At 46.8% G+C, this 143,561-nt stretch overlaps 2 protein-coding genes across 19 annotated transcripts in view; one reads left to right on the top strand and one right to left on the bottom strand.

Moving 5' to 3' along the window:
* Positions 1–11,020: 11,020 nt before the first annotated feature.
* On the top strand, positions 11,021–102,456 carry PRMT8 (protein arginine methyltransferase 8). Of its 3 annotated transcripts, XM_002914115.4 has the most exons (10): positions 11,021–11,119; positions 50,673–50,858; positions 61,292–61,447; positions 64,523–64,586; positions 77,942–78,084; positions 78,710–78,797; positions 86,229–86,344; positions 92,039–92,189; positions 100,696–100,817; positions 101,579–102,456. In XM_002914115.4, exons 1-10 carry the CDS (start codon positions 11,045–11,047, stop codon positions 101,660–101,662), a joined length of 1,185 nt encoding a protein of 394 aa, XP_002914161.1. In that variant the 5' UTR covers positions 11,021–11,044; the 3' UTR covers positions 101,663–102,456. The 3 variants fall into 3 exon arrangements, with proteins under 3 accessions (XP_002914161.1, XP_019649250.1, XP_034501457.1); XM_034645566.1 differs by lacking the exon at positions 50,673–50,858 and having other exon boundaries at positions 11,045–11,119; XM_019793691.2 differs by lacking the exons at positions 77,942–78,084; positions 78,710–78,797.
* A 19,313-nt stretch (positions 102,457–121,769) lies between these two features.
* CRACR2A (calcium release activated channel regulator 2A) overlaps positions 121,770–143,561 on the bottom strand; it is a 132,196-nt gene continuing 110,404 nt past the window's right edge. For 10 of the 16 annotated variants that reach the window (XM_034644973.1, XM_034644970.1, XM_034644972.1 and 7 more), the window contains 6 exons: positions 143,480–143,561; positions 138,145–138,226; positions 137,918–138,032; positions 130,076–130,177; positions 127,780–127,856; positions 121,770–126,342 (listed from right to left, as the gene is read on the bottom strand). The exon at positions 143,480–143,561 is cut by the window's right edge and continues 51 nt beyond it. In XM_034644973.1, the coding sequence (XP_034500864.1) occupies positions 126,258–126,342; positions 127,780–127,856; positions 130,076–130,177; positions 137,918–138,032; positions 138,145–138,226; positions 143,480–143,561 (543 nt within the window). In that variant the 3' untranslated portion in view covers positions 121,770–126,257. Of the gene's footprint in view, positions 126,343–127,603; positions 127,857–128,846; positions 128,945–130,075; positions 130,178–137,917; positions 138,033–138,144; positions 138,227–143,479 lie in introns of those variants that run through there. The other 6 variants (XR_004621189.1, XR_004621192.1, XR_004621190.1 and 3 more) reach the window with 6 other exon arrangements.

The following is a 143,561-nucleotide window of genomic DNA, read 5'->3' on the forward strand; positions in this document are numbered from 1 at the left end:
AACTTGGTTAATATTTTTTAGTCCTTTTATTATAATCATAGGTTGTATAACTTAGTAGGGGACTCTCGAAGACACATGTCCTGTCCCCTGGCTCTAGGCAGGATGGAATTGGAACTCTTTTCCTAAGATAACTCTCTTCTCTGCTTTTTAAAAAACTAACCCCCAAAGAAGCAGCTACTGTAGCTTCTCTTGGGAAGACTTTCCTGTGTTTCACTTCCTGTGGGCCAAGAAAGATTAAGACTCTCCTCTGAGCACCCACGAGGGAAATGGCCAGCCTGAGAGTTCTTCCCACCCCCAAAGAGCTTTGAGTGCACATGAGCTCATGCCATATTTGCCTAGGAATAAAAAGACCTCTTGATTCTTGACTCTACTGTGGGGAGTTATTATATGTTATATATTCGTGCCATTTTAGACCCCCAGATGTTTTTATTCATGCTTCAGGCTCTATATGCCACTTAAAAACATCTGTACAGAACTACAGGAAACAAAGACAGCAGGAGAAGAGGGTAAGAAGCGTGATGGGGAAGGCGGTGGAGGAACAGGCAGCAGCTTATGGCTACCTTGCAAAGAGATACCCAGGAGTACCAGTTCATAGATGCATTTCACCAGCCTGCCCATTGAATGTGCCTGGATAACCCTAGCTGACATGTTTCTATATAAACTTCCAGCTAGACAGACATTTTCTGCAAGTGTAGCTTGGATACAGTACTTTAAAACAGATGATTCCTACCAGGAGACCATGAATATTTGAGCTCCTCAAGGTGGCATTTAAAGCTTGTCTTTTTCTTTTTTCTAAAGAAAAATAACTATGAAGATAGGTAGGTTTGGGTGTTTTTAAGGCCTAAGTGCCTGAGCCCTTAGAGTGCAAACTTTCCTAATACTTTTTCCTGGGGACAGCAACTCTACTCGGAATGCCAGCTGCAGGATTCACAATAATAGGATGAAAGAGTTGAAAGTGACCCATGAATTCAGCTTGTCCAAACTCCTCACATTACAGAGAAAGAGATAAAAACCAGAACTACAAAGGACTGTGAGGGAAGGGACAAGCCTTAGTCACCCCCTCCTTTTGCTCAGAGGTCTCTGCCTTGACACCTCCCCACCCCAGGGTCTTCAACTCGTGACAGAAGTGGAGCTAGAATTTGAGTCTCCCTATTCAAGGTCAGTGCTTTATCCCCCACAAGGAGCTAGTTCCATGTTTTCTCTGCAGCCTCTAGGCCAGGTCAGAACTTCCTGGCAGGCAGAAGAATGAAATAAGTGTAATGATTTTAAAGAGGGCAAGGTGACCTTCCACAAATCATGTTCCCACCAGTCTATCACTGATGCTTGACCTTCCACCATTAGAGATTCATTCTTTTGTAAAATTCCATTTATGGAATGTCTATTTACCTATCCAACTAAATATATAAGAACATAGCCCAGACATATCAGTGAGAAATTCCCTTCTTAAGGCATGAACAATGTTTGGAAGCCCAAAGGGAAAGACTGTGCTGCCCACACTCATCTGCCATCAGAGGATGCCCAGCCTAGGGCTTTCGGTGTAACGGGCGTTGAGGCTTAGTTGGAGCCAGGTCCCCATCTCTCCCCCAAAGCTTCATTTGCATGAGATGACCTGCATGGACACTTTTGTTTATGGCTGAAGAACTGAGGAGTTTGTATTACTATCTTGTGGGTGGAAGACAGGGGAGGAAGAAACTGAACAACAGAGGGGATGGTGTGTCATCTGCCTACCCCAACACTGGCCTTTGTGCCCATATAGAGCAATGGAAGACTTTGGACCAGAAGCAGAGGGGCTGTTTCTCCAAAAGGCTTGATGAGACTCAAAATGCAAGGAGTGGGATTGGGGACTCAGCAAATCTGCTCCTGCTGCTCATGACATCCAGAAGTTGCTGGGTATGCTGGAAAATAACAGCCCTGGTACAGCTATCAACATCCTCATGAGGGATGTTGCCAACATGAACAATAGCAAGGTTCCTAAAAGCCACCTCAAGTAATTGGCCATGGGCTAAAGGATGCCAGAGATGCAGAAGGAGGAGGAGACTCAATGTGAGTACATATGATGTGGCCCTACAGGGTTTCCTGGAAACCCTTGGGAGGGTCTTTATAAAGGGAGAGGATGGTAAGGGATTCTCTGTACCAAGAGGGGCTAAGAAGAGGAATTTTGTGTGATTGTTATTTAGTGTGACACAGGCTGGAGTGGCCTGGTTATACTGGAGTTCCTTTTACATCATTTGAGCCCTGCCTGACATGCCAATAGACAAAAATAAACTCTGATCCCAGGGCCAGGGAAAGGAGCCTTTGGCTCTGGTTAGAGAAAAGTCCAATAGCTCACTGGGCCAATCTCCCTTTTTCTTATCCACCCAAATTTAGGTCATGATTCTATAGGACTGGAAAGTTTGTTCCAAACTCAGTCTGGGAAAGAGCAATATGAACAGTGTCAGGGACTCCATTATCTAACCGCGGAAGGAAAGGGAAGTCCAATCTGATCTTAACTAACTTGAGATAAAATGAGGGACAAGGAAGAGGACAAGATTTGTTCAGAGCCTCCCAGCAGGAAACCATAACCTGAACCTTCCAGGATCTGGTTTATGGGCCAGGAGGAAAAAATACAGATATAGACTTAAAAAAGAAAGAAAGAAAAGGCTATCTTTGCAGGCTGGAAAAGAACCAGGGCATATATGCAAAGTTGTTCTGATATCATTCTCTTCCTTCTCCCTCCGCTATTCACCTGCTAAACTGCTGGGTCTTTCCTTCCTTCCTGTGATTAATCCCACATTTACTCAGGATGCATTAACTAGGTCCTGATGTAGTTGTATGGCAGATTTGGCTACTGCATAAGCTGAGTTTTCCAGAAGTTAAAAAAAATCAACGTCTTCCATACCTGCAAATATGATATGCAACCCAGAATGACACCACTTAGGGCACTTACTAAGCAGATGTGGCAGAAAGAACTGCAGCAAGAATACAGGTTGATAGGTGCCATTTAGATGGAGTTACCCTGTCTAGAGCCATTGTCAGGTTGACAGATACTCTGGCCTCTTGGAGTGGGGTGTACCTTTTATACTTGTGCTTGTGCCAGAAAGTAACATAACAGCAGATGCAGTTTTGCTGAGTTAAGTCCGTCACATCCAGCCACATGCTGTATACCATCATACCCAATTATTGAGGTCTACGGTGAACCTGATTCTGGGTCAGTCACTTTATAACAACTCTGAAGTAGGTTTTACCAGGCCCACCTTTTATTTTTATTTATTTATTTATTTATTTTGCAGATGGGAAATTTTGGACTCCAAGAAGCAAAGTCCTGTGCCCAAAGTCACAGAATTAAATGTAAAAATCTGGACTGAAAACCAGGTCTGTGCAGCTCTGAGGTCTGTGCTCTTCCACTGGTGGAGTCAGAAAGATAAGGGCTCTGAGCAATCTTCAGTCCCTTACCAGGTGTGTGACTTGAGCAGGCTCTTTAATTTTTCTGAGTTGTCCCTTCTTGATCTATACAACAGGGGCAACGATGCAGCTAACTTCTGGGGATGGTGTGAGGACTCAGAGGGGTAGTGTGCGGAATGCATTTAGCACAGTACCTAGTTTAGAGTAGGTCCTTGGCCCGGAGTCCCTATTCTGAGGTCACCAGACTCCTCTCTTCTGTGAGGCCCAGGAGAAGAAGCACATCTACAGAAGACAGCCCTTAGCTTTGCAAGCAGTGTTTCCATCTCAGGAGAGGGAAGCTTTTCCCTCTGGGAAGCCACAGTTGCATTTGAATTAAATGCATACCTGGGTGGTCCAAGAAACTGAAGCCACTCTTCTCTTCTTAACCTGTGATTTTAAACCATCACCTAAACTTTATGCAGTTTTTCCTGTGGAATAACTTGGATAATCCATGACTCAGACAAGTGTGTTAGGATGATAACTGATTTTTGTTCTCCCACAGGTGAATTAACCATAAAGTGGACTCTTCCTCATAAGACGAGGACTGTGATTGGCTTCTCCAGCAGCTCAGCTCACTGCTTTTTGGACCATCATCTGTGACCATTGCTGTGTACTGTGGGACAGAACGTTAATTTGAATATGTTTTGGAGCCAAGAATCATTAGACAGGTAGAAATTCCATTTGAGTGTATTTGGATACATAAAATGAGTCAAAGAGAAGTGATTTTTGGATAATCTGCTGATTTGCCATATTCAGCCATTGATATAGGTCATTGAGACTTGATGGGGTTATGCTGACTACAACCTGGTAGCCTGTGTTGCCAAGAAATTCACTGGTAGGGGCACTTAGTTGGCTCAGTCAGTTAAGCATCTGCCTTCAGCTCAGCTCATGACCTCAGGGTCCTGGGTTCAGCTGGAGTCTGTTCCCAACTCAGGGAGTCTGCTTCTCCCTCTCCCTCTGCCTCTTCCCCTGCTTATGTGCTCTCTTGTGCATGTGCTTCCTCTCAAATAAATAAAAATCTAAAAAAAAAATTCACTGGTTCTCCCACTGAGCTCTATCCCCTGACAAGTGTTGGAGAAATCAAGTGATGACCATTTAAAATGATTGTTTGGTTACAGTCTTTGAGGCTGCTAGAATCAGGCAGTACTGTTAAAAAAAGGGGGGGGGGCTCCTTTTGACCTCTGGAAAGCCCCAATGATAGCCCAGTGCTGGAGTGAGCATTGTAATGAGCATTACCTATAAGTCTCCTTTGTAAATCTCTGAACTGACAGGAATATAACTTTCCACTCACTCACTCTTATAAGTGGAAAGGAGAAGCTGTTCTACTCATCAGCCTTTGTTTTGGCCATCGGAGTTGAAGTTTGGTTTGAGATGCATATGACCAGTCTTTGTCGTGATTTGGGTGTGGTTAGAATCATAGTTTATACCACGCATAAAATGACAAAACTGAAAGGGGATGTAGGGATTATGTCCTGCAAACCTCCTCTTTTAAAGAAATGGGCTCGAGAGGTAAAGTGACTTTCTCAAAGCCACCCACCTATTTAATGCTGGAGCTGGGACTAGGGCACAGGTCCGCTGACCTCTGCAGTGACACTCTTTCTCCACATGGTGCTGTGTCTCTTATCTCTTGTAGGTAGACACATGGTCTTGCATGATGAGATACTGGGGAAGAAACTAACTTTTATTAGAACACTATTTCCTAGGAACTGTGCTAGGTGTTTCATCTTCATTAGCTTACTTTATTGTAACACCCTTCTGCCAGAGCAAGATCACCATTAAGCCATTTTGACACAGATAGAGAGGTTAACCTACTGGGCTGTAAGACCATAAGGCCCATGCTCTTTCCTCTGGGAAGAGAAGAAAGACATAAGGGTGGTTAAATGGTGTAGAAAGGAAACAGATGGAATCAAGCACAGCTTTGCTTAGCTACCTCCACTCACTGTGTATTTTCAGGTGGGGCTATCCCTGAGACACCAGGGATCAGCCCTGCGCTAGGGCAGGTCCTAATGTGTCATGCCTCAAGTGACATTAGTATATAATGTATCTGGGGCAGGGGCAAGGCTGAAAACTTCTTACCCATGAAAGTTTCAGAGGCACATAGGAACCTTAGATCTCTCTGTCTGTATCAATAGACACTTTTTTGCAGGGCCTACGTGACTGTAAACCAATGATTATGGCTATATCTAACCTATTAGAACCAATCCATATGACCCGTGATAAGACCTGAATCCATTACCAATTCTACCTGGGAGAAGATGTCATCAGGGTAGGGATATGTTCTTTCATCTTTTAGTTCAGAATGCCTAGCACAGTGCTTTGATCCTAGTACTTAATATAAGGGTTAATGGCAGTAAATGTGTATTGAGTTATTGCACTGGATAAACTGAATTGATTTCTAGTTAGCCTTGGAGGATTCAGGAAGGATTTTCAAAAAAAAAAAAAAAGTGAGCTTTTATGAAAGATTTGAAAAGGAGGAGAGGAGTGGAGTATACAACTTTCACCAAGAGGAAAAAGTTAATTTCTATTGTAATAGTACTTTAGAAAGACTATATGAGTACCTTTCTGTTTCTACTACTATATTCCCCTTCCAGGGCCCTCCTCTGAAGATGTTTCAGTTGTCTAGATGTCTTTTTGAGTCCTTCTCACCCAGAGAGAGAAGTAAGTAACGATTGTGTTCAAATTTTTAGGGGCGTAGAACACCAAGGATTAATTATTATTAATATTAATAATAATATTTTTAATATTATAACTAATGTTAATGTAGAACTACTAAGAAAATGCCTCTCAAATTCTGTTAGAATAAATAATCAAACCAAAGGTTCTCATATCTGGCACAAAACAACAATGAATTGACTTACTCAGACATTATCAGAGCAAGAAAGAAATAACGCTCTGGTTTTAATGGCAAAAGGAAAAAAAAATGAAAGAAACACAAACTTTGCAGGTGCTGGTGACACTCTTGCAAGTTGTTCTTTACGATGTAGTTTAAGAAATAATTGGCCCCTGGGTTAGGGTGAAGTAGAACGGCAGAGGCTTTTGTGCAGGAGAACTGGCCAGGTGTGGGGCTGCAGGGAGACTCAGCCAGGTAACTAACCGGCTGCTGCAGCCTTGGCATGGCTCCCGTCTGGCCCAGAAGACACGAAGAACACCGCTGGGTGAGCTGCCATGAGGTGGTGATGGATCACGTCTGTGGCCTGATTCTTGAGAAGCCATGGATTCACTGCAGTGTGCCGTGGCCATATGTGAGCCCAGGCCACATGTGAGGTTCTCTAGGAGGAGGAGGGAGAAGCCACATGACATATCTTATATATCTTTTATTGCAGAAATTATGTTTGAATGAGCCAGAATCCAGGCTTTCCCAGACAGCGCGGTCTGCAAGTTAGAGACATTGCATCCTGATGGCAGGGGTGCTGGATTTTGGGGAAGCAACGAAGTGTTGACTGGCTCCTGAAGTTGAGCAACTACACAATCTTCACCTCCTGGAGGGCTCAGAAATGAGAGGAGACAATTCCGGAGTCACTGCATGGGGTGGATGGAACCTTAGAGGCCTTATTCAACCTTCTAGAGTTTGCAGTTCCACAGCAACAGCTATGCCAAATAATTAGTCTGACCAAACCCTTCCAGTGGCAGGAAATTCACTTCTCTGTGGCATCTCACAAAGCTAGATAACTTTTCCAATTAATAGTCCTTCCCAAGAGTCTCATTCCAATCTTTGCATGTTGGTTTGACCACCAGCACATTTTCACTCTCAAGAACTTTGTGGCTTTCAAGAACCTCTTTTAGAGATGGACCTTTCTATACTGTGGGGGCTCCTACAGTTGTGGGGGGGCCCTTTCTATACTTAGGGACCTTCTTTTTCTGTGGGTCCTTTCATCTTTTCCATATATACTTATCCAATTGCCCTCAACCATGACTGCACATTAGAATCAACTAGAGAATTAAAAAAAATCCCGATGCCAGGCCTCATTAAATCATCCTCTCTGGGGGTTGAACCAAAGCACTGGTATTTTTAAAGCTCCCCAGATGATTCCATTGTGCCAAGTTTGAGAACCACTTGTTCTCTTGTTCACAGAATCTGGTTAACCTCTTAAAGGTCATGCTGTAGAATAGAGCATCCTAGATTTGAATCCTGACTCTATGACTTGGGCAACTCCCTGTGTTTTTGTGTTCTCATCTGTTTTTTAGAGATAATAACAGTACTCTCCAAAAAGAGTTGTCAAAAGAACTGCATGAGGACACATTAAGTCTAGATGGGTCTCTGGCATGTAATAAGTGTTCTATAAAGTTTGACTCAGAGCCTAGGACAGGGCCTAGCAAATGTTAACACAACGTTTGTGGTCTTACCATGAGGCAAGCATTATCCTACGCATTTTACATGTACTAGTCAATGCATTTTGTTGCACTGAAGACATAAGCAAAATATGTCTTCAGGACACCTCTACCTGGTAGGGCACATTGTCCCAGACTATCTTTAACTAACATCTTAGTAAAGAACCTATGTCTCTTGCCATCCTATGTATCTTCTTGCCTTCCACCAAAATCTCTCCCAAAGCTCTTCTATGAAAATTCTATACACTTTCAAAACATTCAAGGTGACTAAATTCAGAGTTCCTCCATGGTCAGTCCAATACCTTTTGTTGTCTATTCTCAATACCAGTGTTTATTAATGAGCTAGGCATATAACATACCCAGTAAATTCTTTGTGGAATGATGAAATTTGTAACAACTATGCTAATATACTTATGCAAAAGAGAGGGAGAAAGGCTGAATTCCTGTGAATGGTGAGGTAGTGGGGATGCCTACTTATGTGTTAGGCACTTTTCATGCATCATTAATTTTCACAACTGTAGGAGATGAATGTTCAGGTAATCTTTTGCTGTGTAACGGAGCACACCAGAACTTAGTCTCTTGAGGTAACAATTCTTTTGCTTGTGAATTTGTAATTAGGTGAGAGCATAGCAGGGATAACAACTCTGCTCCAAGGTGGCTCAACAGGAGACTGGAGTATACACTTTCAAGACCGCTCACTCCAGCCATTATGGAACCACCTTGGTAGCCTAGGCTCCTCACTTGCAGCCCCAGGTTGGCTCTGGGTTCGATGGGCTGGGATAGAAAACTCTTGCCAAGAGAATGCAGCTCTCTATCTCAGCCTCTCTACTCCCCATTCTAAGAGGAGCTGTGTCTGTGCTTGGGGAGAAGCCAAGCCAAGCAAAAGATTTCAACAGAGAACGGAGGAAACACACCCACTGAGGTTCTCATAGCAACATAATCACGCACAGGCAGCAGCCTATTTCGGTGGGAGCTTGTCTCAGCTCCCCTCCTCCCTGGTTAGTCACAGAATGGATGCACTGCACAGGCAGAAGCAGTTGGGGTGGGGTGGGGGGAAAGTGTTGAACTGAAAGTCAGGAAGCTGGGGAGCTGCTCTCAGATGTTCCCCCAGCTGTCTGAAGGATCATGGACAAATGTCCTCCTTTCTCTGATCTCAGGGTCCTTATTTGTAAAGTGAGAGGACCAAAATGCTGTGAGGATCCTTTCTGATTTTCATTGATTGTATGAGTACTGAGACTCTCTTGGTAGGGGATGAGATGTCTCAATCTTTTGTTTCTGAGAAAGATGCTAAGACAAAATGGGGTTCAAGAGGGTAAAAGTATTCTTCAGGTTTATCTCATTTATCCCCCTACAACTTTCTGCATGATGGCAGGATGTGAAAGGGAAGGAGGATGACCAGGTGTTGTGAAAGATTCCGCTCACTCACCCCCAACACTAGTCAAGGTCTGTGGTCTGAGAAAGGAAAAGATTAAGGAGTTAGGCTCAATCTTTCATTTACATTCACTCCTTCCACAACACACACACACACACACACACACACACACACACGGGAGTCCACTAACTCAAGCCTGCTGCCCACTGTCTTTTCACTCTTTTTACTCTCCACTCCCACTTCTCTCCCTCCTCCACTTATTGCAATGCATCCATCCTCCCTTTCCCCTAGGATCAGGTGATGGAAGCATCTTTAGATTCTGGCCCATTTCTTCAATGGACACTGAGGTTAGTTGAGGACAATCAGGCTCACATTTCCTGGTTGTCAAAGGTGATGATAAAAACAAATAGGGCATGCATGTGGGACTGATCTCCCTGTGTAAGTGCAGGGTTGAAGTGAAGAGAGCCAGGGTGCTCAAGAGCCTCTTTCAGGTCCCTGTCCTTGACTTGTGGGGTGAAAGCTTGAAAGTGCGGCTGTCTTTGAAGAAGTCCAGCCTGACTGGCCTGTTGCAAATGGAGAGACAGAGTGCCCCCCCTTGTTCTATTTCCCACCCGCCTGACAGATGGCCAGTAAGACAGGGAAAAAGAAGCTCTCAAAGTGAAGACAGGAATGCATTGTATAAAATTTCACACCCCCTGCTGCCGCCCAAACTCCCTTAAAAAAGGATCAAGAGAATCCTAATGGGTACGTGACATCCTCCCTCTCTCCCATAAAAGGGACTTCAAAATCTGGTGACAATGGGGGAGGGGTGAGGAGGGAGAAGAGAAATGTGTGGGCAGGGGGCTGCTAGGGAAGACTGAGGTAGGGGGAACAGGACTGCAGGCTCATCCATTTGACCGTCTCCTATCTTCTTTCTCAAACCAACTCTGGCTGAACCTCTGGCCCTACCCCTCAGCCTGACAGAGGCTTGGAGCCCCAACTGCCTGGACAGGGTCAGTGGGAGAAAAGGAGAGATGAGAGCACACTTAGTACTAGAGTTGAAGGAGTTAAGGACCCTCCCTCACCCAGACACCCACCCCTTCGCTCCCGAAACCGTAATTCGCCAAGGAAGGAACCAAGAATTGACGGAGGAGCTGGGAAGTTGGGGGTGGGGTGAGGTGGGGGCGAGATAACTATGGCCCAATCTTGCCCAGAGCTTGTCCTCGGTGGGAGGACGAACACCCGGGTCTAAGAACCTGCAAGAGCCCAGCTCCGGCGCCTGCTTTCTCCGAGCCTCCCGCGTGGCCCTGCAGCGTCCGCGCGGCCCTTGCCCTCGCTCAAGTTGTCCACAGCGCCGGGAGTGGAGGCGGCCAAGAGACCCCTGGAGCCTGGGGGAGGCGGCGGGCCCGGGGGCGCTGGGGGCCCTCCGTCTGCGCCCAGCCGCCGCCCGCTCTACCGAACCTCCTACCCCGCCCCCACTCACCCGGCTCAGCCCCTAGGAGAGACGCGCAGGAAGCGTGTTGCTTCGCCCAGCCGATCTGCAGAAGTTGAGAGGAGTTGGTGGCTGCCTCCGGCCGGCCGGACTTTGCGAGCAGCCAGGAGAGGAGACGCCGCCGCCGCCGCGGAGCCTTCGGGGCTGCCTCCCTCCAGCTTAGCCCGCAGCGCGGGTGGAGAGGGGCGGGGAGGGGGTCGGGTGCGCGAGAAGAACTTGAAACTGTGTGAAGGAATCCGAAGCAGATGAGAAGGGAGGAAAATAAAACAAAGTGGAGACTGCAGAAAAGACTCAACCGTAGTTGATTGTATCGGCTGACGCTCCAGCAGAGGGGCTGGGTTGGGTGTTTTTTTTTTTTTTCCTCCCATTCTCTCTCTCTCTCTCTCTTTTAAAGCTACACCAGCTCTCTCTTTCTCTACTATCTCTGTATCACCAAACCCTTGCTGGCTCTTATGGGCATGAAACACTCCTCCCGCTGCCTGCTCCTAAGGAGGAAAATGGCGGAGAACGCTGCCGAGAACACCGAGGTAAGGAGGCGAGAGGGCCGGGGCTCTCGGCGACCCCGGCAGCCCACCCCGGACCACCGCGCCGCCGCCGCTGTCGCTGCCGCCGCCGCCGCCGCCGCTGCTCTGCACCTAGTGCCAAACTTTCCCCGGCTCCATCCCGCTTGCTTCTGCCGGCCGTGTGTGTGTGTGTGTGTGTGTGTGTGTGTGTGTGTGTGTGTGGTGGGAGAAAGATAGTGCATGTCTCAGGTCCCCTCCCTCTTGAAAATGCAAAAGAGTAGCTCTCACCCCATCTCCCCCTCCTGCCACCCGCTGCTCGCTTCTCTTTCCCCAAGTCCCAAACCCTGGGCAGCAGCGCTCCTCTGCCCTCTCCTCTGTGCTGCATTAGGGGTCCAGAGTCCCGGCTTTGTGCAAAGCTGGGATGGGGATCCTGGGGCCACGTTTGCTCCCTGCAGTGCCTTGACCATCTCCAGCGGCTGCCTCAGCTTTACCCTTCAAGCTCGAATCAGTCCCCAGCTCTCGGTCCCCGCAGCACCGCGGAGAGCTCCGGGCCGTTGGGTGGGGGGTGGGGGTGGGGGCAAACCGAGCCGGTGGTGGGACTTGGGCACCACCAACAGACCCACCAGCCCAGATCCGGGCCGGGGAGAGGTCTGGAGTCCTCGAACGTTTGAGCCGCCTCGGGGGGCGCTAAACCCGGGTAGGAAGCGCTAGCCGAGGCCACCTTCAGAACCAGGGACAGCGCCCGCTCCTGCCGCAGCCGAGCCCGCGCCGGGTGGGGGCTGCGCGCCGTGGGCTGCAGAGAGAAATCGGTCTGCAGCCACTCGTCCCGCAGCAGCTTTGGAGGAGGTCGCTCTAGCTCCGCAAATTGCGCTGTTGCCCCCCCGCCTTTGGCAGCCCTATAGCTGCCCTTTCTCTGCTCTCAATTGGCCCTGAGCCTCAAAGAGCCCTGCTGGGTTTTGGGTCCCACTGGAGGCTGTGTTCCCTGGCCTCTCACTGACCCTGCTGTCGATACAACTGGACTAGTCCGTTGGCTCTAGGCACCTGTAGTCACGAAGGGGATCAGCGTGGGCAGCCCCCTTACCTTCCTGGAGAAACGGTGCGCCGAGGTGGGGGCGGAGTGGGGTATGTGTGTGAAGATCATCCCTTACTCGGTGGCAGGAAAAAGACAGAGAGCAAACTCCCGGGCTCTATTAATAGCCGGGTGTCTGGTGGGGCTGCCGTACATTTCACATATGGTTACCCATATGCAGCGTGGGGCGGGGATGGAGGTGTGGCGCGGGAATTGTCCCTCTGTCTTGCTGGAATGCAAAAAGGTGCAGAGACCCTTCCGATCTTCTTCAGTAAGGTCTTAACTGCAGCTAACCCTTACACCACAGCATAGGCAGCAAAGCTTTTAAAATCCCCATTCTCTGAGACCCTAGAAGCAGAATGCATCTGGCAATTGTCGATTTCGAAAACCAAACAGGCTCTGGGGCTCGAAAACAGTAGGGCATTCAGTAGCTAACGCTGTCTCCTTGAGTTAGGGCAAAGCCAGCGTGGCCCCTCAACACTTCTTCTCCCCCAGCCAGCAAAGGCGCCTAGCCTCACAAAAGAGAAGTAGCCTTACCAATCCCCTCGCACTCCTCCCTCTGATCGCCCACCCCTGGAAGACGTTGCTAAAAATAGCTCAGAGTCAAGGCTGCACTTCTGTAAAGTGTTGGACCAGTGGGCACGTTAACAGTCCCTGTAGCCAGGTGGCTGGAGCGCTGGAAGCAAGAAACAGCTTTTTCCTGCTCTTCCCTCCCCCCCTCTCGGTTTCTAAAAAAAAGTTTTCACGGATCTCTAAGCCCCCCGCACCCCCGGGTGTTGTGCGGGGTCCGGGTGCAGACCCCTGCCAGATTCCACAGTGTGCGGTAGCGGCTGCTGAGCTCCCCACCTTGGCCAGGGTTAAAGGCGTCCAGAGCAGGCAGAGCGACGCGCGCCAGGCTATTTTTACTTGCTTCCCCCGCGGCTCCAAGCTCCCCTTTCTCAGCAGTTGCACATGCCAGCTCTGCTCAAGGCATCAATGAAAACAGCAGTAGAGGCCGCCGAGCTCCTGCGAGGAAAAAAAAATAAAACACATCGCATGCCTGGCACAAAAGTGGGGGTGGGGAGGGACAGACCCAGCTGGGGCTCTTTGGAGAGGAGTGAGTCTGGGGGTTCAGTTCTTAGCAACTTCCCTTGAGAAGGACAGGATTCAGACTTGGTCAAACGTGCCCAGGGGAGGCATCCAGGCGCGTGACAATCACTTGGTTTTCCTCCAGGAACTGGCTGTTTTTGGAATACACCAGGACTAGAGCAGTACTTCCAAAAGTGGAGGTATTATGGGTTTGCCCGCATTATGGTGAAGGGAGAGAGAGAGAGAGAAAGGCAAAGACACCTGTGTGTGTGTTTGTGTGTGTGTGTGTGGTGATGGTGGTAGTGGTCCTTGTTGCTAATTCAATGTCTTTATCAGACACTGGCTCTGTACCAGGAATAATTAGGTACTCTGGGTTGAAAGATGGAGGCAACCAGACCCCCGCCCATAAGGAGCTCACAGTCCGGTGGACCACAGTGTCCAATAATTCAGATAATTCTGTAGCACCTTTTCCCACCTTTTGTTAGTGTCGTTTGCAAGCACTTTATCTCGTTTCCTCTTATTATAATCCTGTGAGGTAAGCAAAGGTTAATATTGATTTCATATCCCTATTTTATAAGTGAGGACACTGGGGCTGCAAGGTCAGTTTCTGAAAGTCACCTGATGGGCTGGGACAGCCCTGGGACACAGACTGCCACCACTTCTGATTCATTACCCTTTGCCCTACACTTGCTACTTTCAAAAAGATGTCATGTGTGAATAGAAGTGGGTGAGGATTGGGGAGGACAGAGATACTTTGGAAGGAAGAGATGCAGTTTTGGGGGTAGGCAAGGATGATGGGAGAAGGTGTTTTTTCCCACAGGTGAAGATAGGGAAAGACATTCTAATTGTCAGGCAGGAGGGAGAAACTGAAGAATAAGGCTACTTATACTGTGAGCAAAGCCTTCCTCGTTAAGTGAAGTTCAGAGCTGGGGCAGTGGGAACATCAAGGGCATGGGCTTGGTGGGCACAGTATGTTCTGGGTGGCCCTGAGTGCACTCTTTAACTACTTTGACTTCAGTCCCCTTATGTGTTCACTTGAACTGTTTCCCCTTATGGTACAGGGTAGGCATAGGATATAAGGAAATACTCCAAAAGCCTCTGGCACAGGGTACACATGAAGCAATGTTAGCTCCATTTACACTTTATTGGGTTCCTTGATATGCTTTTCCTCCTCAGCTAAAGGCATTATCATCTCTGCACCCACACATCATCAGAAACTTTCTGATACGGCCTTCTGAAGGGTCTGCAAAGCCTCTAGTCTGACTGCTCTGTCCTGACAGCTCACTATCAGTGCCCAAGGCAGGTCATCTTCACTTTGCCCTCACCACGGCAGTAGCCTCTCAACCGCAGATCCTTTTCTCTAATCCTGCCTCATTATCACTGCTCAATGGGTTTTCCGAAGCACAAATCTGCTCATGATCACACATCTCTTTAAAAACTTACCACGTTGCCCTACTGCGTACAGGATACAAGATAAAGCCCAGTTTTCCTAGAATAGTGTATAAAGTCCTTTAATACCTGCCCAGTGCAATTCTCTGTATAGGCCACCTCCTGCCTGAATGCTTTTGTGCATACTTGTCACTCTGCCTGGGTTGCTCTTTCCCCTTCTTCTCTGAGGAAAATAAAAATCTTCCTGAACCTGCAACACTCAACTCAAAGGTCATTTCCCCTGGGCACCCTTCCCAGATCTCCCCTTTTGGGGAGTGAATACTCATTCTCCTTCTTCTGTGTTAACACATGTCTCATTTTTCCTATTATAAGCTGATTGGCTTTTTATATGTCTATTTCTTCAGTTAGATAATGAACTTTTTTTGGGGGGGTATACCCTGTTCCTAACACTGTGCCTGACACACAGAAAATAATAAATGTTGATAAATGTTGACTGAACTGATTCTATGATTATACACAAGCAAGCTCATGAGCCTTCTGGATTTTAGTCACTCATGACTTCCTGAAAATTGGGCTTTCTATTTCCCACCCCTCTGCTGCACTTTTGCTATTGTGGACCTTTAAAACTCAAAGTGAGTAAAGATTCTGGGAATCAAGTTGCTGCAGAAACTCAAATCATGGGTACATTTTGGTTATTCATGTACCTATTCAATATTCTGTAATTACTGAGTCTTACTATGGGGTGTTCATCTGAATAGCAGATAAATGGATTAATCACAATGCCCAATTACGAACCATGGGGGGATAATGGACTTTTCTGAGGTGCTGCTTGCTTTACTGATTCTTGGTGAAAGCCTGATGCATTATTTAAGGTGATGACTCCCTGATTGGGGTTTTAGCACCTCAGAGGAGAGCGCCCAGGGGTGAGAAAAGAGTTTTAGCAAAGGAGCCATTCTGGAGACTGTTTTTTAAAAATGTTCTATCGACTTACTGACCAAGGGAGAGAGGATAACTACGGGTAAGGAAAAATCCTGCAATGGGACAATGGGGTTAGGAAATACTCATAGAGTATTTCCAATACTCTATTGGCTGTTGGAGTATTTCCAATACTCATAAAGTGCTGCTCTATGAGTTATGGGGAGCGCTGAGCTGACTTCTGACATGGTGTATGTTGGTGGCTGTGGCTAATGGATTCCTCTCCTCAGGAAGTCCTTTTCAACTGGAGTGTGTGGTTCTATAGTACAAAGGTCAGGGAATTAAGGAGGAGGAGGACAAAAGAAGGAAGTATTTCTTTGAGGATGGTCTGCATCCCTGTCTCTTTCCAAAGAGTATGGGAGCTAATGAACTATCTCAGCTCTAAAGTCAGACTGCTTGGCTTAAAACCCAGCTCAGAACTCGGTAGATGTGTTGTTAGGTTGAATATAACTTAACCTCTCTGGGCCTCATGAAATTGTTGTGATGATTAAATCAATTAATTCGTGCAAAGGGTTTAGAATATGGTGAGTGCTCCATGAGTGTTTATGATTATTATTCCGCTAGCTTTTAGGAGTCTTGCTGAAAAAGTGCAAACCGGATAAGCTCTCCCACATCCTTGTTTCTCCAGCTGAAATGATCCATAAATGATAATCCACATCGATTTTTCCTCCCTCAGCAAAAACTGATTTCAATCCTTAAGTGAGCTCAGAAGAATTAAGAAGATACCCACATTTTATCCCCCCTGGGAAATTCGGCTCTTCAGAGTCCTGAATTGGCTTTTGGCTGTCAAGGAGGGTGAAACACAACACTCTCGTCTCCAATTCAGGAGTGGGTTTCATTTCCTCTTCTTTGCTAACTGCAATGCGAAGTGATTATCACCTACCAGTGTGGAACGTGCAAAAATCTATAAAAACAGTCCTTACACCTTGGAGTCGACTGTGCCAGCAGGGGAAAAGTAGGCAGCATGACAACGTGTGAACTGCCAAGGTAACTGGAAACCGGATTGTGTTGTGTGACGTGCAGGTGTTATTGTACCATTGTGAACTGACTTAGTGAAAACACAGAGAGAACACAGGCAGATAGGGACCTCCAAAAGGTCACTCTGCCCATCCTCCCGCTGCTGAACACACTTACTTCACCCAGGACGCCAAGCTGGTTGCTTGGTCTCTCACTGAAAAGCTCGGGAGAAGGTGATTTCCCCAAACTTCTTATGGCTCTCGTATCCCAGTAGGAAGTTCTTCTGGAAGTAGAGCTCAATCTCTTCTATTATAAAGCCAGTCACCTTTGTTTATATTATTCCAAAAGGAGATAAAATTGTCTGGTTGCCTTTGCATTTGGGGCTGCATTAGGACTGTTTCACCCTCATTGCTGGCTTATGTTCCAACGTATTCCAACCCCTGTGTCTCTGATATTCTGACATTAGCCTTCTCCTGTGAATAACTAGGAGAGGATTGTTTTAGAAGACTCTCCTTTCCTGTGTTATCCAGCCCATTGGATATTTCACACATCAAATGGCTTTTCTACTTCAGTTATTATTAGAATTCCCTCAAGCATCACAGCTTTCCCCAGATTTGTAATGGGTGACCAGTAAGTAAAGAGCTCTTTTAAAAATGTAATTTAATGAGAGCAAACAGCTGAAGTGCACATTTTCGTAAAGTCATAGAATCTTAGAGCTGGTTGGAAACTCAAATCATTTAAACTAAGAGATGGAAAATCTTGCCCAATATCCCAGAGATCTTCAGTGCTGGTGTTGAGAACATGTTTACTGCTAGGTCAATGCCATTTATACACTGGCATTTATACAGTGGCTTTGGTCCTTTAAATGTAGCATCTGATTTACTGTTCTTATTTTTTTGTGCTAATTTTGTAGTATGTCCTGACACATAATATCAAAAACCAGAGTTTCTGTACATATAATCCGGGAACTGTGTATAATGAGATCACAGTCCTTTTCACATGACATTTACAATGTGTGCCATCATACATTATATACATACACACATGCATTATATAATGTATGGCAGACGTACATACATAACACTATGATTACATATTATGCTCATTAAACAGATGAGGAAGCCAAAGCATAGAAGGATAGTGTTACTTGCCCAAGAGCCAACAAGTAGTAAGTGATAGAACCTGGGATTCAAACTCTTCTAGCCACCAAGACCCGTACTTTTTCCAGTCTACCAAGCTATGAAGGCATCTGAGAGACCAGAGTAGAAACTTAAAATATGAAGAGAAAGAATGGAGAAATTAAGAGGAGAAATGAGGAATGGTGGATTTGGAAGACATGGAAAACAAGATATCAGTCCCTTCCTTTTTCTGGGCTTTCTTTACCTGCCTCCCCCACCACCCTGCCACCCTCCTCTTCACAGTCATCAATGCTATGCCCTGTGGGTGGCAGGGACCTGATATGACTTGTGGCTGGGACGATCCTCGTTCCACACCGCCTACTCATGTAAGATATCCTTATGCCTGGAGTCCTCGATGTTGGGCTAGGGGAGAAACTCTCGTCTAACACAGTATGCCTCTTTTGGGGGGTGAAATGAATAGCAAAGACTTCAGCACAGGAACTTTGGGTTTTAAATGTATCTTTGGTTTTATCACCTATGTTTGTATTCTAGGGCTCCTGTAAGGAAGGAATGCAAACTGGCTGGCTTAAAACAACAGTAATTTATTCTCTCACAGTTCTGAAGGCCAGAAGTCTGAAGTCCAGGTGCCAGCAGGATTGGCTTCTTATGGAGGTCCTCAGGGGGAATATGTTTCTCCCTTCTTTCCTAGCTTCTAGTTGCTGCCAGCTGTGCACGCTATTCCTTGGCTTGTCAATACATTGCTGCAACCTCTGCCTTCATCCTCACATGGCCTTTTCCCCCATGTGTGTGTCTGTATTTCTTCTTCATAAGCACACCAGTTATACTGGATTAGAGCCCAACCTAATCTAGTATGACCTCGTCTTAACTTAATTACAACTGCAAAGAACTTTCTTCCACATAGGTTCATATTCATAGGTAACAGGGTTTAGGACTTCAGCACATTTTGGGGGAGGGGGACATGATTCAACTTGATTCAACCCACAACATCATCCGACATAGTGTCCACATATATTAGGTCTGAGTTGAAAATGGCAAATGAATGACTGAATGAATACATAAATAGGCTTCAGAATAGTTGCAAAGTTGATGAAGGTAGTCTCTCTCCTTCAAGTCTCTTTCCTTCTGCTCGCTCAGCTGTCCACCTTGCCCACTGGCTTCTCAGTGTCTTGATCGGGCCTTCCTTCCTAGTGCAGTAGAAATAATTATAACAAGAGCTGCCATTTTATGGGGGCACCTGGGTGACTCAGTCGTTAAGCATCCGCCTTCTGCTCAGGTCATGATCCCAGAGTCCTGGGATGGAGCCCTGCATCGGGCTTCCTGCTTAGCGGGAAGCCTGCGTCTCCTTCTCCCACTCCCCCTGCTTGTGTTCCCTCTCTTGCTGTCTCTCTCTGTCAAATAAATAAATAAAATCTTAAAAAAAAAAGAGCTGCCATTTTAATGTCCATATTGTGCGTCGGGCACAGTGTTAAGCGCTTTGTAAGCATCGCCTTATTTAATTTACACAAGATTACAATGCAGCTCTTTCTATTTCTATCTTGCAGTTGAAGAAGTGGGAACGCGCAGTGGTTGATTATAGAGCTAGAAAGTAGCCAAGGTGGCGTATTCTCAGAACTGGAATGTGCTTTACTGTTGACTTGGGCCTCTCTCCTGTTTTTATCTACATCCCCAACTTTGAGCTTATTCTCATCTTTGCCCCACAGCAGCTCCCACTTGCTGAAAGCTTCAGGGGATTTGGGAAGGAACTGATGTGCTGCTATGCATATTCCAGAAAGGACCTATGGAGAATTGGAGCCCATCACTCTGTAGCAAGCTCCATGTATCAGATCCCCTCATCCTCCTAGGAAGTTTGCTTTGTCATTGCCAAAGGAATTATTTCGGTGGTATGATTGTGAGCCCATTACTAGCTTATTTGAGGGGCAATTCCGGAGGGCAGAAGGGATAGGGATTTTCTTGGCACCTTCCAAAGAGTTAAACCATGTGGACTGCTGACTTCTTGCCCGAGGCGGTGTTGTGTGAGGTTAAGTGTGCAGCCCCTGGGACTGGCACGCCTGGGGTCGGATCTCAGCTTACCAGCCTGCGCAAGTTACTATCCTCATCTGTGCCTTGGCTTCATCACCTATGATATGGTGATAGCACTTTATCCCATTGAGTTATTATGGGGATTAAATGAGTTATTTCATATAAAGCACACTCCTGGCATATGGTAAATGCTCAAAACAGATTAGCTGTTATTTGTAATCTGGGCTTATCCAGTGCTGCCCCAAAAGGGGGAGCGGATGAATAAAGGGCCTTTACCACTGATGTTATTAGGCCAGTTTTGACAGAGCTGGAGCACAGCAGTCAAGGGAGGGCAACTTTGATTCAGGTCATTCAACAACTGAATCACCGATTCAGCCAGAGCCATGAAGACAGCTGAAGACAAAGCTCTTTAGCACCCTAGGGGCCTGGGGACCCCCATGTGAAGTGCTTCAGTCACAGGAGGGACGAGGTTCTCTGTGACCCACAGGCTGGCCTACCCCACTCCCAGTTCTCGGAAGCAGGTGTTCAGCAACACTTAAAGAATGATATGGGAACCTCACCAAGTACCTACATATGTGAAGGAAATAGGAGATCGGGAGAGTTTCAATCATGCCCAGGTGCAGAGCTTTTGAGGGAAGGCCCAATACCCCAGACTTGTCTGTGCCCTTCGTAAGCCTTGCTGCTAGAAAAGAGCAATTCCTTCTTGATTACTGGATTGATAGATAACTTTCCCCCATGTTCCTACTGAGAGAAACTGAGGCACAGGAGAAGGGAAGAGAGAGGACAGAGATATTGCCCAGGTTCATGTAGCAAATCGGATGTTTGATGACTGAGTTAAACTCCCTGTCTTTTCTGCCATAAATCTAGCAGAATATATTCATTGTGTGTGAGGTCTGACCTGAGGGAGGTTCAGCTAAGACAGGACCGGGCTAATGCCACTATAAAGGAAAGGGCCATTAGCAAATTCATCAATTAGGGCCCTATTTGTAGCTCTATTGTGAGAGGTAATCTCTTTGGCCAAAGTAAAGTACAGTGGTGGCCTTTGAAGGCTGGGCCTGCTGGAAAATGAAAGGCTGCAATTCCCACAGACACCTTAAATTCAAGGGCTTCATCTGTCCCTGACAAGCAGTTATGACAGCTGCTCTCTAAGGAGGCTCCATCAGACAGTCCCACAGAAATGACTACAGTCCATCAGAAGTATAGACAGGATCCTAATTAAGGAATGCTCTCTACTTATGTGCATTTGGTCAACTCTTGCCTCCAGGTACATAGTAGGATAATGATGAATATTTATTGAATGAATAAAGGTAATAAACCTGTAAATCACACATATGCCACACCAGCTTCTTTTTGTTAAAATCTCTCTCTATTCCCCCTTCTCCAGAATTAAAGTTGTTCCAGAGTGGGACAGGGGAGCGTTTTGGAGTCAGGTTTGAGTCCCATCTTCATCCCTTCAGGATTATAAAACCCATCTTACAGGGTAGCCATGAGGATTAAATTTGCATGGAATAAGACATAAAGAAGAATCTTGATAAATGTTTTCTTTTTTTTTTTCCTCCTGTTTTAACTGTTTATGGGCCCAGCTTTTGTTTTGTTTTTAGGGGAAAATCTGTAGTTCAAAGTGGGAACAGTCACTTCTAATGCTCAATTTGAGTGGATATAAATGACCTAATCCAGACTGGAGGGTGTGTAGGTGTTTTTATGTGCAGGGATGTTTGCGTATGCCTGAGTCTGTAGGTCCATCATTCAGAAGCACATGCGCGTACACTTACATACTTACCCTATGTGGTTCGCAATTTGTAGTAGGAGATACACATTTAATTACTAGCTTGGAGCTTCTGAGCTCGACCCGGGGTTTGATGAGCCGACACGGGGGAGTATGTCATATGTGGGACCCATGCTGGGGTGAGGTCAAGTGTGGGAATCTGAGGGAGAGTCTTATAGAGATCGATCTGAATTGCAGAGGGTCAGGAAGTTTATGCAGCCCTGACTTTGCTGATGGGTAAAATTTATTATGCAACTCAGGTGCTGTGGTTTTCTTCTGGGCTGGGTTCTGCATCACCTTCTTTTCTAACTACCCACCCAAGCCATCTTATCCCCTCTTTTGGCTTCATTACTAGTTTATATGCTGATGATTTCCAGACTCCAAGCTGCAGCCCAGATCTCTCCTCTGAGCTTGGACCCGCATAGCTGACTGTGTACAGGACATCCCTACTCAGATGTCTCTTCCTACCAACTTGCCTCTCCTCCTGCTGATCTTCATCCTGCTTGGTATTAATTCACCAGTCATAAGCCCTGACTCTCGTATCTCCCTTGTCCATAGTGAGTAATGATTCTATATTCCACAGGTTTGTCTCTTTGTCCTGAACTTATCCTCCTGTTTCTGGTCCCACTTTTGTAATCCTGGTTCATGGCCCCCCATCTCTTGCCTGGATCTCCGCAGTGACCTCCTGGACACTGTTCCCACATCCTCCCTTTCCTTGCCTAAATTTATTTCCTAGCAGCATGAATGTGTGTTCTAACATGGAAATATGATTATACTTCTCACCTCCTTAATCCCCTTCGGCGACTTTTCCCTTAACATTAGGAGAAAGGTCTCCTCCTTAGCACAGCTTATAGAGCTCTACATGGTCATGCCCCTGAGCACCTTTCCACCTTCTTTTCCTTCATTTCTTATAAGTCCTTTCTGCGCACTCCAGCTATCCTCAACTTCTTCCTTCTATTTTCTGGGTACCTACTACTCTTCCTTCAGGTCTCTGCTTACATAGCACCACTTCCTGGAAGCCCTCTCTGATACTATCTCCTATTCCAAGTCTGGCTTAGTTCTCCCTCCCATGTGATCCCATAGTACCTGAGCATTCTTTGTCATAGCACATATCACGCTGAACTTGCTGGTGTCCTTGTCTATAAGCCCACCATAAATTTTGTGAGAGTGAGGACTCTGTGCTGTTCACCAGCACCCACTACAGTGTCTAGTACCTATTAGATGTTTAAAACTGTTTGTTCAATGAATGGTCATTGCTACATGCAACTTTCTTGTATGGAAAATGCTCTATGGATGCCACTGTTTAAATGGATATCTATCTATTGGTCCCTTCCTAATACACTGGTCTCAACTATGTCACACAGGATCTCACTCTAACAAGAAATCCTCCTGACTCAAAACCATGCTGTATTTAAGCTGTCCCCGTTAGAGGTTTCAACAGCGTAGAAAGAGTTGCCGATGGACAAAGCTAGAATTGCAGGAAGAAGCTTTATAGTCAAGGGAAACTGGGTAAGAGGATATTTTTGAATAAACAAGGGTATAAGTTTAATATCCCCCTGAACAGGCAAGGTGTAAGTTCCAGAAAGGGTGGGGGTCAGGGTTTTGCCTGGGCGATTGGGAATTCCCCGCACTTCAGCGATGTGGCAAGATGCAGCAGAGAGATCACGGAAGCTCCCCTGAAAAACCTTGCTTGAGGCAAAGGAGTTTGGGGGTTTGGATCAGACAGTATATTTATTCCCAGCATCACTGGCTGATGTGAGCAGGAGACCTAGAGGGCGATGTCCCTGCATAAGGGAATCTGAACTGCCCTGAGGCTCTGGCTCCTTACTCCAGGCTCCTGTTCTGGGGCTCAGCTACTCTGGAGAGTGGACACAACTCCTGTCCCCAGCTTTGCCCAGGCTCCTTTATTCAGGGTTGTATTAGTCCAACACTGCTATTCATTCCTCTGTTTATAAGGTTAAAAATAAGATGCTCTGTATTCCAGGATGTGAAGAGAACCAAATCAATGGCTTGGGCTGCCAGTACTGCAGGGTCCTGGGACTTTGTCCACAAGGTCAGATCTGGCGGCTTTTCTTGGAGGCTTCACAGAAGCTCTGCCAAGCCTGCACCCACCTACTTTTCTTCTTCCAGCTCTGCTTCAGCATCAAAGATCCACAGTCTTAGAGCTCTTGAGATCCATCTCCTCACCCTCGGAGTGTACTCCACATGACCCAGTCAAGACAGCCAGGCCCTGTCCTAAGAGTAAGGAGGAACTGCCTCAACTTGCCTTGATTATTTGCCCCAGTTCCTCAGGCCCTCAGCTTATACTAGATAGTGTAGAAAGAGTTGAGAACCAACAGGCAGAACCCATGATCCTGACTGTTGTCATCTGCCTTCTATGACTCTTAGCTACCAAATGAAAAATGGATGAGTTGATCCTAACCTATCCTACTTGACAGGGGTGCCTCTGAACTAAAAGAGGCAAGGGGAATAAGGCCATTTGGGAAAGGGAGGAGGTATTGTGCAAGACTTAAACTTTGTTGTGATTCACTTGCTATCTCAAGTGCCTCCCAGTGCAGCGTTATGCCAATTTCCCCTTATTGAGTTGTCAGTGGAGTTGGAGACAAGCTCATCGCCATCCTCCACATGGCTTCCCCTTCCAGACATGCCCACGTGTGCTAAATTCGTGCTGTGCAAAATGGGAGATGTTTTCCCCCTCGGTGGCAAATGGCATAGAAAGTGGAGGTTTGGGGAAAAGCAAAAAGATGCTGTCAATCTGGGCTTTGGCTTAGTGAGGAGCAGACCTCTTTTAGGGTCCTGATTTGAACAACTGTGTAAGGGTAGGCAGCTTGCAGGCAACTATTTATCTGGGAAAGAGTGAATCTTCTGCAGAAACCTCTGCCTTCATTTTTGCTTTCCACCTGCTGGCTCAGTCTCCTCTGTTCTCTCTCATTTCCCAGGCATGTGCTTCTAGGATTCTAAAAGAAATGGCTCTTTCTTTTTCAGGCAGGAGAGACTATGAAGGGCTTACCATTCAGGTGGCAGGGGAAGACAGCCTCAGCTTCTTGGTTCTGGGCTCCGTGGGCCTGGATGTTGGAAAGAATCCAGTCTCTGGCAGCAGATCCTTTAATACCCACTCAACCAGGCAACTGATGTATAACCTTACTTGGTGTCACACGTCTAGCCTATTCTGAATGTGTGCAGAGCTAAAGGAAAAGAAGGGGAATATCTGAGCTTCAAATTTCTTAAAGGCATACTTCTTTGTCTTCCCCAGTGTACAGTGTGAGACTATCATTTTTAAAGTGCTGGGACCAGGTTTATCCCCCAGATACAGACCCAAACCAGGATGTCGTACTCCTTTGGGTACCATGGCTGGTGCCAGAAACTGAGATTCATACTGGGGGCCTGCGGAAGGGGTGATCCTATGTTACCCTCCTCTGACATGACCTCTCCACCAACCTTGGAGACCCCTCTTTGTTACCCACTGTTACGGACTCTCATTGCACGTGACCAATCTATGACATTAGACACTGTTGGTCATTGTGTTTTTCTTGATAACCTCTGCTCTTTGGTGTCCTAAGCCCTACTTTCTCCTGCCTCTCCCACATCTCTGACTTCTCTCTCAATCTTTCATGTGGGTTCTTCTTCCTTTCACCTCTTAGTGATGTTATCTCCAGCTTACTGTCCCTTACTGTCTCATCCTCTTCCACATCTTGTGACATCCAGACCCTGGCTGGCTTTCTCTTCCTCAGTATTCTGCAGGCATTTCAATCTCAACATGACCCAAACTGAGCTCCTTATCTTTCCTCTGAACTTGCTCATCTGTGTCTTCCCTTGTATGCTTGTCTTCATGAAGGGCATTGCCATTCTCTCCTTCATTCTAGTCAGAAATTGGGAATGATATAAGAGGCTTCTCTTATTCTCACCTCCCCTACCCAATCCTGGATAATATATAACAAAATCTTTTTAACTCTATGTTTAATTCTACTCTGTTAACATCTCCTTTACCTTATCCATACTGCCCTAGATTAGACCCTCATTATCTCTTGTCTGAGCCACTGTAACTGGCTTCCTTCTTCCCAGCTTCTGCTCTTGCTCTTTGCCAGTCCATTGGCTACACCAAAGCACAATGCCTATGTTACAGAAGGACTCAGTGAATGTTTGTGGAATGAATGAATGAGTGAATGAGTTATGGGTAGAGAGTGCCTACTCAGAGGAGCGATGCAAGGTGATTGTTCTGCAGCTGGTTGCCTTTGTGAGTTAAGATCAGGGATCACCATTCTCTATCTTATTTGGTCTTGATGGTGATGGTTGGGTATTAAATAATTTTAGGATGAGGTCTAAAGGATTTGGGAGACCTTGCTTGCTATGGGACAGGTCTTTTCTGAGGCTGTCCTTGACCCTGAGAGTATTGCAAAATAAAGAATCAGGGATTTTGAGGTTCTCAGTTGCTCTGCATTTACTATGTAGCATTATTCTTTGGGATGGAGAAGAACAAAGATTGTGATAGAGAGTGAATCTGAAGAAGCAGTTGAATCCACAAGGCAGTATCCTGGTAGTTCCTTACGTGAAACATTGTTCAACAACCCCCAGCATCACCCAATTCCCTCAAAAAGTTCTAATGTGAGCTTCCATGGCCTCTTGCTTCCTCTTTCCCTTGTGACAGAACGGTTTTATCCCGGAGATGCTGGAAGCCTTTTGGCAGATCTCTGACTTGTAAACCAAATCTAGTTTGTGCCTATTTAACAGATAATTCCCATTTAAGTTTCCCTTGTATTTCAGCTTGCATAGGGATTTTACATTTAGGTTGAATAGCTGGCTAGGTGACCCTAGCAAGTCCCTCAGGCTATTTGGCCTGAGTTAATAACATCTTACATGAAGCCAGGGGACAGGATTTCATGACTCGTTGAGGTCCCTTGCAGGTTTCCATCTGTTAATTTTACTTTTCCAACTGCAGGTTTTAGTGAATATAACTGTGCTCTATACTTGTATGTACTATCTTCTCTTTCCATGGTAATCTTCCTGTGATGTCTTCTATACTTTGTTGTGCCCTGATCTTTTTGAAGAGTTGGCTACTTGCTTCCAGGTCACTTCCCCTTCAGTGTCAGGAAAATGCATCACCTCAGTCCCTTTCAAGGGTTCTGGAGATGAGAACCAGGATATGAGAAAAGAAAGCACCAAAAGTTACCAGTCTTAGGAAAATATTTAGTAGCAACTATTTTAATTCAGTCCATTGCTTCAGCAGATCCTTTCCCTACAGTATATTGTTTTGCAGTAGTTTGTTCTGTCCAATTTTAGATAATGAATAATCACAATTATATCAGGTATTGCTGTAGTGGTTTCCTCCAAGGAGCCTAGGGGGACTTAGAACATCTTGGAATTCTTTTCCAGCCCTCACATCTGAAGGATAAGGCGGAGCCAGGTGGAAGATGAGGGCAGGAGCGAGAGTGACTCTCTTTCAGATGGGGAGGCTCTGAAGAGAGGTGCTTTGTTAAGGTCAGAGAGTTAGTTTCAAGGCCAGAGCCAGGCTCCAGGTACTGATGGTCTTGTGCATCAGGTTACTGTGTTTATTTTCCACACTCTGCTAAATTCATCCTGTCTTTTCTGCTTACTGCAAGGTAGTCTCTTATCCCCTACAGAAAGCCAAAGAGTTCAGTTTTCTCCATGCTTGGTGCCTAGTTAGCTCAGTGTCAAATCCCTGGCTAGGTCTCGAACCTGGATCCTCTGGCTCACCTTGCCAGGAGTGCCAGTGACCAGATTGATGTTGGGGTGTGGCTTGCATTCTAGGCTGCAGGATGTGGTCTGAATCCATTAGCTCTTTCAGTGGAGATCACCAATATGAGTTGGATTAGGGGTCAACCTGCCTCAAGGTGGGGGTGTAGACCAAAGATGTCTGGAGGCCTTTTTCTAAGTGTACTGGTATCTCACATTTGTTCCTCCAGTTTGCTCTCCATCCTCTTCACCCTGATTTGTGCCCTGTGACTAAATTATAATGGATTGTCTCAGTAAGCTCCCTTTCCCAGCTCCCCCAGGCCTCTGGCTGGTAGAGTTCCACCAAAGGGGAGCATAGCAGATCAGAGAAGGGAGGGGAGTGAAGTTAGAGTAGTTATTCTTCCAGCTCCTTCCCTATGGGGTCACTGTCTACTCTTTTCCAAAACTGAAGCTTTCATGTAGACCTCTCCATATAGGCATCACCATCTTTGGGTTCCAGTAACTTCTCTCCTCTTGCCTCCTTACAGCTAGAGGTCATCACGCAGCTCCTGTGTTACCAGTCCTGTGGTACTGCCACTGTAGCTTCCACTGAGCTGCTTTTACAAACAGAAATGCTTGATGGCATTCGTTGAGTACTTACTACACTCTAAGCACCTTTCGAAGCTCTTTACATGGACTATTGAATTTAATTCTTAAATGATCTTCTGAGTAGATACTAATAATGTCCCCAATTTACAAAGGAAGGAACTGAGACAGAAGAGTTTAGTAAATTTCATAGGGTCACATAGCTAGTACATGCTGGACCCTGGTTCCAAACATGTGTAGTCATATAGTAGAACCCAAATTCCCACTGGTTACCAATGTGGTCCCTGGACCAACCAAATCAGCATCATCAGGGAACTTGTTAGAAATGCAAATTCTCAACCCTACTTCAGACCTACTGAATCAGAGATTCTAGGGGCGGGTCCTGCAATCTATTCTTCAGGTGATTCTGATGCCCGCTCATGTTTGAGAACCACTGCTCTGCACTGAACCTGCACATGCAGCACATGTATCTAAACACTCATCACTTTCTTTGAGAGCAATTCACTCTCTCTGTACCCTGAGATTTATGTGTCGAACTAGCATGGCTGACTTCCATTCTCTAGCCTATTCTAGGCTGCCTAAAATACCATGCATTTCCCTTGGTTTTGGCAGTTTCTATCTTCTGTGTTTTGGTTATTCTGATCAGCCAGAAGCTCAGGTTCCCCTCATGGTTGGCTTCTCAGGGCTGTGTACCTTTTTGCTCTGGCTTTGTCTTTCACTGACCTCCTTTTTCCAAGCCTCAGCTCCCTAGTTGTGAAAACAACAGTGATAAATAATGGGAAGACATGAACCAAACCTGCTCATAGTTTCTTTCGTTTGGCCTCATAGAGGCCAGCATTTAAAAATCAATACATTTCTAATCAGAAGATAACGTCATGGGACACTGGCCACCTCTTAGAGATGGTGCCTATCCTCTCCCTGCCATAGTCCACTGCTTACCTGTGGTGGGTGTCATCACCTATATTCACACACCCCACTAGTTCATGTCACCACCTTGGTCCCCTTGGACATGCCTTTCTATCCTTGGGCTCCATTGTATTGAATCTAGTCCCTTCTCTTTCTATAGATGGGAATCCAAGGCCAGAGAGGGTAAAGGCTGACTCAAGGATGCACAGTGAATCAGTGGCAAGCTGGGACCAGAAATAAGAGCTGTTGGATCTAAGCATGGCCCTACGTGGGATGACTTCGAATGGAAAATGTTTTGGGCAGGGGCTCTCTTTGCTGGCCCCACAGCTCAGGATCTTGACCTTGGAGCAACACTGCCTCCCTTAAGTCTGTGTTAAAATTTGGGAGGCAGCTTCCTTTGGGCTTGATTCCATGTTCTTTAAATTTCTAACACAATGACTTTGAAATAAGAATTATATATTCTTTCTTCAGAAGATGGGTATAAAGGTCAAGTGAAAATAGTGAAAGTGCACTTAGCATAGTACCTGGTTAACGTGGTAGCTGTTGTTTTGTTTGCGGTGGTGAGTGTTGATCAGGATTGCTACATGCTCACCTGTTTTGAGTGAATTCAAAAAGAAAACTTGGTTTGTGTGTCAGAGTTAAGCCCAAAGAGATCTGAGGCCACATATGGGCCCCATTCACCTGGGAAGATGCCTAGGGAATGGAAGGGGAAACTGGACTCAGAAATCCTGCCTACAGCCAACTCTGACAGCATGGAAGTCCTGACTTCTGTCATTTACTGACATCAGGGACCGGGGGGGGGAAGACACTTAAATTCCAAGCCTTAGTCTTCTCTACAGGGACATTTGTCCACCCATCCACCCATTTATCCATTTAATTAGTCGTTCCTCCAACAAGCATTTACTGAGAATGAATTACATGCCAGCCCCATGTCATGCATTGTGATAAGCCCTGGGGATGCAACCAAGTAAGAAACAGTCCTTGCTTTTGAAGAGTTTATGCTTTAGTAGAGGAGTCAAACTAAGATACCAGCCATTACAAGGGAATTGTGGAGACTGAAGGAGGGGTGCCAAGGGAGCATCGATAGAAGGATGCTGTTGGGGATGCATGGGTGGTTCAGTCAGTTAAAACATCTTCCTTCAGCTCAGGTCATGATGCCAGGGTCCTGGGATTGAGTCCTGCATCAGGCTCCCTGCTCAGTGGGAATCTTCTTCTCCCTCTGCCTGCTGCTCCCCCTGCTTGTGCTCTCTCTCTCTGTGTGTCTCTCTAAGAAATAAATGAATAAAATCTTTAAAAGAAAAAAAAGGAAGGGTGCTGTTGGGGGAAAAAGGACAAGACTTATAATTTAAAACAAGACTTCACCATTTGCTAAGAACCGCAATGCAGGAAAAAGAGGCAAGTTATGCCCCCTGAAGGCTGTATGCTTCAATTCCTTCTGTTCCTTAACATTTCTTAACACCATAGGCTTTCTTTTATACAGAGATGAAGCCTAGGCATTCTCCTCACTTGTCTTGCAGTTGGGCAGGAGAAGAATTTCATGACATTCACCAGGGGAAGGGACTATGGCACTCTTGGAGGGGGAAATCCCATGATTGTTTTTTTTTTTTAATTTTATTTATTTATGTGATAGAGAGACAGAGAGACCATGAGTGGGGGGAGGGATAGAGGGAGAGGGAGAGGGAGAAGCACACTTCTCGCTGAGTGGGGAGCTCTCCAGGGGGCTTGATCCCAAGACCCTGAGATCATCACCTGAGTTAAAGTCAGAAGTTTAACTGACTGAACCACCCAGGTGCCCCACCCCCATGACTCTTAATACGAGATCTTGGGACCCTCTGATTAGTAACCTTAAAACGCTGTCCTTAAAAGGAACCTTGTAAAGCATTGAGGACCTGTCATTCTGTGGAGATTTATCTTTCTCTGATGGGCAGATTGCATGTTCTGTGACCAATTTCTTTGGGACGGAGTTTAATGTGGTGGGGAAGGTGATCAAAGAAGGCTTGCTATAGGGAATGATATCTGAGTCTCCTTGAAGACTTATTGCAGTTGTCCAGGTGTGGGTCGGGCAGATATGTGACAGTAGACAGGGAGGAGCTAGTGATTCTAGGCAGAAGAATAGCAGGTACCAAGGCCAGGAGGCCTGGGCACAATGCATCAGGGGACACAGAGAAGGGCAGTAGGACTGGAGCAGCATTTCAGGAGGAACCTGAGGAGTAGACAGGGCTCAAATCATGGCAGAGAGTAGAGAACTGTAATTCTTGGTAACAAATTTGGACTTTACCTGGAAGGACTCTGGTAACACCAGCTTCTGCTTAGGCCTCATGAACAGAGTGTTTGCTAACAGCTAACCCAGTTTTCCTGGGCTCTGGAGTGCTCGGCCTCCTTTGAGATAAAGCAGGGCAGAACAGGACATTCATGTGGGGGAACATCTGAGAGCCAGCACGAGTGGGGTCAGAGTCAAACATGGACAGGTGGCAAAATGTGCCCTGGGGGCTCTCTGGGATGGAGCTGCTTGGTGTGGGGTGACAGTGAGCCTCCAGGACTGACTTCCAACTGCTCCATCACAGCTATTCAGCCCTTTTCTTTGCATGGCTCCCCCAGACACCTTGTCAAGGGAATCATTCATTTATTTGCTCATTCATTTATGCTTTCAATGAATATTTATTGAACACTCACTCGGTGTCAGACACAGTTTTATAAACTGGGATTATAGTAGCACCTGATGGCGCCTGCATTTATAGAGCGTTCATTGTATGGGGAAGAGAGACATAAAACAAATATCCAAACTATTATTGGCACCAGTAAAAATGAAGCAGGTAAAGGAATAGAATGTGATGGAGGTGGGGTGTTTGCAAAAAGGGTAACCTGGAGAGTCCACTCTGCAAAAGTGAGATTCGAATAAAGACCTAAATGAAGCGAATGAGGGAACCATTCAAATATATGGACAAAGCAGCTGTGCAAAGTTCCTAGGTGGGGGCAGTTTTGGGTGAATGAGCAGTAGAATGAAGTCCAAGCTGACAGAGATGAAATAGCAGGAGGGCGTTGGAGAAGTTGCAGGTCTTTATAGGTAGAAAGGGGATGCAAAATTTGGGGATAAAAGCTTAGAACCCAGAACACTGAGGGGATGTCAGTTGGACTCTGGGCCTTCCTACTTTTCCTTCATTCAGCACATGGCCTTCCTTTGCTTCTAGACACTACCTGTCCCAGGCTCCAGGACCCATAGGTGTTCCTCGGGCAAATGGTCTCTCCATCCTGTGCTCTTTCTCTCTCCTTATTCCTTTTTCCTGCTTCAACTTTATTAGCAATGAAGGTGACATTTTGTTCTGCTTTCTCGCAATTTCTTTCTTGTTCTTCTTTTTTATCAAGTATAGTTGACATACAACATAGTGATTCAACAAGTCTATACATCATACTATGCTCACAAGTGTATTTAGCATATCTCATCATACAGCACTATTGACTATATTCCTTTTGCTGTTCCTTTCATCCCCCTAACTTATTCATTCCATAACTGGAAGCCTGTACGTCCCACTCTCCTTCACCCATTTTGTCTACTCCCCCACTCCCCTCCCCTCTGGCAACTAACCGTTTGTTCTCTGTGTTTATAAGTCTGTTTCTGCCTTTGTTTGTTTGTTCACTTATTGGTTTTTTTTATTCCACATATAAAGGAAATGACATAGTATTTCTCTTTCTCTACCTGACTTATTTTACGTAGCATAATGCCCTCTGGTCCATCCATATTGTCTCCGATGGCAAGATCTCATTCCTTTTTATGGATGAGCTATATTCCATTGTGTGTGTGTATATATATATATATACACACACCATACCATATGATATACATATTCATTAATCTGGGGATGGACACTTGGGTTTCTTCCATAGTTTGGCTATTGTAAATAATGCTGCAATAAACATAGGGGTGCATGTATCTTTTCAAATTAGTGTTTTTGTTTTCTCTGGGTAAATAACCGGTAGTGGAATTGCTGGATCATTTCATATTTCTATTTTTAAATTTTTGAGAAGCTTCTGTTTTGTTTTCCCCAATACTTCTTCCAATTTGCATTCCCACCAGCAGTGCATGAGGATTCCCTTTTCTCCACATCCTCATCCACGCTTGTTATTTCTTATCATTTTGATACTAACCATTCTGACAGGTGTAAGGTGGTACCTCATATGGTTTTGATTTACATTTCCCTGATGATTAATGATGTTGAACATCTTTTCATGTGTCTATTGGCCATCTGGATGTCTTCTTTTGAAAAATGTCTATTCAGGTCCTCTGCCCATTTTTAAATTGGATTACTTGTTTTTTTGTTTTATTTTAGTGTTAGTTGTACAAGTTCTTTATATATTTTGGATATTAACTCCTTATTATCTGTATCATTTGTAAATATATTCTCCCATGCAGTAGGTTGCCTTCCCATTTTGTTGATGGTTTTCCTTCACCATGCAAAGACTTTTTATTTTGGTATGATCTCAATAGTTTATTTTTGCTTTTGTTTCCTTTGCCTGAAAAGACATATGCAGTAAAATGTTGCTAAGGTTGATATCAAAGGTACTGTTTATGTTTTCTTGTAGGAGTTTTATAATTTCAGGTCTCACATTTAGGTCTTTAATCCATTTTGAGTTTATTTTTGTGTATGATGCAAGAAAGTGGTCCAGTTTCATTCTTTTGCATGTAGCTGACCAGTTTTCCCAACACCATTTCTTGAAGGGACTGTCTTTTCCTCATTGTATATTCTTACTTCCTCTGTTGTAGATTAATTGACCATATAAGCATGGGTTTATTTCTGGGCCCTTTGTTCTATTTCATTGATCTATGTGTCTATTTTTTGTGTCATGCCATACTGTTTTGATTATTATATTTTTGTCCTTCCCATCATTATTAAAATGTACTTTCTTCCTCCTTTCAGGAATGAAGAGACATGATGAGTTAGTTTACACTAAGATGTTAATTTAGACAAGTAAATGCTTTATGTGTCATATTAAACCCAATAGCACATAACATAAAACTTACTATCTTAACATTTTTAAATGTACAGCTCAGTAGTATTAAGTACATTCACATTGTTGTGCAAACGTCACTACCATTCATCTCTGGAACTCTGTCATCTTGCAAAACTGACTCTCTACCCACTACACAATAACTCACCATGTTCCCCTCCCCCTCCAGACCCTGGCAACTACTATTCTACTTTCCACCTCTGTGATTTTGACTACTCTAAGTATCACCCTATATGGGTGGAATGATATAGTATTTGTCTTTTTTGCGACTGTCTTCTTTCATTTAGCATAAAATCCTCAAGTTCATCCATGCTATAGTAATTGTCAGCATTTCCTTTCTTTTTAAGACTGAATAATATTCCATTTTATGTATAGATCACATTTTGCTTATCCACTCATTCATTGATGGACACTTGGGTTGCTCCTACATTTTAGCTTTATATACAAATATCTGTTCAAGACTCCACTTTCATTCTTTTGACTATGTACCTGGAAGTGGAGTTGCTGGATCATATGGTGATTCTATTTTTAATTCTTTGAGGAAATGCCATATTCTTTTCTATAGTGGCTACATCCTTTTACATTCCCACTAACAGTGCACAAGGGTTCCAAGCTCTCCACATTCTTGCCAACTCTTGTTATTTTCTTTTTCTTTCCTTCTTTTTAAAAAATATTAGCCATCCTAATGAATGTGAGGTAGTATCTCATTGTACTTTCAATTTCTATTTCATTAATAATTGGTTCTATTTGGTTTTGCTTCATATATTTTGCATATCTTTTATTAGATGAATATGCATTTGAAATTATGTTCTCTTCATGAATGGATCTTAATCATTATGAAAATATCCTCTTTTTCCTGATATTGGCTCTTATATCTATTTCGTCTTATATTAATATAGCTACTTTAGCTTTCCTTTCATTAAAGTTAACACAGTATACCATTTTTCTTTTTTTTCCTTTTTTAAATTTTTTATTATGTTTTGTTAGTCCCCATACAGTACATCATTAGTTTTTGATGTAGGGTTCCATGATTCATTGCTTGCATATAACACCCACTGCCCCATGCATTACGTGCCCTCCTTAATACCCATCACCGGCCTAACCCAATCCCCCACCCCCCTCCCCTCTGAAACCCTCAGTTTGTTTACCAGACTATGGACTGTAGTATACTATTTTTCATCCTTTTACTTTTTTATGCTAAAAGTAAGTTTCAAATAGGGTGGCATATGGCTGTGTTTCAATCTAATATGACAACCTTTGCATTTTAATTAAGGTGTTTAGATCATTAATATTTAATGTAATTATTGGTGCTATTGGGTTCAAATCTACCACCTTGCTATTTGTTTCCATATCATTTATCTGTACTTTGTTACCTTCACCCTTTTTTTCAACTTTTTTTTTTGGGGGGTAATACATGAGTATTTTTAATAATTTCATTTTATACCCTTTCCTGGTTTATTGTCTATAACATTTTGTGCTTTTATAAAGTGGCTGCTTTAGACTTTGTAGTATATATATTTAATTTATCACAGTCTATCTTCAAGTAAAATTACAGCACCTCACATATATTATAAAATCTTATAAGAGTATACTTCCATTTTCCCCTTCTGGCCTTTGTGTTACTGCTACCATACATTTTATTTCTATACATGTTATAAATACCATAAGACATTGTTTGTTTGGTTTTTTTTGAAGACATTTAAATAGTAAGAAAAACTTTTTTTTAAATATTTACCCATTTGCAGAGCACTCCATTCTTGACATAGATCCAAATTTCTATCTGATGTCATTTTCCTTCTGCCCAAAGAGTGTCCTTTAACATTTCTTATAGTGTGGGCCTGAGGATGATGAAATATTTCAGCTTTTGTAAGACTTAAAAAGTTTTTATGTTGCCTTTGTTTATTTATTTATTTGAAAGAATGAGCAAGAGAGAGAGAGACAGAGAGAGAGAGCATGAACCAGGGAAGGGAAAGGGAGAAGCAGACTCTCTTGCTGAGCGGAGAGCCCAACACAGGGCTTGATCCCAGGACCCTGAGACCATGACCTGAGCTGAAGGCAAATGCTTAACCAACTGAGCCACCCAGGCACACCATATGTTGCCTTTATTTTTAAAGATATTTCATTGGGTATAGAATTACAAGTTGAGAGTTTTTCTTTTTTCTTTTCAGTACTTTAAAGATGTTGCTGTCCTGTCTTCTGGACTGTGTTGTTACTTATAAGTTGGCTGTCATTATTTTCTTTGTTCTGTATATAGAATCTCTTTTCCTCCTTCTGGTTGTTTTTAAGATTTTCTATTTATCAGTGGTTTTAACCAGTTTGAATATGATGTAACTTTTTTAAATTTTATTTTTCAAGATTTTATTTATCTATTTGAGAGAGAGAGGGGGAGAGAGTGAGCACAAAAGAGAGCACAGCAGGTGGGTGGGGGAGGGAGAAGCAGACTCCCTGCTGAGCAGGAAGCCCAATGCAGGGTTTGATCCCAGCACCCCAGGATCATGACCTCAGCTGAAGGCAGATGCTTAACTGACTGAGCCACCCAGGTGCCCCAGTTATGATATAACTTGGTGTAATTTTTTCTGCTTTGTATTTCTTTTCTTCAGGGTTTGTTGAGTATCTTGGATCTGCAAATTTATGGTTTTTATTATTTGGAATTTTTCAGCCATCATTCCAATATTTCTTTAACTATTTTTCTGTTTCCCCTTTCTTTGGCTGCTACAATCACATGTGGACTAGGACACCTGAAGTTGTCCCACAGCTCACTGATGCTCTGTTTAACTTTAATTATTCAAATATAATTAACATGCAGTGTTGTATCAGTTTCAGGTGTACCATATAATGGTTCATCAATTTCATACATTTCCTCAGTGCTCATGAAGATAAGTGTACTCTTTGTCCCCCTCACCCATTTCACTAATCTTCCCATCCACCTCCCCTTTAATAACTATCAGTTTGTTCTCCATAGTTAAGAGTCTGTTTTTGTTGTTGTTCTTTTCCCCCTTTGTTTGTTCATTTGTTTTGTTCTTAAATTCCACATATGAGTGAAATCATATGGTATTTGTCTTTCTGTGACTGTCTTATTCCACTTAGCATTATATTCTCTAGGTCCATACATATTGTTGAAAATGGCAAGATTTCATTCTGTTTAACTACTTTTTAGTTTTTTTTCCTTTGTGTTTTATTTTAGATAGTTTTTATTGCCTTGTGTTAGGTTCACTAATACTTTCTTCTATAATGTTTAATCTGCTATTAACCTAATCCAGTATATATTTTTCATCACATATAATTTTTATGTCTAGAAGTTCAGTTTGGGTCATTTTTCTATCTTTCATGTCTCTACTTATGAGGTTTAATTTTTCATCTAGTTTCTTGTACATATGAAATAGTTCAAATAACAATTTTAATGACCTTGTCTACCAATTCTGTCATCTGTCTCCTTTCTGGGTTGATTTCATGAGACTGGCTTTTCTCCTCATTATAGGTAATATTTTTGCAATTCTTTGGTTAGTCTGATAATTTTTAACTGAATGGCAAACACTGTGTAATCCAGACCTTGGGATATTGTTGGGTCCTGGATATTTTTTGACATATTTTATTTCTAGGCTTTGTTCTGGGATGCAGTTAAATTACTTGAACAGTTTAACCCTTTCAGGTGTTGCTCTTAAGTTTAGTTTGATGGAATTAAAGCAGCCTTTAGTTTAGAGCTAATTTCCACCACTAAGGGAAAAATAACCTTTTTCTGCATATTCCTGAATTATGAAGTTTTCCACTCTGGCTTAGGGGGGAAGGAAGTATTCCTGTCCCTCTGTGAGAACAATGAATCAGTCCCTCTGTCTTCTCAGTAGGTCTTTTCCTGGCATCAGGTAGCTTCTTCACATGCATGGTTTGATCCACTTCAGCTGAAGACTTGAGGGAAATTGCCTCCAGATCTCCAAAGCCCCCCTCCCTGCAGTCTTCTACCCTCCAGTATTTTGCCTTGCGAACTCTCACTGCCCTGCTATCTCCAGAGTCCCACCTCTATCTCTTCCACTAAGACAGATTTCCACTCCCTGCACTGTAGCCTGGATACTCACACTAGACATAAGCTGGGCTATTGTAAGATTCACTTTTTTTGTTTGCCATCTCAGGGATGCAGTTTTTCATTGCCTCATTTCAATGTCTTGAAATTGTTATTTCTTATGTTTTGCCTGGCTTTTTAACTGATCATGGGCATTGTCTGGGAATGTTTTTAAAAACCCAGATTCCTGGAATCTGTCATTGGCCAGTTGGAGGCCACCTTTGGAGAAGGGGCCAAATATATACCGGATGACTGACATTGTTCTTTTTCTAACTGGAATGCCAGTATTTCCTGTACAAACTTGCATCAGAATCTCTGATTAAAGGAGTCAGTCACTTCTGCTCAGGATCTGGGTGGAAATACATTTATTTGGAGTAAATGGGTTTGTTAGAACTAGATAGAAAGTGTCTGGAGGAGTCCATAGAAACCAAGTGAGAAGCTAGTTGGTGTGGCTATGGTCTTGACAAATATTTTCTTTCCTATGTATGGACTCTGTAGCTCACTTTTCTTCAGCCATCAGGTTAATGGCCAGATTATGGGGCCTGAGGCTCTGTGAGGGTCAGACCAGGTATGCTATATGGGCTGAATCTGTCAGTCAGCTTCCCTGAGCCACAGTATCATTACCTGCAATTCTGGCCTTGCACTACTTGGTGTGAAGAGATTGTTGGGAAAATATCTAACAGATACGCTTGAATCTGTACTTGAAACCACTTGTAGTCTGTACAGATGGAATTATGGGTGCTTAGTAAATCCATTCTATATTTGAAAGATATTTTCTTCTCCTAGAAATCTCAGAAGATCAGGAGATAAGACACTTCTTGATAAAGATATTTGGAGTACCACTGAACCCTCCAAAGAGTGTTAAGTATTATTAAGATTCTGATAATTATTTTCCTCAGTTTTGTCTTTCTTCCTGCTGTCTCTCTACCCTTTCAAGGGGAATGATAGGTCTCTGATTACATGGTGGGAAAAAGTCTCCTTCACTTCACTTTCATAATATATTTATGAAGGGCAACATTGACCCAATTGAAGTGTAAGGATACTGTAACCAACACATCTTTATTGAGCCGCAGCTTTATGCCAAGTATTAAAGGAGAAACGATAATGCATAGAATCTGGTTACTAGTCTGAAGGAATTTACTCTTGATTGTAGAAGCAACACCTACAATTGTGAGACCATTTGTCAACAAAATAACACAGAATGTAACCAGTAGCTTTAGACCAGCAGACGCCATATGAACTCAGAATAGGAGTAGAAGAGACCAGGTGTCAGGGGCTGGAAAAAATGACTGACTTTCCATGATGGCCATGTTCCTGAAGAAAGCAATTGTATAATACTCAGAGAGCTCCAAGGAAGGGGGGGTGCAGAATAAAGCCTAGAGAGTGGACAATGTGGAGAGGGAGGACCAGAGTCAGGCAGGCAGAAGAACAGAATGCTAAGGGTAGCCAAAGCCACTGTGTCTAGTGCCAGAGAAGAGCCCAGAGGACATCCAAAAATAGCATAAGGGCATAGATTCAGATTGCCACAGAGGGAAGTCTCATACTCCTTTACCACACTTTAGAATTTCCTGCAAATATTTACATACTCAGCATCTTTTAGTCATCACAGTAGGCTTGTGAAAGAAGTGGGAAACATAATCGTTGTCATTTGACAGAAAAAGTGACTGAAGGTAGGAAAGGCTAAATTGCTTTTGCATAGTGACCTGAATAGGACAAGAACAAACTAAGACAAGAACCCACAGATGTTCCATCTGTGCAACCTCTGCCTGATACCCTCTGCCTCCATGGATGACCCAGTCTGGGGTGGGGAATCATGAACCCAGCTCAGGTCCTACAGGGATGATTTGACCCAAATATGAAACCAAAGCTTAATCCAACTCTGGGTGAGGTATGGGTGTGAGGACATTGGCTGTGTCTTTCTGCACATGTGCCCGTACAGGAAAGTGGAGAAGGAAGCCAAGTGCTTGGTGACCTCTTTCAAGTCAAAGGAGAGAAAAAGGCTCTTGTTGCCTTGGGGAGGGAAAGGGAGGAAGTAGGGGGGAAGTCTGCTTTTTAAGCCCATTAAGGAGGAAGAGCCAGGAGCCAAGCATCCAATTAACCTGACATCTCTTGCAGCCAAAATATCTGAGGATATAAGAAGAGAATTTAATATGTGGAGGCTTGGGAGAAAAGTGACTAATAGCTGGAAAACAGCCCCAGTTTATTTAAAAAATAGGTCAGGCCCAACAAATCCAATAGATTCCTTCCCAGCAGTTACTGATCCAGGAGACAGAGGGAGTGCCGTGTGGGTGCAATGCCATTTCGATTTGAAGCAGGCACTGCTGTTGTACCACAAAGAGACAGCCAGGGGCTGATGGGAAGCACCCAGACACAGTGCACAGCTGCCGAGGACTGCCCTTTGAGTTGAGGCACATCATGGCCCTGGTAATGGCAGCAAGTTAGGGACTGGCCCAAAGGCCTAAAGGTGGCACAGCTACACTCAATCCCAGCTCTTTCTCTGTGGGAGCGAAGGTGATTTCTGTGAACTGCTGCTGCCTCTGGTCCAGGTGTCCTTGGCCCGGCTCAGACATTGTCTAGGGTATCACAGTAGCACCAAGGCTATGCCAGGCTGGCCCTGGGGACTGCATTAGGGGTCAGAGAGTAATGGAGAAGGCAGGTAGCTGTCCTCGACTCTGTCTGGACCAGGATTTCATAGGCATCAGTAGGGGAGCTTGTTAAATGTGCAGCTTGTTGGGTCTCACCCCCACAGGCTCTGACTCCATCAGTCTGGGGTGTGGCCTAAGACCAATCCCAAGGTGGTTAATGCAGATTTTAATAGAGAAACACTGTCCTAAATCAGAGTCCCCCAGATGGTTTCCTCAGAACATTAATTTCTAGAGATGTTTATAGAGCTCTCAGAAAAAAAAAAAAAGGATGTCACAGCCATAAGTTGGTAGCAATAGACACCCTAACTCCCTCTTGGAGAGTCACAATTTGTTTTAACAAATTAGAGGTTTAAAAGTATTGCAATTAAGAAATCTCTTTACATTTTTCAGTATGTACATATATCAAATCATTATGTTTACCTTAAACTTACACGTTATATGTCAGTTATACTTCAAGAAAGCTGGGGGAAAAATGAGAAGAAATCTCTTTAGCTTATTTGTCCAAACTTACTTGACCATGGAACCGCTTTTCTAGGAATATCTATTCTGTGGAATACAATGCGGAAAAATGTAACTCTAGACCAGTGGAGCTCAAACTCTGTGATACATCAGAATCACATGGATCCTTGTTGGAACAGATTGCTAAACCCTACCACAGAGATTATGATTCAGTAGTTTCTGGTAAAGGCTAAGAATTTGCATTTCTTACAAGCTCTCAGGAGATGCTGATGCTGGTGGTCTGGGGACTAGACATTGAAAACCATTGTCTTAGACCCCTCGGTAAACCCTGGCTCAGGCAAGTGTCCTGCCAGGCCTCCTGGCAACATTCCCCAGTGCAAAGCATTCCCCAGTAGAAAAGTGGGGCCTGAGAATAGTGGGTGGCAGGACCTGAGGGAAGAGGATTCAAGGGAGGACAGCCTTGGAGGGAATTTGAATCTAAAGTAATAAAGCATCTGAAGATGGGTTCTGCTAAGGTGCCAGTCATAGTCAGGGACATTGTAAAACAGGATGATCCCAGTGGGTGACAGCAGCTGACACTCTGTGACATGCATCAGTGCTTGGCCTTGCCCCAGGGGGGTCTAGAGAGAGTCTCTGGCTTTAAAGGGCCAACTCTACTGAGGGACATGAGGGTGACTGTTGACAAATAGTACAGGCCCAGGTGCCCTGGAGGCCAGGTACAGGAAGACAACACAGTTTTGTTGGACCAGCAACATCTAGATCTTCTCCCTATCCCCCAGACTCTCAGGTTTCTGACTCCCAGGGTGAGAAACCATGAGCTGGCACTATGTAGTCTAGCACAGCACTTCATTGTAGGGAGGCCGACTTCGACATTGCTTTGCTGGGACTCATCTTCAGCTTAGATGATAGGAAACATGGTTGCGGAAGAGTAGATATGAGGGTGGAACCAGGGTTGTGTTTGGCCAAAGGCAGACATGAAAGCTATATATTTTTTTATGTGATCTTGGACAATAGGAGAGGTCCACATGCCCAACAGAGCGCTGTTGCCTGACATTCTACCATTACAATTTTCTCCTTTCAGGTGAAGCTCTGGTCCCTATCTGAAGGCAGACACATGCTAGGTGATTATCAACTTCATGGACCACAAGATCACAGTCTTATGAGTAAACATCAAGATGAAGAAAGGGTGTGATGAGAGTCTGAGCGTGACCCTGGGGCAGGGGCCAGATGTGAGCATGGGCTAGTAGAAGGTGGGAGAGAGACAAAGGCATCTGGGGAAAAAGATGTGGTGAGACCTGGTGGGAGGGTCACCCCTCCTCCCACATTCTCCTTTGCCCACCTTGCCATGACACACCCTTGCAGTCCCCTTTCTGTCCCCTCCATGGGACCTCAAGCTAGGCAGGCTGCTGCTGAGGACAGACGACTCAGGTTAGAAAAAGCTCTCTTGACATTTGGAAAACAGAGCAGGATTTGGCTCCTCCAGTGGAGCCTCTTGTTCTCAGGAAAATCGTTTTTACAGCTTGGGCTGGTGTCAGTAAGAGCCATTTATAGCCCAATGGGCTTGGGTTAACTTCAGCTGCCTGGTGCAGAAAGTGCTGGCTTCTCTCTGCCCCCTGCTGCCTAGCTTCCCCCTTCATATCTTCTTCACCTCCACTCTCCTTCCTTAAGACCTCTTTCGCCTCTCCCCCACCACTCCTTCTCTATTTTCTTAGAGGTTCCAGTTCTAGATTTGCCTGTGTGACCCTAAACACATTCCTTTTCTAATGTGGCCTTCAGTTCCTCCTTCTATAAACTGGAGCTTACTGTTTGCTCCCTTTTGAACTCAATTACCTTGGAGAGGTACCTACCTCTGCCTACCTTCACTGAGGCATTTTCTTCTTTTTAGTCATTGCCTGTTGACCCTTTTTCTCCACCCAGGACTGGGCTTCCTGTCTAGGCTAGCTTTGCCACCTGTTTCTGAGCACCAGGCTTCTAGCGGTAGCTCAGTTAAGCTTGGTGTGACTGAACTGAGCTAACCAGAGCATCAACGTCAAGAGCATGACTTTGGTGTCCAACAGGTATCAGTTTAGGTTCTGGCTCCATTACTTGTGACCTCTGACTGAATTTTTTGAGCATCAGTTTCTTTGTCTACAAATTTCAGTCCCTCATTGAGTTATTATGAGGATTTTATGAGATGGTGTTTTTATTTTTTAAAATTTTTTAATAATATTTTTTATTATATTATGCTAGTCACCATACAGTACATCCCTAGTTTTTGATGTAAAGTTCCATGATTCATTACTTGCGTATAACACCCAATGTTTTTAAAGTGCTTAGTACAGTGCCTAGTGTTAGGGATCAATCAATGTTAGGGATCAACCATCATCATTGTCATGACCTATTATTTGCCCTTATTTTCAGATGGAAGTGAGTTAGGTTAAAAAGAAAATGGTCTCCCTGAACCCCCACCCCTGCCCCTTCCCCACCCCTTAAGGACCAGCTCAAATACCACTTCTTCAGGAAGCCATCCTCCTTTTGGTCTCCAGTTTTGGTGTTTCCTCCAGCTTTGATGTTTCTACAACCCTTTATCTTATCTCAGCATTTAGTGGGACCTGAGCCCATTCACCCCAGCAGAATGGGGTGGACTAGGAAGATCATAGACGATTTACTGGAAGAAAAACTGCTAAAGATGCCTTGGGAAAGACCAGCCCTGGGCAGGTCACAGTGTCTGAAGGGTCCCAATCAGCAGTTGGCACTAAGAGTAGAAGACAAAGTCATAAATCCTGACAGTGACAGGTGAGTCTCAAAAGATCAGGAAAGCAGGCAACATGCTATTCTGAAAATAGTAGTGCCCTGAGCCTGAGGCCCTTGGGAGGAGGCGGGAGAGCAAGGCAGGGCTGTCTGTATGCATTGCAGCACCAAGCATCCCACTGCATCAAGGATGGAACTTGAGAGTAATTTGAACACAGGTCTCATTCTGCAGCACTAGAGGGGTTAAAATGTCTACTGGGAAGGAACTTGGGCACAGGGAGGAAATTGGAGCTATGATAGCCACAGCTGTGGGGAGACTGAGGAGCTGAGTTTGGGAGTCAGTCTGGCCTCCATCTCCCTCTGTGATTCCCAACCATTGTGGGCCCTCTCGGCCAAAATATACAAGATAAGTTGAAGTTTGAAGGCTGCCTTCACCCAGAGCCTCTGGTTGGCCTATGGAGGAGTCGGAGCTTCTTGACTTCCCAGATGAACCCACCATCATCCTCCAAGACACATTCCCTACATTGTTCAAGTCTTTCCAGGGCCGTGGAGGGTAAGCAGATATGCCAAAGACTGGGTTTTCACATCCCCTCCAAAGGACCTTCCATTGTGGCCTAACCAACATTGATAGCTTCCACAGAAATATCTGGATTCCTATACTGGTTCATATATGCCCATATAGGGACCTAGAGGGTTTGTATACACCTCTGTTCTTCCACAGAACCTGCACAGTGCCTTGCCACCAATAATATTCAGTAGGTATTTATGGAATGAAAAGCAACATCCCAGATAGCTGAATGCCTAGGGATCATGGGCCACTGCTATCTTCCACCCCACTCCTGGCCTCCTGGTGCAGGGCACACCTATCAGCTAATGGGCAGAGTACAAGTCCCCTCTGCAAGAGGCTGAGCCAAGCTGACAGCCTTTGGGACCATGGCCTGGGCCACAGTCACCTCTTTGTCCTCATGGTCTGACCTGTGGCTATTGATGTGAATGCCCCCCTCCAATGCATTCACCTGTTTGCCTTATGAATGCAATGTATGCTGCATGGTAGACATTTTGTAATTGGAAACTGAGGAAAAAATCTCAGGAACCCTGTGAAAAAGGGAACCTTGGACTCAGAGCTAAGGGGTGCAGGAGGCCCTTGTGATCCTGGTTAAGTATGTTGCCTGGACCAGCTGGGACTTTTTCTCTTCTTAATACCTTTAAATAGAGTCAAGATTGGGGTCAGTTCATGCGTGGAGATTTCTTCAGCTCTAGAAGTGACTGCACAGCTTCCTAGCATGGCGTCCTTCTGGATAAGTGAGGATAGATAGAGATTGTCTTTGCTTTGGTGCCATTGAGTGGTCACTGGAGTGCAGCGCTTGTATCACACATCCTCAGAGGAGGGGCAGTCACAGAACTGGAGGGATGAGGACACATCCTCCCTAAGCCTCTCCCCCAGATCCCCTGGTGCCTTCAAGTTCCTCAGAGAAGGAAGCTTCTGCCTTCTCTCCCTGGCCTAGCTTTGTTCCCCTCTACCTCCTTCCCTGGTGGGTCTTTCCCAATGGAGCTCCTTGGCCCCTCTCTGAGCAGATGGTTTCCATCCAGAGTGCCAGCCTTAGCTTCTTTTCAGAGGTCTGGGATCACATTTCTTTTTTTTTGCCAATATTATTACACTTTGCTCTTTTTGAAAGTAGTACATGTTAATGGCATGCATTTTAGAAAATATCAACAAGCATAGGAAAGGAAAGAATTAACTGTTTACCATCCAACACCTTGTCATAATCGCTGCCAATTCTGGTGACTTCCTTGAGTCTCCACTCTTAACACAGGCATGAATAGGTTTTAATTTTAAAAATGTGATCACACTGTCTATTCTTCTCCCACTTGCTCTCCTCAACCCACAGCTTATCGTGATCATATTTCTTTTATTAAACACTCTGCCACAACATTGTAAGCGGATGTATAGCATTCTGTTGTGTGGATGTACCACAGTTTATGTAATCAGTTCTATTTCGTGGAACCTCTAGGTTGACTCCTATTTTTGTGTTGTCTGCCATGATTCTTTCCTCAGGATGAATTCCAAAAGAAGTAATTACTAGGTTTAAGGATTTGTGCTTTTAAAGACTTTTAATGCATTTTTATCAAACTGCCTTCCAGAAAAATCCTCTTTAGAACTATGTAAAGGCACCTCTTTTTCTATAGCCTTTACAAATGTAGTGTTATCATAGTTGTGGGAGGAGTCAAGCTTATTTAATAATTAAAAATGATAACTTTTTGTTTTAATTTGAAGCTATCTGGTGTCTAGGGAGGCTAATATTTTTGCCTCATCTTCATTTGCCATTTGTGTTTATTTTCATGTGAATTGACCATAAAGATCCCTTGTCCAAAACTAAATAAGGGATACTGGTTTTCCTCTTACTGGTTTATAAGAGCGCTCTACATATTAAGGGTATTCACTTTCATCCATCTATGTTAGAAACGTAGTTCTCAGTTTATAATTTGTCTTTCAATTCTATTTATTATGTTTATTGACTAGGACTGCACTACTCTCTGCTAACTAGACTCTTTTCTTATATGACTCAATGGCGTTTAAACTTCACAAATCCAAGTGGAAATTCATTATTGCCCCCTCACACCCCACCTGCTCTTCCCGCTGACTTGTTTTTTCCTATTAATGTCACCACTGTCTTCCTGGTCACCCAGGCTTGAATTGTTGAGGTCATCTTGGGTTCCAATGTTTCTCTTTTCCTCTATATCCCATCACTTGCCAACCCATAGTCAATCTCTGTGGAGATTCGATTTCTGCCCTTTTCCTGGCACGCAGGCCCTCTAACACAATGGTAGTTTCAGTTCTCATTATTTTTTTCTTTTCTTTTTTTTTTTTGGTTCATTGAATTTATTTATTTTTTTTGTTTGTAATAATATTTTTTATTATATTATGTTATTCACCATACAGTACATCCCTGTTTCTTGACGTAAAGTTCGATGATTCATTAGTTGCGTATAACACCCAGTGCACCATGCAATACGTGCCCTCCTTACTACCCATCATCAGCCTATCCCATTCCCCCACCCCCCTCCCCTCTGAAGTCTTCAGTTTGTTTCTCAGAGTCCATAGTCTTTCATGCTTCATTCCCCCTTCTGATTACCCCCCCTTTCTTTATCCCTTTCTTCTCCTACCAATCTTCCTAGTTCTTATGTTCCATAGATGAGAGAAACCATATGATAATTGTCTTTCTCTACTTGACTTATTTCACTTAGCATTATCTCCTCCAGTGCCGTCCACATTGCAGCAAATGTTGAGAAATCATTCTTTTTGATAGCTGAGTAATATTCCATTGTATATATGGACCACATCTTCTTAATCCAGTCATCTGTTGAAGGGCATCTTGGCTCCTTCCATTATTTAGCTATTGTGGAAAATGCTGCTATGAACATTGGGGTGCATATGGCCCTTCTCTTCACTGTGTCTGTATCTTTGGGGTAAATACCCAGTAGTGCAATGGCTGGATCAAAGGGTAACTCAATTTTTAACTTTTTAAGGGACCACCACACTGTTTTCCAGAGTGGCTGTACCAACTTGCATTCCCACCAACAGTGTAGGAGGGATCCCCTTTCTCCACATCCTCTCCAGCAATTGTTTCTTGCCTTGTCTATTTTTGCCATTCTAACTGGCGTAAGGTGGTATCTCAATGTGGTTTTGATTTGAATTTCCCTGATGACTAATGATTTTGAACATTTTTTCATGTGTCTGTTAGCCATTTGTATGTCTTCATTGGAAAAGTGTCTGTTCATATCTTCTGCCCATTTTATGATATGTTTATTTGTTTCTCGTGTATTGAGTTTGAGAAGTCCTTTGTAGATCTTGGATACCAGTCTTTTATCTATAGTGTCATTTGCAAATATCTTCTCCCATTCCGTGGGCTGCCTCTTAGTTTTTTTGACTGTTTCCTTAGTTGTGCAGAAGCTTTTTATCTTGATGAAGTCCCACGAGTTCATTTTATCTTTTGTTTCTCTTGCCTTTGGATGTGTCATGAAAAAGGTTGCTGTGGCCGATGTCGTAGAGGTTGCTGCCTATGCTCTCCTCTAGGATTTTGATGGATTCCAGTTCTCATTATTTCTTGACTGGACTTTGAAAATGGTCTCATAAGCTCATGCCTTTCTTCTATAGCCCAGTCCCTTGACTTGTCATTTCTCCTCCTTGCCCCTCCTGCACACCGCCACCACATTAATCTTTCTAAAGTACAGCTCAACCATGGAACTCTCTGGTAACAAACCACCAACAACTCCCCATTGTCTTGTATTTAATTACAACCTCTTAGCCTGGCCTTAATTTCCTTTCAGTGGAATCTCCCACTATCTTGGCCAAGTAGCTTCTCAAACAAGCTCACAGCTTTCCCACCTCTTTATCTTTTTGCTCTGGACATTCCCTCCTCCTGGAATTCCCTCTACCATTTCCACCTACCAAAACCCATTCAGAAATCCCCCCACCTACCCAACTGCCAGCTATCCCAAGCTTTTCCAATTCTTTTCTCTCTTTGAAACTCCCAGAACAGTTTGCTCGAGCTTCTCTTATAAAATAAATCCTGTTCCATCATCTAATGGAGCCCTCTAAGGTCTTACATTCCTTCCAGAAAGCAGAGTCCTTTGAGGGCACTCTTCTTATACATCTCTGTTCTTACATAGAACCTGCACAGTGCCTTGCCACAGCTGATATTCAGTAGGTATTTATGGAATGAAAAACAACACCCCAGGTAGCTGAATGCCTGGGGATCACAGGCCACTGCTGTTTCCCACCCAACTCCTAGCCTCCAGGGACAGGACACATCTATCAGCTAATGGATAGAGTACAAGTCCCCTCTGCAAGAGGCTGAGCCAGGATGACAGCCTTTGGGACCAGGGCCTGGGCCACAGTCACCTTTTTGTCCTCTTGTTTTGACCTCTGGTTATCTAGGCAAATGGCCCCCCAAATTCACTCATCCCTTTGCCTCATGAATGCAATGTATGGTACGTGGTAGACACTTTGTAAGTTGGCAGCTGAGAAAAGGATCTCAGGGACTTCGCAGGAAAGAGGACCCTGGAATCAGGTTGAACGGCAGCTAAGGGGTGCAGGAGGCTCCTGTGACCCTGACGATGCATGCTGCCTGGACCAGCTAGGACTTTTTCTCTCTTTAATATATTTAAATAGAGTCAAGATTGGGGTCAGCTTCATGCACGGAGCCTTCTTTAGCTTTAGAGGTGACTCTGCAGCCAGCACGGGAGTATGCAATTGACACAGTCTATTTTTAGCCTCCCAGAGACCGTGACCAACATCCCAAGCTGAGGGTGGGCACACCTGCTGCATTCTAATGAGGCAGCCCCGATTGCCTCTGCCAGCCAGCCGGGATCTCGCCGACCTCAAATCTGATGTTGCTAAACTGGGAAGTCTGCTTATTTCCCAGAGGCTGTAGCCTAGATACACCAGGAAAGTGGGACCATCACACTCCCCTGAGCTCACTCCCCTCCAGCCCAGGACACAGGGCAGTCTGGGGGCTGTACACACAGCACAATGGAGAGGTGGAGTCACTTGGGTTTCTTGATCTTGCTCTGTCCTAGGGCCTCCCTATTTCCTTTGTTGGGAAGGAGATTAATAAATCCGAGCTGATTCAGCTCACAAATGAGAAAATCAAGGCATGAAACAGAGACATATTTATGTAATCTGAATAATAATGATAATGGTAATAATAATATTAGAGCTTACTATTGTCAGGCACTGTTCTAAGCACTTCACATATATGGACTCACCCAAACTTCCTGACTACTCTCTCAGATGGGTTTTATCATGATGTCTATTTCATGGTGGAAGAGACTGAGGCACATGATGACAAACGACTTCCAAAGTCATTTGTCAGCCACTAAGCAGCAGAGCTGTGTTTTAAAGCCAGGCAGTGTGGCCCCAGGATTTATGCTTTACACCGTACCACCTGCCTCTCAATATCTATTTTTAATTTTACTAGAGGCAGGATGGGATCCAGGAGTCCCAGAGGACCAACTATGGCATAATCCTGCTTCTCTATATTTTAAACTTCTGCCCTGCTTTGAGGCCTTTACTGTGCTGTGTACACCTGGATTCCTATGCTCTGGGGAGGGAAGTTTCTTCTACTAGGTTGACTTCGCGTCTGCAGTCAAGCCAAACGTTTGGGCCCCAAAACTCCCTGAATTTCCTCTCCTTTTCCCTCCTCCCCTTAGCCTGTGAAGAAGGAGGTGCTGACCAGTGACCGGCAGCAGCAGTGGGGTGTAGAGTGGGGCTGCATAGTGGGTTGAGAAACCAGAAAGAGCATGCTTGGTCATGCGCAGGCAGGAGGCCACTGTCAGCGTGGTCATTCGCAGTTCAGAGTAAACTTCTGCTGAAGTTCAGAGTAAGGTTCGCAGAAAAGAGGAGGGAATACAACAGGTGTGAGGCCCCAGAACCTGAGAGACCTACCTTTTGGGGGACAAGAGCTGCCTGCTGGAGAGAAGCCCAGGGACTTGATCTTCCTAAGGGTGCAGGTGGGATTCAATTTAACAAATACCGATCATGTGCTAAGCCCTTTTATAAGCACGTCACAAATACCAGCTACTTGGTTCTCAGGGTGACTCTAGGACGTGGGGATCATTTCATTCCCATGTGAGCGATAGGGAAACCAAGGCACTAAGAGGTTAATGATTTGCCCGAGGTTGGGCGCATAGCTCATCAGTGGCAGGACTGGGGCTCCAGTATTAGCAGACCAGCTCTGAAATCTATACTCCGGTCACCAGGCTATGAGATGCTACACAGCACCCCCTCTACTGAGTGGTCACTATTTGCCTCCGGAGGAATGTATTTTTGTCCTCATTTAGCAGGTCTGGACACTGAGGCCTAGATTGGCTCAGGTCACCTGACTAGTGATGGAATTGGGTTAATTTGAGGTCCTTTTGGCTCCTCAGTAGCATGGCTCCTCTCCACCAATCACAGCCCTCAGTCGGCCTGTCAGAGAGCCGGTCCATCTGTCCCTTAGGAGTTGCTGCTGCGGCAGCTGGAGCCTTGGAGATCAGGAAGGGGAAGCAAGGAGGGGCGGCATCTCAGAGGGCAGTACCTCATTGCTGCTGTTGACGCTGGGCCCCTTCTCTTCCCCTCAGGTGAGCAGTCCCCCCCCGCAGCCCCCTCAGCCCATCGTCCCACCCAAGCCCGTGCAATGTGTCCATCATGTGTCCACTCAACCCAGCTGCCCAGGACGGGGCAAGATGTCCAAGCTGCTGAACCCAGAGGAGATGACCTCGAGAGATTATTACTTCGACTCCTACGCCCACTTCGGGATCCATGAGGTAAACCATGCTAAGCTCGGCCCTGCTGTTCCTTCACTGCTTTCTGAGGCAGCGTAATGTGTTCAACTGTCTACTATCATTAAGGGGGTTTTCCCAGTGGCCCAAGGTCCCTGGCCCTCCCTCCCATGAGCCTCTCTGGGAGAGGGTCAGGGCCAGGCCTGCAGCAGGTGAGTAGCTGGAAACATATGTCTGTGTGTTTCTTGGCCAGAGAGCAAGGAGGGGCTTAGGGTTTCTTTGTTTTATGGTCCAGCACCTGTGTCTTCTCGACCCTAAACCCAGGTGATCCAGGTGGACCAGATGTCTTTGTTCTAGGTCCCTGCTCTAGGAGCTCAGATGCTTTGCAACTCAAGTCCTGAGGCTGAGAAGACCTTCCAGAGCCCATGATGTCTGGTCTTCAGGGAAGCCTGAACATGAACCCTTAGGTCCTAGATCAATAAGCACCTCCAGGGGAAGAAACACAGTAAGCTTCCTTGGAAACCTGGCCCAGGTCTGCCATCCTGATGGATTCTTGGGAAATTCTTGTGTCTAAATTCTTGGCTTGTACCATAGCAGGGAAGATTTATGTTCCCTGTAGAACAGAACAGAGCTTCCCTACAGCCAGAAAACCTCCACCCCCCTCACCTCCAGCATTTTCTCCAGCCACCCAGATTGGGGAGTGCTTACTCATTAATTGGGTGCTTATGCAGTGCCGGGCACTGTTCTAAGCACATTATACGTATCATTTCACTTACTCCTCCTAAGAACCCTATGAAGAAAATATTTCTATCATCCCCTTACAGTATGAAGAAATACTGAGAAAAGGAACAAAGCCTTGCTTGCTTTGCAAATGCATTTTCAAAATAAGTCTCAAAGCTCCCCTTTCGATTAGATGCCTTTGTAAACACTCCCAGTGACAAAATGGTAACACTGTTACTGCCATAAGAGTATTTAAAAATAATAGCCAGCACTTCTTTCCTTTTTTTTTTTTTCTTTTTTTGAGTGCTTGCAACATGCTGGGTGTTGTTCCAGGATTTTACATGTTTGGCTCATTTATTCCTCAGGTCAACCTTATGAAGTTGGTATTACTATTTTGTCCCCAATTATAATTATTTGTGTGTTTGTTTTTAGACAAGCCAAATTTGTATTATTTTAATATTTATTCTTGTTGTTTCTGTTTTGATTTCATATATTCCTTTTTTAAAGAGGCACATTGTCCCCTAAGCCACCCACCCACCTACTTACAAAATAATACAAATTCATTAAAATGAACTTGAGGAATACAAGATTATTTGTCCCCGGGTTATATGTGAGGATGTGAGATCTTAAGAATCCAGGTCAACTTTCATTCTTTGCTTCTTTTGTGCGCAAGGTCACAAGCTAGTAAGTGGCAGGGCTAGGAATGAAACCTTCATGTTTGCGGCCCAGGGGCTTCATCCCTAACTACCATGCCATATAGACTTTAAACCAGGTCTTTCTTTATTTCTGGAAATGTTGACTTTGTTTCTGGTTGTTCCTTTGCAATTCCACGTGGAGGCAGAGAGTGAAGGAGTTAATTCGAGGCTCAGAGGTTTGGCTCATTCACCTCAGGGAGACTCAGGGTTTGACCCTCCAGGAATTGCTGTCCACATAAAAGCGTTAGGCTTGGGACCTGCAGGGGAGAAAGTTTGGGCCCTGTGTTTGTTCTGGGGGTCCTGGCCCAGGAGGGCCTGGGCAGCTGAGCCTGCTGTTCTTGGTGGCTCACAGTCATCTTAGGGCAGACAAGTGAGCTGCTGTTCCTTCCCTGATTCTACTCCCCATGGGAGTGGGGTTGGGGTGAGGTGGTGCACTGAGCCCTGTCCTGGGCCTGTGAGAGGTTCTGGGAGGCAGAAAGGACATCCTCAAGAGCTCATCCTGTCCCTAATTAGAGGACATGTTATCCATGTGACAAATTCTAACAGCTGTGTGGCTCTGGGCACTTATTTCAATGAGGTAGATTCTTAGGAAGAGATGTTAATTCCCCAAAATGCCTCCCCTGGGGCTTGCCTGAAATTCCTCCATTAGAAACCAACCAATCATGATTTGCACCTTATGCCTATCCTTCCCCAGTCTTCAAGCTCCACTCCGCCAACGGAGCCTCCTGTGATTGACTTCTGGGACACCTCCCTCTGAATAACTAAGTTCTTGCTCAGCCATAACTTTGGCTCCTATGATGTGCTCTCCTGTGCTATGATTAACTTCTGTAATTCTCTCAGGACTTGGTTTCCCTGCCTCTCACCCAGGGCTTGACACACTGTATGATTCATAAATGTTTGTTGACATGGCTGCTAATCTGATCACTCAGGTGATGCCTGGTCGGCACATGGTTGGGCATCCTGGAGGGTGTGACCTCCAGTGGGAGAAGAAACCAAGGCTCATCAAATAAATACTGTACCAGCTTCCCTCCATTTCATGTATTGATGGAAAACCCAAACTTGTACATAAACATATAAATACAGTAGAGACCAAGCTAATAAACATGGAGCAAATGATCCTCAGGTCATTTCTTTCCTTAGTAACCTGCCCTAAATAGTTTTAGCAATATTTTGCATCTGGAAGTACTTCTGATCACCTAGCTTAAATCCCTCCTGCTGCTGTAGGCCATCCATCTCTAGATCTGGCTTCTGGGCAAATGCATAGGTCTTCAGTGTAGGGGCAGCTACCTAGACTTCCTTCACCCTTGAGGTTTTCCTCCACCCTATTTGGTCTCCAAGATCATCTGGTATAAAAAAGGCAGGGGGTGGGGCATGTGAATGGACTCTGAACATTGTTCTTTGCAGAGACAAGGCCTGCTTGTTTCTCATTATCAAGCACCAGCGATCTCCGTTCTATGCCAGATAGCTTGTGGCGATGCCTTTGCCGTCTCAGTCTGGATAAGACCTGTTCCTCACCATCCGGGGCCGAGCTGGCCGTTTGGCAGTCTTCTCCCATCATTAACAAGATGCTCACAGGGGCGGGCAGCAGCACCGTCAGCTTGCTGATTAATAGTGATCAGTGAGTGTTTAGGAAACATGGTGCGGGATGGATTGGGTTTGATTAGTCTGTAAATACAAACAAGAAGTGTGGAGTTTGGGGGAGGGCACCCCTGGGGGCTGGAGGGCACAGTAAGAGGTGATTCTGGACACTTCTGTTCTTCCATCCCATGGCCAAGCTGTTAGAGGGCGTCTCTGAGAAGAAGGAATCTTGAATAGGAGAGGAAATGACAGATGTGTCCTTACTGAGGCTTCTGCTCAGAGGGGAGAGGGCCAGATCCATGACCTCCCAAATCCCAGCTCTGAATTCCCAGGATCTTTGACAGTCGGCCCCTGGGCTAGGTTCCTCAGCTGCCAGAAGAATCCCTACCAGTGAGGCTGTGTTCCCAGCCCCCAGCCCTGGGCGCCGATCCCACTCCTGGCCAGCTCTCTTCTTTTGACAATCTTGCTGCAGGTTCTTTTGAAATAGATTCTTCAGGGCCTCATTTCCCAGCAATTAGTCAAGGTACTGTCATGTGTTTAATAGGCAGGGAAGCTGGGAGGCAAAGGCATCCACAGCTGGGGGCTGGGAATTGTTTTCAACAAAGAGTGGCATGCTCTTGTCTGAAATGTCTGGAGACTTCTTTGGGCTTTTCTCTCCTAGGAATGATTAAGGTAGGGGTGAAGGAACAGGAGAGAGCCTCTCTTTTGGTGGGTTGAGCAGGGGGAAGCCTTGCTAAGTCACAACTCTTCTCTAGGACATGTACCTTTGAACCAAACTCCTGTGGTATGGAGCTTTAGAGGAAGGAAGGGGTCAAAGAAGTGACAGAAGTCATTGAATTTAAGGCGGGCATCTGGAAAGCTCCCCTTTAGCAACAACAGAATCTGCAGAGGCACTGGGCCAATCTAATTCCATCAAGACAGGCAGTAAGGACTTCCAACTATGGCTATGGCAGACAAATCTCTGAAAACTTTGCCACTACTTTGCCTCCATTCCTCAATTATTGCTCATCTTCAACTGTTTCCTTGCATGGATGAAAATGGTGACAGTTGTCACAAAGAGCCAGAGCTAACACTTTTTTAACACTTAACTTCATTTATTTAATCATGAGAACAACCCTACGAAGTAGGTACTATTATCATTCCATTTTCCAGAAGGGGAAATTGACACACAGCGGCTAAATGATGCTCTGGGTTAAAGACCTCAAAAGCATGGGAGCTGTGATTTGAAGAAATATAGGTGGATCAATTTCTAAAATTGATAACAACAACAAACCAGCAACCCTCTGTATTGATTTTCTCAAACAATAAAATGACATGTGGAACAGCTGCTGTAATTGGAATCACCACCTGATTATGTCCATGATAATCTATAGTCATTCTCCAAGATCCATCTCTGTTTTCTCACAGGCAAACAGGCCACTTGACTGGGGACATGGATCTCCTGGAATTTGTCCCTGGACAAATGGGTCTCCTGGAATTAGTGTCAGATCAGAGCCAGTGTCCAATAATCCTCAAAAATTGATTTATTTTCCTTTCTCCAATGTAGTCACACTGTAATGTGGTAATGGCTGCAGGTCCTGTTGGTGAAGACTGGAAGAAAGATTAACAGTATCCATTTTTGGCACTGTAACAGGGTTTTTCTTCATGGAACATGTCCTTTCCTTCATTCAAGAGTTCTGGATCTGTTAACTGGCTCAAGTCTGGGAATGAGTTGAACAGTGTGACTCTAGATTTGGTGATTCAAACAAGATCTCTGTTCACTAGGCCTATAATTTTTCTGTTAAACAGATTGAGTAAGAATTCAGTATGCTTCCTAGCTATTTCATTTCTAGACACTCAATGATCTCTTTTCTAGAGACCTATGGCCAACACCATAGGTCTCTGCAAGTCAGAGTTCTGAATACTGCTTTGGCTCCCAAGTTCTTTGCAGTAATCACAGCCACCTAATATATGGTGATTAGGTGCTGTGATTTGACCTATGCCTCCCTAGAATCCCAGTTTGCTATTATTCCCAATGCAATTAGGGATCTCAGTTCGACGGTAGCAGTTCCCACTGTAATTTCAGACCTATAGAGAAGAGCAACCAGAGTTCTTCAAGGATGCTGTACACCCCTTGCAAACTTATTTTTCACAGCTGTGGTAAAAGGTCTGTTCTCTGATGTTGGTGAGTAGGTCTCATATGACAAATGCACTCTAACATTCCAATCTTCTAAGCCTTTGGATACCTTTCTCTTCAGCATACCAAGGAAGTTCTAGCATTTCAACTTCATTTAGTGGGGCTCACCTTGGGTCCATGTTTCAGCTACCCAAACAAACCAACTGTTACAGGCATTCTAAGCCACTAAACAAAAACAGTGAACCCAGTATCTCTGCTTAGTGAGCCCATATCAATAAACTTGACCCCATCCAACTTTACATTCCTTCCATGTTGATCCCCCTGGCTTAATACACATTCCTATACATATTCCCCAGGATTCAATCTATATAAATGAGAAATACAATGTAGTATTTTTGATGTATATCATACCTCTTCATGAGTCACTTTTCCCCCATATTTAAGTATTTATTTGTCCTTATTTTTAAAAAAATATTTAATATTTAAGTAATGTTCTATATTCTGTGAGGTTATGGTCCAGCCATATTTTCATAGAGATCATTAGGCACTGCAGCATCATTTATTAGATAATTTATCATTCTCTCAGCAAAATAAATTTATAATGTATTCTAGAATCTTGAAAAAATAAAAAGAGATATGAGGGCTTGCATTTTCACTCTGCTCTCCACCACGTGAGGATACAAAGAAAAGATGACCATCTGCAAACCATGAAGCAGGCCCTCACCAGATAATGGATCTGCTGGCACCTTGATCTTGGACTTTCTAGCCTCCAGAAGTGTGAGAAATAAATGTTTGTTTCCTAAGCCACCCAGTCTAGGGTATTTTGTTATTGCAGTCTGAACTAAGAAACAGACACATGGAAGTTTGTGGGATGTAATTAGAGCAAAACTTAGAGGGAAACTTCTTATTTATTTATTTATTTATTTATTTATTTATTTATTTATTTATGTATTTCTAGACAGTGGGAAGGGGCAGAGGGAGAATGAGAGAGAATATCTTAGGTAGGCTCCACGCTCAGTGTGGAGCCTGATGCAGGGCTCAATCTCATGATCCTGAGATCATGACCTGAGCTGACATCAGGAGTTGAATGCTTAACCAACTGAGTTACCCAGGTACCCCAGAAACTTATAACTTTAAATGCTTGTATTAGATGAAAAGCAAGGCACAAAATCAATGATCAAACTTCTACTTTATGAAGCAGAGAAAACAAATAAAACCCAAGTAAATTTGAAAAAGCAAATAATAAAGATGAGAGCACAAATCAATGAAGTAGACATAAAACAATGTAGAAAATCAACAAAACTAAGAGTTAGTTTTTGAAAAGACTAATTAGATTGATAACCCCTAGTTAGACTGATCAAGAAAAAGTCAGATGAAATACAGATTATAGTATCATAAATGAAGACAAGGACATCAGTACAGATCATATAAGCATTTGGGAGGTAATTTGAGGATATTATGACAGTGTTATTCCCATAAATTTGATCTCTTAGTTGAAATGAATAAATTCCTTAGAAAAACAGTTTGTCAGAATTGATGTAAGAATGCATGGAAAACTAAAACAGCCCTCTATCTATTGGAAAATTGAATCTTCCCACAAAAAGAACTCCAGGCCCAGACAGTTTTACTGGTGAATTATATGTCAAATATTTAAAGAAGAAAAATACCAATCTCACACAAACTTTTTCAGAAAGTATATGAGAGAACACTTTCTAACTTGTGTGATGAACTCAGCATAACTTATTACCAGAGAAGGTAAGAGAGAATTACAGATTAACATCTCTCATAAATATAGACAGAAACATTTGCAACAATATACTAGTAAATAAAACCCAGCACTATTTAAAAAAGATAATACACCATGACAAAGTGTTGGTTCAGCACTTGAAACCAATCTTTGGAGTTCAACATACTATCAGAATAAAGGAGAAAAGTCACATACCATTTCAATAAATGTAGAAAAAGCATGTGACAGAATTCAATGCCAATCATGATAAAAGCTCTCAGCAAATTATAAATAGAAAAGAACGTCTCCATCTGATAAAAGACATTTATAGAAAGCCCACAGCTAACATTATACTCAATGGTGACATTTATATTATTGGAACAAAGAGAGAATGCCTGTCTTCTCCTATTTTATTCAATGTTTTATTGCATGGCAGTCCTTGCCAGTGCAGTGAAACAAAAGGAAAGAACAAAAAATGTAAGGCATACAGATAGGAAAAAAGAAGTACAATTGTCTTAATTTCACAAGTGACAAGATTTTTTACATAGAAAAACAAAGGAATCTACAAAAAAATCATACTACAACTAATATGTGATGGGAGCAAGGCTGCAAAACACAAGGTCAATATGTAGACCGACATAAAACAATTGGAAAATGAAATTTTAAAATACCATATACAGTACTATAAAGTAAAATAGTTGAGAAAAAATTTAATGAAAGAAATGCAAGACTTCTAAAATCTATAAAACATTGCAGAGAGAAATTAAAGAAGACCTAAATAGATGAAAGTCTGTGTCAGTGTTCTTGGATTGTAAGACCCAATATTTGTAAGATATCAATTTTCTCCAAGTTGATTTATAGATTCAATGCAATTCCAATCAACTCCAGAGGGCTGTTCTCTGTGAATTAATAAGCAGACTCGAAAATGTATATGGAAATGCATAGCATCTAAAATAGACCTTGTAAAAGAAGAGCTAGGACTCACACTATTTCAAAATTAATATAAAGCTACAGTAATCAGGTTAGTGTTGAATTGGTATATTAATGGAACAACTGCAAATATATAGTTAATCTTTGACAAAGATGGCAAAGTAATTCAATGGAGGAAGTGATAGTCTATTTTACAAATGGTGCTTACATCATCTGTTTTGTATAAAGAAATGAACTCACATCCCTAATTTACACCATATGAAAAAAATTAATTTGCCGTGAATCATAGAAAAGTAAAAGCCATAACTATAAAACTTCTGGAAGAAAACATAGATGATTACCTTTACAAAGATAAGGCAGGACACAAAAAATTCTACTCATTAAAAAATAAACACCTAAAAACTTGTCTTTTATCAAAACTAAAAACTGCTTTTCAAAAGACAACATCAAGAAAATGAAAAGGCAAATCTCAGATTGGAAGAAGATATTCACAATACATACGTCTGACAAAGGATTTGTTTCCGGAATATATAAATTCCTACAATTCAATAAGGAAAAGACAAATAGGTCAAGAAAAAAATGGACAAAAGACTCCAACAGACACATCATAGAAGATTTATATGAATAGCCAATAAGCATATGAAAAAGTTATCTACATCAACAGGTATCAGGGAAATGCAAATAAAACTGCCATGAGATACCAGCTCATATCTACAAGAACGAATAAAATTTTAAGACGTGGTAATACTAAGTTGCTGGCATGTGAAGCAGCTTGAGAGCTCATGCATTGCTGGTGGGATCATGAACTAGAGCGTCTGTTTTGGAAAACTGGCAATTTCTTATGAAATTAAACACCTACCAGCTAACCCATTTCTAGGTATTTACCCAAGGAAAATGAAAACATATCCTCAAATATACTTATACAAGAAGGTTTGTACCTGCCTTATTTGTACCAATCCAAATACCCATCGACAAGTGAATGGGTAAACGTCCATACAATTGAATACTAGTCGACAACAAGAACAAGAAAAAAGGAACAAACCTTGGATATGTGCAGTAAGCTAGATGAATCTCAAAAACCTAATGCTGAGCAAAGGAAGCCAGACACAAAAGTGTACATACCATATGACCCAATTTATATGAAGGCAGAAGGAAGCTTTAGTGATAGACGTTGGATGATTGATCACCTGGGTGGTGGTGGGGATTGATTGCCAAGGGGCTTAAAGTCCTTAACGGACTTTCTAGGGGATGGCGATGTTCTATATCTTGATTGGTTGTTCAAGTGGTGGTTACACAGGTATACATTTTCAAAACTCTTAGGCCTAGGAGGGCACGTGATGTGATGAGCACTGGGTGTTATACACAACTGATACATTACTGAACACTACATATGAAACTAAAGATGTACTATATGTTGGCTAAGTGAACTTAAACAACAACAAAACAAACTCTTAACACCTAACCACGCATTTAAAATTTGTGCTTTTTATTGTATGCGAGTTATACTAAACATTATACTAAAATTATACTATAATCCCAATACTATTGGTGATGAATTAGTCAGAAACATTTGGGGTGCCTGGATGGCTCAGTCGGTTAAGTGTCCAACTCTTGATTTTGGCTCAGGCCATGATGTCAGGTTTGTGAGATTGAGCTCTATGTCAGATATGGAGCCTGCTTAAGATTCTCTCTCTCCCTCTCCCTCTCCCACTGCCCCCACCTCCCCCACCCTGCACTCTCCCTTTCTCTCTCTCTCTCTCAAAAAAAAAAGAGATGTGTTTGCTTATAGCTTGAATGGACAAAGATCTCTGCCTCACCACCATACACAGACTAATCATGTTCTCCTTAGGCTGGAGACAGTTGTTAAGTGGTAGCCTACTTTCTTTTTGGCCACAAAGCACTTAAATAATGGTGGGCAAAGAAATAGGTTTTCCATTCTTTAAAAAAAGCAAACAAAAAAGGTATGCACACACACACACTCACACACGAACCACAAAGCCTCCTCTAATAACCTGGGTTTTTTTTTTAAAGATTTTATTTATTTATTCGACAGAGATAGAGACAGCCAGCGAGAGAGGGAACACAAGCAGGGGGTGTGGGAGAGGAAGAAGCAGGCCCACAGCAGAAAAGCCTGATGTGGGGCTCGATCCCATAACGCCGGGATCACGCCGTGAGCCGAAAGCAGACGCTTGACCGCTGTGCCACCCAGGCGCCCCAACTAATAACCTGTTTGATGACAATTCTCTCATGGTGGCAGAAGATTCTGCTTCAGGTTTAACTTAAATCCTTCAAGTTGCATTGCACTGATCTTTCCTTTTGTTCTTTGGTAGATGGAGGTTTTCCCAGGGCTGGACATGGGTTTCTCCTTTTAGAGCACAAAATTATCTTTCTTGGGTAGAGTTTTAAGGCTGCAGTTGTTTATTAAGTGTGCAGGAAGCCCCTACTCCAGCCGCCCTACAATACTCTCCTACAGCTTGGCCTAATGACATCATTGAGTTTTTTTTTTTATTTTCAAGCAACCTCTACACCCAACATGGGGCTCAAACTCATGACCCCAAGATCAAGAGTCACATGCTCCAGTGACTGAGCCAGCCAGGCACCCCCATCATCAAGATTCTTGAAATATTTGGCAGGACAGTCCTGGGGTCCATGACTTCGCTGTACTCCCAGGTGGCTTAAATACATTGACATTGCCTTTCCGTTCCTTCCACAGGAAATGCTGAAGGATGAGGTGCGGACACTCACCTACCGGAACTCCATGTACCACAATAAGCACGTGTTCAAGGACAAAGTGGTGCTGGACGTTGGGAGTGGTACCGGGATCCTTTCCATGTTTGCTGCCAAAGCGGGAGCCAAGAAAGTGTTTGGGGTGAGCATGCCACTCCCTCCCTCCTGTTGGCTTCTGTAGAGCCAGCCCCTGCCACCTACCTTCTCCTGCCCTTCCTCCAAGTACAAATCCAGGTCCATCACTTGCTGGGGCCACACCCTCGGGGAGAAGTAGGGAAAATCAAGCGTGACTCTCAGGAGGTGGGGCAAGCTCGCATGGCTCCCTGTCACTCAGTCATTGCTTCTGGCTCTTTGCCCTGACAAATGCTACATTTACCAAGGATTTTTAACTTTCCGGAAATCATTCAGGTGTGGTCATTACCTTGGAGCACTTAGTCCTACCCTCAGCTTCAGAAACAGTGCAGTGTGGTTATATGTGTGAGTTTTGGCTTGAATCTCTGCTCTGTGCGAGTATGGGCAATTCACTTCTGCACCTCGGTGTCCCCATCTATAAAATGGCCATAATACCAATATCTTGCCCATGGGGTGACTGTGAAGAATAAATGAGTTTAATACATATGTAAAGTGCTTAGAACAGGGCCTGGCATATGACCAATGCTCCGTGTCTAATATTAATATAGTTGGGATGAGGTCCTTGGGGGATAATAAAAAGACAATCTCCTTCCTTTGTTCTTTAAAGGGCAAGTTGGTAGGTTTAAATTCTGCTGCTCTGGCTGCTGCAGCCCCTCCAGACAGAAATGCAGGCTGACCCTCTGAGAAGGCTCCCAGCCTGGCTCTGGCTCCCACTACACAGCTGTGCACTGCTTGATGACAGCGAGGCTGGGGGGTCTGGAGCTGGGAAGAAACTGTGAAAAAGAAGAGTTCTTGAGTGGCTGGCTGATGTTTGAAAACTGCAGAGGGTCCAAGCTGGGATATGGGAATTGGTCTTGATCAAAATTTAAGACACACTACAATTAAGCTCCCAGCGTGCGCACAAGACAGCTGTTTGCAGAGGCCCATGGGATCCGAGCAGATTTTGGTGTGGCTTAATTCTCTGTGCATTTAGCTGTGTGGTCCTCTAGCCTGTGCTCACAACCCCAGAGCCCTCCACATCCCCTTGGCCACCCCCACTCAGCCTCGGAGGCCTGTCCCTGAGTCTGTAGCAGGGACAGCATTCCTCCTCCATGCCTGACTTGGAAAGTGCCTAGACCTTTGATGTAGAGGGTCTTCTAGAAACTCGGGCCATCCTCAAGGCCTCTCTGCCACAGACTTGACTGGAAAAGCTGTGATGTACTCAGCTGAGGAGATGGGCCAATCCAGGTGCTCCAGGTCGAGTCCTGCCCCTCTCTACCTTCCAGCTCTCCTTCACTGGGCCCTCCTCACCCAAACGGGGGCTTTCTAGCAAGGGACAGACTCCACTTTCAATGAGGTCACAGAGCCTCTGGGTGGGACTTGATTTTTCTGGCCATCCCCCTGCCCTACCTCCCAGCACCATCTCTAAGGACTCATCTCAGCCCCTGTCTAGCTGGGGCATAGGTAGCCGAGGGCTGAGCAGTGAAAGGCCGGCTGCCCCTCACTGGCTTCCAAGTGGCCAGGGTCTCCAGCAAAGGAGCTGTCAGGAGGCACCCACTCTGAGCCTTCCAGCTGTGGTGACTATGCCAACTGTCCCAATCTGTCTGCCTCCTGGTCTTCTGCTGTCACAGCTCTTTTATAAACAGCTCCCACATTTAGCTGGGCCTCTTTCCTGATGGCTCATTTCAGTTTCTCCTGTTCTAGGCTCCCCCTTCTACCCACTGCTCTTCACCAGAGAGAGAGGGAGAGAGAGAGGGAGAGAAGAAGGGAGCAAGGGAGAGGGGAGAAAAAGGGAAAAGGAAAGCAGGGGGGCAAAGACAGGAAAAGAGGAAAGGGGGCTGTAAGGCCACCCTGGTGCTGGGGCTTGGGAGCCATCAGTGCTCTGAGTGGTTCACATGCTTTGATTATTTAATCCTCGCAATGACCCAGTAAAACAGGGACTGTTTCCTCACTTATGAGAAAACTGAGGCACAGTTGGAGAGTGGCTGAGGCTAGATGTGAATCCAGGCTGCCTGGCTCCACATCGCGCCTTCTTCACTGTGAAACTCTGCAGCCTCTTGCAGATGGACACCAACGTTGCAAGCAGGGAGAGGAATTGGAGGAGCACAGTCCCACAGAAAGTGGGATCAAAGGCCATGGGGCCTGGTAACCCAGGAAAGGGCCCATCCTATTGGGCTCTGAGCCTGGCTGAGGTCTGTCTTCCCTTACCCAACCTCAAGGTTTTGGTGGAGGCTGTGGGCAGCCCCCTTGGGTTCTCCTATGCAAATACTCTCTGTGAGGCACTGGGGTAGTCTGAGGGGGGTCGGGAGTGTGGAGGTAAGTGGCAGCCTCTGTGGGGGCAGCTAAGGAGGTGAGAGCAGCTCTTAGCAGCTGTCCCTTTGGCTCCAGTCCTCTGGTCCTTCCCTAACATGTGCCCCAGGCTGGGGCTGGATATTCCATTACTCCCACAAGGTCCTGCTCTCAGCTGATGGCCAGCTAATTTCTCACATATATTGACCCTTTGCTTAGGAGATTTTTGGGAGCTTGGAAAGACTTGTAGATTAAAAAGAATTATCTCAAAGGTGGACACCACAGAAGGGGTGAGAATTAACTTGTGTGTGACCTGTACGGTGAGATGGATCTCAAGACTGGCCCTGAGACCCTGGCATGGCATTTCTCTATCCTGGAATGTACCCCATTTAACAGGGAGAATTGGGGTCAGGGAGTGGGTAGAGTCATGTCCCTGGAGACTCACAGCAGCTCTGGCTGTGGCTTGCCTTCCCATGTCCTCCCCCAGGAGGACAGCAGCTATGCAGCCTCATCCCATTCTCCTCTGGCCAGGAGGAAGCCAGCCCCTTCCGAATCTCCTAACTTGAACACCAGGCCCTCCATTGTGAAGCAGTGGCTGGGAGTCAGCCTCATGCCAAAAGCAAACAGATTCAATGCAAGAGCCACTGGCCTTCAGATCAGGAGGGCTCACTGTAGTTTTCAATTTGCCGCAAAATAACTGTATGGCTGTGGGCAGGTCACTATACCCCTCTAGGCTCAGCTTCTCCATTAGTTAATTAGTGCTGGATGTGCTGTGATCTTTTTTATGCCACACTCCTTTGTTCTGTGACCTTTCTAGATTGAATGTTCCAGTATTTCTGACTACTCAGAGAAGATCATTAAGGCCAACCACTTGGACAACAGTAAGACATACCTCCATGTGTTTTCCCATGGATGGAGGGGGTGAGGGGGCTTGTGCTTTCTTGTTTGGGTGGTATAGACTGACATAAGAGGGAAGAGTACAGAGCACTTGGCCTTGGGATGGTGGGGTCCGGCTGAGGCCCTATTTGCAGGACTGTGCCCATGGGGTTCCGAGGTTTCCCATCCCAGCCATGTCAGCCAAGGGCACGTTATTCCCAGCTCAGCTTCCATGGCTTAGCCACCATTCCCTCTGCTTGGCCCCAGCTGTAGGCATCCTATTGAGTTTCGCAAAATGGCAGCTATTCCTCCTCTTTTTCCCTCTCCACAACCCCCAGCCCTACCTTTCCCCATCAGCCAACCAGGGGCATCCTAGCAGACCCCCAGCTCTGCCTTTGGAGAAATGCAGTCCTCTACTGCCCTGGGCCCTGTTGCTGCTGATGGTGTCTTGGCAATTAGGCTGCCCTTTGGAATGGGACCTTCTCCAAGCTGGAGTCTGATTATAAAGAAAGGCGCTCTCCTTTCCCTTCCTCCCCTCACTCCTTTCCCATGCATTGCAACATTTCCCAGGCCCTTTCTCCTGGAATCTATCTTGAACACACTCACACCCACAAGTGTCCCTGATCCAAAGAACTCCTTGCGTCTTTTATCAGTCAACCTGATGATATTGAGCCCCCAAGTCCTGTGCTGAGCTGGGCCAGATCATGTAGGATTTGTAAACTAGGAAAACCAAGTTGAATTTTTTTTTCTAAGGATGATGGAGGCATTTTGGAGAATTTTACGCAAGGGAGAAGTAGTTCCTATGGAGTATGGATTAGAATAGGTTGTAGGAATCAAGAGTGTAAGCAGAGACACATTAGGAGGCTCTTTCAGTACTCAGGAGATGGACTGTGGCATGGCTGGTAGCAAGGGTGGTGGCAGTGGAGGTTAAGAAAGGTGACCACTTTGGGCTAGAGGCAAGGGGACCTACTGATGGAATACATGTGGGAATGATAAAGAAGACAGGAGCAAGGACTATTTTGTCACCTTGAATGATGGACGGATGGTGGGAGACTGAAAGCAGAGCATTCCTAGGGATGATGGGAGGGAGAAAGGAGTCAAAAGTTCTCTTCAGCACATGTCAGGTTTGAGATGGACATCCAGTAGACATGTTGAGTAAGATGGGATATGTGAGTCTAGAGTTCCAGGGAGAGTCAGAGCATGACGTATACAGGTGGGAGTCTTCAGCATATGGATTTTATTTGAAGCTACAGCATGACATCACTTAGGGATAAAGTAGAGCTGGAAGAAAGAAATGGGCCAAAGATAGGGCTCTGGGACATTTTTAACATCTAGAGGTCAAGCAGGGAGAAAAAGCAAGCAAGAGGCAGAGAAGATAACCCCAGTGAGGCTAGTGGACTTTCAGGAGAGAGATTGAAGCCCATGAAGCTTCCCATGAAGCCAAGGGAAGGAGGAAGGGACAAGTGTAAGGAATGCTAAGAGATCAAGTAAGGTAAGAACAGAGAAGCGACTGTTGAGTCTAGCCCCATGGAAGGTATTGGTGTTCTAAACAAGAGTGGACTCAATGTGGGGGGAACTGAAGTCCAGTCAGAGTAGGGTAGGGACAGACTGCGAAGGGAGGGCTATAAGTAAGTCTTCCTGCTGTGCTGGAGAACAGAAAAGTGGAACTGTAGCTACAGGGGGATGTGGCATCAAGGCAGAGAATTGTTTTTTAAGGCTAGAGATACGGAAATGTGTGTTTGATTCAGTTGTCCAGTAGACAGGGAGATACAGGAGAAAGATACAGGAGCGAGGCCTTGAGTTCAGAGCACAGGTTCAGGGGTTGGCCTTTTCTTTGGAGTAAGGAACCAAAGGGAAAGTGGGGAGTGTGGGTCCAGATAGAGGTGGGCTGGCGTGGAAAGCCCCTAGTTTATTGCTTCCATTTCCTTTTCAAAGGATAAGACAGTCATTGACAGAGAAGAGGGGGATGAAAAGAGACATGAGAAGGGATGGAATGGTCTTTTAGAAGGAGGGAGAAAGGCAAAAATAGTAGTAAGACTAGTGGAGATTGTTGGGGAGTGGTCAGCGTCTGCTGGAGATGAGTCAACATAGATAGACAGTAATCACGCTCACTCTGAGCGTGAATTTCCCCTTACCATGTTCACCAGCTTGGGTGTAAAGAGGGCTGCCTGGATGGGGGCTTTGATGGGAGAGACAGAAGTTGATTGCAATAACGGGTCATAGAAGCTAAGCTCCTTAAGGCAGGAAATGAGGAAGGGAAGGGGGCAATGATGGGCAAACAGTAGCACAAAAGGTTAGGGGTATTAGGTGGGCCATAAGCAGAGGTCCAGAGACCTCTTTCCAGCCTGAGTAGGGGAAATGTTGCTCAGACACCCCTGACCTCTGGCTTTGGTGTCCAGCCTCTCTTGGTTTGCTCAGGGGAGCGAGCTGTTTTGTACACACCTCAGAAAATTACCTGACGTGGGCAGAAGGGAAAGAGAGGTGAGTGCTCTATTGCCTACTAAAGATGGAAAAAGAAAACTGGCCAATTCTTTCTCTGCAAGGGTGAAACAGCCCGCCATCCACATGTTTTCATCTGACATCCCTTTCTCCAGCTCTGTGCCACAGCACAGGAGGTTTTCCCCCATTTAACAGATGTGGAAGCTGAGGTTAGGAGAGCTAGGGCAGAACCTTCGGTCTTGGCTCTTGCTCCTGTCCTCTCTCTTGAAGTGTGTTTACACTGATGTGGAAGCCCCAGGAGTGGCTGCCAATCCCAGAAATGAAAATTAAAACCTCTTCGGAGAGGAGGGTGCGTGCAAATAGATGTCTGATCAGACGTCTCTCAGTCCCATCCCTGGGCCCTAAATGCCCTTCAAAGGACATTTAGACCATTCCCTGCCTCTGTAAAGGTTCACTTGTGCAGGGATGTCTGCCTTTGGAGGGGGGCTCTGCCCAGCCCCCCTTACTCTTCATCTGTCTCTTGCTGCCAGCTCTTGGGATCTAGAACCGTAGACCCGCTGGCTTGCAGAGGGCAGCTGCCTGCAGCCATTGGTAGCAGTGTGTGGGGTGGGCCTGAGTGGGAGAGGGCAGAACATTAGCTGAGGAGTGCCTGACCTCAGAAAAGGGCAGTTTGGCTCTGAAGGCTCGCCAGGAAAAAGAGAGCTCACAGCTCCTCATCGTGCCCTCTGGTCGCACCTCAGAGCCCCCCTTCCCCTCCACTGCTTCAGCTGCCTGTAAAGTTTCTTATTCCCCTTCCTTTCCTTTAACCCTCAGAACATTCCACTTTGTAGAAAAGATGCAAGTTCCTCTTTTTTTCCTGAATGCTTTGAGAGCAAGTTGTTGACATGATGCCCCATCAGCCCTGAAGACACGAATGTGCGTGTCCTACAAACAGGGATGTTTCTCTTCATAGCCACACTGCGACCATCAAAATCAGGAGACTAACGTTCTTACATGATCCTTCTCAAGCACTCAGATCCTACTTCTGCCGGCCACTTGTCGAAATAACATTCTTCACAGCAAATGGATCCCTTTTTAAACCACGTGCTGCGTCTCTGGTGCCTTCAGCTGGAGCAGCCAGACCTTTCTCGACTGTTGTCACCTTGACCCTTGAGGATCGCAGGCCAGAGTTCTGTAGTATGCCCCTGCATCTGGGGATGTGGGATGCTTCTGCCCTAATGGGTTCGGCTGAGATGCTGTGTCCTTTTCCCTGCACGCTCCTGGGGACATGCAGTTTGGATTTGTCCTGTCACTGACAGCATTGACTTTGATCCCTGGATAAGGTAATGTCTGCCAGGCTTCTTCAGGGTCAAGTTGCTCCTTCTCCTTTTGTAATTAGTGGGATTTTCTGGGGGAGGCAGTTTGAAACCATGTAAATGTTTCATTCCTTATCATTAATTTCTTATTTTATTCAATAGGTTATGTCTATTATTATCAATACTTATTTTGAAACACAAATTGTTCCTAATATGGTCGTGGGACCCTCTTCAAGCTGCCTTCTGCATCCTTTTGACATTCCTTCTTCATTTTTTTGTGAGCTTTCTTATTTTCTGGCACAAATGTTCCAGGCTCATCTTACACTTTACATGGCTTTGTTTTAGAACCAGTCATTTCTCCAAGGAGTCTTGAGTCCATTTAGTGGACAATGGCCCTTAAACACTAGGATCTGGGGCTAAGTGTGCTCATTGATTTTAGGACTTTGATGTCCCCAGGCTGCTTCAGTGGAAAGAACCAGAGGATGTGTGTGTGTGTGTGTGTGTGTGTGTGTGTGCGCGCATAGGCATTTACATAACATGTGTTTCTGAATCTGTCTATACATCCTGTCAAGTGTGAGTTCACGTGATACCCTGGCTCTAACCAGCACCCACCAGGGTGCTCTAACTTCCTCCCTGCCTGTGCTGGAGATTCCTTTCTCTGGCAGTGGAAAACCTGGCTCCCACAATTCTTAATATGTTTACTTATTGAATCAATCCCTTCGAATGTGCACCATCTCCCACTGTCACCACCTCCTGCCCAATGCAGATGTGTCTCTCACCCCATGCTGGGCTCTGACACCTGCATGGGCATTCTCCTTTCCCTGCTCAGAGTCCAGCCCGCTGCACCAGGCCCTGTCCCCGCCGTGGATTTCCCCCTCGCACCCCAGGCCACCCCTTCACAGGGATGCCCTGCTTACTGCACCAGGACTCTGATGTGCCGTGTGGGGCTGCCCTCACGCCGCTCAACTTTAATCCCCCTACTGGACCATTGTGGCAGCCACACACACACCTCTTCCTGGGCCTGCCTGGACATCTAGTTTGCTCAGTCTCACCTTATGGCTTTATGAGGGAATCATTCCGTGCTCTGTATTTTGATGGCTTTTGATTCTGTGCTAGTGAGCAAAGGCCCAAGAGGAACAAACCATTGTCCCCCAGTAAATAGCCACCCCCCCATGCCTCATACCTGCTCCTACCCCTCACATCCAGTGTACTGAGGAGGAGGGAACTCTGAGGCCAGGGGCCCTTACAAGGCAACGTTGTTCCCACTTCTTCTTTCTCGGGCATAGCAACAGGCGGGTGGAGCCGGGGAGGCCGCCCATGGCCCCCTCTGTGGCACCCGCTCACTCAGCCTTGGCGTGTGTACTGAGAGAGGACAGCTTGACTATATGAACGCTTCCATGGAAATGCTTTTGAAATGTTGCAACAGCCAATTGTGTGGGGCTCAGGAGTGTAGGTGTGGAGACATAAATAACAACACGGGACATAAAATACCTGCTACCCAAATCAGTCAAGCCCTCTCCCCCTCCACCTCCACGCTGCTCCTGGGGCGGGGTTTATCCACATGGAGACACACACCTCCACGAAGCCACCTGCAGTGGTCACGCAGCTATGTGGTTCTGCCACACACGTGGCCCACTCACGTGCTTGGAGGCTCCTCTTTGACTTAAGCACTGCTATTTTCTCTGTTTCCCTGCTGAAGAAACTAGTGCGCTGGCGAGATGCCTCAAAAGGTGGGTCTGTGAAAGTTGACACAGGTGCTCAGGGATTGATGAAATTTTTATAGTTCTAGGAACAAAAGAATTAGAACCCATTTATTTCTCAGAAAACTAAAGGGAGAAAGTGTAGCCAGCACTCCTCTCCTCTCTCTTTTTCTACCTGAGCACATCCTAATGCAGGAGTGTCACAGATGGAGGGGCCTGAGCCTAACGTAAGCCGGCAGAGTGGCAATGGACAGCCAGCTCTGCAACGTCCCAGGAGGGACGCTTTGTCCTGTCACTTCATCTGCTGCCCAGAGAGGAGCTATGTCCCTGCACAGCCTGTGGGGTTCCTGGGGGATGCGAGAGAGTGTTCATGGAGTGCCCAGTGCTGGGCTTCCGGTGCAGTAGGCGCTCTACAATCATTAAGTGGGGCTCCTTTTGGGCACTTTGCTCTTTCTTGAGCACACACTCCAAGACTTTCACAGATGATGCTTGAATTCTCTGCTGCGGCCCATTCCTCCTGTGCCCTGGGGTCATGCAGTCCTGGAGGTGTCCCTGACAGAGACCCTGCCACCAGCCACCAGCCACCTGCAAGCCATGGCTGTGGGAAGCATTTGCTCCCTGCAGCCTTGCCCATGCTCCCTTTCTTTCCTCTGGGGCCTCTGAGCCTCCTTCTCAGGTGGCAGCCCTTCTCCCACATCCCCCGACAGCTCCCCCCACCCTTTCTTTCACCCTTGGCTTTTGTTTGAGTCACCATCTCCCCTCTTACCCTTGGAGTCATGCTAAGAAATAAACCCAGCCAGAGACTGGAGGGACCCAGATGCTGTGCTGCTGACACCATGGCTCCAGCTTCCATTAGCAATGGTAGAAAACGCACGTCATCTGGGGCTGAGCTGGAGTCAGCTACAATCTGTTGTCTGTCCATACCCATGTATCTGTTGTCTGTTGGAGTTACTGCCAAGCTGTGGCTCCTAATCTGTGTCTTGAATCCAAACAGAGAGTCCCCCTTTTTATTCATAGTAGACCTCATGCTGGTAGATTTGGTCCTTCCTTACAACTGCTAGGACTCCCGAGAGCATGGCTTCCCAGGGTCACCAATCTGTGCTTGGTGTTCCTGCATATGTGATGGGCACCCTGGGGTGAGCATGGGAGCGCCTGTAGGCTGGTCTGTGTTCAGCTCTCGATCAGCGCCTTTGAATACAGCCAAGTAGCCAGTGATGAATCTCATATGCATGGAGGCAAGGCCTTGTCAGGGTCCCTGTTGTAAGTGCCCACGTGGTGCACTGCTGGCATGCGGAGGGTGGCCGGTGAAGAGCATTGACTCTGGACCCAGGCTTCCTGGTTCACACTCCGCTTGCGATCTTGGATACCTTATTTTCTGTGCCTTAGTTTCCCCATCTGTGAAATGGGAACAATAGCGAAGCATACCTCATAGGGTCATTGTGACAATTCCATGTTACTAGGCAAAACCGTGGTGTGCCAAAACAGGCTCCTATAGGCTCCCGGGGGCGGATTGTCAAATTTTCAGTACGTTTATGATATGGATGAAGTCACTTTAGTGGCTTGAAACTGGCCAGCATGAGAATATTTACACCACAGAAATCAACAAATGCTACAAATCAGGGCCACTTCCCCTGGAGTCCCAGTTGTTCAGTATCTACTACCACACTGCTGTGTAAAACACGACGGTATCCCGTGGGCACTAAGCAGCCAATAAATGTTAGCTGTTGTTATTATTATTTCATTTATTAACTTGACTAATAGCCCTGTCAAAAGAAGAACTGAGATTAATCAGATATAATTGTTTTTAATGAACCCGTACTAGTGAGTCCCGGCAATTGCTACTTCCCGTTCCTAACTGTTCGTGGAGCAGCCCATTAATAATCTTAGGGCTGGTTTTCACACACTCGTTCCTTCAGGCATTGTCGTGCCCCACTCCACACCACGTGCCAGGTGCTGGGCGCCAACCACACACCCAACAGACAGGCTCTTTGCTCTGGTGAAGCTCACCATCTCATGGAGAGGACTGACATGAACACAAGTGAACAAATTGTGACAGGTCTTAGAACAAAACACAATGGAGTTGTTGAGAAAAGTGGGGTGCCCACTTCCGACTGGGGGGTCGTAATGGCATGCTGGACCGGCTCACATGGCTCACACTGCCTTGCACTTTTCTTCCCAACTGTGCAAGGGGGACGTCCTGGGGTGAGTAGAAATCAGCGATGGTGGAGATACTTACACCATAGACACCAGCAAGCACCTTTGCCCCCCTCCCGGAGCTGGTAGTTAGACACTGACCAGCACAGTACTGGAAGTGAGGAAGCTTCTGGAGGGAGGCCACTGAGGAATAGACCTGATGGACGAAGAGGCCAACTGCTGAGTGGACAGGGGTGTGACACACAGAGGGACCACCCAGGCCAGCTCCCTGAGATGGGAGACACTTTGTGCCTGTCCCATGTAAGCGCTAGGTAGTGAGCTGCAGTGACACCTGGGATGATTTTCTGAGTCTGGAGCCTCAGGGAGGTTTTGCTGCCATCTACATTCTCACTGATTCAACCACCCTGTCCCATACGACTGCCTTCCTCATCCTGGCTCCACTTGGCCAAGCCCGTACGATTCTCTGCCTATGGCCAATGTATGAGGTATCTGCTCCGGCTGTGCCATGCCAAGGGTCCTAAGTGGTGGGTGATAACTTGGGGTGGGGGTAAGTCCTGGTAGGGTTTTGATTGCCTGATCCAGCTGTGCAGGATCTCTGGCCAGGGAAGGTCTCTAGCCAAAGCTAGCAGGACTTCAGAGCTCTAGCTAAGCAAAAAGGCCCTTGGTCCTCAAGGGAGCCAGAGTAGGCTAGGACATGAAGCCAGGCCGATGATGTACCAGGGGCAAGGCAGAAGCTCAAGCCCTATGTTCTCGGGTGAAAGGGGGGCTGAGGAAGAAAGGGGGGTACCATATTGAAGTTTCTACTACATTGAGGCTACAAAGCACCCATGGCTCATCTCTGCCACTCCAGTTATGGGGTCTGTTGGCTATAGGGTGTATTCCAAGTCCCACCAGATATTGGGGGTAAAGTTGTTGCCTTCTTTGTCCCACCACTACTGGCTCAAGAATGGGGCTGGGTCTGACTTTATAAGAGAGGTTTATCCATGTATCTGGACCCCGGGGCAGAGCTGATACTGGGAGGTGGATGGGCTCCTCTTCCACCACCCTGATGGGCTCATGATGGCTCTACCTCTCCTCACCCTACTAGCAGCCTTCAGGAGAAGACTGGGTCAGTCCTTGGCCTCCTCTGATTTCTTTTCCTCCATCATTCCCAAGCAGTTGCTTGGTGTCCACAACAATCCCATGAGGTAGGTAAGTCAGATATTATATCTGCTGATGGATGAAGGAAGGGAACCTCAGGGAGGGTGATGACTTGTACCAAGTTATACAATAGGCCTCACTTTTGGCTCTACCTTTTGATTTCTCAGATGGAACAATAAAACCATCCACACAGGTTCCTGTGAGGGTTACAGAAATAATGTAAGTGAAATCACTCTGCAAAGCTGCTATTCAAATGCTAGTATTTTTTTACTATCCTAATTAGGACTCATTTGAGGATCTTTTGTCTTTGAACCCAAATACCCTTTTTTCAAAATTGCTTATTCATCCATTCATTCATTCAGCAATGATTTCTGAATGTTTGTGAGGAGTCAAGTGCTCTGCTAGGTCCTGGAAATGGGAAGCTAGAAGAGACAATTAAGAAAAGGAGTCATAGCCTGGAGGCGAGTCAGGCCCTTGGAGGGTGTATGGCAGCTGGTGTGGGTGTCGTCAAAATACGCATGTGAACAACATGGCAAGGTAGCTGGGGGGCGGCTAGTGGCCGTATTGCAGTGGGGGTAGCATCAAAGAGGCTCTACCTGCCTCAGAATGTGCTCCCTGCCTTGCACTCGTGCCCCTTATGCCCACTCCTCTGTGATGCAGGATTGGCTCTGGGGAACAGAAGAGTCTAAACTGGGGAGGCCGCTAACTTTGGACCCGTGGGGTCAGTTGACACTGACGGACGTGCTGGAGGCCCAGATGACATCTGGCTGGCCTGATTTGTTCTTGTTGTTTTTTTAAGTCAAATGAATAACTGTGAGTCAGTTTGGCTAGCTTTCTGTAATAAACAGTCAAGATAAAAAGAACACAAATTCAAAAAAAGAAAAGAAATCTGGATGTCTAATTTGCAAACTTAAAATTACAGGGGAAGAATCTCCCAATTTAGAGTTTAGAGTGCATTGCTCCCTGTTGTGCACTTAGTTATGATTAATCATTCCAAAAGTTATGAGCCAAGGTCCTGTTGTTGGAACAAACTTCCCATCATCTCCATGGAATAAAAACTAGCTCCAAAGAGGGACCTCAGTGCAACCTTGAGCTGACACAGGGTTAGCGATGTGGGGTCCAGATTCGGAGTGGGGTTCTGTAGCCCATAGCTGCTCAGAACCTGAGTATCAGAGGCTAAGATCCCCCTTGGCAAAGCTTGACGTGGAGAAGTTTCCGATGCCCACACAGTTCGTGGAGCCAACCCACTGCACTGCACTGGCCAATAGTTCCCAGTTAGTTGCCATAAAGCCCACCACAAGAGGAAGCATTTTGCAGACTGGAAATTGAATCTGGGAGTTTAAGTGGTTGCTGGTGTACCTGTAGAAAACAGGAACAATATCCCTGAGGATTCAGCTGGGCAATTATATTTGGGTCCATAGAAACAACATGGCCTCTGTTTTAAAAAAAAAAAAGTTAGCCTCAAGGAATTGGTGCAAATTAGAGTCAAACTGGACATTGCAGGCACTGCTTCTTTACTGGTGTCAGCACCTTCTACCAGTAAACCTTGCAGAATGCCTTTTACATGCTCAATATATATCTGAAGAGTCAAGGCATTTTGTCACTGCAGATCATCTCAGAGATTTTTAGGTTCAATCCCCCTCCTTTCTTTCCCCCATGATAAGGAAATTGAGGCCCCGAAGGGGAGGAAATGTTTGATCAAGGTTTGTTGTCAGCTGGAACAAAAACAGAAGTTGTCTGACTCTAGGACACCAGCCGAAGGTTGTGAAAATCGAGCACGGTAGAGAAACACCTGAGCACAGGGATGAAGGGGGTCTGAAACCCAGTCCACAACTGGACTGAGGGAGGCCTGCCTTTTTCCTTTCACAAAGGGCCCATCTACTCACCAAGCCAAGCAGGGGCTATATCTGCTCCGAGAAATGTTTGGATGCAGAAGGGTGATGTTAAGTGAACAGAGGCACAGACTGTTGATTTTTCTTAAATAGAGTTAATTGATTCCTTCTGCCTTTCTATGACCCACTGTGCGTATCTCTCTCTCCCTTTCCCTCTCTCTCTCTCTCTCATCTATCTACCTACCTATCATTTATTGTACCCATAGTGATCCGGATATAGCAATGAATGGGTAGAGCGCTACTGCAGAGAACAGGGACAGCAGTCACTCATGCTGGGGACACCCCAGGAATGTTCTGTACATACCCATCTGTCAGAGTAGACTATAAGTTCTTGTCCATCTCTACTTCTTGCAGTCCTACTGGAGTCCTATCTATAGAATCATGCCCGGTGAACCATGCACTAGGCACACAGAGTAGAGGCTGTGGGGCACCACGGGCAAGAGAAGGCATCTTCCTGAGCCATGTGGAGGTCATGATCTAATGTAGGAGATGGAGCAGACCTAAGCCCATATACACATGCAGACATTAGGGAAGAGCCTTCAAGAAATATGCAAAGACAGAAGAAAGGGAAGCCGCCTTGAGGGCATCGCAATAAGTGAAAGAAGTCAGACAGAGAAAGATAAATACTGCATGATTTCACCAAGAAGTGGAATCTGCAAAACCAAACCAAACCAAACCCAGACTCAGAGACACAGAGAACAGATTGCTTGTTGCCAGAGGTGGGGTAGGGGTGGTGGGGAACGGGTGAGGGGGATTAAGAGGTACAAACTTCCAGCTCTAAAATAAATAAGTCATGGGGATGTAATGCGCCGCATGAGGAATATGGTCAATAATTTGTATCAACTTTGTATGGTGACGGATGGTAACTAGACTTATCGTGGTGATCAGTTTGCAATGTATGTATACAATGTCAAATCACTGTGTTGTGCACATGAAATGAATATAATATGATATGTCAGTTACTCTTCAACAACAACAAAGATTTGCAAAAGTAAGACAAACCAGACTTTGCACTCAAATAATGAGGCAGGTGGGTCAGGCATGTATTTGTCAGCTCTACTTTAGAATGAGAAATAAGGCACTCTCTTTGCATTTTCAAAAAGCCCTTACTTTGTCCCCTTGTGTATCCTCTTGGTTCATCCCGGACCCTGCTCTTGCTTGCATTTGTGGAGCCCCAACACAGAGAAGCAGAGCTTTGACACCTACTCCTCCCACCCCTTCCGAACCTTTTGGAGAAGACTAGGCCTTCCCGCTCTTACCACTTAGGGGCAGGGCTCATGAGTAGTACAGGAAGGCCACACAAGCCTGGGCCTCACTCTGGACTGGTCAGGACCAATGTGCATCTGCGAAGTGTCTGACTGCTTATGAAAGAGGACTTATCTGATTAAGACTTGATTAAACAACAGGTATTGGAGAGCAAATCATCATTAGAGGCTTCTAATGGGCACTTCATCACCTGCATTATCTAATGTGAGGACGTGAAACAAAACCAGTGACCTGTGTGCCCTTTGTCATCCAGGAGCCTCTAATCCAAATTCATTTTCATGAAGCTCAGATTCAGCACAGATGTGTTCTCTTTGTGTGTACAAGTGTTTTGTTTTGTTTTTTTTTCACTCCTGAATACAAGCTATTGTTCAATTTTCCCAGCAAAGCTCAGGCATGGTGTGATTTTTCAGAAGATGGTGCAGAAAGAGAATTTCAGAGCGTGAATATGTGTATCCTTTCAGAGGAAATGTTCAGATGGAATCAGCCAACCAATAGATCACCCTGTCAATTTCATAGCAGCATCTAAGATAGTGTTTGCTATGATCTTTAAAGCAACTAATGCAAAAAGAGACTCCAAAATTATGTGTATGACTATGTCAAACGATCAAAAACGCAACTAAGAAGTTTCTCCTGCCATGGAGGGATAGGAAGGTCTAGGAAGTGACTCACAAGCAGAGGTCACTAAGAGCAGGAGAGTGGTTCCAGCCTTTTCCCCTTCACCTCTCCATCAGCTGGTCAGTAAAAGGGGAAATGTCAGATGATGTCTACCTTCTCTTGAGCCCTGGCTATGAGCCTGACACTTAACATTTGCTATTTCATCATTCCAGTTCAACTACCCACTAAGTAGATACTACTTTCCTTGGTTGTTTTCTGGGGAATCGGGGTTCAGTTAGGTCAAGTAACCTGTGCAAAGTCATATAGTTAATAATGAGATCAGGACATAAACCCCTGACTACAGAGCCCATGATCTTGTCAAGACACCAAGTTGCCTTCCTCATGAACCCACTGGGAGTTGAGCTCTGGATGTGAACACCCTTGCCGTTTGGATCTGAACCATCATGGTGGTCTAAAATGGGATGGGGACTATGATCTGAGTGTTAGAGTCACAGCATTTTATACCTGGTTTCTACTTCCACACCCACCATTCAACCCCTTTAAGCCTCACTTCTAAATGAGAATGATAATAGTGTGCTTACTTAATGGAGTTGCTGGGAAGATCACATGATACGGTGCATATCACAGGCTTGGCCCAGGGCCAAGACATAGTCACAGCCCAGTACGTTTTAGGGAGAAAGCATGCAAGTAGTTTGCAGTTCTCTTTGTATAACTAGCTTGGTGAAGGGTGAGGTGTGTTGAATCCTAAAAGCAGAATCAGAACATGGCTAAAACCTGTAGGTCTGGCCCTGATGTGGGGTGCTCATGGTTCCAGGCTAGGGTCCCTGCAAAGTGTGGCCGTGGGGTTCCTATTTTCCAGTCATCACCATATTTAAGGGTAAAGTGGAAGAGGTGGAGCTGCCTGTGGAGAAGGTAGACATCATCATCAGCGAGTGGATGGGCTACTGTCTGTTCTATGAGTCAATGCTCAACACGGTGATCTTTGCCAGGGACAAGTGGCTGGTAAGTGTCCTGCATGCTGTCCCCTTGTTGGTCTGCTGGCTGTCCTGCTGCTGTACCCCTGGCCGACAGTCTAGGAAGAACATGAGGACTCCAGAAAGGGCTTGGGCTAAAAGGTCACCTCCTCCAGACCCCTCTCCTTAAACCAGATCTGCTTCAGGGGACAGAATGATGGTACCCAGGTCCAACATGTCTGCCACATTGTTCTGTAGGTCTAACCTTGGCTTCTTTGGTTATAATGAACACCCGTTCTCTGTTGTCAAGACAAAAGGCTATTCTGGTCAACAGGTACTTAGGACTTGTTTTGCTGCCAGAGAGCCCAGCACGCTTCTTAATCTGGCTTGTCCAGGCTAAAGGGTCATAACACCTTTCACTGCTCCTCACTGAACTTACCTTTGCCCCAGTTTGTTTGTTCTTTGATCTCCACCTAGGTCCCTCAAATTATCCCCGCTCCCAAATAAAAATTGAGCATTGCCATCCAAACCCTAACCCTGGCCAAGGTGACAGTGCTGAATGAGAAATGCTGGCAAGGGGGTGCCTGTCTGGTGACTCTATGTGCAGTTCAAAATGTGATGTCTTTGTCAGGTGAATAGATTACGAGACCCATTTCCCCACAATTCATCAACAGAAACCTGGAGGGCTTATGTTTCCAGACCGGGCAGCTTTGTACGTGGTAGCAATTGAAGACAGACAATACAAGGACTTCAAAATCCACTGTAAGTCACCTTTGAAGTTTTTGTGGGGCTTTTTTTTTCTTTCTCACATTTGGGGTGGGAGGTACTACAGTGACCCTGAGATGAGCAACCAGCCTCATGAATACAGCTGCTATGCCTATGGAGGAGTTTACCTGTGACTTATTCTGAATTCTTCTCTTTAAGTGTTTTTCCCCTGGTCCCAAGAGTGGGAGGTCTACAGAGAAAATAAGCAATGCAGTTGATTTAAGACACATATCCTGGGGTGAGAGAATGAATGCAATGTGAATGAAAAATTAGCTGAAGCAGCAAAAGCCGATTTTTGTAGAGAACAGCAGGCCGGGGGGCTAGGAGCCTGTGGAAGTTCGGTTATCCCAAAAGTCCACCACAGGGGTCAGAAATGACAGATCGCTAGCCAGCTCGACCATTCTGAATCCTGCCTTCATGCTACTTGAATTTAGCAAAAGGAAAGTGACTCCTCTTCACATTAAGTAAAATATATATTCTTCTTTGAGGTTCTTTTGGGGTACTGGACGGCAGTGGGTGCGGGGAGAGATGGAGACTTTGCATGTGCATATATGTGCAGGTGTGTACATGTGTGTGTCGGGGATTCATATCCAAACCTATATTCATACTGCTTTATCAGCTGAAAATTTGCTCTTTTAGAGAAAAAAAAAAACAACCAAACAAAAACCCTCTCCAGTGTTTTTTCTGATCCGCAAAGGATGCTTTGTTCTTTTTAATTTAGAGGATAGCATTTCTCAATGACACAAGCTAGGTCTTCAAGTTTATTTCAAATGTGTTTTCGTCACTTAGAAACAGCCATGTCTCCTCAAGCAGAAGAAAACACAACAAAGGAGCAAAGAGCCCCTCACACAGGCAAGCACACGCACAATCCAACCCCCAAAGCATGACGCAGGAACTCCACACAGTGCAATGGAGTCAGCAGACTTGGGGTTCCTGCCCCTGCAGTGGTCAAACCCTCCTCGGCAAGATTACCGTGGAAGGGTTCTGAGCACATGATCAACTGAACACATGATCAACGCCTTCTGCCCTGAGAGGCTGAGACTCGATAGTGTGACTAGTTGTTGCTCCATGGATTCACACAATAGCCATATAATTATTGCTGGTGCCATTAATGACACCCGAGCTGGACAGCACTACAGAGTGGGTACATTTGTGTGTGTGTTCACACTCTTCTGGAAATATAACATCAAAGCAAAAAGTTCAGAGTCAGGTTCAGGAGAAGACAGAGATGTTATTTGAAGACAAAAAAAGTTATTTGAAGCCCTGTGCCCTCTGCCTCTAGCCAATCTGGTGTGATTTCTAACGTTTGATGAGCAATGAGAGGGAGAGTAACCTATGTTAGATGATCACATTTGAAAATCTGCCAGCCCTGGGTTCAAATCCTACCTGGATGACTGGGAGCGAATTACCTAACCCCTTTGGCCTCACAGATAATATCGCCAATCCCATACACTAGCCATGAGGGTTAGGTGAGATGATGTATTTCAAAGGATGTGACAGTTCTTGGAGGTACATGGCACCAGACTGGACCTAGGCTCTGAACATGTCACGAAGCCCCTTTCTGTTTGTAGCTCTGGGAAGCGAGCCTGACCGCCAAGCTTGTTGGCCTCCAGTGGCTCAGAATCTAGGACAGATGTGCTCTCACGGTAGATTGCAGAAACAACACAACAGTGAACCTTGATCAAATACGTGCATAAATAGGACCTATTTTGCCCTGGAGGTGCATTATAATGCTGCTTTTGGAATTCTTGCTGTGTAACTATACCGAGTAGTGTTTTGAGGACGATCTTCAGGTGCTTTCTTCATTCTTAATGGGTAAATATTTATTGAGCCCTGACCCCAGGCACAGCTCTTTAAGGGCCTTCCTCATTTCCTAAAAGCCAACATACTCTTCCCTCCTCCTTTCCCTGGATTGTGTTTGGGAACCTGGGGCGGACGCACATTGTAGTGAGCCTGCTGGAGCTGGACAGGACTGCATGGACTTCCGGGAGGAGCAGGAAGGCGGTTGCTGCTCCTGGAGTGCTGGTTCAGGACCGGAGATCATGTGATTTAATCTTACACTGCCCACTGCAATTTTCATAGGTTCTGGGAAAAGAAAAAAAAATATTTAAATCAGCTTTAAATAATTCAAATCCTCTTTTCTTGTGAAATGTTTGCTCTGGAATATTCTATCCAAAAAACCCCCAAAAAACCCCAGACCCAAAAAATAAAAATCAAACATACATTTAAAATTTATTTAAAAAACTGTGAAGTTTTCCATTTAAAAATTTTTAATGATCTGTTTTTGTTTTAGTAAAGGAAGCAAGCTCATTTAGAAATCTGTTTCAAATAAACAGATTTTGGTTACTCTGAGTTCTAAATCAAAAGTAAAGCATAAGGGTTGCTGGTTGCTAAGGGAACAATTGTAAGCAAATTTCAGTTGGTTCAAGAACTGGCTAAAAAAGAAAAATCTTAAAGTAGGGAAGGAGAAGGAGACAAGCCCAGACCCTTTGATAAAGTAAATTGTTACAAAAAGGCTTCCTCCCTGTCCCTCTCCTCCCTTCTGCGACCCCACCCTACCCTCCCCTCTCCTCCCTTTTCTCCCTCCCTTCCCTCCCCTCCCTCCCCTCCTTCCTTCCTCTCTCCCTTCTTCTCTCCTTTCCTTTCTCAACCACATGCAACATGGAAACACAAGAATGAGTAAAACACAGAAGTCGCCCTCATTTTGCTCACCAACTACTAGAGAACACACACAAAAAAAGAGGCAAATGATTGGCATGTACTAGGCTCATAATATATACTTTGTTGAGAAGATGAACGAAGAACAAACGAAGAAGTAAAAATAAGCAGCAGAGGAATGTGCAAGGCATAGTGTTTAACGCCGAGAGAGAGAAGCAATCACTTTTTAAAATTTCTACTATGGAGGAGACTTATAGAATCTTAAAACTGTAAGGAACCGTGGTAGGTGTTCTATTTGATTTCTTATCCAATACACGAATCTGACCCAATACATGAATCTCCAACCTGCTGAGAGTCAGAGGTATGGGCACCAGCTTCCTGGCTCATGAGAAGATGAAAAGGCCTCCTGTGGAGTCAGCGGTGCCTGCAGCCCAAGGGAGGGGGTGCAAAGGCAGGACCTCTTGGAGGACTCAGTTGCTCTCCATGCAGTTCTTTCCCATCTTCATCCCCAACATCCAGAGTTCTATTCTCTGGCTCTCTCCTATTTTATTTTTTTTCTAAAGAGGTTGTATTTATTTATTTGAGAGAGAGAGTGTGTGTGTGAGCGAGAGAGAGAGCAGAAGCAGGGGAGGGGCAGAGGGAGATGGAGAAGAAGACTCCCTGATGAGCAAGGAGCCCAATGTGGGACTTGATCCCAGGACCCTGGGATCATGAGCTGAGCCAAAGGCAGACACTCCGACTTAGCCACCCAGGTGCCCCTCTCTCCTGTTTTATACAAGGAGTTTCCTCTGTGCCTGAGAGACTAAAATGTCTGAAACTATTGTAAACACCTTCCCTTCTGCCTAGAGGAGAAACTGTAAGTAACACCTGGTGGCACTTGCTCTGTTTCCCTTTAACACGTTCAGTTAGTTCCCTCTGCCCTAGTGGAGAACCTGAAACTGGGGGGCCAGGAGGATGTAGCTCTGGCTTTCTCCAGTGAAATGTAAATTTGGCTCCCCAGTCCTTCATATTTCTTTTTCTGCAACTGCTTTTGAGATTTTCTCTTTATTTTGATATTCATCAGGTTCACTCGGATGTATCCACGTGTGTTTTCCTTTGTATTTATACTGCTTGGGGTTCAACAGCATTCTTGGATCTATGGGATGATTTCATTGCTTCAGTAAAACTTCCAGCTGTTATCTCTACAAATATTTTTTCCTGCCTGATTCTCTTTCTCTTCTCCTTCAAGGACTTCAATTACACATATATTAGATACTGTTTGATATTGTCCCATGGATCTCCTGTATTTTTCCTCTCTGTATTTAAGTTTGGATAATTTTTACTGACCTATTTTGAAGTTATTCATTACTTTCGCTGATGTATGCATTCTTTTAATAAGCACATTGAAAGAATTCTTCACCCCTGATATTGTGATTTTCATTTCTAGCATTTCCATTGGCTCATTTTTATAGTTTCCATCTCACCAGTGAAATTCTCCATCTGTTCATGCATGTTTTTCCATTGGATTCTTTAACTGACTTATTATAGGTACTTTAAAGTCTCTTGAATAATTCCAACATCTGGGCTGTCTCCAAGTCTGGTTCTATTGACTGTATTTCCTTCTGATGATAGGTCATTTTTTCTTCCTTTTTCATTCATCTTGTAATTTTTTCTTAATGCTGGGCAATGTCAGTAAAAGAACAGTAGAGACAGATGCACTATAGTTATGCCCAGAAAAGAGTATGCCTTTTCCTCTGCCAGGCTGTTAAAGTGGGGATTTGAGTCAATCTACTCTGTCATAATGATAGGTTGGGGCTTGGCTGTTGCTTTAGTTACATTCATCGTGCCACAGTGCAGTCCTTTCTGACAGTTTGTTTTTTAGTCTATAAACAAAAGTTCACAGGTCCTGCTGATGTTATTATTTAAATTTAAATAAGAAAATTAATAACAATATTTCCTGGTAGCCAATGGCCCTCACCCCATATTCACTCAGTCAATAAATAAGACAGAGTTGCAACAAAAAATTAATCTCCTTGATTAGTGTTGTCTCCCATCCCTGCTCCACTTATGCTAAAGGAGCTAGTGGGAAATAAATGGTAGCAGAAAAAAGAGAAAACAAATTTAATGTCCTGGTTGACCTTTTTCCTGAATAACTGAAGGCAGGGTAGTCTGCTGGGGAGAAAAACATGAATTAACCTCTGAAAAGGTAACTAAAATACTGGGCTTTGCAAAGCAGTGTAGAATATTGAATATTTGGGAATGAATTTCAATTAAAAAAGCATTATCTGTGTGCTTGTATTGCACTAGATGCTGGGCTATAGGTGCTGAGGATATGGAAGAAGTAGTCCCTTGGTTGGGAATGGTTAGAAAATATTTCACAAAAGCATGAGACATTAAGCTCACCATTTCTTGACTATAGGGACTTTTTTTTTTTTGAGAGAGAGAGAGAGAGCAAATGCACATGGTGGGGGAGGGGCAGAGGGGGAGGGAGACAGAGAATCTCAAGCAGACTCCCTGCTGAGTGTGGAGCCCAATGCAGGGCTGATCTCACAACCCTGAGATCATAACCTGAGCCGAAATCAAGAGTCAGTTGGTTCACTGAGTCACCTAGGTGCCCTTACCTACAAATTTTACAAAGATTTGTAAAATTCCAGCTTCTTGCATCCCAAATCTGGAGATTCTGATTCAACAGGTCTGATTTGAGCCCAGGCATTTGTATTTTTAAAAGTGTCCCAGATGATTCTGGAGCACAGAACCACTGAACCAAACTCCTCACTTTCCAAGCAAGCCCAGAGAAGAGGATTGATCTGTCCATGGTCACATAGCCCAGGTGGTGACAAAGCCAGAGCTCAAATCACATAATGATAACAACCACTATGTATCAGCTGCTCTATGTGCCAGGCATCCCCTTACACACTCTACATATATTATCACATTTAACCTTCATGACAACCCAATAGAGTAGCTGTGGTTATCATCATCTCCATTTTAAAGAAGAGACCAACTCTTTGAGAGCTAAATTTTTGCTAAGATTACACAGCAAATAAATAGCAGAGCCCAGAGCTGAAATCCAAAGCCCAGGCCTTTAACTATCACGCACATAGACTCTTGGTTTTTTGCCCGACACTTGCCCTGAACCTCAACTTAAGGCAAGGTTGAGAGAGGGAAGGAGCAGGAACGTGGCAGCAGGTGTCTTAAGGAAAGATTTTTAAATGAAGGCAGTGTGTTTAGTGTATATGTTTTATCTGGGGACTTCCAGACTCTAGAAGGGGGTCTCTTCTAAAGCACATCCCATTGTCAACCGAACAGCTTCCTTCTCCAAACGTAGGTTTCAGCTGGGAATTTGGCACCAATCTCATGTGATTTAATGGATATGACTGGCCTCTTATCCTCAAGCCAGAATTTCACAAGTGCTCACCCTCTGGGAGATGATTATTTTCTCTGCCTCTTCTCCCGGAGGAAGGTCTTTGTGTGCCTTAGAAAGGAGTCAAAGAAGCACAGCTTTCACTGACTGTTCCCACCTTCATCCTCACACACCCCTGATCCTAAACATACAGAAACATAGTTCCCGAAGGTACCATTTATTTGATGCACATTTTAAAAGGAAATTTAATCCCATAAGATTTTAGAGAGAAGCATCTCTCCTTTGATGCATTTCTAGATCCGTCTGCATAAACAGACAAATGAGATTCAGCAGCTCAGTAACTAAAGCCTCTGCTTAGGCCACACCCTCTGCAGTACTGGGAGAGGAAATTGCATTCCTGGTTGCTGTCACAACTGGGTCAGTGCAGCTGAAGGATCAGGGGACAAGCTGGAGTGAGCCCTATCTTCACCATCTCCCTGATGTGTGATCTTGGCCCAGATATTGTGTGTGGGCCAGATGTCAACTTCTCCTAGCCTGTTTCCTTGACTGTCAATAGAAGTACCCCCTGGAGGATGCTGGATAGATTAAATGAAGAGTCTGGCTTGAGCTAGGTGGTCAATGAATGGTAGCAATGATTGTTACATTTAAGGATGGTCTTGGGCCATCAGTTGTGCATTCATTTGCTCACCAAACTTGCCCCCTACATCTTTCTCCCTCTCAAAGCATCTTATGAGCAGCCACAGGGGCCAATGAGCACCACTGGGGAGGTTGTACACCACCTGGGAGATATTTCTTATGGGATGGATTCTTAGTGCATCATGGCATGTGAGAAAGGCAAAGACTGTCAGGGACCCACCCTCCCCCCTCATTTTGCAGTTGAGAAAAACGGAGGTTCAAAGAAGTTAGGGAATTAGCATAAGGGCCTGGCCAGTAAGTGGTGGTGCTGGAATTCAAACTAGTCTATATCATTTTAAGAGCCCATGTTTCTCCCTGCTTTGTTAAAGATTCAGTGGGTGGGGACAGGAGAAGGGGGAGAGATGGGTCTTTTAAATGTGCAGGATGGCTTGAGCAAAGGCACCAAAATTGAGATGTGGGTGCCAGATAAAAGTTTGTAGGAGACTCTGCTGGCTTGGAGAAAGGGACAGGAAAGTAGATACAGGAAGAGTCAGGCAATCTGGATTCTAGTTTTGACCCTGTGGAATTCTAGCTGTGTGACCTTAGAGAAGTTTCTCAGCCTCTCTGAGCTTTAGTTTCCCTAACCATCAAGTGTGATCTGTACATTCTACAAAGCTCTCCACCCAGGTGAGCAATTCTTCTACTCTGATTGCGTCCCCCTCTTGGGCATGCTGTGCTCTACCACTCAGGAGGGCTAGGAAGACTTCCAGGGGTCCTGCTGCTGGTCTTCATGTCTCACTCTGTTTTCACAGGGTGGGAGAATGTCTATGGCTTTGACATGACCTGTATCCGGGATGTTGCCATGAAGGAGCCCCTGGTGGACATCGTGGATCCAAAGCAAGTGGTGACCAATGCCTGTTTAATAAAGGTCTGAAGACTCATTCTGCTTGGGCTCAAGCATGCTGGCAACCCAGCTGTGCCACCCTGGAAAGCTGTGGGCCTGGCATAAAGGCACTACTCAGCTCCTGTGTAGCCCCAGCCTGGCGAAGCAAGGCCACCTTGGCCAGAGCCTCTGGCACTCGAAGGTGATCCCCAGTCAAAAGAAGATGCTCACGTGAAGCAGAGCCACAGAGAGAGCCACTGGATTCCACGGTGGCACAGCTGAGGGGAGGCAGTCAGCTCGCATCCTTCAGTGGTGCAAGGGGAAGGATCTGGGGGTGGGGGCATCAGTGGAGAGGCAGGAGGGTATGCTCAGGTTTGGGGAAGCTCCTCATTTAGAGGTGGATGGCCCTCTTAGGGAAGCAATCCAATACCTCTATCTGCTGTGTAGTCGGCATTATACTCCCACCTCCAAGCACAAATCTGATCTGGCCAGACAGAGCTGCTCAACCCCCTTCCTGAGTGGTCTTGCTTGTACATGCTCTAACAGCTTTCCTGACAAGATTTTCTTCAGTGTAAATAAAGAACAGCTGGTCAGCAACCTCGGCACACCGATCCTTAGTGTATTCTTATTATTAAATATTCAAACGTATCAAATTTGATAGAGTGAAAACAAATCTCCCCTTGACCTCCCCTCCCTTTCAACCCCACACTTTTCCTGGGGGTGATACTGTTCACATGTTGGATTGATCTTTCCAGCCCTTTCCTAAGAATTTGCATTTATAGATGCTAATATATCATGTTGAACCATCTAAACTACTGAAATTTGTTTTTTTTTAAATCTAGAAAGACATCACTTTCATATGGTTGAAGCTAACCTTTTAATTTAAAAATCTGGGTTCATTCTGCAAGTATTCATTGGCCCACCCATCCCCGATCTTGCTAAAACATACTTGCCCACTCGGTCATGCTGGTCCTGTACATGTCACTTTTTGCAGGGAGTATTGGGCTGGAGACCGGCAGCATTTTCAGTGGATAAAGGGGAAGAGTCCAGGGTCACTGATGGATGAGGAGAGGTTTCTGAAGTTCTAAACCGCTACTTTGCCAGGCTCACAACTGTCCTTTGTTCCCGGGCACAGTATTCCTAAGAACAAACACAACTCTTGGTCGGTAGCGTCACCGTGGCATTTAGAAGGGACCTCCAAGGGCAAACAAAACTAGCTGAGCCTCATACAGATGAGTCTTCTCAGATGCTGCCTCCTTCTTGTAACATCCTGCCTAAGAGGGGTGGCTGGGAGTCTAAGTCTTGGGCTCTCCATTGATGGGGTTCTCGTTACTTCTTAACTTGGCTCGTTCCAAGTCCAGGCAGGATTCATTGCAAGCAAATGTGTCCTTTTTGCTTTTTTTGTACTGGCCCCTTTGTCCCTGAAGCCTCTCCCTCTCCCTGCCCCAAACAAGAAGCAGGAAAGTATACCCCCAAACTGGTGCAACTGAATTTGCCCAAATGACATGTGACAGCTGTATGTAACCATTAGGCTCCTGTGTGTCATGGCCTCAGCTTGGAGGTATAACTCCTTCAGTGTGCTGGGACCCCAAGTCGCTTTCCACCTTTGACGGTGGGTGTGGCCACTGTGCTTCCATTGGTCTACTGCGTGCCAATGGTCGCGTGGTGGACTGGCCTGCTTCTCCCCTCACAAGGCCACTCTGGCCTCCCACCTTTCTTCCTCCCTTTCCCAGCAAGGCCCTTGGTTACACCTGAGTGCAGCCAGGGGCAAAGCAACCGAACTCAGGGAAGGGGGTGCAGAAGGGCACGCACCATGCAGTCCTGTAAACTCCTCGGGGCTGAAGTCCTGCCCCCTCCCCGTGCCCCGCAATCCTTCTTCCTCTCTTCTCCGAGAAGGGTAAGGGCTGTCTGTGCGTGCTTCTGCAACCAGGAGAGCCCCTCCATCAGCTTGCTCGTTGATGCGCTAAGCAACGTTTTGCCAAGCCTGTTGGGAAAACACTGCCCTTCTTCACACGCTTAATTGCTACTTTCATCTCTATTAATGTTGCAGAGTGTGACACTTTATTATAATTAAGACTCTGTTTTGACCATACTTCTGCTCCGAGGCATCCATTTGTAACATTATTTAGCGGTGGGGATAACGGGGGCTCTTCTGAGTAATTGATGCCTCCAGAGCCCTCCGCGTCATGGGGGTTGTGTGAGGTCGAAGCAGGGGGACTCCCTGTGGTGTCAGAGATGCTGCTACAGCAGGAAGACAGAAACCTTCCAGCACAGGGCATTGGGCTCTAGGGAACCAAGGTAACGGGTTTGGCTCTGTAGGCTTTGGGTCTGACAGGAGGGTGGACCTGAGCCCTGAGGGCCTCTGTGTCTCCAAAGCCCAGTCACAGCTGGCCACTTTCACAGATGGCCCGGCCCCCATTCCTAAAGACCAACTGCCTCCATTGTCACCATTTTATTTTATTTTATTTCATTTGTTTTATTTTATTTTATTGAGCTCTACGCCCAATGTGGGGCTCGAATTCACAACCCTGAGATCAAGAGTCACATGTTCCGTGGACTGAGCCAGCCAGGTGCCCCTCCGTTGTCACCATTTTAATGTATGGCTTCATCACTTCTGTCCCAAAGCCTGTGGTCCTTCAGAGGCCCCAATTAAGATGTAAGTGTCAGTAGGGCCTAGTGAGAACTGTCAGCTAAGAGGCAAGTCGATAGCTGACAGTGGCTGATGCACGTCTGAGAGCAGGACCCTATGGAGGAGGGACCTCTGATCCAGGTGGACGGTGTGTGCCTGCATGCGTGCTCTGCATGTCGTGAAGAAGTGAGGGGGTGACCGGAGAAAGGAGCCAGGTCCAGATGTGTCCTCGGGCTTACTTCCTGGGGCTCACTGTCTGCGGTCAGGCCAAGAGGTCCATGATGTTTAGGTAAGCCACACAGAGTCACGGAAGGTTTCGGATTCAAAGAGCAGTACTGTCTGAATGGACTGAGGGATTAGTGGGTTGGTTTGGAGAAGAAGCCTGGGGCTGAGGGAAGGAACAGTGTCGAGCAGGGAGGCCGGGAAGGAGAAGACTGAGGACTCTCAGGTGCTAGGTTACACCGTGAGGGTACACAGAACCATACCGGGCAGCCTCTGACCTGAGCTCCAGTCCGATGGGGGCGGGGACAGGCTGCTGAAATGAGCCAGAAGTACGGTGGAAAGACCAGGTGAAGCTGGAAGCAGAGGGATGGAGAGAAAAAGATAACAAGGATCTTGGAAAGAGCCTGGAGCCTGGCTGCCTGGCCCTGGCTAAGAAGGAGATGGTAGTCAGTCAGTGTAAGCACCGTGAGCCTGGTGGACTGTGCTGATGCTGTTAACAAAAATACAGTTAACCATGTGTTGTCCTGAGTGTGGAGCTGGAAAGAACCATGGGCAGCATGTGGCTGGAGGGCTAACGAATGTCATGAAGGCTGACAGGTGCTGGCTTTAAAAAGGAGCCATGGCCCAAACTTATCAGGAAGACATATAATGGAGAACCCTACACTCATACACTCAGTTCCCAGGACAAAAGGAAAAAGGAGCATAAGCAGGATGCGGTAGGGGGAGGGGGCTTTGCCAACCGAGTGCTGTCTGAGACAGCAGTGTGTTCTTTGAGATCAGAGGCTGCTAGAAGTATGTCCCAAACAAGGAGGGTGACGGAGTCAGAAATCATGACTTATGAGAAGTGAATGAAAAAACAGACATGGTTTATGTTGGAGAAGAAAAGGTTTAGGGGGCCCATGTGAGCTAGAATAGGCATTTGGCTTATTCCATGGGTGGAAGTTACGGAGATGGGTGTGTACTCTCCTCACTTGTTTTGAAGAGGGACCTGTCCATTGGAGATGTCAGGAAATGGAATCGCTGCCCGGCAGCTCGTGAAGGCATCATCCATGAAAGTGTCCACACAAGCACCGGATGGCCACATCCATGGATGCTACCAAAGGGGCTCTTGCATTGATGGCTTTCTAATCCCACCAAATTCTGCACGCCTGACCCACAGCTTCGCATTCCACAGATTCTTATTCCCCATCCTTGGTTCTAGAAGCACAGCAAAACTTGCATTTGGGGTGACATCACCAAGGGACTCCCCATTTCCCTAAATCTGCAATCCCACCCTCTTCCCAACCTATAATCAGAGCTTCAGCTTCCCCCAGAGGATACGATGGCTACACACCACAGACCACAACAGGGCTCTGATCTGACTTGCCTCCTTGACCAAACCTCTTTCTCTGTCCACCCCCCTGGAAGCAGGACTTCTCTTTCAAATTCCTGGGGATGCTTTGCATCTGCTTTTCCTTTATTTATTCTAGAAATATGTAGAGATAAAAGCCATTTCTTTTACATCATTCTGTGTCTTCCCTGGTTTCCCCACCCTCAGACCCCTCTCCTAATTATCCCCAAAATATTCCATCATCCGGGTCTCAGGAGAGCCCCTTGGAACCAGTCCAGGCACACAGATATCTGTCTGGCTCTTACAAAGTCTTCAGGACAGAGGTCCTTGCTACACAACCCCGACAATGGGAAGCTTCCTTAAACCTCACTGAAAGCTGTCTGGATTCCTCTAGGGCTCTTGGAAGGTTTGCCCGTCTCTTCGGAGCCAACAAACAGCAGGTCAGCATCCTTCACACAGAAAAGAACAGCACATTGCAAACTGTCTTTCATTATACCTGTTCCCCACGCAACATTGATTTTCAGCCACTTCCCAACAGAAATTGTTAGAATTATTAGTTCTTTGTGTTCTCCGTTCCCCAACCAGAACTGAAAAATTCTTACCTCTTATTTCTCCCCCCTTTTCTTTCTTTCCTTCTCTTTATTTTTTCCTTCCTCTCCTTCTCTCCCCCTCTTTCCCTCCTCCCTTCTTTCCTTCCTTCCTTCCTTCCGTCCTTCCTTCCTTCCTTCCCCCCTCTCTCTCTCCCTCTCTCTCTTTCTCCCTATCTCCCTCCATCTATTCCTTTCTTCCTTCCTTCCTTTCTTCCTTCTTTCCATCCTCCCTTCCTCCCTCCTCTTTCCCTCCCTCCCTCTCTCCCTCTCCCTCTCTCTCTTTCTTTCATCCAGGTTTGGTGTAGATGGTCAGCAGAACTTCTCTTGGTTCAGTCTGTGACTGCGGGTGGGCTCAGGTCTTCACTCCCAAGATAATACTTACTGTCTCCTATTGCTGGGAACTTGAATACCAAAAAATTGGGAAATGACTAATCTGTTTCACCCAAATCACTGGGAGAGCTTGATAAAGCACAGATTGCTGTTTTGATTCCATAGGTCTGAGATGCCCTCCCCACCCCACCCACTCAGAATTTGTACCCAGGTGATGCTAATGCCTGTTATCCGGGAATGCACTTGGATAACCACTGGATGAAGGGAGCAATGCTGAGCTGGACTGCTCTGAGGCTGCTCAGTTAGGTTCAGGGAGGCTCTGTCTCATTAATCCTCCTCTCCCCTCTCATCCCTCTCCCCCGGAGGCCCCCTTCCCGAGAAGATTGACCTTCCTAATTCTGTTCTCCTCATGTTCTGATTCAAATGCGTTTGCACCGTTGCCTGAGCATACCTCACCCTAGAGAGGATGGAGGAGGTCACGGGGAGGGTGGCGGGTGGGCTGGGGACCCACCCCAAGAGTAATGACACCCCTAGAGAGTCTACTGTTGGTGGTCTTCCATGGAAGGAAGCTGCTGACCAGGCCCCAGACCCCTGGTGGAGGCGCTAAGTGTCGGCATTCTCTTTCCTCTGGGCCACAGGAAGTGGACATTTATACGGTGAAGACGGAAGAGCTGTCGTTCACATCTGCCTTCTGCCTGCAGATACAGCGAAATGACTACATCCACGCCCTGGTCACCTATTTTAATATTGAATTTACCAAGTGCCACAAGAAAATGGGGTTTTCCACAGGTGAGCCTTTGTGGGCACTCACTCCAGACCTTCCCCACCCTCCATGTTGAGGCTTTGTGGAAGTGACCGGGGCTGGCCTTGTCTTGGGGGCAGGACCTACGGCATGAGCCAGGGGCCCTTGCTCGGCATCTTAAAAGCCTTCTTCAGCACTTCCCCATGCTTTTGGCTGCCAAAGGAGAAAGTAGATGGAAGTCTGCATGGTAAGATCAGAGCTGAGAGTGTGTGTTGGGCAGGAAGAGGCAGGGGGGAGGGCCCCATTTCAAAGGCATATTTGTTCATTGAACATTTACTGAGCATATTCTGCGCAAGGGGTACGGATACAGAGTGGAGTAATATTTCCCTATCTTCACTGCCTCGCCCTACCACAGGATTCAGTGGGTCTCTCAGCAGGCTACAGACTCTGTCTCTCTGTCTCCCTCCTTTCTTTGCTGCTTCCACCTTATCCATCCTTCATTAAGTTCCCGACACTGTTCCCCCAAAGCCCCCCTGTGTTCCTCCTCTCCGCTTGGCTTCAGAGGTGCCTCATTTCCTGCAGCAGATGAGCCCAAATTTCTTAGCCTGGTAAATGGGGATTCCATGACCCAGCCCTAGACCTCTTCTGTCACCTCGTTTCTCACTGCCCCTCCTTTGCTTTGGCTTCCTCCTTTGTCCCTTCACTGCACACACAGCCCAGTCACACCGAGCACCTTGCAGTCCCTGAACTTAGCAAAGGCTTCTTAAGTGTCTAGGCCATTGTCTCTGCACACACCAAACCCTTGTTCATCCAGGTGTGCCACGGGGACAGGAGGGTCTTTTGTCTGAGGCTCCTGTCATCTCTTTCCTCCTGTATTTGTCTGCTGGGGCTATGATAACAAAGTACTACAGGCTGGTGGCTTAAACTACAGAAATTTATTTCTCACAGTTCTGGAAGATCAAGATGTTGGCAGGTGTTGTCTCTCTGAGGCTCTCTCCTTGGTTTGCAGGTGGCCTCCTTCTCTCTGTGTCCTCATATCCCCTTTCCTCTCTGTGTGTGCTCCTGGTGTCTCTGTGTGTGCCCTAATCTCTTTCTAGAAGGACACCAGCCGCACTGGACTAGAGCCCACCCAAAGGCCTTATTTTAAACGCTTCTTTAAAGGCCCTATCTCCAAATAGAGTCATATTCTGAGGGACAGGGGCTTAGGGCCTCAGCTCATGAATTGCGGGGGACACGGTCAGCCCTGAACACCTCCCCCATCCCCGCCCCTTACCTGGCCAACTCCAGCACAGGTCTTATCTCTCACCTCAGCTATTACCTGATGCCCTCCTTCACTCCTGATCAAGGTTAGGAGTCTTTTTTGAGGCTCCCTAATATGTTGTGCTTATGCCAGTCAGTCATGGTGATGTAAAAAAAAAGGGGTATAAAAAGTCAAGAAAATAGTCCTGTTTCCATTGCATCCCAGCCCTGTGCCTCAGAAGCATATGATTTCTTTTGTATCCTTCCCAAACATTTCAGTGGTACACAAGCACATGCATACCTATATATACCTTTTTTTGTTTTTGCTTTTTATTTGAAATTCTTCTCATATGATTGCAAAAATAGTACAGAGAGTGCTGTGAACCCTTTACCCAACTCCCCCATTGGTGGCATCTTACGTAACTACAGTACCACATCCAAGCTACACCTTTTTTAAAACACCTGTTGGCTCATACTAAGCACACTGCCCTCTGCCACCTTGTCTTTATTTAACAACATACCTTGGAGAGCTTTCCACAGACTCACAGATGTAGCTAGTGCATTATCTTTGAAACAACTACACAGGATTCCAGTGCCAGATGTACCACTGTTTAGTCAATATTTTCACTCTTTTTATGCAATTCTCAGTCTCCCCGTGGGCTGGGGTCACATCTCATGAATCTCTGCCCTGCTGGTGTCTAGAGAAGTGCTTGGCTCACGGTAGGTTTGAAACAAATCTCTGTCCAATGAGTATATCAAGATCCAAGTCCTGCCCTTGGGAACATGTTCATATTGATCATGCCTGTGAAGTGGGAGCACGTCGTCGGGGGCAAGCAAGCATGCGTGTGGCAGGGGTGAGTGGGTTCTACCAGAATCTGAGGGTATGATTATTCACTTCCTGAAGCCCTGGTGACAGTGATGCTCTTTTACCTGTGGAGGGGTGGAGAGATTTATCTAACCCCTCCTAGAAGGGCATCAATCTTCTGGTCTCCAACATCCAAGCCAGTGCTGGTGCCCCCTGTCTTGGGGAAAACCAGAGACCCCCAGTCGGGGCCATTTTCAGCTACTACTCTCCTTAGAGGGGCAGCAGGTGAGATGGTCTTCCTCGTGGTCAGGAATAGCCAGGAGGGAGAAGGGAGGTTTCACCGGGACCTTGAAGGATGGGTGAGACTCAGCCTCACAGTGGTGGGGTATGGCAGTAGTGGGAGGGCTGAGCACGAGCCTGCTTGAGGACCCTGGCTGTGACTGGAAGCCGAGGATGGAGCCATAGCAGCTGGCCCTGCGTCTACTGTCTCCAGCTTGATGACCCCCCTGTGGCCTGCCCTGCTGTAGGTGATGAGAAAGGGTAGCAGGGGCACTCTGGAAAAAGTTCTGTGTTTATAAAGCCTAGGATCCGGCCCTATAGCTCTCAGCCCATTGATCTCACTATTCCTTCCCTGAGTTTATTTCCATTTCTTGAGGTCAAGCAGACAGCCTCCTGGACCCCTGTCCAGAGATGGTTCTGTGGTGGCAGGGACAATATTCCTGATGACCCCAGGTGAAGGTGGCTTGGCTAATCCCAAGTTCAGAATCAAAGAAGTCAGCCCTGAGCTACATGAGGGATGATGAGGATTTGCCCTTAGCATTCAAGTCTCCAACCCATTGGGGCAGTTTCTTCCTATCCTGTGGTCACAGCCCCACTGTGGTTCCTCACAAGTCCCTATGAGAGAAATGACGAGGACTGTGTTACATAGGGTCAAAGACCGTGGGTCTCGATCAAGGTCCGAGCTCAGTCGTCTTTTTGCAACTATGGTGTTATGTTGCCTCCTCTTTGCACAGAACCCCAGAAACTTAGGTCTGAAAGGTCACCTACAGTCCTCTGTTTCCCATGCCTTGGTGCCGAGGTTCTCAAAGTGAGGCCTGTGGCCGGCAGCATCAGCATCACCTGGGAACTTGTTAAAAATGCAAATTCTCAAGACTTGCCCCAGACCTTCTGAATCAGAAAGTCTGGAATGGGGCCCTCCAGGTGATTGTGATACACAAATCAGCCTGAGAACCACTGCCCCTTGCACGACTGCCTGAACAAGACGATTGTGAATGCCCTTCTGGAAAGGTAATTCCATCTCCTTACTACAGTATGCCCTCTTTTCTCATCAAAGCCGATGCCTTCTGGCTGACATAGGTCTCTCTTGCTGCAGCATCCCCATATAGTTAGAGATCAGGGGAAATAATTTGTTTAGCTGCTTCCTTAGGCATCTGGGGAATGTCCACAGGGGATTTTGTTTCCAACATGTGGCAAACGTTTTTTCCAGGTAGTGTGGGTTTGGCAGTGGGCTTTTCAGGCCCTCTGCACTTTGACCACCTAGAAAAGAACATTTGCTTTTTCTTTTGAAGGATCTCAGATGTACAGAATTATATTAATCATAATTCCTGGCTCATGACATCATTGTGTCAGGCATGGTTCACTTTTTGCTTGTTATTTATTAATATAATGAACGCCTATAAACTCACCACTAAGTAACTAGAATGTAAATAAAGTATTATTATCTAGAACACAATAGTAACTGGAAAGAAATGTATCATTGTTATTAGAATGGAAATTCATTAGTTAATTTCAAGAAATGAACTGTTACTAATTAGAATATAAATATCAACCAGAAATACATTATTAATGGATATAATGATACTACTTAAAATTAATAAGTAAATTAATTCAACATCACATAATTAATCTCTGTGAGCTTGCACATAACTAAATGGATGCTCCACCCCATCCCATCAGCCCCCCATACTGCCTCTCGATGAACATTACTCCGAATAATTTTGTGTTCTTTATCCCCTTGCTATTTAAAAAAATGTTTGATCACATCTACATGAATGTCAGAACACTATATTGTTTGCTCTAAGCTATTCTTGAACTTCATGCAGAGTGTAGCCTGCTGTGTGTGCTCCCATCCTGTCGATTATCCGCCAAGCTTTCTGTCTCAGCCCAGCCACAGCTGGCCCTGGGGGGCCCACTCAAAAGCACATCACATAGTGTGCGGCTTGAAAACAATCCCTGTTAATGGCTCTGGCGTCTTCTCCGTGCAGCTCCAGACAGAAGCTGTCGCAAATGGGCATAGGAGCCCAGGGTTCCAGGCTGTGCCAGCCAGCGGGCATAGCTGCCCCATGCCTTGGCCACATCCTCAGTGGGTGAGAGCAGGAAATGGAAAGTCAGACCCTTGGGGCAGCTGGAGTGGGTGGAGGGGCAGTTGCTTGAGTAGGAGCAGGCCTGGGTTGGAGTCTTAGTTTTTCCAGGAGTCAGCCACATAGGCAGCCAGACATAGGGGATGGGCCTTGAGTAAGTGACTTTCTGGGATTCGGGCTTATTATGTGTGAGATGATGTGGTTGGACCCACTTGCCTAGCAGCCCCTTCCTGCTTTGCCATCAGTTAAAAATGAGTCATTGTCTTAGGTCAAAGAAACTTCTTGGTGCATAGTCTTTCATTCTTCAAAAAGCTTCTGACCCCCCTGGGAGCATAATTGCAAACTGATAGCTAGTAAAAGTACTAAATTTCAAGAAAAGCTACCGGCCACTTAGCCACTAGGAAGTGAAACAGGAAGCAAGATTCCACTTCCTTTCTGAAAACACCAGGAAAAAGATTCTTGTGAGGGGACTTTGCCATTCATTCCCACAGCCCCCTGAGCTCTGCATCCCTGTCCTTGGTCATGAGGATGACCCAGCAACCTGTCTTCTCACTGAGGCTGCAGGATGTGAAGGGGAGGCAGGGCTGTACAGGTTGCCATTTCTCAAATTTAGGACCATACCTGGAGCATGATAGGCATCCTGAATTGATGTCTGTTGAATGAAGGAAGGCATGCTGGGGGCAGTACTGGTCACACTCATTTCAAAATATAGAACAAATCTGTCCATAATCCAGAGCCCAGACAGACTGGGAAGGGGAGGTTAGCGTGTGGGGTCAGGATATTAAGAGTATAAAGATACCTTTGTAACAGGGAAAACTGAAAGTCAGGTACATAAATTTGAAGGTTATAGTTGGGGCAGGGGAGGGAGGGAAAGACATTCCCTGATGAGAACTCTAGATGTCATCTACAGCCCTGTGTTGTGTGCTCACCCTTGCACCTAGCACCTTTCTGGATGCTTCCCCAGGACATTCTAGACCACTAGAATGAGGCAGCACATCTTTGCAGGTCAGAACCATAGACTATGGATAAATATAATGATATATACCACTTCCCATAATGATGAAATGGGAATTATATTATAATGGCTTATTATATTATAATGGCTTAGCAATACCCTAACATTGGCCTAATGTGTCATAGGGTGACCATATAATTTATCTTTCAATTAAGGACACTTCTGATAGTGAAAGGGAGAGCTACTCATAGTTATGCCAGAAGATAAGTAACCTGGAGCTGTCTTGGGCACAGCAGGAGATTTGGTCACCCTTAGTATACCCTTTCCCCCTTGTCATCCCATCTAATCCTCAAAGTACCTGGGGAGATAAATATCACACCCCACATTCCGCAGATATGAAAAATTAGCCCCAGGATCATAGTGCAAAACATGGCAACGTGGAGGTGGGAAACTGGGCCTGTTGTTGCCTAATTAAATGTATTTTCCACTCTTGCCCATCTGGAGATGTTATTAGATGCAATAGAGTGGGTTTGCACAGTGATTTCAGCCATGCTGTGTATCTACAACACCTGGGGGGGGAGATCTTTAAGTCCTGGCAAGTCTGCCCCCTTCATGTCCCCCAGAATGACTGAATTCAAGTCTCTAGGAGTACAGTCAAGACATGTGAATTTTAATCAGCTTCTCCTGGACACCTCAATGGAGAATTAGTATTGTGAAAGCTGGTTTAGATAATTAGTCCATGGATAATGGAACCATTACAGAAATGAAATGTTTGGGGAGGTTCTCAAACTTTTGATGTTGATGTCAAGAGGAAAAAAACCACTTTTCTCCAACCCAAGGCTGACATATTTTGGACAACCATCAGATACACCTAGGCTTGATGGCTGCCAACTCTGAGCCAGTGAAATCTCTGGGACCCTCCTACGGCATCTGATTAGGTGACAGAAGGAAGCTGCTTGAATCTCCTTGCATGAAGGTCTTCAAGAACAGGAGAGACACCTGTCTGAGCTGGTGTAGGAGGAAGTGGGGGCGAGAGTGCTGTCAGTCATACACTGCCATTCTCCACACACACCAGGGACTATCTTTTGACAATTTATTTAGATGTAGTTGTCAGGGAAGGTGCTGGGACAGGTGGACTTTGTCCGTAGACAGCGGTATGTCTTAGAGGCCATGAAGCCTGGAGATGTTTGGGGATCTAGGATCTGAGAGGCACAGACTGCACATTCATGATCCTTCTTTGAGTCTGTCCAAGTGATCAGGCTGCTTTTCCCCTCCATGGCCTTGAGTTCGCATTGATTTCCCAAAGGCACACATTGGAAGGCTACACAAGTCTTTAACTAAACCACTGACATTTGATCAAGCCAGTTCATTTTGCAAAGGGCAAAGAAAGACTCTTCACCACCATTTAAACAGAGCTTGGGGTTTATAAGATCTTGTAGGTGACCTGTTCTGACTCAGCGCATGATAAATCCCATTACTGGTTGTTGTAGGAAAACCTGGAGGCTGGACGTGAGGTAGTTCAGATGATTGCAGAACAGCCCTCATTTTTCCTGATGAATTAGAAATTTGCCTTCTAGTAATTTCAAGTGACTAGCCTTTGTTCTACCTCCAACACCATATATAAGGCCACATATAAGTCTTTCCATATGACAGCTTTTGAAGTATTTGAAAGGCACTTATTATAGTCTCCCAAGTCTTCTCATCTTTAGCTCTGGTCCTAAGCAAAGAGAAAATCAGTATTAAGGAGTCCTAAATCCAGGTGGAGGAAGGTAAGATCCTAAAGGGGCAAGAGGAACTTACTATAGTGGGTTCTTCTACTATCTACAGTTTTCAAAGCCTCCAATGTATTTAAACATTTATGGGTACCTTGAAGCATAACGAAGTGTCTACTATCTGCGTTTTTGCCATTGCTCATATATTCAGTACTTATAGATCTAGCAAGTGTGGTGATAGGCACCAAGGATGTCACAGTAAACAAGCCTGGCATGGCACCTGTCCTCATGGAAATTGTAGTCTTATGGAGAAAGCAAATAGCTGAAAAAAAAAAACAAAGGCATTAAAGCCACAGTGTGATAGGCACCGTCATAGCCTAAGCTCAGGGTGCGCCATCAAGCAAGGTTTCCCAGAGGAGGTGACCCTGACAGATGAGGAAGAGAGAGCCTGCTGAACAGGGAGGGGAGAATCTGCCAAAGACACTTGGTGCTGAGGAAGATGGCCCATAAGCAGGACCCCTCATTTGGCTGTAGATTGAGTAATGTGTCAAGAGAGGCTGGATGGGATTTAATGGCAAATACAGGGGAGGCGCCGGCATCATTGTGGCTTTGGGTCATTCAGGACGAGTTAGCTGAGGACCAGTGGGGGGACTGTGGGATGAAAATTCTCCCTCATTTCTTTTTTTAAAGATTTATTTATTTATTTGAGGGGGTAGGGGTAGAGGGAGAAGGAGGGAGAGAATCTCAAGCAGACTCCCTGCTGAGTGCGGAGCCTGATGTGGGGCTTGATCTCATGACCCTGAGATCATGACCTGAGCTGCAATCAAGTGCTGGGTGCTTAACCGACTGAGCCACCCAGGTGCCCCATCCTCATTTCTTTTTGGTTCAGTTAGGAGGACACCGCTGAAACCCCACAGCAGGCTTGGGCCAAGGGTACTAAGTTTGGTTTTAGGGCCAGAGAAGTGGCAGGGAAAGCTTTGTGTAGGTTGGGGTGTCAGTGGAACACTGGTTTAGCTATGGAACTTGCATACATGATGTCATTGAAGGGGAGCCAGGATGGCCTACTCTACACATCTCCCCCTTACACTGTCTGAAAGTCTTCCCCCAGTTGAACTAATTAAAAACAGTAGCATTTTGAGTTTCATTTGTATTAATGAGTTTAGTCGGTGAGAGGGTATTCATCCCACCCCTTGGAATGAACTTGTGATACCAGCGTCTTTCTCTTCTGATCCCCCGTGAAGATCAGTAGCCCTGAGGAGATGGGAATTTGATGGAAGGAGGAGCACTGGGGCTGAGTGAGGATTTCTGGGCCTTGGAGGAAGGCTATAGGGGCTGGGCACTGACCCTGCAAGAGTGCTGGCAATTGGTTCAGTGAATCCCAGAAGAAGACCGGCAACTTCTAGGCAGGGTGTCAGCCTCAGTCCTTCTGGAGATTTCTTCTCTGACTCTTCCTTCCCACCACCCCTGTTCTTCTCCCCTCAGCTCCTGATGCCCCCTACACCCACTGGAAGCAGACTGTCTTCTACTTGGAAGATTACCTCACTGTCCGGAGGGGGGAAGAAATCTATGGGACCATATCCATGAAGCCAAATGCCAAAAATGTGGTGAGTGCTGAGGCAGACTCTGTTTGGGCCAGGATCAGAGAGAGGAAGGGACCCAGGGAGCTGGCTCCCCGCAGCTCCCAGGAATCCCTCATCCAGGTACCCAAGTGCCTTACCCACAACCGGGCAAGGTACTGGGGGAGGGACAGTCGGAAGCTGGTGTGGATCTGACTAGACCTCATTGAAGGCCTCCAGCTGTGGTCCCTTAAGGACAACAGATTTTTCTCTAGGCCCTGCTCTGGACTCTCAGCCTTGAGGACAGCTGCCAGTTCTTCCTCTGAGGGGCTTTGTGCATGGAGGCTGTTGCCATGGGTTTCAGCTCATTTAGAACAGGCCAAGCCAGGAAATAACAGTTTCTGGTGGCCTGAAAGATGTTTGGTTCACATTTCTTCAGTGGGCCTGGTGGATCGGGGAGCGTGTGATTCTTTTTGAGTAACTGCCGTGCGAGAGTATGTGTGGAAAGAGTCTAGAGAACGCTTTGAGGGTTGTGCCACAGAAGACTCAACCACCCCACTCTGTTTTTTCTCAAGATGAAATCAGAGGGAACATTTCTATATTATAACAGGAAGGGTTTAGGTTTGAAATCAAAGAACTTCCTGTGAGGATAATGAGACACCAGAATAGACTCCCGAGGGCTGTTCGTGGGAACCCCTTAGCTAGAAAACCTTAGAAACACGGTCGCCCCCATCCCCCTGCCTGCGAGAGCGGGTGGCGCTTGCCTCGCTACCACACTAATGCCGGGCCGCTCTGCCCCTCCTTTGCAGCGAGACCTCGATTTCACGGTAGATTTGGATTTTAAGGGACAGCTGTGTGAAACATCTGTATCTAATGACTACAAAATGCGTTAGCACACGTGGGACGCTGCAGAGAGCGAGCAAGAAGAGAAACTCTGCCCTCGATCTGCGGCTCCGTCACAAGGAATACCGTTTGCAGGACTATACACTCGAAAACCAGAGTTTTAAATTCTGCCTTGAAGATTGGTGAACTCACCAGGGCTCCCGTGGGCCCTGCCACTGGACAGAGAGCCTCCCGCTCCTCAGCTCTGCTCTGGGAGCCCTTCACAGAGGTTTTGTTGTCGCCGACACAGAGCAGCCTCCAGTGTGGTGGCTGGGGCGCCGAGGAGGGAAAAGTACACACGTATACCCATTGTCCTCCTTAACTGTGGCTCTCCGGAACTTCCAGTTTTGCATGCTGCAGGCATCTAGGACAGATCGCTTCACTAGAACCTGGAGACATAGTGTCTTTGATAGCATAAGCCAGATTACCCGTCTGTGCGGTGGTGTGCGTGCGTGCGCGTGCGCGCCTCCAGCAGATCCATTAGCTTCTCTGCCCACGACACCTGTATATGCATGCATATACAACCACGTGGGTGTGTTTCTGTGTTCATTCAGGGTGTGTGTGTGTGTGTGCGCGCGCGCGTGCGTGCGTGTGTGTGCGTAGAATATATATTACTCTCAGAGGAGATTCTGTTGCTTTCGAATAGGAGTTTGTTTTGTGATTAGTTCTTCCCCTTCCCCATCCCTTACAGATGTTAAGCAGCTATGACACGTTCTCTGTACTAGCTCTGGTCTCCTTTTGACTAGAATGTGGCTCTGAACCCTGAGCATAGTACCACGCATTCTGTTGGCACTCAATAAATGCACATGAGAGCGAAGCAATGGCCTGGCTGTGTTCCTGGTGCTCTGGGGTGGGAGGGCTCAGGAGGACGTCAGAGGCCACACTGGAATGGAAGGTCCAAGGAGCAACGGATGCTGCTCCCAGCTCCCAGAAGGCAGTTCCTGGTAGAAGCAGCCGTGAAACTCAGGACTGGTCCAAGGGCATGTTCTCTGCAAACTCTCAGGGGTGGGAAGAGGGACTTAGCCGTGAGGTGGGGGGATGTGAGCTAACCAAGAATGTTCTACAGTAAGAGGCTACAGGGAGCCTGGAGGGAGGCCAAGCTCAGGAACAGGAGAATCTGGGATACGCGTCCTGCTGGGAGGGCCCAGAGAAAGCAGGAGATGGTGGTCCTGGGTCCCTGCGGAGAGACTGGGGCAGGGTCTGAGTGGAAGGCCAGTGCAGGGATTGTTCTTGTCCGAGGTGCTGAGAGTTTGCAGCACCGCACAGAGTCTCATCCCTGCTCCCTCACTCCTGGCCAATGGCTGGCCTGGCCTGCCACCCTCCACACCAACAGGAGCTCACCCACCTTGAACGGGGCCTCCCCCTGAGGAACCCCAGGTTCCCACTACAGCTCCTCCCCCCAGCATGGTTGGTAAGTCTCCAGTGCCCTCAACTTCCTCAGCCCTGCCACCTCTCAGATTCTAGACTCTGGGTCCATTGTAGAGAGGGCAGAACCAGATGAGAGATTTCTGTGGCTGGGAACAATCACCTGAGGGAAAGACAGGGGCCTTTCCTGTGGGCAGGGACCCAGGCCTAGCTGCCTTGAAGATTCAATTGCCAAGGAACCTGACCGCCTGCCTCTTTGCCGTGTGGGAAGGAAGAGGGCCAGGCTCCTGGGACATGGGGGGTGTAGGCTTGCCTCTGGGGACCTTGGGCAAGTCACATCACTTTCCTTATCACCACTGAGGAAAGGGAGCTGGACTAGGTGAATGTTTTCCACACTGTGTCCTGGGGAGCCCTAGGGCTTGGGAAGGTGTCAGGATCAAGGTGGGCAGAGCTCTGGGTTTCCCTCTCCCCAGATTAAAAAAAGAAACAACCCAATACTTCCTTTGTCTGTTTTAATTTTCTTTGGGAAAAAGGATTCTACTACTAAAAATAAAATGAAATAAAGAAATGAAAAGGAACCAACACCAAAACCAAACACCTCTGAAAATGACGTATCTAGGTGACCCCGGAGTCCCCCTGGCCCTTATACTCAGAGGTTAGTGGAATCTTGGACCCACTCTCTCTCTTTCCTTCTCTCCTGGGGTGAGTTCTGGGCAATTTCACCGGAAGCTGTGCCCAAGCAGCATCTGGGTCTCAGCTGGGTGCCCACCGCTTGGCCCAGAACCACATTTTTACCCACCTGCATCTTTACGTTATCTCTTGCCCCCATCAGCTCTGAAATATTCTCTTGGGGACAATCATCACTCAGGGGACAGGCTCTGTAGGCAGGTACGGGGTCTTTGCCTGGGTTTTAAAAGAGGCCTCCTGTAGGCACACGCAGCTCTGAGGATGCTCTGCTTGGCCGGCAAGGTGAATTTCAGTCCCCCCACCCCGTGGTCTAGTGCAAAAACTGCACAATGGGACTCAGGGGCCCCAAGAAAAGCTATGCTGGGCCCCTGGGAGCCCATGTTTGTTTCCCTCTAACTAGTAAAAGGCTGCCCCGCATTCCAATTCTGAGCCAATCATACTTTCCATTACAGACCTGTCAGCAAAACTTGCAGCCTCTGTCCAGGTGTGGTAACCAAATCTCCTCAGGATGGAAGTCAATGTACTTTGCCAGGCACGGTGAAGTGTTTTGATTTGGTTGGGTTTGAATTATTCTTTAGCTTCTGAGACAGGTGATCTCATCTGGGTCATCTCCCCTGGGGGAGATATCCCAGGTGCTGGGAAGGAAGAAGGGCCCTTTAGAGGTAGTGGGTGGAGCTGACCAGGCCCAAGATGGGGAGGAGGCAGAGGAGACATTGGCTTGGCTTGGCTGTGGGTGGGGTGTCCCGGGGCTGGCAGTGCCATTGAGAATGATCGGTGACTCCAGCAGCAATTGTCCCTACCCTTCCACAACGTACTTGCTGGCTTCCCCAGAGTCCTGGGAGTTAGGGGCAGAGGCACCCCGACCCGTTCTGTAGCAGGGGCCCACTGCGGCCCCGGGAAGAGGAGTGGAGTTGTAGCAGAGCTGGGCTGTGACCTCAGTCCTGCCCAGGGGTCCCTCTGAACCCAGGCCTGAAGGCCTCCCTTTGTATTTGGACAAGTACAGCTAACCTCATGTTGTCCACGCGTTAAACAAGAAGGACAGAAAAACTTGAGGGGACAGCAGTGAATATGCTAGGAGAGGGAAGGGGGCTTGAAGAAGGACATGGGGGTGGGGGCTCCCCTAGAGGGCATTTGAGGAAACTCATTAGTGGCTTTTCACTGTGGTGGCAGTTGGGGAACCCCTACCTTCTGCCATTCCTTGGGCAGGGAGTCCAGCCAAGTACATGAAGGATTCCATCCATGGTCAATGGGGTAAAATCATACATTGGCAGGAGCCAACCAGGATGATAACCACCCCCTTCCCGGGGTGCTCCAGGCATTTGGGGCCTGCAGGTATCCCTGACATCCCTGGGGGACAAGGAAGGACTGGGCTGAGCAGGTCCAGAGGTCTTTCGGGCCTCTCCAGCCACCAGAAGAGAAGAAGGTCACCCCTGCAGCTTGTCCTGGTCCTAGGTCTCCAGCCTCTGCCATGCCGTTCCCATCTCTGCTCCTGGGCTGCAGGGGTGAGAGGCCTGGGGAGGCACGAAGGAGCACTTCCACAGCAGCCCCTTCCTCCTGCCCACAGAATGCTCTGGTGGGATTGTAATTCCCCTCTGATTCAGTGGAAAATAGGCAATATCTGCTTGGAGCATGGTCTTAATCGAAGTGCCTGATGAGGTCTTGGCATGACGATACGGAAGCTGCAAAGATGGCTTCACTTTTAAAACCTTATCTGTCCCTGACTCTGCTTTTTTTTTTTTTTAAGACTATACAAAACCTACCAGGCACTCCTGTCTCTCTTCTTCCCTTCTTCCTCTTTAGGGGAACTTCTCCCTCCCATTCCCAGCCAACTTCTCCCCAGACCCACAGCCATGGGGCTTCTTCTGGGATCTTGTTTGGCCTTGTCTACCTGAGTCACTCTGAGGACCATTGCATGCATGGTCTCTCTTCCCCTTTAGAATGCAGGCTCCAGAGGCAGAAACCGACCTCTTCCTGCCCATCCCATTGAACAGCATGGGGTGCAGGTGGGAGGAGACAGAGCGACAGCTGGCCAGCTTGACTCCACGAAATGTGTCCAGGAGCCGTTCTAAGACTACTGGTTTTCTGTCCCTCTATCTGTACCCCTAGGGAGATGCTGACATTTTCCTTACTCTCGTAAAAACCACCCCATGGAGGTTGTCTCCCCTGTGCCAGGCCCTCCCGCTCCCCTGTCTCTATAGCCTTCCTCCCTCTCAGTACCACAGCTGGCACCCCACCTCGAGGCCCAGCTTGAATCCAGACCTCTGTAACACAGTGAAATTAAGCCAGACATCTCAGCCCGTTCTTGTGGCTGGGACCAGTCACCTGAAAATCTGTCCTCAGCCTAGTGGCCAGCTGTGATCATGGGGCAATCTCCTATCTTTCATCTTTGGTCTGTATTGTTTTCGAACCTACCCCACCCCTGCCACTGCACAGGGGGCCCCCCAGCCTGGGTTCTGGAGCCCTGTTTCTGAAGACAGATTTTTCTGGGTCCCTGCTTGGAGTCTTGAATAGCACCTCCCTGTATTCTTGGCTTCTGAGTGCAACCCCACCCCTGTGCCCTCTAGCTTGCCTTAGACCGTCGGGCTGCCACAGCCTGCGCCCAAACCCTTGGCCTGTGGTCTTGGATAAGCCTGTGTAAGGATGGGTGATCCCCTCACACCTGTCCAACCACATCTAGAGTCTCCCAAGCTGCCTGGGCCTCAACCCACTGGAAGCAATGAGCTCATATTCAGCTAAGGCCCAGACACAACATGTTCAGCGATCAGAAGTTTGCCCAACAAGCATTTATTGGCTGTTTAACAGGCTCCCGGCCATGAGCTAGGCAATGGCAGGCAGTAGAGTCAGGAGGCACTATCCCTACCCGCTTGGCTGCGTTGTCTGATTGTCAGTCTCTGGGAAGGCTGGGCTCACTCCTGCCCCCAGACTGAGAAATGAGGTCCCTCAGCCACCTCCATAAGCAGCCTGCTCTACCCCATCCCCCCACATCTGTAGTCTGAGCCCAGCTCAGTGACACAAACCGTGTCAGGGTGGGCAGTGAGGTGTTGGCCTCCTTAGCATCTCTCCGTCATTAAGCCTATGAAACAGAAGGAGAATATGCCTGAATTGCCCTGCTATCTGTGAATCCCATAGAAGGACCCGGTCTGTCATTTTTCAGAGAATGACGGCACTCAAGGAGTCCAGGACCCTTTTTGGTCCTAACCATAGGCCATTTAACACAGCAGAAGTGAAAAGGCTCTTTCCCAAATATTAGGCTCCAGCTAGCACCTCAGGGTCAAGGGCAGCTGAACTGGCTGGAAGAAACTTCCTGGATGCTGGTCACTTGACCCAGGCCCTGCTGTCCCCCCTTCCAAAGGGAAGCATCAGTCACTGGACAACTCTGCCACATGCCGTGAGGATTGGAGCCAAAGCCTGAGGCAAACCCCAGTGGGACCACTTACTAACTGTGTGACTTTGGGCAAGTCACGCCCCATCCATGAGGCTCAGAAAGAGGTGACCTGGATGAAATGAGATAATCCAAAGCATGTTTGAACCTGTAAAGCACAATCACAATTCCAGTTATAATTGCTATTTTAGTAATACTTCTGCCCTGCATGCCAGGGTGCCCGTGCCTGTGGGCCTCTGAAGGTCCTGGGGGCGGCAGGCTCTGCTGTCAGAGCCAAGGTCAGCAGCCGGCACAGCCCCCGGACTGCAGGCTTCTCACTGTAGGTGGAACACATGCAGGGTTTCTGCCAAAAGCCTTGGGCAGAGCGGCCTGCTCAGTGGTTCCTGTTCATTAGCTCCTTAAAGGGTTCACAAGAGGTTTGTGGAGATCTCCCCGACCTCCAGCAGGAAGTGACTCACTGACACCAACTGCGCATGTCCTTCCATTAGAACGAAAAGATTCACAATCAGCGAGATGCCATAGCTCCACCTGGGGCACTCTGGGCAGGGCCTCCCCTTCTGGCTCTCTCCGTCTGGATTTCCAGACACAAGGACTTCCCGGTGACCTTGAGACTGAGCCTAGAGTCCACGTCTAGTGCCTGGTCCGCACCCCACAGAGAGGAGAAGTAGCAATCCAAGATGTTCACTCTACTCTGGAATCTGACACATGCTGCTGTTCCCAGGACAATCTTCCTCTGGTGGTATTTGGTTTTGATTCATAATGTACTGAGCTTGTGTACTCAGAGCACCCAGTCTCTTTGAGGGTCAGGGTTGGTGGCTCGGAAGCACGTTCTGGGCCTGGCAAGAGGCGGGAGGTGGGGACCAGGCTGGACTGCAGTAACCACAGAAATGCTTAGATGAGGCTCGTCTGGCTCCACTTAATAGCAACTAACCAGCCACCTCCCCAGCGGCATAAATTGTCATTGATGTGGCCGATGCACGTGCCACTGTGGCATTATGAGTCAGAAGGCATTAGAAGAACAAAACAATAGGGATCCTTCTCTGCACCCAGGGCAAGGATTGAGCCTCCCAGGAGAACATCTGTGCAGGGAGGAAGGAGCAAAACCTTGAGATGCAGAAATACTCTGTTGCATATACCACCGCATGTCACCACGGAACATGGAAGATCTATCTGAGGGCAGGAGGGAGTACCCTCGCCACCTGTTGTCTGGAGACAGGGCATGGCGTTTGGGTCAAGCACGGGCTGCTAATTCATCTGCAGCGTGAGGGCTGTGGTTCCAGTCCCAGTTGGAACAGAAGAGCTAAGCAAGTCATCTTTCCTAACTTCCTCCCTTCCATAGAGTCCCTCCAGTGTAGCAGGCACGACGCTAGGCACTGGGGACACAGGGGTGAGCAGAGCAGATCTGTCTGCCTTGCTGGAATGTACAGGAGATGGGAGGAATAGAGCCTAAACAAGAATGATAAATATGATGAAAGAGGAAAGGCAGAGGCTGAGGGAGTAAGAGACTCTCTGGGGGCCCCTGGGTGGTGAAGCTGCTTAAGCCCCTGACTCCTTTTCATTTTTAATGCCNAAATGTTGAGAATTCGTTCTTTCTGATAGCTGAGTAATATTCCATTGTATATATGGACCACAGCTTCTTAATCCAGTCATCTGTTGAAGGGCATCTCGGCTCCTTCCATGATTTGGCTATTGTGGACAATGCAGCTATGAACATTGGGGTGCATATGGCCCTTCTCTTTACTACGTCTGTATCTTTGGGGTAAACACCCAGTAGTGCAATGGCTGGGTCATAGGGTAGTTCAATTTTTAACTTTTTAAGGGACCTCCACACTGTTTTCCAGAGTGGCTGTACCAACTTGCATTCCCACCAACAATGTAGGAGGGATCCCCTTTCTCCACATCCTCTCCAACAATTGTTGTTTCTTGCCTTGTCTATCTTTGCCATTCTAACTGGCGTAAGGTGGTATCTCAGTGTGGTTTTGATTTGAATTTCCCTGATGGCTAATGATTTTGAACATTTTTTCATGTGTCTGTTAGCCATTTGTATGTCTTCATTGGAAAAGTGTCTGTTCATATCTTCTGCCCATTTTATGATTTGTTTATTTGTTTCTCGTGTATTGAGTTTGAGAAGTTCTTTGTAGATGTTGGATACCAGTCTTTTATCTGTAGTGTCATTTGCAAATATATTCTCCCATTCCGTGGGCTGCCTCTTAGTTTTTTTGACTGTTTCCTTGGCTGTGCAGAAGCTTTTTATCTTGATGAAGTCCCACAAGTTCATTTTATCTTTTGTTTCTCTTGCCTTTGGAGATGTGTCATGAAAAAGGTTGCTTTGGCCGATGTCGTAGAGGTTGCTGCCTATGTTCTCCTCTATGATTTTGATGGATTCCTGTCTCACATTGAGGTCCTTTATCCATTTAGAGTTTATCTTTGTGTATGGTGTGCGAGAGTGGTCATTTCATTCTTTTGCATGTAGCTGTCCAATTTTCCCAGCACCATTTATTGAAGAGACTGTCTTTTTTCCACCAGCTCTTGATGTTGGCTCTGGTCATGGGCGTGATCTCAGAGTCATGGGATCAAGCCCCATGGGGGCTCCATGGGAATCCACATATCTCTCCCTCCCTCCCTTTGCCCCTCCCCCTGTTGCACTCTTTCTCTCTCTGAAATAAAGAAATCTATTTTTTTTAAAGAGAGCCTCTCTGAAGATACAACTTCAAGCAGGAACTCACAAAAGCAGAGGCAGACAGGCGAAGGGAGGGAGGGAGAAATGGGGAAGCATCTATGCCAAGGCCCAGCCCAAAGATGGCCAGAGAGCGACACATTTGAAAAAGAGGAGAAGAGCAAAGGCCAGGGCCAGGGGAGAGCAGTGAAAAGACACAGCCAGGGCCCCTGTTCAAGAGCCTCGGGAGCCACTGAGAAGGCACTGAGAGTTTAATCAGGAAAGTGACAGGACAAGATTTGCACCCCACACCACGCTCACGGTTTAATGAGCTCCAGTTGACAGTCCTTTCGCCTGGAATCTGGCAATGGACTTAACCCACTGCCTACTTCAAAAAACCACAGACAACCACAGACAAGGTCAACAGAAATCGGACAGAGCCTCTAGGAGCCAAGCATGGAGGATGGAGATTGAGGCTTCTCTGGGATGCTGCTGTGGAAAATGGCTTGAATACAAATTGCTTCATTGTAGGATTGCCTCGTTCACCAATCAGGGACCCACAAAGGGGCCATTTGTGCAACTCAGATTATTTGCATTATCCTTTCTGGTGTCATGTCATACTGTTCTCCTCACAAGGATGGCTTCCCCTCAGCTCAGAGGATATAATTGTCTGGGAGGCAAAAGGTGGTTGGGAGGGTTTGTACGAGGCTGGCGCTGCGTCTCGGGATGGTTCTGCTGTCTCCGAGCCCCAGGCAGCTGTTTCCAGGGGAGCATAATTCTCAGCATTGCTTTCAACTCACAGACCGATTCTTGATGCATCTTTCCGAGGTTTTGTGGGTCATAATGGGTTTCTGATATTATGACAATTGCTTCCTGGCCACGGTTGGTTAGCTCAGTTGGATACAGCATTGTGCTTGAAGCCAAAGATGCAGACTTCACAGATCCACCGTTCAGTTTCATGGTCATGGAGGATGCCTTGAATTCCAGACAGCCTTGGAGATAAACAGACGGGGGCGGAAGGCTGATTCCTGCAGCCAGTGGCTCTGAGACCTGCCGCAAGTTACTGGGAGTTTTTGTTCCTCTGTTAAATGCGGATGAGACTCACACCTTTCTCCAGGGTTGTTGCACGTGTTGGAAGAGATAGTCTGAGGTGTTCTGCTGACTCAGCCCACACAGCACGCAGCACGTGGCAGCTGCTTATAAACGGTAACTCCCTGTTCCTGGAACCGAGGGCCCCAGACGAGGACATGCAGGTAACTTCCTCTTAGGGGGAAGGAGGGAGAAACAACTCCCAGTGGAGTCTCTGCCCGCAGTAGATGGGCATGCTTACTTTGTGGGGCCAAGAAGAAAAGGCTCACGATCCTGCTGCTTGGAAACAATTCTGGAGGTGGTTTTGCAGATGTCTGGATTGGAGACACCTTGGGAGGTCAGAGCAGGTCCAGGGCTTGGGGAAGCTGAGGCCGTAGTGGCGGGAGGCTGCCCATGGTGTCCTATCTGAGGACCCACAGTCACCCGAGAGCAGAGGAGCACCGGCCGCGCTGGAGTGTGGACTCAGAAGCTAGGGCCCCATTTCTCCCTCTCCTGGTTGCATAACCTCAGGCAAGGCTGCCAGCCTCTTTCTGCCTCAGTTTCCTTAACCTGTAACCTGGCGGTACTATTTTCCTCAGAGGTGGGTTGGAAGGATGAAATGAGAACCATGCCTAGGGCTCAGCCAACAGGTGTTCACTATCATTGCTGATTACAGGCTAAGCCTCTGACTTACGCCGGCCTCTGAGTGTCTCTGGGACTCGGACACGTGGGCCTCTGTGAGCCTCACCACTTGGCTCCCTGTGTCTCTGGTCAGCTCTCTGTGCCCCCACCAATGATGCTGTATTAGCAGTAGCTCGTTTTGTGTCTGCTTCCCCCGCCCTGAGACTGCCGTCTCCTGGAAGGAAGGTTCTACAGCTCACTTACATGTGCTTCAGTGTTGAGTAGAGTCCCATGGCCCATCAGAGACATGGGATAAATATTTGCCCAAGGGGCAGATGATGGCTTGCTGCCATTGCCAGTATATCTGTTTCTCCTGCTGTTGGGACCTCGTGTGTGGTCCCCTCTAGGCCTGAGGGTTCTCGTCTATGAAGTGAAGGTGCTCGCTGGGCCTGATCTCCAGGCGCCCCCCTCCCTTGCCCCCACGGATGGCCTGAAGAATCTGATTCTCTCATTCTGCAGTTCCATGGCTTATTTTGTCACCCTGGGCCCAGAGTTTTCCAAGAAGATCTGGTGCCTGATTTTTCAGTGGGGGAAAGGAGGAGGGCTGCTGGGCTTTTTTGTGGGGTCCCGTGTCAGGGGGAGAAATAAGGCTCAAGGGGAAAAATGAAGGTCCCTCAAGGACTGCAGAAAGACGCCACAGACGCTTTGCCGGTGAGCAGCCAAAGGAAATGGGAACGGAGGCCCGGATGCCGGTGTTCTCCGGGCACTTGACTGCACTTTATTAGTCTGTGACTCTCCTGAGATGGCACTATCTCTTGGAAAATCATTTTAATAACCAAGAGGAAATGGAATTAGGGGTCCTGGCTGCCTGCTGGCCAGGGCTGGCTGACTCTCATCCAGGCGGGGACTTCATTTGGCTCTGCTAATATTGCCTATTGATGATCTCTGATTAGATTCCCTTTCACGTGTCACTGCCCAGAGTGTCCCCAAACAAGGAGGCCTGTGGAGATGTGGGCTTCCGAGGAAGGTGAAGGAAGGGGTGGGAGGAGTAGGGCTGCACAGTGTTCAGGATCTGGGGGTGGGGGGCGGGCGCTGGGATTGACAAGCACCAGATAGAATTGGAGGGCAAACAATGTGGTCACATCTAAGTGCAGTGACTCTGGCCCCCGACTTAAGAGTTCGGGGGCTGGGTAAGTCCTAGCTGTGTTGTTCACCAGCCTTACTCTGGAGGGGGTCCTCATGCTAACTAACTCTCTAGTTCCATAGATGGAAGATGTCCGCAGAGGGTGTCGTGGAAGAAACTTGTAAACTCTAAAGTGCTGTATATTTGTGGGTTTTCTGTTACCCCTGCCCAGTCCACAAACCACATCTAGCTTTGACTATGTATGTGCATGGAGGCGATTTGGACCTGGAGAATTCAAAGTAGTGGATGACACAAAATCTAATTTTATTTGGCTTGAGGTTTGCAGTGTGTAATCCTTAAGCCCCCACCTCCTTCTGAGAAACCACCTTTCCTAAGGCCCACTGGATTTAATTGGAAAAAATCGGTGGTTGAGGTTTAATGACTTAAGGTATGGGATTGATGCAGGCAGCCTGGGCCCAAAAACACAGCGGGGGTCTTGGCTATGTGCAGGATAGAGATCAAATGCAAGCCAGCAGGAAGTGAGGGCAGAGGTTATTGAAGATACGGAGAGATTGCAGATACAGACAGAGCATCCAGGAGACTCAGAAAAGAAGAGAGTTTTGTCCTTGCTTGGAGCCTGGGGTTTTTACTGAGGACTATGTTCTGGTATGTGTCCTCTCAGCCATCCTGGAACTGGTTTGAACAAGGATAAGGGTCCAGGTGTCCCCTATAAGTCACTTATTCCTTGGAGTCAGGGGGTCTTGGTGTCAAGATGTCTAGCACCCGTGGGCTGGAATATGCATATAATGCCTTTGTGGGTCATTCTCGCCCACTCTTTCCTTAGACGTTATCTGTTTTGCTGGATGACTTTCAAAGAAATCATTAACTCCTTGTCCCTTACAAGGAGGCCACACATTATTTGCGCTATGAGGCATGTGTAAAGTGGGGGTGGAGGTCCTAGCAAGGATAGAAGCAGGACAGGAGAAAAAGATGTCCCTCTGCAGACATCTTTCATCTATGGAACTAGAGCGTTAGTCGGCGTGAGGACCCCCTCCAGAGCAAGGCTGGTGAGCAACACAACTAGGACTTACCCAGCCCCCGAACTCTTAAGTCAGGGGCCAGAATCACTGCACTTCGATGTGACCACATTGTTTGCCCTCCAATTCCATCTGCTGCTTGTCAATCCCAGCACCCCCCCGCCCAGATCCTGAACACTGTGCAGCCCTACTCCTCCCACCCCTTCCTTCAGAGTCTTTTGATGGAGCTCTTCAGTTTCTCTATCTCAGAAGGAGGAGGTAGTGGCCAGCCTGGGAACACACCGGGCTGTGGGAAGACAGAGAGGGAAGGCCAAGGTTTAAAACGTGGCCTGGCTCATGGGCAAACATGGGTCGTGCTGAAAGTTGAGGTTGGCTGGTTATGAGGTTCTTTCTCCCTCCTCGCCACACCCTGGTCCTCTCAGCACAGGGTCCTGGGACCAGCGTCAGAAATCCCCACCTGTCTTCCTGCATTGAGTCACAAATCTGATCCTGTCACTTCCCTGTTTAAAACCCTCCACCAGTTCCTTGTCACTGACAAGATGGCATTTAAACTCTTCTAGGTCCAGGCAGGCTCTCAAGGTTTGGCCTCATCTGCTTACATCCACGGATTCATTCTCCATCCCCGACCCCAGAATCCTCATCCCACACCCACCCACAAGCCTGGCAGCCAGGCCTGCTGGATCCCCAAACTGCCTTCCCTCCCCCTCTCTCTTCCTGCCATGCTAGTCCCCACTGCTTGGACCGCTCCCTTTCTCTCTTTGCCCAAGGGCGCCCCCCTATTTTCCCCATCAGACTCCATTCAATCCTTTGCTAAAGGCAGCTTCTCCCCACTCCAAAGCCAGGGACAACTTAGTCTCACTAACTTCCCATGTCCCAGGGCATCCTGCACTCTCTTTCTCATTTCCCATCTCTCTGCTGGTCAAGTTCCACTGACTTTGGACTTCTTATATGTTTCTTCTTCTTTTTTATGGTCCAAGGGCATAGCGTATTGCTTGGCATGATGGCACATATTCAAACTTTCATGGAAAGTATTTCAAGCTATCAGTGGTGGGACAATTGGGGAAGGAGTTGGGGATGAAACTGGAATGGGTAGAGTGTGCAGTTTCCTCAGTGTGTGTGGTGTGTGTGTGGTGTATTTGTGTGTGATACAAGCATGGGTGTGTGGTGTCTCAGTGTACGGCGTGCGTGGTGTGTGTGTGTGTTGTGAGTGTGAATGTGTGTATGCAAGTATGAGTGTGTGTGGTGTGTCTGAGTGTGTGGTGTGTGTGGTATCTCAGTTCGTGATGTGGTGGTGTGTGTGTGTGCGTAGTGTGCGTGATATCTGAGTGTGCAGTGTGCGTATGGTGTGTAAGTATTTGGTGTGTGTAGTGTGTCTGAGTGTGTGGTGTGTGTGGCACCTGCAGGTGTGTGTATGAGTATCTGAGAGTGTGGTACGTGTGTATGGCTTCATGTGTGAGTGTGTGTGTGTGTGTGTGTGAGAGTGGTCTAGATCCACAGACATACGATGAATTCAGCATGGCACCTGAGCCCCAACGGTCCCTCGTGAGGGTAGAGCATCAGCACGTGGCTGCTCTTGAAGGCCCAGTAACTGAGAGGCTGTGTAAGCCTGCGGAGGCCTCACCACCTTGTTAGGCCATTGGCCTCAGGACAGCCTGCTGCATGGCCGTCAGCAAGTCCTTGAATTTCTCTTCAAAAATCCAGCCAGAGGGAACAGAACGGGCAAAGACACAGGCACGCAACAGCAGATCCAAGGTCAAGAAAATGTTCACACATGAGCAAAGATTTTTCACTTTCTATTATTCCATTCCATTATTCTTATTGCTATTAATGGTAACACTAAACAATTTTTTAAAGCTCTTTTACCTTCTACTTACATCAGAAATTCTGGTGTGGGGGGGTTGGCATTATTTTTTTTAAATGGTAAAACAAATAGAAGTAGAATAAATAAAAATAAATGAGCCAGGAAAGATAAAGAAAAACTGCCGAGGTGATTCCAGTGGGCATCCAAGGTTGAGGACCACCAGCTGGAACCACCGCGTCCGCCTGAGCCGTGGGCAGAGCAGTCGAGCCGTTTCCAGGTGAGGCAGCTCTCCAGGTCTCCCCGCTGCAGCCCCGGGGCTGGCCGCCACCCCACAGGCAGAGGACATGCTGTGGGGCCCACTTGTCAAGTCTCAAAGAGAAGACACTTGCTTAGAGGGAATATGACTTAAATTATAACTGAAGAAAATTGGGCTAGGTCATCCCAAGTGGGGCAAGGCCCCAGAGGGGGTCCCCAGTGAATATCCGGGGACAGATCAGGTACCCCTGTTGTGACTGGAGCCTGAGGAACTCTCACAGGAGGATTACTGGGAGCTGTGGGGCTCGGGGTAGCAAATGGCCTTCCAGGAAAGCTGAACACACATGCTTGGGAAGGCAGGCTGCGGACTGCTGGGGCAGTGGGCCAGGAGCCAGCATGGCCACTCACTGACCTCTCAACCCAGCAGGTCCTCCCTCCTGCCTGGGCCACAGCCTCATCTGTGACAGGAGCGAGGCTGGTGAGCCCTCCCTGGGTTCTGTCTGGGGTTGCATTTGCACACAACAGTCATTGCAGAAGAACCCCCTGGCCATGCTGGAAGTGAGGATGCCCATGTTCACTGCTGGGTGGCCTTATTTGTGTCCCGCAGAGTTGAGGAGGGAACCTAGACCCCCGGGGCTCCCAGCCCCTGCTCAGGCTGAAGACTGCAGCACCAGCTGGAGAAGGGAAGGGGTGGGGAGGGGGGAGATGGGCCTCGTGAATGAAAACTGCCTTGGGAGGGGGCAGAAGAGAGTGGGAGGAAGGGAGGAGGGTGGGGTGGGCACAGAGGGAGGGAAACGCAGCCTCATCTGCTTGTTTGTGTTTCTTGTATTTAAGATGCTGACTTCTAGCATATTTTTAAATCCATCAGACATGAAAGGCTGATTTAAATAGACCCGCAGTGTGAAGCTGGTAATTTCACTTGCCACAATAGAGGAGCTAGCAGGACGCTGGCAAAGATGCAGCACCTCTCCCCATGCCAGGCAAGCTGCGCAAGCACAGGGAGACTTTTAGGCCAGGTGCTTTCTACTCCCTGGCAGCAGGAGCAAGCTGGAAGAGGACGTGGTGGAAAGAGAGAAAGATATAGAAGACAGGAAAGGGAGGGAAAAGTGGGGCAGAAGTGGGACAGGGAAGAAAGTGGAGAAGGGTGAGTGGGAATACAAACTAGAGAAATGGACGGGCTCAACATTCTCCTGGTCCAGGGACGCTTCCTGGTCAACTCATCCAGACTCCGCCACACGCCTCACACTGTACACCTTTACTTCAGTCTTGGTTCAAAACAATCCCAGACTCTCAGGGTTGGTGGGGTAGAGGTAAAGGCAATCCTAAGAGCAGAGTGTTCAACATCTGCTTGAATACCTCTAGTGTCAGTGAGCTCACTATCTGGTGAGGCAGCCTATTCCATTGCTGGGCAGTGCTCACTGGGATGAACTTCCTTAGGATAGGTCGCAATCCCCATGCTAGTGCTGGCTGGTCTTAATCTGGCCTGTGGAGTCGCTCAGAACAAGTATAATGCCCAAGGCAGCCCTTCATCATGGAACACAGTATTCGGGTCCTCTCTGACTCCAGTCCTCCTATGCTAGTTCCTAGTGTCCTTACCGTAAACAATTATAGCATAAATCTTGCTAAACCAAAGTATTTCTGAATGCTAATGAGGTATTTCCTGCTGTAGTCAACACAATAAAATTTCAGGAATAACAAAAGACTTTTGCCATTCATTTTTTGTGTCATTTAACACACTCTTATTGAGCCCACACCCTGGGACAAACTTAGCCCCTCCTGTTGGCATAGAGGATATGGAGGTCCTGTCTCCAGGAACTTATCTACAAGGAATGGAGCCAAATTCCTAAAGAGAAGGGTGTGCAGGAGCAGAAGTGCCAGGAGAATCCAGGGTGGGGTGGGGCTGGCTGAAGCCCTTAAGGGAAGGGGACCCAGGGAATTGTGGTCATGGCATTTTTATGGAATGTTACTATATACTTGTGGGTTCCTAGGTATTTCTTCCCCTTGAGTACCCTGAAGCATCAAGGGCATTCAGTAAGCTTGTCTTCCTTTCATGCTCCCTTATCTCTGATAAAACCTGAGAGAAATGTCTTAGACCTTCAATTGTTGGGGCATCAAAGAGAGTCAATCCTATATTCATTCATGGAACATAATTGTTTGTGAAAGTGTTTTCTCAAAAAAATGTATTATAGTAAAATATACAAAATGTAAAATTTGCAATTTTAACCATTTACAAATGTACAATTCAGTGAGAACAGTCACAATATTGTGTGCAACCATCACTCCCCTCCAACTCCAGAGCTCTTCACAATCCCAAAGTGAAGTCTATAAACCATTTATGTAAACGTGTTTCAATTAGGAGTGCACTATCTGAAGTCTTGACTGGGCAACAAATCTACACATCCGCACCTAGCATCTATTATGTAAATAAAAAAATGAATGAGACCAGAACCCTGCCAGTGAGAACCCTGTATTCTGCGATGCTGGGCTCCTGTCCCATTTCAAGGCAGAGTGGAAAGATACGAAGCATTCTTAGAAGGCTGCAGCTTGAAGGAATGCAAGTTTTCCTCATTCTACTAGCCCAGAGAAATGGGAGATGCTTTTACCTAAGGCCCCAGCTTCTCCTGGTTACCAAGAAGTGTTGCAATTTCTTTCTTCCTTTGAAGAGTTCTTGTTTGACCTTCACGCTAGCAGACAGTAGGACAGGGAACACTATTTGACACATTTAGGAGCTAGGGCTCAGAGCACCGAGAAGTTCCAGGTTTTGCCTAAGGCCACACAACTTGTGTGCAGGTTCTTATTCTGAGCAGATCGTTACAGGTTAGAGAAAACATCTGGGAGAGGCACAGCCTAGGTAAAGATGGTTGGTTCCATACCAGGAAGGAAGAGAACCAGGCAGGGAAGCATCTTTTATGCAAAAGGCGTGGAGCCCAAGTCAGATTGAGCTGTTGAGCTGCCTGATGGTAATGGATTGCTACTAGCAACAGCTGGAGAGGCTGCGGGGTGATGAGATGGAATGCTTTGATGGGCATCACACTGTCTGAAAGGCAATTAAATCACAGCAGCTGGAATGCTTCTCAGCACGTTTTAAGAGCGAGAAGCAGCAGCTCATTTTGAACCAGTGAGGCAACCGCATGGGTCTACCACATCAGAGGGACCCAGTCATCCAGCCTCTGGGAACTGGGACTCCAGCGGAGTGGTTCACCAAGTGGTGGGCCTTGTTCTTGAGAAATGATTCTCTGTTCTTAACTGCTCCTACAAGGCACACATTGTTTGCCAGACACTGTGCCAAGCATGAAGCAGAGATGAATGCTCCTACCCTCGGGAGTTCAGTCCAGTGCATTTCACTCATTACAGCCCTGTGGGCAGTGTGTATAAATAAGCACAATACAATGTCATTACAGAATGGCCTTGCGGAGGCTATGGACTGGATGTTAAATCATACCGTAACACTCTGTCCTTGACCTGGTGCTACACATGCTCAATGAATCTACTTCCATAATCATCTTACTCAAATTCATTATGAGGCTCCTTGAGCTCTCCATGTTTCAATTCTAAGTTAAAAAAAAAATCCCATTCCTTCTGTCCATGTTCTTTGGGAATTTTTGCTTAGTAGTGCAGAGTTTTTATGGGTAGTATTTACTTTTATAGGTCAGATGGATCCAGTCATAATTCATTATGATGGCACACGCCCCACTGGCCCTAAGAGTCTTCATTTGCTGGGCAGGGAGTCTCCTGGTGCTATGTCAAGAGCCTGCAACTCCCACTTCTGAATTAGAGCCAAAGTGCTGATGAAGCTCCAGCCCTGAGAGAAGGGTCCATTCTTGGACTCAACTCAGTCCTGCCCCAGGATGATAAATGAACACAACCTCACCAAATGCTTCTCAGTTTCTATATTGGTTTCAGGTCCTCAGACAAGCACCATATGGTTTCCCAACCCCCATCATTTCCAGGAAGGTTCTTCCTAAGTAGGGCACTTCACTGAAACTGGCTCCACTAAATTGGAAAGTTGGAGTTATGATGTTTGTTGTTACTGCTACTGCTGAAAATGAACATATTTATTAATAGGGACATTAATGGAGTTAGGAAGTGGGTGAGGTTTAGCCTACATCATGTCAACCATCATCATCCCTACCCCTCACCCTGACACACACATACCCAAATAAGAAGGGAAGAAATAGGGGTGCCTGGGTGGCACAGTGGTTAAGTGTCTGCCTTCGGCTCAGGGCATGATCCCAACGTTATGGAATCAAGCCCCACATCAGGCTCCTCTGCTATAAGCCTGCTTCTTCCTCTCCCACTCCCCCTGCTTGTGTTCCCTCTCTCGCTGGCTGTCTCTATCTCTGTCGAATAAATAAATAAAATATTTAAAAAAAAAAAGAAGGGAAGAAATAACTAATAAAGTAAAATCCTATAGATTTTGACTAAACTTGGTTGGGATTTGTGTAGCCAATTTCTTTTTCCCCAAATAACAAGAGGAGAGGTGACAGTGCTCCTAAGCCCAGTCAGCAAGAAGCTACTTATATCTTTGTTTCTGTATGTTTGTGTACTATGATTTCATTATTTTGAAGTAATTAGACACTTTTGATCTGTACTATTCCCCTACCTATCCCCTCTGAATGAAACTTTGTGCTATGTCTGCCTTCCTGGCAGGAAAGGGAACACTGCTTGAGGATTCCTGGTTTTCTTTCATTTCTTCAAGGGGATGGACATTTCCTTGGGCAGCTCATCTCCAGCAGGATATCCAGAAGCTCAAGGTGGAGGGGACAGTTCTCAGAACTGAAAGTTTTCTGAGTTTCATATCCCTCCTTCAATCCAGAAGACAGGAAAGGCTTTAGGGAGGAGGTTAGAGGTGGCACTAAGGCATGAGACAAATCCTGGAAATGTTGTGTTAAGTGTGAGGAAGGAGGCAAGGACTGGCAAACAGAACTTGATCTGTGCACAGTACAGATGGCTAGCAATGTGAGGTCTTTGAAACTTTAAGCCAGCTATTTTAAATATGTTCAAAGACCTAAAGGAAACCACATCTAAAGAATTAAAGGAAAGTCTGAGAACTATGTCCCACCAAATAGAATCAATGAAGATATAAAAATTATAAAAGGGACTGAACAGAAATTCTGGAGTTGAAAAGTACAATAATGGAAACAAAAATTTCACTAGAAGGTCCCAATAACATATATGAGCAGGCAGAAGAAAGAATCAGTGAACTTGAATATAGGGCTGTTGAGATTATCCAGTTGGGGTAACACAAAAAATAATGAAGAAAAATGAACAAAACCTCAGAAACCTGTGGGACACCACCAAGCATGCCAATATGCGCATCACAGGAGTTCTAGAAGGAAAGGAGAGGGAGAAAGGGATATAAAGACTATTTAAAGAAATAATGACTAAAACTCCAAATTTGATGAAAGCCATCAATCTACACATCCAAGAAGCTCAACAACTCCAAGTAGGATAAACTCAAAGAGATCTACAGCTAGATACATCAAAATCAAACTGTTGAAAGACAAAGACAAAGGATTTTGAGAGCAGCAAGAGAGAGGCAACTCATCATATACAAAAGAGCCTCAATAAGATAAACAGTTAATTTCTCATCAGAAACCATGGGGCCAGAAACGGGATGGTATATTCAAAGTAGCAAGGGGAAAATAACCCTGTCAACCAAAAGTTCAATATCTGACAAAACTATCTTTCAAAACTGAAAGATAAATCAAGACATTTTCATATAAACAAAACTGAGAGAGGTGGTCTTTAGCAGACCTTCCCTACAAGAAACACTAGTGAAGTGCTAGACAGTAACTTGAATCAACATGAAGAAATAAAGAGCACTGATAAAAGTAATTACATAATTAAATATAGAAAATAGTATGAATCCTTTTTTTTGTTTATGACTTCTTTTTAAATCCGATTTAAAAGAGAACTGCAGGGGCGCCTGGGTGGCACAGCGGTTAAGCGTCTGCCTTCGGCTCGGGGCATGATCCCAGCGTTATGGGATCAAGCCCCACATCAGGCTCTTCTGCTGTGGGCCTGCTTCTTCCTCTCCCATTCCCCCTGCTTGTGTTCCCTCTCTCGCTGGCTGTCTCTATCTCTGTCGAATAAATAAATAAAATCTTTAAAAAAAATAAATTAAAAAAATAAAAGAGAACTGCATAAAAGCAATAACAATAAATCTATGTTCATGGGAAGAAAATGTATAAAGATATAATTTATGACAATAACAACATATGGGAGAGGGGAAAGGAATTATACAGGAGCAAAGTTTTGTGTAGTATTGAAATTAAGGTGGTGTTAATCCAAACTAGATTGTTATAAACCAAGATATTAATGGTTACTTCTAGGGCACCAACTGAGAAAATAAGTTAAAAAACTATAGTAAATGAAATAACAAGATAGTTAAAGTAGTATGCTAGAAAGTAAGTATTTAACACAAAAGAAGGTAGTAATGGAGAAATAGAGGAACAAAAAGACATGAAATATAGAAAAGAAATAGCAAATGGCAGACATAAATTTTACTTTACCCAATATATTAAATGTAAGCATAGCAAACTTTCCAATGAAAAGGCAGAGATTGGAAGAATATATTAAAAAACATGATCATACTACATGTTGTCTACAAGAGACTCTGTTTAGATTTAAAAGTATAAATAGAAAGTACAAGAATGGAAACGTTATAGCAAGAGCAACCAAAAGAGAGCTGGAGTGCCTCTACTAATATCAGACAAAATAGACTTTAAGACAAAAATTGTTACCAAAGGCAAGAAAGATACCTTATAATGATAATGAAGAAGCCATAACAATTACAAACATATACGAACCCGGAAATAGAGTTCCAAAATACTTGAAGCAAACCACCTTAGGAGAGGGCAGCTCTGTCCTAAATACTTGACCCCCATGACCACTAGGGGTTTACTTGAGCTAGAGTTTTGCCTCTTTTAAAGTTTTTTGTTAAAGTATACGTACAGACCTTAAACCACCATTTGCTTTAATACCTTAGCTGAAATTGGTTTAAAATCCTTTGGAGCATTGACTACTAGTGACAGAGAAAAGGGGTTGAGCTATTTTTGATAGAACATACAGGTGTGGCCTGGAATGGGCCCAAGGAGTAGAGTAGGAAAGAGGGGAGTCCAAGATTGGGTGGAAGTGTTAAGAGCAGGATGGGAAGAGGTGGAAGAAAGCTAGTGTATCACAGAGGAAGAGAAAAGACCCCAAACAGACTGTCAAGTAAGGTAAATGCTAGACAAGTAGCAAAACAACTGGGGCAGGGCATCTGGGTGGCTCAGTCGGTTAAAGCATCTGACTCTCGGTTTTGGTCGTGATCTCAGGTTGTGAGATCGAGCCCCACATTGGACTACACGCTCAACGTGCAGTCTGCTTGAGTTTCTCTCTCCCTCTCCCTCTGTCCCTCCACCCCGTGTGTGCTTTCTCTCTCTCTCTCAAATAAATAAATAAATCTTAAAAACAAAAAACAACTGGGGCTTTGGTTTGGTGCTGAAGCCCCTGGTTTGGCAACTCAGGGCTGAGGGTAGCAGCAGATGCAAGAAGCAGCAAGAGGAGTCAGAATAGGGAAGAAACTGTGGGGCCAAGGATGGTGATGAGCACAGGTCATTCTTAGGTAAACAGGCTAGCACCAGGTTTGAGCTGCTGAGTGCATCGTGGAGAACCACAGGCAGGGAGGTAGAGTGGATTATGTGGATTATGTGGAAGCAGACCACAGATACCGTAAGACATGGGTACTGATTGGAAAGCCAGGAAACCCACAGGAACAAAGGAGAACAGGGCCAAGAGCCAACGCCCAAAATAAGCTCACATGCCAGGCAAATGGGCTCAGCAACTCGTTACTCAAATGAGGTAGCATTTGTGAGAGCACCCACTTACAGGGAGATCTTGGTAGGTGTTAGCTGGTTCTCAATCTGAAATCAGGGCAAGGCTATAGTGGTCTGGGCAGTGACTTGATGTTGACAACAATGGTAGCCCCTACCTGTTAACAGCTATGTGTGCTAGGCACTGTGCTAAGTATTTCACATTCATTGCCTCATTTACTACTTAATGTGTCCGTGTGAGGTAGACATTGAAACCTCTGATCTACAGACGAACAGGAAACCTGGCCAGGTGACTTACTCAAGATCATTGCAGCAGTGTAAATGATTTGGAGCCAGAGGTTTCTCTGACAGCACTCTGCCGGGCCCTGGGACAGGCTCACAGCCACTGGGGTGACTCTGATCACCTTGATAGCTTAAAGGGAATGGGGAAAGAAGGGGAAGCTCTGACCTGGGGACACAGAACTTCTCAGAGTCTCTCTGAAGTCCCATCCTCCATACTTGTTTCAAGTGGAGTTAGAGAAAGAAGCAGCAGGGGCCTAAAAACCCTTCCTGCCCTCTCTTCTTTGCCTGGACCATTGAGGCTTTGTGGGGATTTGCCCCACATGCTGTAGGGTCAGGCCCTAGGGTCAGTCCACCCTGCTCTAAACCCTGAATGCACTTTTTCTAAATGAAAAAATGCAGCCCAAGCCAGGGACTGGGTATAGGAGATAAAGGCATCTGTAGGCTTGGGAAACTCCAGGTATGGCCTGCTTGCCCCATAAATTCCAACCATTATCTCTGCTTTTTTTGTTTTCAGAAGCAGGAGATTTGGTTTACTTTCTTTATGCTGATCTTTATCCTCTATCTGCCCCCACCCCCGCAACAACACATATTCACACAGCAACACCCACACAGATATTGGAGGGCCATTTCTGGGTGACCCATCATCCCCTGCATCCCACAAATGAGACCACTCCCAGGGCCCTCTCTTAGAGAAAGGAGTTTCCTGTGAGTTCCCTTCAAATTTGGACTAGGGACCAGGGCCAGCCTAAGTTGGAAAATGAAGGAATCATCACAAGCATTCTGAGCAAAAAGAGTGAGAATCATCACAGAGCCCACCGTTCATTTTACTGATGAGATGGCAGCCCAGGCAGGGGGCTGACTGACCCACGCTCATGGGGCACCTCCTGGTGCTCAGTGCTGGCTTTTGTCCTGCACCCTCCATGGGCTCTCTGGTGCCTCCAAGCACTCAGTGAGGGAGACAAAATCCTGCAAATAGGAGGTAGGCACTTGCCTAGTGACCCATGGGTGCCTGACTTTTTTAGGAATCTGAGAAGGAGGCTACAGGGAACACCCTTGGGAACTCTGACCAGTGGATGGACTCTTGCCTGGCTGGCTGTGTACAGTTGTCTTGAATCTTCTTGGAGGCCATGGACACTTTCTGCTCCTCTCCTTTTCTATGTTGTCCTGCTTGGCTACAGATACTACTCACTTCCTGTGGGGCTGGGCCTGCAGCCCTAGAGTTATGATCTTTTCATCCAAGCTCCCACCCAGGGCAAGTATGCCCTCCCCTTGCCAGCCCCCCTGACGGCCAGCCAGTGATGCTGGAGCCCTGCTGGGGCTGGGAACTCACCACCACCCAGACGAAGGGACCACACATGGGATCATTCCCCGTAATGCAAGTGCCCTGTTCTGGTGAAGTCCCAGGGGTGCTGAAGCCTGCAGCTATACTCTGCTCACTTCTCAAACACCAGCTATACGTCAACAACACAGCCACACTTTCTTTTTTTAAATACAGTCTTCTGGAAATAAAATAAAATAAAATAAAACGAAATCTGTAACTATGGACCTGGTGCTGGGCCTCACTGCCTGCATGTCAATCTACCCTATTAATCATCATGTACAATTTTTCAAAGAGCTATTTTCAGAAACATTGGGAAATGGCTTTTTTGGAGCTATATATACCTTATTTATATTCCAGAAATGGTCGCTCTGTTTAGCAGCAGATGGGTTTTTCCCCTCGTTTTCTTTTCATCTCTTAGTCTAAGTAGGAAGTAAGCCCACTCCCTAACTCCAGGCACACATTTATCATCCACAGTCCACCTTGGAGTCAGGGTCATGAGTGGGTGGTTAAGAGGAGAAGATGTGGGTTTCTTGTAAGGCACATTCCAGAGACCCCAACGGGACAAATACAGGAGGCATGGCGGCTGCTGAGAGGCTGGGTTCTGCAGCCTGGCAAGGAGGAGGACCCCTGAGGGTGGGGTGTGCAATAGAATGTGGATGCACTGGCTTGCTTTTTTCAATACCACGTAGGCATCTCAAGGTCCATGAAGCATACGCCTAGAGCATCCCATTGATACCCAGAGAACAGGAGCCAAAGGAAGACCCACTGCCCTGGCTCTGCCTGAAAACTGTATCTTTGGGCTACAGGAAGCAGCAAGTCGCCCCTGCGCAGTTGTCATGGCAACCACGGTGCTGCAGCTCCTAAGGGCAAGGGGAGCAGAAGGGAGGTGGAGAAGGCATGTGGTGATTTTTCTGGAAAAGCCCATCTGTTTCTTTTCCCCACAAAACCAAGCTGGGGGGAAAATGGGCACCTGGGATCTAGAGAGAGAAGAGAAAGAAGACTCCAAAATGCTCCGAAAGCAGCTTTCCTGACTGGACGTGCTTCCCTTCCTGTTGGTGGAGGCAAGTCACTGACAGAGACAAAGGCTTAGCCAGTCTGTGGTGGAAACAGCCAAGCAGGAGCCCCTATGCAGGATTCGGGGTAAGTCCTATGACCTCATGCCTGCAGGGAGCAGGCCTAGGAGGACTCTTATCAGCCACAGCAAGATTTCTTTTTGGCAGGGCGGTCAACCTGTATTGTGTCCTCCCTTGCTGTATCTTCTTGTTTCTTGAGGATCCTGGGAGAGGGGAAGGTATAGTGTCAGTAGTGGAGAGCTGCTAGTTCCTTGGGTTATAGGCCATCTGATGATAGGAAGGGAACTCAGCCTCACCAGAGCCTCAGAGTATTCTAAGTCTCCCCATGGGAAGTATAGGTACGTTGAGTCAATATGGATCCCTCATGACACCTCTTCCAAGAAGCCTCCCCTGATTCTCCAGGTAGTGAAAGCCTCTCTGACAGCATTCTGACCATTCCTCTGTTATAACTGCATCATCCCATGTCAGAACGAACTGCTTCCCCAGGTGCCTCCCTCAGGAGAGAAAGCTGCTTGAAGGCAGAGACTGTATATTTTGTCTCTCTGTCTCTGTAGCCTATCATAGTACATGGCACACAGTAGAGACTCAAAAAATATACTTTTTGGTTATTAACTCTGCAGAAGATCTGTCCCATGTTGCCACAGTTCCAGATTAAATGTAGGAGGTGAGGGATTAAAAATAGTGCTAAGTTTCTTATCCCTGCTTTATACCCTCAACGTGCTTTCACCTTTAGCATCTCTTGATATTTACAACAACCTGAGTTGGCAGGGATGGTATGATTGATGTTCCTATGTTGGGGCAAAGCTGCGAGAGGTAGACTGACTTGGCCTACGAATCAGTGTCAGAGAAAAGCCTACAACTTTCCCCATGATATTCCATAACTCCATTACCTCTCCAATGCATAGACAATGTTGTTCTCAATAGATGGATAGGTGTGTGGATGGATGGATGGATGGATGGATGGATGGAGAGATGGACGGATGAATGCATAGGTAGATGGGTGGATGAATGGATGGGTAGATGGATGGATGAACAGATGGGTGGGTGGATAGATGGAATGAAATGAATGCCTATAAATAAGTGAATAAATGAATGAATGTCCAAGTATTGAGAATAGGACCCTCTATGGTTTTGGGATTTTTTTAAATTTCGGTGTAGGAGGAGGCTTATGAAAACAGTCTTTTGGTGGAACTAACCCTTTGAGCACTGTTCCCTTGGTGCCTCTAGTGTCCCCAAAGAGCCCCTCCTCTCCCTGGCTTCTCCAGCCCCTCCCCTGGAGCCTGTATTATAACTGTTATTGTTTCCAGCTGGCTGCCAACTAATCCTTGCTAAGATATTAGCCAGTGTTCAGGGACCTATGATATGACCTTTCCCAGAAGCATTTGCATTTAAAAAGAAGATCCCTGGGAAAAAGGCAGCTTTTAAGACTCAGAAGAAGACTGCAGTGGGGGTGAGAGGCAGGGAGGCTTTCTTTTTTGTTCTTATTGTATTTCAGAGGGCTGTCCCTGAATCCCACACAAAGGCTTAGGCCTCCAGCCCCTTTACCCAGAAGGCTTGAGCAGACAGATGGAGTATGGTCCGCACAGAGGTGAATGCAGTGCTTCCCACCGGCCCTTGTCTGCTGGGATGTGCCTCTTTACCTGGCTAGATGGAGCAGGGACTCTTTGGTGTTGTGGCCAGAATAGGCACTGCATTCGTAGAAGATCAGCTTTTTCTCCTGGAATCATAAAATAGAGGGGACAGAAAGAGTATTGGGGGAGTTCGACGGAACCATGGGAGGTGGGAGAATACACTGTCTGCACCTACTCGCATCCCTCACTTCCCCTTGCAGACCCCTTTCATTCCTTTCTCCCTCCCCACTCTGTATGAGGACGTTGATTTCCCTCTTCTCGCGCTTCCTATCCAAGGCGAGCTCTGTAACCATCTCCCAGGTGAGCTATAACAATTGTAAAACACAGAACAGCATGCTGCTTCGTGCTCTATGCTTTCCCAAATTGCTCACACGTATGTATATGCTCGTTTCTTTTTCACACCAGCCTGTGACGCAGACAAAGACACAAAGGCCAGGATGGGCCACTTCTTCCCACTGCCCAGGCAGGGAAACTAAGGGCATGGTACAAATGGCAGGTCTGTTCATTCAGTAACTTATGTAGCTAATAGTGGGGCTTTTCCCAGGACACTGGCATTCCGTGAACCTTGGGGTAGATGTCACTAAGGCACTCCAGTAGAAAATCTCCTTCACACCAGTTAATTAATATTCCAGTTGCCTAGGCTGCCACCGTTGGTGCCACGGGACATCTGCCCCTCACCTCAGTAAGCAGAGGCTGTGCTGCTTGCATGGTGGGGGCTCTTGGGCAAGGCTCATTGTTACATGCATTTATCACTCCTGTTCATAGATTTCCTGCTTCCTCGGGACAGTGCTAAGGGCAAGGAGCGCTGGAGGCTGATGCCCTGTGGGGATGCAGGCAGCTGAGCGAGGACACTTCTGCTGTGGCTTGCAAATCAGGGGATTCTACAAACACTGGCTCCCAGTTCAGCTTTCCTGATTCATGACCCAGGGGCCCCGCTCCATCCTCTGCCCTCTTCACCCAGCCGCTGTCCACGCTTCTGTTGGAGCCTGACTGTGGGTCAGTCTGTGGAAAAATAAAGCCTCCATGGTAGGGGGAGGGAGAGCACGTAGGATCTAGAATTAGAAGACGTGATTTACCTTCCAGCTTGCTTCCTGACTCCACCACTGAGTACCCGTGTGATAAATTGAATCAATCACAATTTCTCTGAGCCTTGTTTTTGTTTGTTTGCTTTCAACTGACCATAAAAAGACAAAAGAAAATAATGGGATGATACAAATACAGGTCTGCAGTTCATTAATCAAAATTCTTGGATCCAGGTGTACTTTGGCATCCAGAGACTTTGAGTTTCAGAGAAATAGCAGACGTATATACCGTGTATTGTATTACCCTCCATGGGTCTGGGACAGAACCCCATAATCAACATATTAATATTTTTTCAGTGAAACATTTGAAAATTCATTCAAGCAAGGTAAACAAAGACCATAAACAGCTTCCCATCAGTTCTGGTCAGATCTTTCTGCCAGATGAGACACGAGAAACCTTTCTATGGGCAGAGTTCTTCCAAATTTCAGTATTGTGGATAAGGGATGGCAGACAGGCACCTACCTTGTCACCCTTCTTCCTCCTTTTTTCCTTGACCCTTACCATCTGTGCCTGTTTGCCCAGGCTCGGGGGCTGCGAGTCCCCACACACTAAAAAGTATGGAATCCTGGGGCTGGAAAGCACCCCCATCTTCCCAGACATAGTTTCCCGAAAACCACTCAGAGGCAGGAGGAGCCGAGGAGCGAGCATTGTTTGCTGCCTGATTTCCACCAAGACTTATAGGTCCCCAGCTTGGGCAAGGGGCTGATGCTTATTATAATGCTAGGTTTTCGAGTTCATGCCCTGAGTTTATCTCAAGTTCACAGCTTGGGGCTCAATCTTGATAGAAATGGATATGCTCTCTAACAGAGCTCTTCAAAGAAGGACAAGCTGCCTAACAGATAGTGAGTGTTTCATCCCTGGAGATGATCAAGTGGAAACACAGAAGAAGGGATTTGAGTATCAGATAGGGGATTTACATAAGTAACCTCTTACTATCTAAGAATTTGTCATTCTGAGTCCCAAGGAAGAGAGTTTGGGAAAACTCCCCACACTCTAGTCATCCTCGGCCAACTCTATCTTGCTACGTGTGGCTTTCTACAGAAAGTTCCACGTGCGCAGGAATTGGACCAGTCCCATGATGGATGCCAGGACACCCACCTTGCCCACTTGCTTCCTTCCCAGGGGGCTTCCAGAGAAAGCTCCCACCAAGGCTCTTGGGCACAGGCCTGACTGCTCTCAGAGTCCCACCCTGTCCAGAGAGATGGAAACGTTTGCTCTTTACCTTGGCAAGCTGCTCTCCGAGGCCTCGCGGAACTTCCCGCTCTTTCTCATTGTCAATTTTATTGCCCAGCAGAAGAACAGGAATGTAGTCTCCCACAGCTTCCTGCAGAACAGATAATCCCCCAACTGAGAGAAGCATCCATAAGGAAACCCCAGAAGGGCAGGCTTAAAATGCTGGCGGGAAAGATACAATCTGGCTTGCGAATCCCCTGCTGCCACAACAGGCCAGGCGAGAATATAGTCATCCCAAAAGCTGAGAGGGAGCATCACCTTCCTGAAAAGCCTCAGTTTGCAAGGCTTCTGCAAGGTGCCTCAGGCCTGTCTCCGGCTGCCTCCCAGATTCAGCTGTGCAGTGACCCCCCCCCCGCTCCCCACTCACCCCTGCTGGATGGGACACGCAAGCTCCCCAGGTGTGCTGGGGGTAACAGGATGAGGGCACAGGAGACACTGGTGAACTATGTGTCCTTTTCCAGGACTGATAGCATCCCTGAAAGCATTCCTAAGTGACCAGACTTAGTCTAAATGAACCAGAATGAAGCAAAGGAATTAATGCAACGTGGTTTGGCGCAGTTCTTGGGGCTGCTTTGATCAGAAGTGGCATCTCCAGGGGACTCATACTGGGCACATAAGCTCCCTGAGGGTTGGGTCCAATTCTGATTCATGGTATCAGGTCCCCAGCGGCCAGTCTATGATTGTTGCATATGGAACTGGAGGTCGCCGCACGGGGCAATACAGATCCCTTCTCCGGATGCTCTGGCTCAGACAGAAGCCTGCGTGGGGAAGAGCTCGGTGCCGTACAACCTCCACTCCTTGCACCACAAGTAACAGGCATGTTCACGGGGTCAGCCTTGTCTACTCCCCCGGTGACTGTGGCATATCAGCCAGGGGCCCGCACCCTGGAGTCTGTGCCCCGGGGAGTCCTCCCTTGTGAAATGTGTGTACCTCACGGGCCTCTCAGGAGGACGGGCCCACGGTACGCAGCTATTAAGTGAGTAAATATGGTAATATTCACATGTAAGCAGGTGGTTACTTTTACTTAGTGAGATATTAAATTAGGGGCCTTTAATAATAATTTGGTAACCAGTAGTTATTCACTGTAGCTAAAATGTTTTATGAAATAGAGGCGGGGAATGATAGAAGCCAACAACTGCTTACAGTTTTGCCAAGAGTTTAGCCACTTGATCTCACCACTTCAATTACATGTCCCAAGTCCATCCAATAGGTGCACCTGCTTTAAGCCTGAATACAATTATATTTGAAATTAAGCCTCCATGGCTCCTCCATCTACACGTTCATTTTTATTGCAGTTCCGTAGTGAAAAAAATTCTCATTTAGTTGATGAGAATGTTAAGGCTCAGAGAATCGGAAAGAACACTGAATAACAAAGTCATGGAGTTATGAGGACCCTTTAGTATATGGGTTCACGATTCTCCGTTTTTCTCTAAATTCTGATTTCCAGTGAACTCTCCGCTATTTCGTGTCTTATTAACTAGAACTCTCTCAAAGTGGTATTTCCATTCATCCACGGTCAGACGGTAATTCATGTTGGTAACGATGGCTCAAAGGCACTGCGTGATTTGGAATGTGTCTTCTGATCCATCAAAAATAGATCAAATTATGTGCACTGCAGTTGAGGTGCTAAGTGGATCGCACCCTATTCCAAGTATTTGCAAATGAGAAACCACTTATGGCATAGAGACCATGCTGTGGCTCCTTATTACCAGCGTGTTGGGTAATGGGAATAGCCCCATTTTCTGACTGTGTTGTGCCACAGAAACTTGTGCGAAGACTTTTTCACAGAAAAGGAAAAAAAGAGGAGGAAGCAGGGAAATGGGCCAAAAGGCTTGCTGTGTAGAGCACATGAGAGATATTTGTAGATTTATGTGTGAGGGATGACTAAGGCTTGTGGGATTTCTTGACATGGAAACTCTGAAAATATGAGCATCAGACTTGAAATCCCAAGGCAGAATTCGAACCCGATTCAGGTATGTTGGAATGGGTGATGACTTCAGTCTCCTCGCTTGCAAAGGGGATGGTGGTACCAAATGACCAAATAGGATCAGGTAGGGAAGAGTCACAAGCTCGGCATCTGAGCCCTGTGCACCACAAACAGCAGGGCTGCCTCTCTAGGGGAAAGGGGGGGAGCCTTCTTTTTTAAAGCAATTCCTGGATATAAAAATAAAACATCTTAGAAGGAGCAGAAAAAAGCCACCCCACAACACCAGCTAGAGCTACGACTTCTGTTCTTTGCATTGTTCCTCTCTTATGCAAATACTGTGGACAACTTGCTTCCCTTCCATGGGCTCTGGCTTGCCACTGATAAAGAATTTGGCGTATCTTCAAAGATATGGCAAAAATAAGTGAGTACACATACAAGGCCAGAGAGTCTTCTATCCATCATGGGAGTCAGTCATCATCAACCCTGGCCCAACACCAGGCTCTGACACAGGGCCATGGGGAGGATTGGGGCCAGGGTAGGTGTCTCATGGTCCCCTCTGACTTTAACCTCCAGTCTTCAGCTCTCGGCCCAAACCTCACACTTTCATGCACCCAGCTATTTGTTCAGCCTGCATATTGCTTGGCGCAAGGAGGCTCGTCGTGACCCACCAGACAAAGCAATGCTTCCTTTGAAAAGTCTACAGTGCACCTCCTTTGGCAATCAAGTCTAAGGTCCACCCCACCTCTGGTGACATTTCTATAGACGCTGGTAGAACTCTGTAGGCATGGCAGGTCAGAGGGAAGGAACTGAAGCTGCTTGGCCGGGCACACGACCTCTGGGGGGCAGGCATCCGAATCATTCCTTTTCACAGACTCTATTCTATGAGCTATGTGATGGACCTACACAGCTGGCTCCTATCCGCTGACACCCAACACAGAAGCCTTGCCATACCTCCAACCACTTTAGTCGCCTTTCTTTTGAACTTGGGCTTGTTGGAAGACAGACATGTTGAAATTCAAAAGATTACCCACCTCTGACTTTAAATAACATGAGCTGTCAACTTGGAGCAGAGGACTGGCATTCAGCTCAGAACGTGCAGCTGTTGGGTTGGTTGGCTGTAGTGTGTGTGTGTGTGTGTGTGTGTCTGTGTGTCTGTGTGTGTGTGTGTGCGTGTGTGTGTGTGTGTGTGTGTTAATATCCATTTGCTGGGAGGCAAGAAAAAGCACTTAGCCAGGATAGTGCTGCTATTTCTCTGGAGCCAGAACAAAAAATTTCTCAGCACATTAAAGCATGTAGTTATGCTAAGAAAAAAATGACTGCAAAATTATATCTTGGGGGTTTCCATATTTATCCACCCCCTGGACTATGAGTCAAAACAAGATTTATTTGTGTAGTTTGTTTTAAACTGCCAGCACTTCAAGCTCAACTTGGAACATGGGGGGAAAAAATCAAACTGCTATTTTTTGCTCTGAGCTGTACATTGCCACCAATGGCAAAGATCACAGAATGAGAATTAGCCAGTGGTCCACGAGGGGAGACGAAAGTGGGCTTGGCCCCTTTGAGCTAACGAAGCGTTCTGCTTTGAGGCGGAAGTGGGAAGGACTGAAAAAGAAATGAACACCTATTTTTCAGAAGCAGATTTCACCCATGGACCATGTGATGCTCTTGTCACATAATGCATAATGCAGCATAACGCAGTGGAGAGCCCTAGATTCCAGCTCTGGCTGGGCGTCTGGCAAGCTGTGGGTACTTTTGGACAAGTCACTTCCTCTCTCTGGATTGCAGGACTTTTCATCTATAAAACACGAGGCTGCATTAGACTAATCTCCAAGGTTTTTTCCCAGTTTGGGGACGCTGCTGCTGTTGGCTTAATGACTCTGGTCATTTTCCACTTCCTTGACTTACAGGCCTAACAAGACAGGGCCATCGGAGTGACAAAAGATGGAAATGGGAAGTTCAACATGCCAGGACTGCAGACATTCACGACCTACAAACTGGATTTGGGGAAAATACCGACCTGTTTAGAGCTTATTCCAAATCCGATTTTCTCTGATACAGCCCCAAAGTCTCCGAATGTCCAGTTTGTCCCACCGTCTCAACACGGGACCCTTGGGAGTGCAACCAGTTTCTTCTCTAGATTAGACCAGTTAAACCAGTTGTACCCAGCAAAGATGAGAAGGAGGTGGGGGGAGGCTGGGGATACCGAGGTGCCAGGAATGGCTATCTGCTTTGAGGTGCTATAAGGCCCACAGGGAATGTAAAATGATGGGACAATCAGCACAGAGGATGCTGGGGCCAAGGTAGGGCTGCCTAGGGGTGGGGGGGACATGAGGGTGGGTGGGGCATGGGCCAGCCGTGGGGGCTGGGGCTCTCCTACCTCATAAAGCAGCACGAGCGTTAGTAAGTTCTCTTGCGCCAAAGGATTTTGGTTCCGTCAGGGCTGGAAGGATCCTCGAGGGTCCTCTCACCTGCGGACACTCCTGCTCCATCCTGGACCCCCCCACCTCTGCTAGAGGATCAATGCCATATGCTGTAAGGATGTGGGAGCCAGGAGGAACCCTTCAGAGCCTCTGGTCCACTCTGTCATTGGGTGATTGGCCAGTTTCGTGGTCAGGAAGTGCTAAGCTGGGATGGTAAGAACTTCCTCTTCAGGAAACTCCATAGCCCCCCCGCCCCCAGCATCTGTTCCCACCCCACACAACCTCTTCCAAGAGTGAGTCTTTGCCACGTATAATCTGTGGCAATTTAAGCCCTTTCTTCTTACACTGCTTTTCAGGTTGCGGGAGGAAGGGGCGCTGCGAACAGCTGGCCAGCATTCACTTAATAATAAGGCTTCAGAACCTGAAGCCTGTTATTAAAGTTCCCCCTCCACCCTCCCTTCCCAGGCGAGGGAGTTGGCAAAGTGCTTGGAGCTCTATGGAAAAATAAGGTGCTCCACAAATACAAAGTACTTATTATTTTCAGTTCCCTCTGATCAAATTAGGTGTCAGGTTTTCATCTGTCACCTGACACCTCTGATTGCTGGTTGCCAAGGCAGAATGACTTCAGCTTTTCAAGAATCTTGAGAATAATTGCATTCCTGATCCCACTGTTCCACACCTTCGACACACACTCCACCGCCTGACACTTGTTCACATGTGCACACAACCGCCCCCTGCACTTGCCTCCAAACCCTGGGCCACTGGACTGGGTCCCCACACCGAGTCCCCCAGAGCGCCTCACCCGTGCCACACAGGTGGGTGACGCTCAGCGGATTCTTGCAAAAAGAGCACAGACATCTTTGAAAGCGATTCAGAGCCTTGCTTCTCAAAGTGTGGTCCCCGGCCTGCCTGCACTGGCCTCGCCTGACAACTTGTTAGAAAATGTGGAGCCTCGGGGCCTACCTAAGATTCTGCACCTCCATTCTGTATTTTAAGCAAGGTCCCCAGGAGATTCCTATGCATCCTAAACTTTGAGAAGCACATTTCCGGCATGGAATCATGGCAGCTGAGAATCAAAATCACCTGGGGAACTGTTTTTTTTTTTTTTCCTTAATTGTATTTCCAGACCCTGAATCATCCTATTTGGGAGAGAAGGCCTGGCATCTGTTTTGTTGGAAAGCACCACAGGTGATCCTGATTATCCAGGTTTGGCATCCCCATTTAGCGTTTACCTGTACCTTCTGCTGCTATTCTCAAGAAGGAACAGTCAAACTCCAAATTATACAGAAAAGCCCCACCCACACCTGGAGAATTCTGAGTTAACTGCATTTCCGCGTGGCTTTCCTGGGCCATCGATGCACTAGGCTTTCCCTGGGGACTCTTGCTGGGTACGTGCTGACCCAATGCTTTCCAGCCCTACCCGACTTGGACTTGGGAATACGCCAGACATCCGGTGCTTGGCCCAGTTTTCCGGAGAATGACCAAACTCGTGCTTCTGGCAGCAACGGTGGCCCTCTGCTATTTCTTCGCCTCACCACCGCCACCAAATTCAACCTGATATTCTGCCTCCCCAGCTAGATGCCCGGGCTCTCGGTGCAAAACTGGGGCCTCCGAAGCAACAGCCCCTACTGAGAGCAGAGAGCACGGTTCTGCAAGTTTGCCTCCTCTACCCATCCCATTCATCCCAGACTACTTGAACTGCCTTTGCCTGCTCCAGTCTTTCTCAAGATGTCGCTATCAGGGGACAGTGAAATGTGCATAGCTGGGAAGAGAAGGGTGAGGCAGACATCATGGCCTCCATGTCTTCCTTGAGAATGAGATGGCTGTTTTAGATCAGTGATTTTTCAAAGGGAAACGCTCTTGTCTAACAAAATTGTGCCTGGACTTCCAATAGAGAAAACGGAATGGAGCAGAAGTGGCTCTGATTGATCTGGGGGATGAGCCCTCCCTCTCCAGTTCCTGGGGGAAGTCATTATGTTCCTAGGGTTCCAAGGAAGAAAGTTTGAGAACCACCAGATCCCTAACGTCTCTTCTGGTGCTTAACTTCTGTGAGGAAGAGAAATCTGCCGCACTATCAGTAAAAAAAATCATGTCATAAATTCCAAAGTTTAAACAGGAATTGCTTCCAGATATCCCCGCCATCATTAGCTCAGCGGAGAGCCATTTACCACATGTCAAAACTTACATTTTCTCTACTGTAAGTTTCTCAAGCACAATCATTTTTGAGAAACAATTTGTATGAAGCAAATTTCAGAGAAACCTTTGAATCTGGTTTCCACTCTTGTTCCTTCTTTTTCCTGGAAATTAGAGGGATGTGGATTCACAGCAGAGAAAGGAGTGGCCTAGCCAATCTAAACGCTACGAGAAACAGATTTTGGTGGGAGGAATCACAGATCTTAGGGCCAAAAGGATAAAGAAATGAACAACTCCAGGATTCTGCCCGCACGACGACACAGTATCCATTCATGCCTCCCGCATCTGTTGAGGGCTAGTTCCGCGGGGACCCATGCCAAGCTCCGGTACACAGTGACAGACACAGTGTCAGTTCTCAGGAGACCTGGCGTGGCGTGCAGCAGGGAGCCGGGCTGGCAGCCGTGCCCCTCACAGCAGAGCTACAGTGTGGTACGTAGGTAAGGACTACGCCAGGTCTTAGGGGCTTGAGCGGAGCGTTGAACGTAAACTCCACGGACAGGAACCTTATCTCTTATCTGTTGCTGTAATTCCCAGAGCTTAGAACAGTGCCTGGCAGTGCTTTAGACAAATACATGAACAACGCGTGGATCCTGCAGGTGGAAGGAGGTGGGGCATCCTAGCTGATGGTTTTGTTAAAGACTCCGCTGAGGCCCTGTCAAATAAATACATGGCTTGCCCACCCCGACCTTGGCCTTGAGAAGGCCGCATCTGAGTGGTAGAGGAAAAACACGCAGATGGTCAGAATGCACAAAGCACCCACAAAGCAACTTACTGCAAGTATGAATCAAGAGAGTGGAGTTTTACAGCCTATCCAGATTCGAAGAAGAGGGCTATTGCCTGGGGACCCTGCCCAGGGAGACTTTGGGGTAAGCCGGGGGCCCTCACATTGTTGATCAACCTCTACTCTTGTGAAGGGTTGTGACAGAGGCCCCAAGACACTGTGTGGAACCACTTCTGGGCTGGGCATAGCAGGGCCCACAGGAGCCCGAACAACACAGAGGGCGGAAAGGGGGAAGAACATGGGTGAGACTCAGTTTAAACACCCGTTTCTCTCCATTCTGAGCCCCTCCCCCAATCCTAGCCCTCTCACTCAAGGCACTTCTGGCGACTGTAATGACATGGAGTGCTGGGCTTGGGTGAATGTCCATCTGGACGCCAGAACTGCTGTGCTCCCAGAGAAGGCGGCTTCTGAATCAGGTTTCGGAAGAGCAGAGGGCCGGGCAGGAGATGCGCAGGGACGAGGGGGAGGCAGTACTCAGGGTCAGTGCTCCTAGCAAGGTCACCAGCTCACCTCCACGCTGCTCAGCCACTGCCGGACCGACAGGAACGACTGTCTGGCGGTGACATCATACATGATGATGACACCATCGGCCTTCCGGAAGAACTGCTGGGTGATGCAGCGGTACCTGCCACCGAGGGCCACACGTCAGGGGCTGCATGGCCTCCCCCGCAGCCCACACCTGCAGCCCTCTCAGTGGGCGGTGGAGGAGGCAGGGTTTGGCCGGGGGCGCTTCTCACCTCTCCTGCCCTGCTGTGTCCCACAGCTGCAGCGCCACGTGCGACTCGTCCACGCACACCATCTTCACCTGATAGTCGATGCCTGCAGGGTGCAATGAGCCTGTCACTTCCAGATCAGAAAACGACACCCCCACATGTCCGGAAGCACGTGAGGCCACGGGCGACAAGCCTCCCTGTGCCAGTCCTCCCGGGAGGGGACATGGGCAACTGGATGGGGAGGCATGGAACCTGAGTTCTGGTCCTGTCTCTGCCACTTAGCAGCTGTGGGGTGTGGATCAAATCACTTAGCCTCTCTGAACTGTAGGTTTCTCGCTCTAATGTAATCCATACCCTCTTTAGGGATTTTATGACAAAGTTCAAATGAGATCACATGTGTAGAAACGATACACCAAGGCAAAGATAACTGTTTGTTTTTCATGAATTTACTCCCTCATTGCAAAGAGGGAGGTGGAGGAGACAGTCCTCCTATTTCTTTCTCCCCCTACTCCCTGAAATCCTTTTCAAAGTTCCCCTAACAAAATTCAAATATCCCTGGAGGGATGGATCATACTTTCAGACTTCCATCGGCCAATGCAAAGGTATGTGGAGGAGTGGGGGAGGGGGGGCAGGTAGGGGGAGGGTCAGAAGAGAAGAGAAGGGGTAAGGGAGGGAGTCAAAAGCAGCATTCACCCTTGAGATGGGTTTTGAGCTCCTAATCCTAGCCACTGGGCCAGTCAAAATCATCTCTCTGTGGCCTTGACCCTACCCAGAGCCCGGACCAGAGAGACAAGGTCTGGACCCCACAGCGGCCCGCAGAGATAAAGACCTTAATGCCACTGCTCTGAGAACATATTCCTCTTTCCTACATTGTGTAAGAATATTCACAAATGCTTAACACTTTTCAAAAAGTCTTTCCCCCTCATGGTATCTGATCCGGGAACCAGAGGGCATCACCTGGCACCTTCAAAAAGGCCCAGGGGGAAGGAGTTGGGACATCCTATCGAATTGCCCTGGAAGGCTCAGTACAGGACAGCAACAGAAGCTTGGAGAGAGAGAGAGACAAAAGACACACCAGAGAGGCAGTAAATAGGAAAGGTCACCCCAGCCACTGCCTCCAGGCAAAGCCTAGTGCTCTAGGGGTCCAGGAGTGGCAGGAAGGCAGGGGGGGAAGAGTCCTCCACTCCTACAAGGTCAGACCCACAGGGGTTCTAGAGGCCCTGTGCTTCACAGGGGAGGGCCGGAGAGGGGAGTGCATTCGTGCATCTGGGAAAGAAAAAAAGCGATTTGTCCAGTTGGTAGAATGCTTGGTATTTCTAGGTCTCCTGTGCCATCTCTCCATCCTCACAGTGCTCCTGTGACATCCACGTGAGTGTTACCTGCACACCTGCACCGGCACACACGTGCACGCACATCCATACACACGCACGCTCATGCACACACACATGCATGCACACACACGCACACACATTCACGCACAGGACCCACGTTGGGCAGCAGCTACAGCGAGTTGCAAGCCTAGCTCTGAGGCTCATTCTTTTTGCAGCAGTGCCCTGCGCACAGGGATACCTGGCAGCCTCATTTTGCCTGGGAAGTGCAGGGCTCAGTGCTCCCCACAAAATGGATTATGACTGGCTGGGCTGACTCTAGGGGTGAGTTTTCTTCTTAGCGAAAAGTGGAAGAGCTTCCCCTGTCTGTTCTCTGGGGGACTGAAGGAGCTGCCTGCTTTCTGATAACTCAGGAGAGAGCCACCCACAGTCCACACACCTTCAGGGCCTGATATGAAAGCGGGCTGAGGGTCTAAAGCCCCTGAGGACAGAGCCCTCTCTGGAACAGAAAGGCAAGCAGGCAGAGGGGGAGGTGGCGCTGCTTGGGGCGGCTGGGTCTTGGCTGTGGTCATGGTCCTGCTCTATCTCACTGGCTAAATACTTCGCTGGAGGACAGGGAGCTTGTCTTGCAGGGAACAAGAGTACTGGCAAAAGGGGTTCTGTGCCGTGGTGAGCTTGCTGAGAGTCCCTGCTGGGTACACGATGTACTTGTCTCTGCAACCTCAGACAGAGCCCAAGGAAACTGAGAAGCCCTCAGGGGCAGCCTGGGGGCGGTGGCAGAAGACACAACAGAACAGGCAACACACAATGACGTGGGACCAGAGAGCCTGGAATAAACTGGTTTCCAGGACCACAGCCAGTTCTAACATTTCGGGAGCCGGGCAACCCAAGCTGTATGTCCCAGTCTCAGTTCTGCCTCTGACCAGCTATGCGACCTTGATGACATTACATCACTTTGGGGGGGGCTTCACTCCTCATCTGCAAATGAGGGGTGATGGAGGGTGTAGAGGGATCGGTCAGATGTTTATAATCTTGAAGCTCAGCTGTAGCATTCAACAAACACATGGCAGTGACCCCCAACTTGCAACCTAACTTGTCCCTGAATGACAGCTGGACGTTAGGGGTCCCCGTCACTGAGAATTGTGTCTTGTCTTGTTGGGGGTTGGTGTGCATTACAGCTGGGTTGATGGACTCCAAGATGGCTGATGTTAACCCTTCTGGACAAGACAGGCTCAAGATATCATTTAGAGTGGGGGGGTTTGGGAAGGGGGAGGGTCAGCAAGTTGCCATGGAGAAAAACTCTAGGGATTTTTCAGTAGAGATGAGGAGTGGGATAGAAAGCAGACTGGTGGCCAAAAAGGGCAGAGTGCATTCCTGTTGGGAAAAACTTCTGGAAGAAACACCTTGGGCGGTGGCCTGTGATTTAAGGCAGGAGGCTGTGAACCAACGTGGGGCAGTGGAAGGAGCACAGGACTCGGAGTCCTGGTTTCCAGGGACCTTTAGCTTCTATTAATCAGTCTTGTCATTCACAAAATGAGCTCCGATGTTCTATAGACACCATCATTTGACATCTCCAGGACACCCACGGGACTCAAGCACTTGCCTTTGAAGGAATCAGCTGGTCCTAAGGTGGGGTGGGCAGAGTGTCCCCAAGTCACACTGTCGTATTGTAGCATTTACATTGTGCATAAGCCAAGAGTCCAGGACGGATCATGTCCGTATGAGGGAGCGGGAGACCTGAAGTCCCCTTTGATGGGGGAACTGCTGAGTCCCTGTTTGTGCTGTGTTGATGCTGATTGTGCTGCTGCCCTTAACAGTGGTGGGTGGCCAGAGCCCCAGGCTAGGGTTGGACTGCTCTGGCCCTAGAGCAGGACTCTGTGGCTCTTCTGTCTCTTTAAAGGGAGCATCTTTCTGGTGGCTGGTGTGACATCTGTTACTGACATGTGTACCAGAACAAGGCACGTTGTGTGGCAGGGAAACTAATTTCAGCTGCTGTTCCGGCATGTTCTGAGCAGTGTGATGAAGGGCATTCCTGATTTGGAATCTTTGATATTTTTCCCTTCCTAAATTGTAGGTGTTTCCATAATTGGTCTCCCGGGAAGTGCAAATTAGTCTGATTTTTCCTTTTTCAGAGGCTTCCAGCTCAGGGGCACAAGTTGGAAATGTAAACGGACCCTGATTCCCTGATTTCATCGACAGGGGGGGCACACTGTGCACGTTGCTCAGAGAGATGCCTCTGAGGACCAAGGGCCTGGCATCCACCCCCTGTCTCCCACGAACCTGTGCTGGGGCCCTGACTTGTGGGGGTCTACACCACGGAACGCCCCCAGGAAGGTGAGTCCTCCTCCTGCAGCCATCGCTTCCTGCAGGACACTGGGCTCACTCCCAGCCATGCCTCTCAAGGCTAGCAAGGCCAGACTTCTCCAGGTTTGGGTCATAGGCTCTGCCCTTCATCCTGTCAGGGGACTGACTCTTCATCTGAGGATGTTCTCAGTCTTTGGGTGGAATGAGACAGAAGGGAGGTGACAGGAGAATGTCCCAGATGTGATAACAACATAGGAAAAGACCCAACAGTAAGAACGGGATGTCTGAAGCATGTGGGAAGAGACCCACCTGCAGGAGCACATTTGGAAGGAAGGGGAAGAACATGGAACCTCCCCAGGCAGGGTTCTGGAACAAGGGAAGTTGTCTTATAGTGCCAGCTTGTCAGACAGCTGAAGGTCAAAAATAATCCAGGCTTAGAAGCTGTCTCGGGTGACCCGGAGGAAGATCCAGGAGGAAATCCTCCAGGAGGAAAAACTTAAAGCCCCAAGGGGAACATGTCCTCCTGAGATTACACAGCTGATCAGTGGCAGAGCCGAGAGGAAGATCCACGACTCCTGACATCTCACTAAGTCTCAGCAGCGTCCCCTGCCTGTACCCACCCGTGCCAACCTCTTATGGGCAAGTGTCCTCACTGCTCACTGTGCCCTGAGCACACACAACTCGACATGCTTAGGAGATACTGTGGAATGGTATAGAAGGGGCATGTGGGGGCCAATATCAGCACTAAACCAGCTGAGGGAACGTGGACAAGCCTCTTAACCTCTCTGGGCCTCAGTTTCCTGATCTGGCTATTGGGCTAATAACAGTACTTTCTTCCCAGGGTTGTGCGAAGATAGATTGAAATGACAAATACAAAAGCCCATGGTAAATATGCAGATCACATCAATATATTTTCAAATACAGCTTCCTTATCACTGTGGCTAAATGGTACATAGTAGTGTCTCAGTGGATTTATTTTTTTGCTTGACTGATTCAAGCAAAAGGTAGAAGCTAAAAGGTCAGTATGCTCTTGGGTCTTCCTACATCTTCCAATGCAATGAGCAACTTTGGGTGAAGGGCGCAAAGGCCTCTCTCTGAATAAAATATTACTGAAATAATGGGAATACATTAAGCCATGATCGTCCATTAATAGCTGAGCCTAATGAGTTTCCACGACGAAATCCAGCTGTCACCCAGCAGGTCTGGGATGCAGAATGGGTAAGATGTGATGGTAAATGGAGTCGCCCACAGCACTGTCCTCCACCCCATCCCTCTACTGAATTGTGTGTGCGCGCGCACGCGCGCACATGGGGAGGGGCAGGGCAGGAAGCTGCTGGCAAACGGGGGAGGCAGGGCTTGTGGTGTGGGGGTGTGCACCTCAGGAGGGGCATGAAGACTCAGGGCCCTGCTGAAAATGGAGAAAAAACAATAAAAAAAGAAATGGGCTCAGAGGGGAACACGGGGCCCAAAGTCCACCTTTGCCAGCAGCAGCTCCCCTCAGGCTGGACAAAGGAAGCGTTCAGTGGCTCCACTCCGTGCGGAATGAGCTTAGTGGCCGGCACTGCGCAGGAGGGGGACCTGACCTTGCTCCATCGTCACTGGGGAATAAGCCCACACAGCCCCCTACCAGCCAGGTCCCGCGGCCACTCCCCCCCCCGGGCCCCCAGTCCCTTCCTGGGCCCCCTTCTCACTCCCTCCCCTTCCCAGAGGGGGGCTCGGGAACTCACCCACAGTGGCTGCCAAGCCGGGGGCAAACCTGTCCTCACAGAACCTCCTCAGGAAGGACGTCTTCCCCACAGCCGAGTTGCC

Source organism: Ailuropoda melanoleuca, chromosome 16 (genome assembly GCF_002007445.2).
Source record: "Ailuropoda melanoleuca isolate Jingjing chromosome 16, ASM200744v2, whole genome shotgun sequence".
Lineage (NCBI taxonomy): Eukaryota > Metazoa > Chordata > Mammalia > Carnivora > Ursidae > Ailuropoda > Ailuropoda melanoleuca.

Bases quoted from the DNA above. Each gene is read 5' to 3' on its own strand.
- PRMT8 (XM_002914115.4), top strand. From the start codon at position 11,045: ATGGGCATGAAACACTCCTCCCGCTGCCTGCTCCTAAGGAGGAAAATG. The intron at 11,120-50,672 runs GTAAGGAGGCGA...TCTTCCCCTCAG, and splicing joins ACGCTGCCGAGAACACCGAG to GTGAGCAGTCCCCCCCCGCA. The intron at 86,345-92,038 runs GTCTGAAGACTC...TCTGGGCCACAG, and splicing joins CCAATGCCTGTTTAATAAAG to GAAGTGGACATTTATACGGT.